The following is a 106907-nucleotide window of genomic DNA, read 5'->3' as shown; positions in this document are numbered from 1 at the left end:
TTTCCGTAAGAGTCACCTCCGCCCACCAGGCCAGGTGTGCACCGGAGGGGGGACCGTGACAGGCCGGCAGGAGCGGGGAGCGCATCGCGTCCCCATCCCCAGGTTCGCCAGGTCCCCGGCAATGAAGCCAGGGACAGGAAATGCCTCTGGACCGGCCGAGCCCCAACCTGAGTGGGGCTGGAGATGCCGCCAAGAGGCCGCCCCGCATCCTCTGAGCGGGACAGAACCCTTCCGGGGGCGCAACACGCTTCCCTCCCCGGGACCCCACATTCTGCAGATGTGTCGAGGCGAGGGCTAGGGGCTGCGCTCCCGCGAGCGGAGGTGTTCAGGACCGTCGGGATCCAGACTCCTCTGCAGGTGGGGCCTGAGTGCTGACTCGCAGGGGCAGGGCCTCCTCGCCTCCCCGCGCCAGGGGCCCCAGAACCGTCTGCTCCAATTGAATCATCCCTGCGGCGAGCCCAGGGCTCAGTGAGAGGAAGGGGCTTCTCCTCGGACACGAGAGCTGGGCTCGAGGACACCACGGGCCTGAGAGATCGTGGTGAGGATCAGAATCTACAGCCGGCTGCCATTTCCCGAGGAAGAAGCACTACAGGGGTGGGTGGGGTCCTCAGAAAGAACACAGGGCCCGCGGCCCTCCTCTGTGTCCCTGGCTCCTGGCTGTGCTTTCTCAAAGCCATCAGCAAGCTACCTCCCCCCTTAGCTTTACTAGGGCTCCTGAGGTTTCATGTAACACCCCAGCACACACCTGTGCACACTCTTGGCGCACACCTGTGCACAGACACGTACATGTGCATGCACACACGTATGTATAGGACATGCCAACCACAGGGTTATACATGCACCTTCCAAGGATCTTGCTCGCCTGGGAACGTGGCTTAGCGGTAGAGTGCTCGCCTAGCATGCATGAAGCCCTGGGTTCCATTCCTCAGCACCACATACGTGGAAAAAGCCAAACATGGAGCTGCTGCTCAAGTGGCAGAGTGCTCACCTTGAGCAAAAGAAGCCAGGGACAGTGCCCAGGCCCCGAGTTCAAGCCCCAGGACTTGCACACACACACACGCACACAAATTCTTTCCAAGGGCCTTGCTCCTCCCCGAGAGAACCAGAGCGTCTCCAGGCTTTGCCATCCACTGCGGCTAAAACCCTCCCGTGGTTAGGATGCACCGGGCCTACCAAGCCTTTGCGAGGCCAACTGCAGATCTTGGCACTAGCAAAACCCAGGAAACTGGCTGCCCAAGAGCCCCGCCTCCCTGGCCATCTTACCGTAACCCAACAAGTAAGGGTCCCTCTAGCCTGTGTCCAGGAGGGCTCACGAGGCCCGGGCCTGGTCAGGACTGGCCCGTGCGCTAGGGCCTAAACCCAGAATAGTCCTCCCTGGGGCCTGCTTCTGGGCCAAGCCAGGAAAGGCTCAGGTGACCACCAGGGGGCGCTGCAGCCATGCCCGCCGGCCGGCACGCCGCCAAGAGCAGGTGTATGGAGGTGTCTCCAACCACCAGCCCTGGTTGAGGTCCTTTTTCTCCTGCCTTCTCGCTGAAACTACAGCCTTCTGGGTCCTTTTCTGCTCCTGTGCCCATCTGAGCTCCGAGGCTGGAGGAGGTGCGGGGTGAAATCGGCCTGTCTGCCCGCCCCCCCCACCCCCGGCCCCTATACTGGAATGGGAAGGAAGCAAAGGAGCTGGTTGGCGTTCCTCCAGGGGTCGAGCTGCGAGGGCGAGCAGGGAGGAGGGGAGGACTGGACGCAAAGAAACGTGGTGAGCAGGAAGCTCCACAGAAGCACCAAGTCTGAGCGCAGAGCAGACATGTGGATCTAGCCTCATTCATAGCACATGCAGAGCCAGTTACGTGAGGGTCAGCCAAGAAGACCCCGATTAGCCGCCCGGACCCCCCCGGACCCCCTTCAGACAGGACATGCAGAATGAGCCCAGCTGACTCACGTGTAGGACTCAAAATCTCCATTGCTTATGGCTTCGATCAGCTGCTCTGTCACTTTGATAATTTCCTGTTTGCGCACTGTAAGGCAGGGGAGGGCGACACAGAAATAACGGTAATAATAGCGTATACGGAAGCACCGACTATTGTCCCCCGAGGCCCTGTCGCGTGCCGGGCAGACGCGACTGGGTCCAAGACCTCGTGTGGCTCGTGTCATTCAGCCCCGCGTGGTCCCCGGGAGATGGATATTATTATTGCCCTCGCGTCGCGGAAGAAGCTGGGGCCCGGAGGGTGCGAGCCGGCGACAGCGCCGTCCACTCTGCTCCGCCGAGGGCAGAGGCCGCAGCTCCGGCCTCCGGCTCCGGCCTGCGGCTCCTGGCTGAGCGTCGCTCTTGCCTCTGAACGATGCCCCCCCCCCCGCCACCCTGCTCTGCCGTGGGAAGCCCAACAGCCCGTGACACCACCCACAGACAGCTGTGAACCACGCTCCCCCCGTGACCAGACCTGAGGCATGAAGGGAAGTCTCAGGGCGAACCCCGGCCCGGGTCTGGGGGAGCCTTCTGCTCCGTTCGAGTGCCCGCAGGGTTCGGGCACGGAGCGATCTCATCTAAGCGAATCGAGTCCCGGAGCACTCGCGGTACCGAGGCCCAGGCTGCGCTCCTCCGGCAGCCACGGAGCGGCGCCCCGGCCTCCGTCCCCAGCAAATCCTCGTCTAAACCCCGGGCCGGTCCTTCCGAGCGCTGCCGCTGTGAGCGTGCGCCCACCCGGAGCCCGCGCCCCAGCCCTGGCTCGCAGCGGGGACGCAGCCCCAGCGCCGCCCTCTGCTCCTGCCTCTGGCCGGGGCTGCTTTCTGAAAGGCCCTTGGGAGGCAGGCTAGGACAGCGTTCCCCCAGGCCACACCTGGGGCGACCCGGGCTCAGGGATAGCACTTGTAACCGGGTATCCTGGCCCCTCGCAGAGCCTAACCGTAGCCTGCCTCAGTTTCCCCGGCAGAGCTTCTTTCCCTCCTCCCAGCCTCGAGCCCAGACCCTCAGGGGCCCAGCCCTGTGCAGCGCGTGGGCTCTGGGGTCCTCAGCAGCTCCGGCCTGGCCTCCCCCGCGCTCTCCTGCCGGCTGCCCCTGGGTTCCCTCCCGGCGTTTCCGCTCGGGCCCTGGAGGCTCCAGAGTCACGGGCCTCCTGGGGCAGAGATGCACGTTGAGGCCAGGGAGCTACACTCCTTACCAAGCTAGTGGGGAAACTGAGGCTCCGCGAGGGGTTGTGACCACGGGGACACTGGACCCAGCTTCAGGACGTGGCCTTGACACAGGGCCCTGTCACCCGGGCCCGCTGGCTCTCAACCCCCCCCCCACCCCCCGCCCCACGCGTTCGCACGGCTCGCGCGTGGCTCTTCCTCCGCTTCGTACATAGGAGGCCGGGCTGGGGCTTCCCCGGAGCCGGGACCGGGCCCGGCCACCTCGGGGCGCCGTGGCGGAGTGAGCGGGTGTGCGCTTCGTCTCTCAAGAACGGAAGCCTCACAGGACGCCCCGGAGAGTGAACCGGAGGTAACAGAAGCCATCCCGGCTCGGCAGCGACCACGTGGGCCTCCCTGTGCCCCGGGGTGGCGTGGGGGAAGGACGGGAGGGGGGTCCGAGGGGGCCCGCGCCGCCCTCTCTCCCGACGCTAGAATTGCACGAGGCCCTCACGCGTCTGAGTGTTGTAGAACCCCTCGTGGGTCGTCCCTGCCCTCCTCCCCTTGGGCTGGGACTGTGAGCAGCCCCTCGAGCACAGCCATCCACGCCGAGTCCCACGTGCCAGCCCCTGAGGGGACACGGGGCCCGGGCCGCGCTTGCCTTCCCTGGGAACGCCCCATCTCCTCAGCCCGGCAAAGCAGCCTTCTAGAACCGTCCCGGGAACCAAGCTCAGACTGTGTCTGCCCGTTTGTGTGAGTGAAGCCTGGCACGGCGTGAGCAGAGCCGCAGCTCCGGTCACCTGCAGCCCCGCACGCGGAGCTCGTCCTGAACACACTGAGCCACCGGCCAGGGCGAGTTCAAATCCCAGCAGCCCAGGACTCGGGGCTTGGGCCTCCTGGGAGCCTTGGTGCTGCCGCCCTCCATCGCTAGACCGTCGTTGCCGTGTGCATCTCTGCCCTCCTTCGAGTGCCCCCCCCCCCAGCTGTGGCCTGGCCTTCCGGAGGCCTGGAGTGGCTCCGGCCCACCCTCTGCCCTCCTTCAACCAGACTTCTTAGGACCCGGGGACTCCAAATGCCGGGCCACCCCCCCCCACACCAGGCCCCGGAGCAGGCTGGGTAGCTCTGGATACCAGGGCTGGAACTCCATGGAAAGGGCCTGCCTGGAATACACGATCTCCATGAACACTGCCTGAGGCCAGACTTGCTCTGCCTCCACAAAGCACCACATTTGCCACCGGTTGAAAGCCAGCAAGCAGGAATGCACCCCCCCCCCCTTTATTCTGTGGGTCTAGAGCTCCGTGCACCTGCAGTCCACTCGGGTCTGGGCTCTTTCTGGCCCGCTCTGCGCCCACTGCTCTGTGCAGACCGCATTTGTCCAGCAGCTGCTCGTTCAGTCAGCGCCCTTGGCATTGCCCCTGAGCAAGGTGGGAACGGCGTTCCAAGCCGGTGCTTCTGGACGCATCTCTGCCCAGCTTCTGAGGTGGCTCTTGGGTGGGAGGAGGGTGGAATTGGCATAGAGCAGGTCAGGAGGAGGAGGGGCAGGCGGGAGGAAGGCTGTCCCAGGCCCCGTGCCTCGCACGGAGTTGGAGGGGCTCCGGGGACTCATGCCCCTCCCTTTCCGGGGGAAAGTCGTTTCCCCGGAGAATGACAGTTCTGATTAACTGTGACGAGAGTCCCAGCCTCCACCCCCGCCGCCATTCCCACTCAGGAAGAAGGCTTAGCCCACCAACACCAGGAAACGCTTCTCGGGGAAATTTCTCTAAGCTCAGGATCTGTCTGGGGGAGACAGAGGACTCTGGGGCATTTTATAGGTGGGGAAACTGAGGCAGGGAACAAGGTCCCAGTTCTGTGATGAAAGCAGCCCTGGGTGCCCTTCTTCCTCCCTAAGAGAGACAGGCGAGAACCGTAATTCAAGACACAGTCTTCCCCCGACCGCTCTTGAAGGCCAGGAGAAGGAGGGCACGCTCGCCCCTCCGGGTGCCCCGGAAGCCATTGTCCCCGTGGGCGGAACAGTGCGTACACATCCATTCCAAATACGTCTCGGTTTCATATATAAATATCTGTCTTAAAATAGTGTGCGTAGAACGGATGCGCCAAGGAAATGTCACGAGCTTCCCGTCATTCAACTGCAACTCCAGGGCGGGGGAACAAGAGTAAGAGCTCTTCCTAGACAATGGCCACGCCGCAGACGCCGCCCGCTGGGCTTGGCGTGCGGCCCTGCGTTTCATCCGCGCGGTGGCGTCTGTGGTCGGCTCGACGACGACGGTCCGTTCTCACTCTTCAGGGCACCGAAGCTCAGAGAGGCGGAGTAAGTTGTCCGGGGTCGTCCGGCGCTTGAACTCCCGTGGGGAGGGGCCGTCTGGTCACCCCACCGCCGTTCCTGGCTGCTCCGAGAGCAGGGTTATGCGGCTTATCCAGTCACCTCAGAACCGAACCCCGGAGCCCGTCTTCTCATCACTGGGGCGCAGGAACCGTCTCAGAGGTCCGCCGCTTCGGCCACCGCAGACCTGCGGACCTGGGGTGCTTGGGCCGGGCTGAGGCTGGTTGGGCCTGGGCGGGTGGCTGGCGGTTCTTGAGGAGGACGCGTTGGGAAAGGCGGGCTGGGCCGGCCCGGGGCCGGGCTGAGCTGTTTGTCTCGCCATCCCACAAGTCCAGAGTGGCGGGGCCTGGGTGCTGGGCTGCTGGCCCTCGGGGGGCCAGGGTGCTGCCTCAGAACCTGAACGCTTAAACCGCGGTTATGCGAACACACAGGGACACCACGGCGACGTGGCGACGTGCTCTTTCCTCCATCACGGTGGGTTTTTCCCTTTCCTTTTCGGTGCTGGGGTCGAACCCAAGGCCTCCCGGAAGCCAGGCGGTGCTCTACCCGAGCCAGAGCCCAGCCCCACGGCGTTCTTTTCCAGGGACAGTATCGAAACTCCTGAAAGGTCTCTCATCTGGTAAAGCTGAGTTCTCTCCGCGCCCATGTCTCTTCCTTTATTTCAGAGGCACCCCGTTATCTCTGGCCTCCTCCGTTAGCATACAAACCCTCGAATCTGCTCATCTCCCGGTCCCTTGACACAGGTAGAGCTGGGTGAGGCTGGGCACCAGGGGCTCACCGCTGTGATCCTAGCTACCCAGGAGGCTGAGATCTTGGAATCCCAGTTCAAAGCCAGCCCGGGCAGAAATGTCCATGAAACTCACCTCAGTGGATCGCCAGAAAGGCTGGGCGTAGAGCTGTGGCTCAAGTGGTCGAATGCCAGTGAGCAAGAAAGTTCAGGGACAGAGCTCAGGCCCCGAGTCAAAGCCGGTGGCAGCCCATGCTCACTCCTACACAAAAGCAGGGCAGGGCTAAAATAAAGTTGGGCCGGGTGCCCGGTGCGAGCAGAACACCCGGCAGGACCGGCGAACCACGAAGACGGAGGGGAGCGGCGCTCTGCTCCCCGCTCTGCAGCTCCACCTGCCTGGCCCGGTCCCGGGTGCCATTCTGACCCCACCCTCCGGGTGTGGGCCTGGGGCCGGTGTCGGGGCTCAGCACTGGGGGCCGTGGCGAAGATGTGCGTGTCCCCAGGTGAAGCCCTGGAGGGGCCCAGGACTGAGCAAGCGTCCCGACGTCGCAGTCCTCGCGTCTCTTCCTGCTGTTTCCTCTTTTACGGTCACCCTCCCTCCCTCCCTCCCTTCTTCCCTCCATCGATCCCGCTTCCTCTCCCTCCATTTCTCCCTCTCCCTTCCTCCCTCTCCCCTCCCGTCTCTCTGTCTCTGTCTCTCTCACTCCGGACAACAACAACAACAATCCTCTCTCACACACAATACAGGTTTAAAAACCTTCAGAGGGCTGGGATGTAGCTCCGCGGCCAAGCGCCTGCCTGGCGAGAGGAATGCCCGGGTTCAATCCACAGTACCCAAACAGACCCAAAGAGAAACCCCCAAACAGACCCAAGAGAAACCCCCAAACCGCTCATTCTGAAAGGAAAACTCAAGGCACCGCTCTACCGCCCGCCACGGCTGGCGTCTGGCAGATTCATTTTTGCTCAGCTACATGAGGAAGTGAATCTCGACCTCCGACACGAGAAGCTTCCGCGTGGATGCTTCCGCGCCCGGTGTGGTCCCCACCGAGGGAAGCCCACGTGGCACGCCCGAGTCGGCGGGAGAGCTCCCCACGGGGGCCCCCCGCGGGCCCCTCAAGGCACCAGGGCCTGGGCAGAGTGGGCGAGGCCCCTCCCTACCTTTGGTGTCTTCGTCCTCGATGGTGGTGTTGGTGCTCTCTGAAGATTCCTGCGAGAGAGAAGAGGGCGGTGGTCAGGCGCGGGGGGCACGGGGCTCGGCGGGGCCCCCGGGCGCCCAGCGGCCCGACCGTCTGTCTGCTCCTCGTCTGCCCGCGGCGCAGGCTCTGCCGTCCACACACTGCCCGCAAACCCTGCCGGACCTTCCGGCGGGGCGAAGGAGACCCCTGGCCTTGCTGGGGAGGGGGGGTGGGAGGGGGGGCTTGGGTTTCTTTCCATCCGAGGGGCAGAGAGGAGATATGGAGGAGCCGAGAGACACCATGGTGGCCACAGAAGGGGGAAGGAGTACACACTGGCAGAGAGGACAACAGAGAGGGGGGGTCCAGTGTGAGGGGGGGCTCCTCACGGGAGGAATCCACACGGCGGATTCACGCAGCCATGGAGCCCCAGGAACAGGGTCGCCCCGGGCTCCCCGGCCACAGGCAGGGCCGGCCGGCTCCTCTCCCAGCGAGAGGGGGGCCTCTCATGCTGCTCCGGCCAAACCAAGCCCCACCCCGGCCACAACCAGCACAAACCAAGCCCCGGAAGGAGCCCCGGCGCGTGGGGGCCGCGGGGAGCCGGAAGCCAGAGGCCCCCAGGGTCAGAGCCCAGCGCGCCCTGGGGGTGCGGCAGGGCGGCCGCCGCCTCGCCGGGCTGGGCTTAGAGTTCGAGGTGTCCACAGAAACACGCCAGGAACACACACACACACACACACACACGACACATGTCGTCACACGAGGCACACGTACCAAGCACGCCCTGAGCCCTCTCCCCGCCCGGGTCCCCAGGCCTCCGCGGGAGGGAGGCGGGAGCAGGGAGCAGGAGCCGCCCCTGCGGGTCCTCAGGCCTCCGGGAGGGAGGCGGGAGCAGGGAGCAGGAGCCGAGCCGGCCGCCGCCCCGCGGGTCCCGGCGCGTGGGAGACGGCAGACACTCACCATTAACTGAACGCTGGAACTGGACTTTCTTTTCTGGAAAAACAAGGAGAAGAGATGGGACAGGAAAAGACACAGCGTGAAAACGGCAGGGAGCGGAGGAAGGACAGCGGGAAGTTAGGAGGAGGATGGGCCGGGGTCATCCTCCACAGAAGGGGCCGCGGCCCCGGGGGCCGCTCAGCCGCGAGCTGTGCCTCCTTACGCGCCTCTACCTGAGCCTGCTCCTCTAACGGCCAAGTTCAAGGCCAGCCCTGCCTGGGGTCGAGGCTGCCCACCACACTCTCTCTCAGGGGGCGAGAGGTCCTGGCTGTTGGGTGCCAGCTGCCCAAGCCCTCCAGAGCCCCACGCTTTGAAGGAATCCTGCCGAGAGGACCCCACTCCTCAGCGAGAATCGGGATTGTGGGGGAAACTCGTTTTCCTTTGTTAGTTTTGGTTTGCCTTTGTGGAGAGCCAGGGATTGAACCCAGGGCCTTGCACAAGCGAGGCAGGCACTCTACCGCTGAGCTAGGATCTCCCCTGGGGGCGTCCGGGAGCCTCCCGGGCCTCCCTCATGGAGCCCATCCTATTTGACTCCTTTACACTGCTAGAGAAGCTGAGACCCAGCCAGAAGGGAAGCTGAGTCCAGATCCAGAGTCAGGTGGCCCTGCCCACTGTGTTCTAGCATCCTCTAAACTTGCTGTCCAGCCAAAGACAAGGGTGGGGGACAAACGTAGACCACCTTCTTCCCTTACTCAGTGCCAGGCTTTTCTGTTCTTCCAGCACGAAGGCCTCACTCTCTCCCTTAGCTTTTTCTCACAAGGCTCCACCTCTTGAGCCCCATTTCCACTTCTGGCTTCCTGTTGATCAGTTGGCTATAAGACTCTCTCAGATTTGTCAGCCTGGGCTGGCTTTGAACCAAGAATCTAATACCTCAGACCTATTACTAGCTAGGATGAAAGGCATGAGCCACTCACTGGCTTAGAGCTCAGAGTCTCCAAGACTCAGGCTCACTGAGGACTGCAGCTGGAGAGGGCACCGTGGGAACCGAGAATCCGAGGCCCAGAGTCAGCCAGCAGGCTGTCCCGGCGATCATGGCGAGCCGGTGTCACCGCCCAGCCCAGCTGCAGGCCCCGAGTGCAGGGCTCGCTCCGCCGCTGGGGTCTGGTCCCTCACGGGCTCGCCCCCTCCCGAGCTTGTTCCCTCCTGGCTGCTGTCGTATCTGAGAGGCCAGGAGGCCCCTGATGGCTACGCCACGGTGGGGACAAAGACAGACCTGAGCCGCCCCTGGGTGGCCTGTGCCCTGGGAAGCGCTGCCTGCCTGCTCCTGGAGGCTCTCGGTCTAACGCGGGGCGTCCTCCTTCCAGGACGTGGGGAGCCTGAGACTCGCCCGCCCCGCGCCCCCTGCCCCGGCCCTGTGCTCACAGCGAACACCAACACCAGCCCTACAGCTTCCTGCCTGGCTGGACCAGAGGACCTCATGGCTAGTAGCTGGCCTAGTCCCGCTCCTCTCTTCTCTCCTCCCCTCCTCCTCTCCTCCTCTCCCCTCCCTTCCCCTCCTCCCCTTCCCGCCCCTCCTCTCCCTCCTCCTCTCCCCTCCCCTCCCCTCCCCTCCCCTCTCCTCCTCCTCTCCCCTCTTCTCCCCTCCCCTCCTCTACCTCCTCTCCCCCCTCCCCTCCTCCTCCCCTCCCCTCTCCTCCTCTCCCCTCCCCTCCCCTCTCCTCCTCTCCTCTCCCTCCTCCTCTCCTCTCCCCTCCCCTTCCCACCCCTCCTCTCCCTCCCCTCCCCTCCCCTCCCCTCTCCTCCTCCTCTCCCCTCCCCTCTCCTCCTCTCCCCTCCCTTCCCCTCCTCCCCTTCCCACCCCTCCTCTCCCTCCTCCTCTCCCCTCCCCTCCCCTCCCCTCTCCTCCTCCTCTCCCCTCTTCTCCCCTCCCCTCCCCTCCTCCTCCCCTCCCCTCACCTGTCCTCCTCTCCCTCCTCTCCCCTCCCCTCCTCTCCCATCCCCTCCCCTCCTCTCCCCTCCCCTCCCCTCTCCTCCTCTCCCCTCCCCTCTACTCCTCTCCTCTCCCTCCTCTCCCCTCCCCTCCCCTCCTCTCCTCTCCCTCCTCTCCCCTCCCCTCCCCTCCTCTCCCTCCTCTCCCCTCCCCTCCTCTCCTCCTCCCCTCCCCTCACCTCTCCTCCTCCTCTCCCCTCCCCTCACCTCTCCTCCTCCTCTCCCCTCCCCTCCCTGCTCCTCCTCCCCTCCCCTCCCCTCCTCCCGTCCCCTCCCCTCCCCACCTCTCCCCTCCCCTCTCCTCCCCTCCCCTCCCCTCCCCTCCTCCCCTCCTTTCCCCTCCCCTCCCCTCCTCTTGTCTCCTCCCTCCTCTCTTCTCTCCTCCCCTCCCTTCCCCTCCCCTCCCCTCCCCTCCCCTCCCTCTCCCTTCCCCTTCCCTCCCCTCCCTCCCCTCTCCTCCTCCTGTCCCCTCCCCTCCTCCCCTCCCCTCCCCTCCTCCTCTCCCCTCCCCTCTTCCCCTCCCCTCCCTCTCCCTTCCCCTTCCCTCCCCTCCCTCCCCTCTCCTCCTCCTGTCCCCTCCCTCCCCTCCCTCCCCTCCCCTCCTCCCCTCCCCTCCCCTCTTCCCCTCCCCTCCTCCCCTCCCTCCCCTCCCCTCCCCTCCCCTCCCCTCTCCCCTGCCTGGCGCTGGCCTCCCCCCGGCTGGGCTTGGGGGGCCCAGCTGCAGGCGCCGGGGAACAGGCCGCTCGGCTCGGCTCGGCTCGGCTGTCAGCAGAAACCTGAGGAGCCGCGCAGGGGCCGGAGGAGCCGGGCGGACACGGAGATGGACACACAGCAGAGACCCGCATCAGATCTGGACGCACAGCGACAGGAGGGGACACGGGGGTCACGACGGCACGATGGGACGGCAACAGGGCAGTGAGTGGGGTGAGGGGCCGCGCCCCCGGGAGCAGCCACGGCCCGCGGGGGCCGGGCGGGGCTTCTGAGACACGGGCCGCCCGCCGCCCAGCACCGGGAGTGGGGTTCAGAGCCAGGCCGGGGTGCCTAAGCCTGAGCGGGGGCCACGTCCGCCTCGGGAGTCCTCGAAGGTCCGTGAGGACGGGGGCGTCACCCCCGTAACGCCACCGAGCCGGCACCTCCCCGGCGACCAGGGGAGCTGGTCCCCTCCTCCGGCGGCGCGCACGTTCTCACCAGACCCCCGAGCCCCTCCGCCAGCCCTCTTCCCACGAGGGTGGAGACCCACCGGGGGGCACCGGGCTGGGCCGCGCCCCTCCCTCTGCCCGGCCCCGGCCCTGCCCCCCAGGGGGTCAGCGCCCCGACGCGGGGTCTCCCTCAGGGCCGGGGGGGGCCTCAAGCTGCCCCCCACAGGTGCGCTCCGCCTGGGCTGACCTGGGAGCCAGGCCTCCGCCCCACAGGCCACTGCCCCGGCCGACCCGGGAGCCGGGCCTCCGCCCCACGGGCCACCGTGCGGGCCGACCCGGGAGCTGGGCCTCCGCCCCGCGGGCCACCGCGCGGGCCGACCCGGGAGCCGGGCCTCCACCCCGCGGGCCACCACGCGGGCCACCACGCGGGCCGACCCGGGAGCCGGGCCTCCGCCCTGCGGGCCACCGCGCCGGCCGACCTGGGAGCCGGGCCGGCTTCTCCCCCCGTTTCCCCCAGGGTTCCTGAGCCACTCTGTTCTCCAGAGACGCTTCCCGGGAACGCCTGGCGAGTAAGCCATCGCCATCCGCTCGGCGTGCCCCACACGGCCGCACGGTGCTAAGCCCAAAAGGCCCCGGATCCCCGATAATCCTCACCAACAGCCGGAGGAGGTGGGAACCCTGGCGGCCTCGTGCAGGAAAGAGGAAGGGCGGGCTCGGGGAGGCAGAATGACCGGCGCAGGTGCACCTGCCCGGTGGCCTTACCCCCGCCGGTGGCGGCACTGGGAAACCAACTTCCGTGCTGGGACGGGGGTCAGAAGCCCAGGCCTACTAAGCTAGACCTCCCTCCCTCCCTCCCTGATCCCGCTGGTACCGGGGTTGGAACCCAGAGCCTCACGCCCGGCCGGGTGCCCCCTCCGCAGAGCCACACCTCCAGCCCAGGGTCTCGCTGGTCATTTTGGAAGGAGAGCTCCACAGACGCGTCTGCCTGGGCTTTCTTTCAACCTCGATCCTCCGGATCTCATGCTGGTGAGGAGCTCAGATTCCCCCGGGGGAGCCAGCGACACCCCGTAGGGCCTCCCCCGACCCCCCGCCACCCCATCTGGGGCCAGAGCGCCACCCCGGAACGGAGCATCAGGGCCCCAAAGAATCCAGCTGGAGCCCATTGTTCTTCTAATAGCCAGATGGGTGGCAGGGCTCCGTTCGACAAGCTGTGAGCGGGGGCTCTCGTCACGGTACAAACACCGTAGGGCATCCTTACACCAACTTCGTTTGTGCAGCCTGCCACACACCTAGGGTATGAGGTAGAGCCTGCCGCTCCAAGGCTACAAACGCAAGTGTGTACGCTACTGGGCCAAGTACCATAGGCAATATAGCACATGGCCACATGGCTAGAAATGGTGTTCCTAAACGTATCTCAAGATAGATACAGTAGCAAAGAAACGGTAGGGACTACAGCGGTTGTAAATGCCTGTAATCCCAGCCCTCGGGAAGCGGACACAGGAGGATTAGGTGTTCAAGGCCCGCCTATGCTATAGAGAAAGACCATGTCTTTACAAAAGAAAACAAAGCATAGAAAAGCGGTAGGGGGTTCGCAGCAGGGTGCGGTGGCCTGTGGCAGTAACCTCAGCCACTCAGGAGGCTTCCATAGAGAAGACCACAGTTTATGGCTACCCCAGGCACAAAGTACTTACGAGAAAAACCCGGGCATGGACCCCTGAGTCCGTCATCCCCAGTGTGGGGGGTGAGAAAATAGGAGGATCGAGGTCCAGCAGACACAGGCAAAAAGCAAGACCTTGCCTCAAAAGCAACCAGAGCAGAGGGAGCCGGAGGCACGACTTGAGTAGAGGAGCACCTGCCCAGCAGTCACGAGGCCATGAATTCAAACCCCGGTGATCACAAGGAAAATCTTCAACGTTAGGACACATCCGGCTGCCTCGTAACCTAAGGGGGTCGCCATCGTAGCGGGACCCAAACAGGGCGCACCGGGCAGGAGGGGAGAACCACAGCGGGGCTGGCGGGGCTGGCGCTGGCTTTTAAAGCCTGGGTCTTAGAAATGGAGACGAGTCCCCACCTGGCCCCGAGGGAGAGCGGGACAGCAGAACACGGAGCGCAGGGGACCCAAGACCGGAGCCCCGCCAGTGCCCCCGCGGGCGAAGCCAGGCAGCCAGCAGCACCCCGGGGGCGAGGGCCCGTGAGGTGCCTGCCCCTCACTCCGCGCGCCCGGCCCAGCCCCGGGCCTGGCCAGGCACGCTCGCAGCCCAGCACCGAGCCGGGTCTCCCGAGGTGAGAACCTGCCGGGCGGGGGGGCCTGCAGAGAGTGGGGGCCGGGGCCCCAGAGGGCAGGGGGAGAAGAGCTGGAAGGAGGGGCCCGCGGGGCGTGGAGGAGAGCGGCTCAGGCGTCGGGGGCCGGCTCGGGGGACAGGCCCCGGGAGGGGCGCCGGGGTCCTCGGCACCGAGCCAGTGGGTGTTGGTGGGAAAAGAAGACCTGTGGATCCCAACGCCGCAGGGAATGGCTGCCCCCCTCCCGGGCCCGCGGTGCCGGGCGAGTGCACGCGGCGGGGCCTCCGCGGCCGCCCGCGCGTGCCTGGGCAGCGGCTCTCCGCGACCGTGCCCGGCCCTCCTTGCGCTCCGGCCCCGACGTGCACCCCTCTCTCCCTCCCACCCCCCGACACACGAGGCCTCTTTCCGATCGGCCCCATCCCTTGTGCTCGCTCCAACCCGAGCCACCCGCACTGCCCCCCTCCCTCCGGCTGGCCACCCCCTCCCCCCAGTCGCTCTCACCAAGCCAAACCGGAGCCTTTCCAGAACACCACGAGAAAGGCCTGACCTGGAGAGCCAGTCCCTGTGGCTGAGCAGAGACCCTGCCGGCATAGGCCTGCCGGGCCCTCGGGGGCTTACCTTCACACCATCATTCTTCTTGTTCCCTCCACTCTTCCCTCCTGTGGAGGAGAGAAAGTAGAGGGTTAGCAACACCAGGCAGGGCACCAGGGCCCACAAGGCCAGAAAGAGCAGCATCCACAAGTAGCCGGCGCGGAGCTTGAGGGTGGAGGACGGAGGAACAGAGCCGGCTCAGCCCCCGGGCGGGGTGGGGAAACTTCCTCCTCCTGCCGCCGCTCCCGCTCGTCCTTTCCAGCAGACGGGGCCGCCCGTGGCCCACGGGGGGCCCTGGGGTCCCCAGGTCCCTGCGATCTCAAAGACAACTCTGTGGCTTCAAGGGGGGAGGCCGTGTCCTGAGATGGCAGGGCCGCTGCCTCCGCCTGGGGACTCCCTCTGGGTTGGAGTCACCGCGGGGCGGGCGGGCGGTGGCCAGCCGGAGGCCTGCTGCCCGGCTGGGGGCTGGACGCTCCCCCCCAGCTGCCCGCCTGCCCCGGCCTTCTCTAATTTTAGCCCCATGCTGCCTCAGGGGTCATGTGTCAGCCCTGCCTACCCACTCTAGACAGCTGCAGGCTGCATTTTGCTGGTGACAAGAAGCAGATGCCCGTCCCTGGGGCCACCCCGGTCCAGTGTCCAGCCCTGCCTCCTCCCAGAGGCCATCGCGGACGCGTGGGCCTCACAGGGGGCTGCGTCTGCTCCTGGTGGCCAGCAGGAGAAGAGCAACAACAGCGCTCTCTCGCTCTCTCTCTCTCTCCCTCTCTCTCTCCCCCTCTCTCTCTCTGTCGTATCCCTTTCCTCACTTCCTGGCTGCACAGCCCTGGCAGCCAGGAAGTGACAGGAATGTCCAGCCTTGTCCTGTCGGCGCCTAGCTTCTTCAGACCTGAAGCAAAGCCCCAAGCGAGGCAGGACTCCAGGAAGCGCTCGGCACAGCACGGAGCCTGCGTATACAGTTGGCACTGGGGCGTCGGGTCAGGGGTCGTCGCCCCAGGGCCTCTGGGATGGTGTCATGGCCGGTCCTGCCTTCAAGCCCCCCGCGGGACACACCGAGCTACGGAAGGCTGCTCTCGAACAGCTGTTCCCGGCGGGCCTCGGGCGGAGCCAGGCGGGACGCTTCCCCCGTGGACCTGGAGCAGCGTTTGTCCAGTGTGCCCAGATTCTGCTTTCTAAGAGATCACAGGAAAGCTAGGTTTCCTATGAAACCTCTTACAGTGGCAGACCTGAGACTCACTCCACCCAGGTGCCAGCAGCTCAGGCCTGCGATTCGGACGTCGCAGGAGGCTGGGACCTGAGGATCACAGTTCAAAGCCAGTCCCCGCAGGAAAGTCCGTATGATTCTGGTCTTCAATTCACCACCAAAAAGTCAGAAGTGGAGCTGTGGCTCAAGTGGTAGCGTACTCGTCTTCAACACAAAAGCTCAGGGATAGTGCCGGGGCCCTGAGTTCAAGCCCCAGGACCAGCATTTTCTTAATCCAATTTCTTGTCCTTTTTTGTTGTTGCTGTTTTGTTTTCATGCTGGGGTCCATACACGGCGTCAAAATATATAGCCATGGGCTGGGAATATGGCCTAGTGGCAAGAGTGCTTGACTTGTACACATGAAGCTCTGGGTTCGATTCCCCAGCACCACATATATGGAAAACGGCCAGAAGGGGCGCTGTGGCTCAGGTGGCAGAGTGCTAGCCTTGAGCGGGAAGAAGCCAGGGGCAGTGCTCAGGCCCTGAGTCCAAGGCCCAGGACTGGCAAAAAATTAAAAAAATATATATATATCCATAACTATTTAAGAGCTGTCAACTGCCACGGCTGTATGAAGCCCATTTAGAGATGGGTACAACCCGAAGGGCTTGCGCTGTCCCTGGACTGGCACGCTTCATAGTGCTGCCATCGATTTGGTTGCTGTTTTCTTTCTTTTTTTTGCCAGTCTTGAGGCTTGAACTCGGGGCCTGAGCCCGGTCCCTGGCTTCTTTTTGCTCACGGCTAGCACTCTGCCACTTTCAACACAACACAGCACCCCCCCTTCTGTGGTGCTGAGGAATCGAACCCAGGGCTTCATGCATACGAGGCCAGCTCTCTACCGCTAGGCCACGTTCCCAGCCCCTGTTGCGGTTCTCTTTGAAGACTCTGTCTGGGGTGGGAGGCCCAACTCTCCACAGACGGCAGGACCTTGTCCAGGGAGAGTCTCACGCCGAGCCGGGCTCCTTCCCTCCCGCTGGTCACGGGAGCGAGATGGCCCCTCGCGGGGAAGCCGGGCCCGTGCCCCGCTCGGAGCTGAGCTCTGGCCGTGTCCGACGCAGGCACGCATCCGTCCGGGGGCGCCTTGGGCGAGCGGGGCCATCTCTGCGGTCTGCATCTGTTCTGCTGCCCTGTCACTGCCCCGGGCTCCCCTGGAGACACGCCTCGGGGGGTGCCAGCCTGGTACCGGCCCGTGTGCCACAAGGAACCACTCGCTAATCTCTTCCTCTTCTCTCTTGGGAGCCGCGTGGCCAGGTGACCGGGCACGCCCCGCCTTGCAGCCGGGCTCCGTCCCTCTAGTCCTCTGTCTCGGAGGTCACGGGAGGAGCCCGAGGGCCGCCGGGCACGGGGCCCCAGGGGTGCCCCCTCAGCCCGGTTCCAGGTCCCTAGACGTTCTGGAAACCTCCCCCTCCAGCCGGCCCGGCCCGAGGAGCCCAGACTCTCCAGGCCGCTGACCTCGGCCCGCTCCTCCCTTGCTCTCTGGGCGCAGGTGTGCGCAGGGGTGGGGGGCCCCGGCCGGGGGTCTCCCCGCTACCCGGCGGGACGGTGACCCGCGTGGACCAGCGCAGGGCAGGGTGGGCTCCGCCCCGCTACCTACCGGAGAAGTTCCTGGTGGCGAGCATGGTGGTGAGGATGGCGCCCTGCAACACAGAAGAGGAGGGAGGGCCGGGAGGCGGCGGCGTGAGGAGCACGCGGGGGAGGACGGGCAGGAGGGGCACGGGGACCAGGCCTCTGCCCCTCCCCGGCAGCCTGGACTCGCCCCCCCCCCCCCGCAGGAGCCGGCGGGGCCCCAGAGCTCCGGGACGGGGGCCCTGACATCGATGGGCCCCACCGTGCGGCTGAAGCGGCTGCCGAGGCCCCAGGCCCTGGACGCATCTCCGGTCCCGCGGGCCACGAGTCCCACCGCGGGGCCGAGAGCCCCCCACTCCGAGACCAGCGCGCCCCCCGCGGCCCCGGGCCCAGACCCAGAGCGTTCGCCGGGGGGGGGGGGGGCCCTCTCTCGGCCAGGCTCTGGGGGGCACAGGCCTCCGGGCCCCCACACGCCGTGATCTGGACCTGGATCGCGTCCGCCGCCGCCTGGATCCGGTCGTCTGTGATACTCAGAGTCCCTGAGCCCTAGCTCTGTGCCCGCCATCGCCTCCCCGGCCCGAGTCCCTGCGGGAAGCCCCGCGCTCCAAGTCTGGGTGAGGGGGGGTCCCCGAGAGCCAGGACTCCCACGCGTCCCCCGTATCCCTGCTGGGTGCGGGACGGCCTGCCTGTGACAGGCGGGGCGCCCCTGGGCTCCCCGGTGACCGACGGGAAGTGGCCCGGTCCCCGTGGCTTCGCCTCCCAGCCTGGGGGTGACGGGTGTGGGCGGGATCTCACCCGCGGCTCCCGCCTCCGGGCCCCGCAGGACGGCTCAGGATGGGCGCGTGTACCCCGGGGCGGGGAGTCGGGGGTGGAAGGGCAGGGCTCCCTTACCTTCAGCTTCCTCCTGGCGTTGAACTTCTTCAGGCAGTCCACGGTCTCCTGTCTGTGCATGCAGGAGGCCACGGTGGAGCGGTGCTGCGGGGGAGACGCGAGGCTGAGGGGGGCCGCCCGGCGGGGGGGGGGGCCGGTGGAGGTGCAGCCGGCGTCATGGGGAAGGTGAGGGGGCTCGCGGTCCTGGGGTGACCCCGTCCGCGCCACCCCTAGTTCTGATCCCAGCCCCGGGCCTGGCTCGTGTGGGTATCGCCACCGAGCACCGGGGGGGGGGGGGGGTGGCGGGGTGTGGGGCGGGGGCCGGGGGGCGGTGCGGGCGGGCGGGCCCTCGGGGCGGGGCGCTCACCGATATCCAGGGGTGCTTGAGGGCCTCGGCGGCCGTGATGCGCTTGGAGGGGTTGATGGTCAGCATCTTGTTGATGAGGTCCTTGGCCTCGGGCGTCACCGTGTCCCACTCGGGGGAGGGGAACTGGAAGGGGCAGAGGGGCCAGGTTTGCCCAGCCTGCGCCGGGCCACCCCTGCGATCCCCCGGCCCCTGACTGGCAGGGGAGCAGGCAGGGGTCCTCTGCCCGGCCACGCCGGCGACCACCACCGGGGCCCGGGGCTCCCGAGAACATGGCCGACGCCGTCACCGCCCCGTCCGCCGCCCCGTCTGACGGCGGGGTGTCATCACAGGTCGGGCTCCGGGTGAAACGTAAGGAGCCCGGTAGAGCGTTCGGAAGAGCGGCACGGAATTGCTATTTGTATATGGGGGAGGGGGGGGACCCCCGGCCAGTCCTCTTTCCTTGCCCCGCACCAGGGCTGCCTCTGCCGTCTACGGCCCCGCGGGGGAAATCCCAGCACGGTGAGCCCCGAGCCCCTCGGCTCCCCGCCCCAGAGCGCGAGGGAGGCGGAGGGGGCGGAGGGCGGGGAGGGGGGCGGAGGGCGGGGAGGGGGGCACTCACATCATAGGCCCCGGCTTTGATCTGCTGGTACAGGCGGTGCTGGTCCTCGTCCCAGAAAGGGGGATAGCCAACCAGCAGGATGTACAGGATCACCCCTGCAGGGGGGGGGGAGGCCACGCTCAGCCCGGGGCCGGGGGGCGCAGGGGCCCCAGCCCGGCCGCCGCCCCCCACGCACTCACCGCAGGCCCACAGGTCCACGGGCTTCCCGTACGGGTCCTTCCTCAGCACTTCCGGGGAGAGGTACCCCGGAGTCCCCGCGAACCCTGCTCCCCAGACACACACACAGGCAGACACACACACAGAGGGTGGCACGTGAGTAACCTGCAGCCAGAGCCTGCCGGGAGAGGGGCGAGGGGCGCCCTGGAGCGGAACACGGCCCCCCGAAGTCCCCGCCGCCCCCGACCCGCCCCGCCGTCGGCCCCACGGGAGGGAGGACGGGATCACCGGGCTCCGCACACCCGCCCTCCCAGCCGCCGCTGCCGGGCCGCCGGCCGGTGCCCCCCCCCGGCCCCCCCACCCCCCCGCCCCCCCCCCCCCCCCCGGGAGGCGCAGCTCCTGGCCGCCTCCGGGCTGAGCGCGGAGCCCTGCGCCCGCCTCGCTGCTGGGTGGGGGCTGCCCGGGGACGGCCGCGGGCGTGGTCTCCATGCTGATGGTGCCCCGACGTCCTCCCCCACCCGGGGGGGTCGGGCTCTTTACCTTCCAGGCCTCAGTTTCCTCCCCTGTCATCTAATCCCCCGGGATGGAGAGGGTTTGTGGGGATGAAGGACACACAAAGCACACGCGCGAGCGGCGGAGGCGGCGGAGGCCTGGCGCCCGGTGAGCGTGCACGGGGGGGGGGGGGGCTGGCTGCGCCCTCTCCACGCCCGTCCTCAGCCCCCCGCGCCCTCTCCACGCCCGTCCTCAGCCCCCGCGCCCTCTCCACGCCCGTCCTCAGCCCTCAGCCCCCCCGCCCTCTCCACGCCCGTCCTCAGCCCCCGCGCCCTCTCCACGCCCGTCCTCAGCCCTCAGCCCCCCCGCCCTCTCCACGCCCGTCCTCAGCCCCCGCGCCCTCTCCACGCCCGTCCTCAGCCCTCAGCCCCCCCGCCCTCTCCACGCCCGTCCTCAGCCCTCAGCCCCCGCGCCCTCTCCACGCCCGTCCTCAGCCCCCGCGCCCTCTCCACACCCGTCCTCAGCCCTCAGCCCCCCCGCCCTCTCCACGCCCGTCCTCAGCCCTCAGCCCCCGCGCCCTCTCCACGCCCATCCTCAGCCCTCAGCCCTGACACCCTCTCCACGCCCGTCCTCAGCCCCCGCGCCCTGGCGCCCTCTCCACGCCCGTCCTCAGCCCTCAGCCCCCGCGCCCTGGCGCCCTCTCCACGCCCGTCCTCAGCCCTCAGCCCCCGGGCCCTCTCCACGCCCGTCCTCAGCCCCCGCGCCCTCTCCACGCCCGTCCTCAGCCCTCAGCCCCCGCGCCCTCTCCACGCCCGTCCTCAGCCCTCAGCCCCCGGGCCCTCTCCACGCCCGTCCTCAGCCCCCGCGCCCTCTCCACGCCCGTCCTCAGCCCTCAGCCCCCCGCGCCCTGGCGCCCTCTCCACGCCCGTCCTCAGCCCTCAGCCCCCGCGCCCTCTCCACGCCCGTCCTCAGCCCTCAGCCCCCGCGCCCTGGCGCCCTCTCCACGCCCGTCCTCAGCCCTCAGCCCCCGCAACCTCTCCACGCCCCTCCTGAGTCCTCAGCCCCCGCGCCCTCTCCACGCCCGTCCTCAGCCCTCAGCCCCCGCGCCCTCTCCACGCCCCTCCTGAGTCCTCAGCCATGGCGCCCTCTCCACGCCCATCCTCAGCCCTCAGCCCCCGCGCCCTCTCCACGCCCGTCCTCAGCCCTCAGCCCCCGCGCCCTCTCCACGCCCGTCCTCAGCCCTCAGCCCCCGCGCCCTCTCCACGCCCGTCCTCAGCCCTCAGCCCTGACGCCCTCTCCACGCCCGTCCTCAGCCCTCAGCCCCCGCGCCCTCTCCACGCCCGTCCTCAGCCCTCAGCCCTGACGCCCTCTCCACGCCCGTCCTCAGCCCCCGCGCCCTCTCCACGCCCGTCCTCAGCCTCAGCCCCCACGCCCTCTCCACGCCCGTCCTCAGCCCTCAGCCCCCGCGCCCTCTCCACGCCCGTCCTCAGCCCCCGCGCCCTCTCCACGCCCGTCCTCAGCCCTCAGCCCCCGCGCCCTCTCCACGCCCGTCCTCAGCCCTCAGCCCCCGAGCCCTCTCCACGCCCGTCCTCAGCCCTCAGCCCCCGCGCCCTCTCCACGCCCGTCCTCAGCCCTCAGCCCCCGAGCCCTCTCCACGCCCGTCCTCAGCCCCTCAGCCCCCCGGGCCCTCTCCACGCCCGTCCTCAGCCCTCAGCCCCCGCGCCCTCTCCACGCCCGTCCTCAGCCCTCAGCCCCCGCCCCCTCTCCACGCCCGTCCTCAGCCCTCAGCCCTGACGCCCTCTCCACGCCCGTCCTCAGCCCCCGCGCCCTCTCCACGCCCGTCCTCAGCCCTCAGCGCCCTGACGCCCTCTCCACGCCCGTCCTCAGCCCTCAGCCGCGCCCTGGGGATCCCGGGGTTGCTGCTCCCCCGCCGAGGCGAGAGGACGCCCCGAGTCACCACGTCCCGCGTGGCCGCGTTGGGCTGTGAGCCCGGAGCTCAGTTCCCATCACGAGCCGACACTGCCGAGAAAGCACCGCCCGCCGGCACACAGCCCGGTTCAAACCCCACGACCCCCACCACGGGGGAACGGGTGAGAGAGGCCCCACAGAGCCCCCGCGCGCTCCGCTCTACCGGAACCCCGGGCGCGGTCCCGGAGCGCGGGCCCGGCCGGTCCTCCTCCACGCTCCCCTGCTATTCAGCCTGCCCTGCGCCCTGGCGAGCCGGGACCTGGACCTCGGCGAGGGGACGGCCTCCGCGGACGCCTCCGCCGCCCCGCAGCCCCCCCGGCACTCACCGAACCAAGCCTGCTGCTCCCCCCTCCACCTCTATGGCCAGGCCGAAGTCCGCCAGCTTCACGGCCGCCCCCTTGAGCTTGGAGGCCAGCAGCAGATTCTCCGGCTTCACCGGGAGAAGGGAGGATCGGGGAGGAGGGAGAGCGGGGAGGAGGGAGAGGCCACGGTCAGGAGGCTCTGCTTCTCAGCCCGGGGCTAGGAAGAGGGGCTGGACAAGCCGGCGCCTCCGCCTCCTGCACACCCCCACCCCCCACCCCCCACCCCCCCCACCACAGAACCCTGCACTTCCGCCCCAGGACGGGGATTCCCCGACGGCAAGACTTCTTTGCTTGTAACCGTCCTCCACCAGCCAGCCCAGGACCGGGCCCGGGGGCGGAGGGGAGGCAGGGGAGTGACGGCCACTGTGACAGGAAAGAAGCAGCGCACACAGTGCTGGCCTCGGCCTGTGTGACGCCTGGCCGCCTCAGGAGCCCTTGCTCCAACCACAGGGCCTTTGCACTTCCTATTTCCCTGTCCAAATTTCCTTTCATCTAGTTCCCACCCTTCTGAGGGGATCCCGCAGAGACGTGCACTCTACCCAGAGAAGGGGCTCTCGGCCACATCCGTCTTAGCTAAGTATTTGTCACACGGGTAAAGATAAGGAAACTGAGGCTCAGGTGAGTGACTTGACCACGGTCACTCGGCTGCTGGGTGGCCATGAAAATCAAGGCAAAGACAAACTCCTTTATCCCTCCTGGCTGAGACCGTGGGGGCCCAGGGACCACGGCTGATGGGGGGGTGCCCTGAGCCCGGCTCCCCGGCCCCGCAAGCGGCGGCTGCCTTCCACCGGCTCGGTCCCTTGGATCCCCGCTTCCCACCGGTCTCCCCTGGAACTCAGAACAAGGGGGACGCGGAGAGTCTCCTCCACAGTCCTGTCCTGGCACTGTCACACTTAACGCTGACCCACAGGCCAAGTCACGGCCCCCCACCTTCCCACTCCCCAAAGCTAGCCCAGGCCCAAACAAGCCCAGCTTGGCCGCCGGCTTCCCGGAGGCCTCCTCCGCCCTCTGGAGACCCCGGCCCCACGCACGCAGCCCGGGGCTCCGCAGCTTCCTGCCCTGATTTGCTGACTGTGGCACTAATTAGTGTACCCAGAATGGCCTAAATCCAGGCCCTCCTCCCACTCCTCCTTCCACTCCTCCTCCTCCTCCTCCTCTTCTCACTCTGTGTGTGTGCGCACCTCGTGTATGTGTGTGTATAAGGACTGTGGTACAACTGGAACAGTCTCTGTGGACCCTTATCCCCCCCCCCCGGAGGAAGTGACTGGAGGGGGCCCCGAGGTCACAGGACTCTGTCCACCCGAGAGCCCGGAACCGGAGCCACAGCGGAAGCCGGGCGCTGGGGCTCACGCCCGGAACCTTGCTGGTCAGGAGGCTGAGGTCTGAGGATGGCGGACCAAAGCCAGTCCACGCAGGAAAATCCATGAGACTCTTGTGTCTAATGAATCACCCCAAAAAAGCCACACGTGGAGCTGTGGCTCGAAGTGGCAGAGCCCTGGTCTTGAGAGAAAGAGCTCAGGGATGGCGCCCAGGCCACGCGTTCAAGCCCTGGGACCGGGTCGACCACAGAGACCGGCAGCAGCTCCGTGACCCGGGTGCTGGGCGCTCACTGAGGTCCCGATTCCTCTGGCAACCCGCCACAGGGAAGCCGGGAGGTCGAGAAACTCGGGAAGGGGGGCTGGCTGGGGCCTCGTGGCCGGCCCATGGCCTGCCTGGACTCAGATCCAGCCGCCCTCCCTCCCCACCCTGGGTGCTGTGGGCGCCGGGAGGGCGCGGGGGGCGGGGCGGGGCGGGCCGCTCACCTTCAGGTCCCGGTGCACCACCCCCATCTGGTGGCAATGGAGCACGGCCTCCAGGATCTGCTGGATACAGTGACTGGGGAGAGAGGACTGGCGCAGTGAGGGGCGCGGCGGGCAGAGACGCCCCGCGCCCACGGCCCGCCGCCGGCCCCCCGGCTCTCACCTGGCATCCGCCTCGCTGTAGTACTCCCGAGCCACGATGTCTTCAAACAGCTCCCCGCCCGTGACCCTGCGGGGGAGACCCCAGTCACCTTCCCACGCGGCTCCAGGAGACACTCCCTGTCTGCCTCCAGCACACCCTTCCTCCCATCAACCACCACGCCACGGGGCCTCCACCAACCACCACGCCACGGGGCCTCACCAACCACCACGCCACGGGGCCTCACCAACCACCACGCCACGGGGCCTCCACCAACCACCACGCCACGGGGCCTCACCAACCACCACACCACGGGGCCTCACCAACCACCACGCCACGGGGCCGCCACCAACCACCACACCACGGGGCCTCCACCAACCACCACGCCACGGGGCCTCCACCAACCACCACGCCACGGGGCCTCCACCAACCACCACGCCACGGGGCCTCCACCAACCACCACGCCACGGGGCCTCACCAACCACCACGCCACAGAGCCTCCACCAACCACCACGCCACGGGGCCGCCACCAACCACCACGCCACGGGGCCTCCACCAACCACCACGCCACGGGGCCTCCACCAACCACCACGCCACGGGGCCTCCACCAACCACCACGCCACGGGGCCTCCACCAACCACCACGCCACGGGGCCTCCACCAACCACCACGCCACGGGGCCTCACCAACCACCACGCCACAGGCCCTCACCAACCACCACGCCACGGGGCCTCCACCAACCACCACGCCACGGGGCCTCCACCAACCACCACGCCACAGAGCCTCCACCAATGACCACACCACAGGGCCTCACCAACCACCACGCCACGGAGCCTCCACCAATGACCACACCACAGGGCCTCACCAACCACCACGCCACGGAGCCTCCACCAACCACCACGCCACGGGCCCTCCACCAATGACCACACCACAGGCCTCCACCAAACACCACACCACAGGGCCTGCACCAACAACCACGCTACAGGGCCTCCACCAATGACCACGCCATGGGGCCTCCACCAACCACCACACCATGGCCCTCCACCAATGACCACACCATGGCCCTCCACCAATGACCACACCACAGCCCCTCCACTAACCACCACACCACAAGGGCCTGGCTGGCTTAGAACACAGGACTGGGTTTACTGAGCTCCTGGAGGCCCAAGGACCTAGTTTTTCACTTTTCTATTTGCTCTACAGCTTAGCTTAATATCTCTCTCTGTCTGTCTGTCTCTCTCCCTCTCTCTCTCTCTCACACACATACAGACCTCACTATGTAGCCCAGACTGTACTTAAATGCTTGATCCTCCTGTCTCAGCCTTCCAAATGCTGAGATTATACACATGCACCACGACAGCCATTTATAGTCTTCCTTCCTTCTTTCCTTCCTGTCTTCCTCTTTCCTCTCTCTCTTCTCCCCCCCACCCCGCTCTTCCACGCTGAGGTTTGAACTCAGGCCCTTGAGCTGTCTAGGCTGGCTCTCTGCCCTCGGCTCATGTCTCCTGCCCCGCTTTGCGGGGTGATTTTGGAGAGGACGTCCTGAGGACTTGCAGAGCAGCTCTGGGTCTCAGGAAATGGAGAAGGAAGTGGGAGGTTTCCTGCGCTGCCCCGGGCCCCGCGGGCGTGGCTCACCCGCCCTCCCGCCCTCCCTCCCTCCCTCCCTCCCTCCCCCGTGGCGACCGCACAGCCAAGCTGCTCTACAGCCAGCAGCGTCTCTGATCTCCTCCACCCCCCGCCCAGGCCCCCGGCCTATCAGGTCCCCCCCCCCCCGCGTTAACCAATCCCCTTCCAAAAGGCAGCCGTAGATGGCCACGACGCGTGGCCGGCGGCATCGCTGGCCACAGATAGCACCGAACCCCAAATGAAACCGCCACGCGAGCGAGCGGCGCTTGGTGTTCTGATCCGCCACCGCCGCCGGCACGCCCGGTGCGAGACAGCCACGCTGGAGGGGCTGGGTAGAAGAAGGGGTGCGGCCCGCCCCGAGGACGCCCCTCAGGCCCGGCAAGGCCACCCCTGCCCAGGCACCCCGCGCCCCGGCAGAGACTCACAGGTCGAAGATCAGGTAATGGTGGCCCTCCTCCGAGATGCTGTCGTGGAGCCGCACTGTGGGGGGCAAGGCAGCCGGTTACGCCCTTCACGCCCGGACGGGCTGGTCGCCACCCCCCCCCCCCGCCCTCCCGCCCTCGCAGGGCCGCCGAGCACCCACGCGGCACAGCACCCTGTGCAGGGGACCCCGGGACAGATGCAGATTGCACCCCGAGCCCTCGGGCACCGCAGAATGAGGCCCAGACTAAAGCGCAAAGACCTCTGTCGTGTGGGAGTCCGGCCCGCTCCCCTCTCCCGTCCCCAGCGCCCCTGTCCTGTTAGAGTCCGGCCCTCTCCCTCTCCCGTCCCCCGCATCCCTGTCCTGTGTTAGAGTCCGGCCCTCTCCCCCTCCCGTCCCCAGCGCCCCTGTCGTGTTAGAGTCTGGCTCTCTCCCTCTCCCGTCCCCCGCGCCCCTGTCCTGTTAGAGTCCGGCTCTCTCCCTCTCCCGTCCCCCGCGCCCCTGTCCTGTTAGAGTCCGGCCCTCTCCCTCTCCCGTCCCCCGCATCCCTGTCCTGTGTTAGAGTCCGGCCCTCTCCCCCTCCCGTCCCCAGCGCCCTGTGTGGGAGTCCGGCCCTCTCCCTCTCCCGTCCCCAGCGCCCCTGTGTTGGAGTCCGGCCCTCTCCCCTCTCCCGTCCCCCGCGCCCCTGTCGGGCGGGCTGGAGTCTTGGAAACGGCCCGTGGCTCTAAGTCTGCCGTGCACTGGCCGGCGGTGTGCGGGTGAACACGTCGCTAGGCCTCCCTGAGCCTCTTCCCGTGCCGGCACTCAAGAACGACACGCTGAAGATTACAGGTGCTGTGGTACGAGGGTGGCTGTGGGTGCCCGTCCAGTGCCGGCCTTCGCTGACACCCCTGCTCTGCTCCTGCTCGGAACGGCATCTGAGTTCTGGGGGCTGGGGTACACTGTCCCCTCTGAACGCCTCACTTACCAGCTACAGAAACCCCCAGGAACCCAGAGCTCCCCAAAGCAGCGGAGCTCTTTCTTTCTTTCTTTCTTTCTTTCTTTCTTTCTTTCTTTCTTTCTTTCTTTCTTTCGGCCAGTTCTGGGCCTTGGACTCAGGGCCTGAGCACTGTCCCTGGCTTCTTTTTGCTCAAGGCTAGCACTCTGCCACCTGAGCCACAGCGCCACCTCTGGCCGTTTTCTGTATATGTGGTGCTGGGGAATCGAACCCAGGGCCTCATGGATACGAGGCAAGCTCTCTTGCCACTGGGCCCCATCCCCAGCCCCAGCGGCGGAGCTGTTTAACAGACGGGCGGGACCCTGGGCTCCGGCCTGCCCGCACGGGGCCAGCTGGAAGCAGAGGCGCGCCCTTGCCTCAGCCACATCCTGACCGCGTGCAGGAGCAGGCGGGCTGGGGCGGCCTCGCCCCCCCTCCTGAGAGAAGCCAGGCGGCCCCGCATCCCCGCAGCTTACACGGCCCCGCTCGGAGCCGTCTCCGAGGGATGCGCCCAGGGGAGAGCGAGGCACAGCGGCTTCGCTCCTTCCGAAAGGGACGCGTTTTGTGAAGCGTCTGCGTGGCACCGGCCCGGGAGAAGCGAGAGGCAGACATCGGGGGGCCTCGGGGGAGAAAGAAGGAGGGGAAGAGTCGCTTTCGCGGTGAGCCCCAGGGCCACTGGATTTCGGTCACGGGCCCACGGCCGACTCAGCACCTAGCTCCTCGCCAGGCGCTGGTGGCTCAGGCCCAAGGATCATGGTTCGAAGCCAGCCTGGGGAGGGAAAGCCTGTGAGACTCTCAGTTCCAATTAAACACCAAAAGACGGCAAGTGGAGTTGCGACTCAAGGCGGCAACGCATTGGCCTTGAGCGAAAGAGCTCGGGGACAGCACCCAGGCCCCGAGTTCAACCAAACCGGCACACCAAAGAATCCCTGAGCCCCTCGATGCCTATAGCTCTCATAATTGCGACAAACCAAAACAACGACAGGGGCCCCCTGGGGACAAGAGCCAGAGGGTGACAGGGACAAGCGGGGAGCGGCTGGCGCCCGCCTGTGACTCCCCCTGCCCCGGAGACTGAGACGTGAGGACCGCGCCGATCGAAGCCGGCCCGAGCGAGCAAAGCCCCCGAGAGTCTCATCTCCAACTCGCTCCCCAGAGGCCAGAAGTGTCGGCCTCGGAGTTTGCCTCAGCTGGTGGAGAGCTGGCCAATGAGCAGAAGTGTTAGGTACTGAGTTCAAGTCCCAGTCTCAAACCCAAACACAGCCGGAAGGGGAGATGTGCTTCAAGCGGTACAACAGGCCTTGAGTGGGAAAAAAACCTAGTGAGGGTGTGCGGCTCTGAGTTCAAGCCCCAGGACCAGCACAAAGAAACACAACCCAACAGAGAACGCTCTAAACCATCAAGCCGTTCTCCCTCTAACTCAGAGTGGAGGCTCAAACCCAGGGTGACCTCGGCAAGCACCCCGCTACTGAGCTATATCCCCAGCCCCTAGAGTTTTCGGGCAAGATCTCAGTTTTTTGTTTCTTGTCCGTAATGGGGCTTGAACCTGGGGCCTAGGCACCGTCCCTGAGCGTCTGTGCTCGAGGCTAGCGCTCTACCACCTTGAGCCACAGCGCCACGTCTGGCCTTTTCTCTGTATGTGGTGCTGAGGAAGCGAACCCAGGGCTCTGCCACGATAGCCCCACCAGGTGTGCCTTTTGAAGAGGAGACCTTGCCCCCGGCACCCCGTCCTCCTCCCTTCTGGGCGGCCATGAGGTGAGCATTTTACTCTACTACTCCGGCTCACCACAGCTTAAACCTAATAGAACTGGCCCCCCGGGGGCCGAAACATCTGGAACGGTGCGCCAAAGAGATCCTTCCTCCCTGAAATTTCCCTCAGCAATAAAAACTGACAGAGGTGCTGGGCACTCGCGCTCACACCTGTAACCCTATCTACTCTGGAAGACGAGCGCTGAGAACCGTACCTGAGACGTTTAGATCCCATTAACCAGCAAAAGGTGGAGCGTGGCGGTGTGACTCAACGGTCAAGTGCCAGCCGTGAGCCCAAAAGCCGAGCACGTGAGGCCGTGAGCTGAAGCCCTACTGCTTACTGGCAAAAACAACAACCACAAACAACAACAAAACCCTGGCAGGTGCTTTAAATGCATAAAGCAAAATCTTACGAGTACATATGGTAGAATCACACCTTAATACCGATAGTTTACTTTTTTAAAAAGCAAACGTACTGTGAAGTGAGCACTTCTGTACCATTCATACTTCACTCTCCCTCCAGGCATCTAGTTTCATTTCTTAGCACCTTTCCAAGGGAAGGGCGGACTTCATTGTTTTACATGCACTTGGGTATTGACTGAACCCTGGCGCCTGGCTTCGGTTACCCCCCCCCCCCCTCCGGCTGCTTCTGCCTTATGCACACGGTACGTGTGGGAAGCGAACGTCCACCCGAGCCGGCGAGAGCAGCAGGAGTCAAGGGCTACAGACAGTAGCTCCCCCCCCCCCGCACCCCGTCCTGTACCAGGCGTAGTGTGTGTGTGTGCGTGTGTGTGTGTGTGTGTGTGTGTGTGTCCACTGGCTTCAGCGGTCACTGGACTTTCAAGGATTTTGTCACAGAATAAGCCAAGCATGGTGGGGCGTGCCTGTAATCCCGGCCCTCAGACGCTGAGCCTTAAATAAAAACAAAGCAAAACAGAAAGTCCTAAGACAAACCAATCCGAATCGGGTGTGGTGGTCCCTGCCCGTAACACCAGTTCTCGGGAAGGTGGGGCGAGCTGGCGAGTTTGAGGCGAGCCTGGGGACAAAGTGTCCCTCTCCCTGCCCCCGGGGGCAGAGGAAACAAGTCTGTAGCCTCGTTTTTATTTATACATCTGAAGCCATGAATGTCAGAAATTCTTGTCGTCTTTTCTTCTTTCTTTTGGTGCCAGTGCCGGGGCAGGTTTATACCGGTCTCCATTTATGCCTATTTCTGTTGTGCATCTAAAACTTGCGAGTGGTGGGGAGCAGCGTGTCAAGGTCACGGCCGGCCAAGGTCACGGCCGGCCAAGGTCACGGCCGGCCTCGGTGTGAGCTGCGACCTGTGCCCTCCAGAGCCCATCGCTTCTCCTCCTAGCAAGGCTGAGCGGGGGAAGGAGAGAGGGGTGCACATGGAGGAGCAGCACTGCCCGGAGATGGCCCACACGCGTGTACACACACGCACGCACACACTCGTGTGTCACAGCTGAGCCTCGGAGCCTCGGGGTTCAGTCAGCGGTCACTCACGTCCCACACCCAGGGGGTGCCGGGGGCCCAGGTGGGGTGCGGGCCAGGGGCAGGGGCTGCGCCCCACTTCCTCGGTCCCCCTCAGCCGAGGAGGGGCCTCTAGGCGTCCGTGGCAGGCAGGAGCGAGCCTGGGGCCCTGGGCCCCCCGCCTGGGCCTCCTCCATCCCCACGGAGAGAGAGCGGCGCCCTGGGGCTCACCGATGTTGGGGTGCTTCAGCAGGCGGCAGATGCGGGCCTCGCGCTCCAGCTTCTGGTGATCTGAAAGGTGAGGCAAAGGCCAGGTGAGGTCCTCTCCTCCCTCCCCCGCCCCCCCCAGCACTCTCCCCCCCCCCCAGCCTCCACAGCCGGAAGAGGGCGTCGTGGAGCTGGCCTGGCACCCGATCCTTCCCGTCTCCGCTTCCCCGGTCGCTGGGCTCTCCCGGGAAGGCCCGGGCCTCGGGCTCCGGCTGCTTCTCTCAGTCTCCTTCCTCCCCTGACTATCTTTATAGTGGCCTGTTAGCACTGCGGCTGGAAACTACCCCGTCTCGTGTTATTTCAAGAAGGCAGGCTGAGAGCAAGGCCTTGCCTGAATACCCTCCCCAGGGCATAGAGCTGCACGCAGCGTGCCCGGGTCCCCCACAAACAAGCGGCAGAGAAGGGCGCCCGTCTAGGTTGGCAGCACTGTTCCACATTGCCTCCCGTGGTAGGAATCAATCAACTGGCGACCAGTCCCTCAACTCCGGAGTCTCACCGTGGTGGAAGGCCACAGGGGAGCAGGACTCCGGACTCCTGCCTTAGCTTTGCCCTTAATGCCCAGAATTCTCTCTCAAGAGGCTCCTACCCAGCGCCGGGGGCTCACGCCTGTCATCCTAGCTCCTCAGGGGGCTGACATTTGAGGAGCGTGGTTCAGAGCCAGCCCAGGCAGAAATGTCCATGAGACGCTGGTCTTCAGCTCACTACGGGAGCTCCAGACGTGCAGCCTCGGCTCAAGGGGTAGAGCGCCAGCCTTGAGTGGAAAAGGCTAAGGGACAGCATCTAGGCCCTGAGTTCAAGTCCCAGTGCTAGTGCACGTGCACACGCACGCACACGCACACGGTCCTCTCCCCACGCTGGTGGCTGGGTAAACTCAGCGCAAGGCGGCCAGGTGGAGAGACAGTCCACGGGAAGATCCCCGCAGCCAGAGGTCCCACCGGGGCCGGCAGAGGACACGCGGCCTAGGGGCCCGCTGGGCTCTGCCCACGGGAGACGGGGCTCCCCCACGCAGCCGGACACGGGGCTCTGGCGAAGGGCGATGAGCCCACGGGGAGGAGCCCTTCTCTGCAGAGCGTGGGCCGGGCACCCTCCTTCCTCCCGGGGGCCCGAAGGAAGCTGCAGTGCAGCCGGGGGCGCTCCCGCCAGGTCTTCAGCCCCGTGTGGTTGCCAGGCTGGTGGCTAGGGAGCCTGGGGGCCACCCCCCTGCTTCCCAGTGGAGCCTAGGGCCCAAGGAGGTCCCAGTCCCCCCTCCCCCAGCCACCTCCGCGTGCCCGCGTCCCAGCGGGCTGCGCGAGGGAAGGGCCGCAGGCCTGTCCGGAGCCGGTCCCCAAGTCTCTTCCCCCCACTGCCCTGTGACAGCTGTGCAGCCTCAGCGCAGCCTCGCCCCCCCCCCCGTCCCCCCCGTGCCCCCCCAGGGCAGCTGGGGGGGGGCTGGGCAGATGCCCCGGTGGGGGCAGCCGCCTGCGAGCCCTGAAACCCCCAAGGCTGGGGAGTGACAAACAAGACTAGGCCAGGCGGCCCCTCCTCTCGCTCACGCCAGCCCTCGGCCGACACCCCGCCCAACAGACGCCCGCCGCTCAGCCAGCCCCCAGCGAAGCCCTCGGCCGACACCCCGCCCAACAGACGCCCGCCGCTCAGCCAGCCCCCAGCGCAGCCCTCGGCCGACACCCCGCCCACAGACGCCCGCCTCTCAGCCAGCCCCCAGCGCGGCTCGCTACGGGGACTCAGGAAAATAATCTCCAACCTGAGCCGCTCCGGAGGCTGAGATCTGAGACGGATCAAAGACAGCCCTGGACAAAAAGTCCCCAGACATCTCCAGTCGCCCAGGAGTGAAGGCGTGACTCAAGGGGGGAAGGACAGGGGGTTTTGGGGGGGGGAAAGCCAAGGGAGAGCACAAGGTCCTGAGGTTAAGCCCCAGTGGTAGGACAAGAAGAGACCCACGACGCAGACCTGGGATGTTCCCGTCTGCAGTGAAGCCTACTCGTTGGCGGTTTTAACGATCTCCCGGGGGTGGAGCTGTGTCCAGGTCACATCTATGGTTCTGGGGCTCTGGTTCCTGAAGCGTTCCGCAAATGAGAACTAGAGACGTATCACTTCCAAACCCAGGGCAGCGCCCACCCCACCCACTTAGAGGTGGGTTTTGGGGGGGATTTTTTGGCCAGTCCTGAGCCTTGAACCCAGGGCCTGAGCACTGTCCCTGGCTTCTTTTTGCTCAAGGCTAGCACTCTACCACTTGAGCCACGGCGCCCCTTCTGGCTGTTTTCTATATATGTGGTGCTGGGGAATCGAACCCAGGGCCTCATGGATACGAGGCGAGCTCTCTTGCCACTAGGCCATATCCCCAGCCCCCACCCCATCCACTTAGAGACCCACGAGTGCCCTGGTAGCAGGGACCAGAGGCACCGGGAGTTCATGGCTGTGCCCAGTACCTGGCCTGGGGGCTGGCCTGGGTGCTGACCGAGAGCACCCCGCGTGGTGGTGAGACCCCCCCCCATCTTCCTGGAGCTTCCAGTCAAGGGGCCACGGAGCCAGGTCAGGGTTTAATAACCAGGAACCGAGTCAACAAACTGGATAAGGCTGAGCGAGAGGACACCCGTGAGGGGAATTAACAGGAGAGAGGGAAACGGGTGGAGACCCCCTCAGACAGAGAGCCGGTGTCAGGGCCGAGCCGAGCCCCGAAGCCGGAAGGCCAGCCTGGGAATGAGCCGGGTCAGGGCCTTCGGCAGAGGCACCGCAGAGTGGGAGCGAGAGGAAGGAGGTGCAGAGGATGCGGAAGGCGTCCGCCGGGACGCACGGCCCAGAGGGCCTCCCGGGCCTGTCCCCCCACGGCCGAGATTCCCCACGGGAGGGATGGGCCCGCACCCACCTCTGGCCGAGAGCTTCTTGGTGTTGATGATCTTGGCAGCATACTCCTGGCCAGCCAGCACCTTCACGCACCTGCGCACGACGGAGAAGGCTCCCCTGGGAAGACAAGGAGGCCCGGCGGTGAGGGGCCTGAGCGCCGTGCTCCCCGGTGACCCCAGCGCTCCCGCGGCAGCACCACGCACGCCGGGGAAGCAGCTCCAGGGCCCCCCTGCGGCCGTGCACGCCCACGGAGGCGGCGGCTGTGGCCACGTCGAGGATAGAGCGAGCCAGAGAGACCCAAGAGGGACCCCAAAAAACCTAGTCTCACCCAAGACAAGCCCTGCAGAGTCACCAAAAGTAAGATTCAGCCGGGCGCCGCCGGCTCAGGCCTGGGATCCTCGCTACTCAGGAGGCTGAGATCTGAGGATCGAGGTTGGAAGCCAGCCGGGACTTCAAAGAGCCCCCGAGACTCTCATCTCCAATCGACCACCAGAAAATCGGAAACAGCAGTGTGGCTCAAAGTGGTAGCGTGCTATCCCTGAGCGACAAAGCTCTGAGACAGCACCCAGGCCCTGAGTTCAAGCCCCACGACAGACCAAAAAAAAAAAAAAAAGGAAAAAGTTAGACTCATCAAATTGTGAAGCATTAAAACCCTATAGCGTCAGAGCTGCAGGATATAATAAGTCTCTGAAAATCTGTAGTCTTTAATTCTTTGAGTAGGTAGCCTGCTGTTTCTGTCATTGTTGTTGTAAACACCAATCCTAACGCTTGAACTTGGGGCCTGGGCACTGCCCCTTGGTTTTGTTTTTCCAGGCAGGTGCTCTACCACTTGGAGCCACCTGCATTTGTACTGGTTGATTGGGGATAGAGTCTCACAGACTTCCCTGCCCGGGCTGACGTTGAACCGAGATCCTCAGATGTCAGCCTCGTGAGCTGCTGGGATGTCGGTGTGAAGCCCCATTGCCCGCTGTAAGCAGGCAAGACACTGATGTGTTCCAAGTGCAAAGGGCGTGGAAACAGCCCCTCCCGCCCCTGCGCCCACTCTCTTGGCGCCTCTCCCTCTCCGGGGGAGCCCTGGGCTTGGGCCTGGGGCTCTCTCTGCCGCGCTCTCACACACGTGAGCAGCCAGAGGAGGGGACTCTGGGCAGGTTTCCCACAGGCCAGGGCTTATTCCCATCCTCTGGGCGTGTCACTGAAATGCCCATTCTCCTTTTCCGCGCCGGAGTCAGGCCCCAGACTCTGCGCCGGTGAAGCTCTGCGGGGCGATCCAGGTCACCCAGCAAGTGACAGGCAGAGCCACTGTCCCCCACAGGTACTTGCACTCCCGGCTTTCGACTCCCACTCCCTGCCGGGATGGGGCCACGTTCCTGATAAGGCCTCACCCCAACATGGCTTCCAAGTCCCATCTCCCCGTGCTGGGCAATGGGCAGGTCCGAGCCACACAGACGAGGCCAACTGAGGCAGAGGAAGCCACAGGCCGGCCCAGACCCCTGCTCTGCACACCCTGGGGGGAGGGGGGGCTACTACCACTAGCTGCACATCAGGGTACCAGGAAGTAAGCCGCTGGAGACCCCAGGAAAAGGATGAGGAAGAAAGAGAATGGCAGAATACATACACAAACCAATGGCCTCACACGGCAGTAGTTCGGGCTCTCTGTGGGGCAAGAAATCCTGCCCGTTCTTCGCCAGCAGTGAAGTAGAGACCCCAGCACTTGGGTGAGATACGGGGGCCCTGCCACAGGCCTCCTGCTTGGTGATCGCCAGTATCTTGTGTAAGGAAAACTCACTTTAAACACCCCGACCGCGCTTCTGGCCACTGCACAGGCGCTGCTTCTTCCATACCACCTGGTTCTGCTGCATGAGTTAGGACAACTCTGCTACCCTAACGGCCTGGAGTCAGCACAGAGCCACAGGCTAAGGGCTCTGTCCCACAGGGTGCCCCTTGCGGCAGACGCCAGTCGCAGGAAGTGGCTCCCCAAGCTACCCGCCCCCCTTCTGCTCAGCGTAGCCCGCGACTGAGGATCCCCACAACCCCTTCTCAGGTCTGTGCATGGTCTGCGGTGTCTCGCAGACCTCACGAGGACACATGCTCCGCACAAAATGAACAGGATGGAGGAGCGAGGTGAACCGCTGGATGAAGAAGCCCAGAGGGCCAGCCTGGGGCACCCCGAGCTCGGAAGCTCCGTCCTGCGGAGCTCACCCCCTCCTGGACCACGCGAGCCCCGGTGTGGAGGCTCCATCGCACAGACACAATCCAGGGTTCGCTCGATCCCCGATGCCCTTCCTGGAGGACGGACGGGGGATGAGGAAAACGGTTCCATGCCGCGTGTGCGCGCGCACACGTACCCACACACGCGCCCGTGCAGGCCTGTCTGTTCTGGGGCTTGAACTCAGAGTCTGGGCGTCATCCCTTATCATTTTTGTGCAAGGCTGACACTCTGACATTTGACTCCCGACTCCACTTTGCAGCTGTGGGGTAGATGACTGGAGGTAAGCGTCTCCCAGGCTTTCTTGCCCGGCTGGCTTTGAACCGTGCTCCTCAGATCTCAGCCTCCTGAGCAGCCAGGATGCCAGGCGTGCGCTCCCAGCTCTCGGCTCAGCGCCTCGCTTCCAATCACGGCTCCGGCTCCACCTTTCCGGTGGCCAGCCCTACCCAGGCTCCCTCGACGAGGCACCTCGCAGAATGAACAACGCTCCCAACATCCAGAAAGCTCCGGAAGAGCTCAGCGCCGAGAACTGGGGTCAAAGATCAGACACGAGAAGAGAAGGTGCTCCCGTTGCCCTCGCCTAGGAAACCGCAAGGGTTTCGGGAAGTCTGTACAAGAAGCAGACGCCAAGATGAGATGTGTATATTTGCGTCCTATCAGTTTCACCATCCGGGTCCAGATGGGGCCCCCTCATTCTTCTTTGTCTCTCTCACTCTGCCAGTGAGTTCCTGGGGGCCAGCACCTCCCTTTCCTCTCTCTACTGGTGCCCAAGTATGGCTTTCAGGAAGAGAAGATGGATTCAAGCAGCCCGGAGAGAAACAGAAAACGAGACAAGGGAGGTTTTCAGCCAGGGGTGTCAGGAGCAGCCATCTGGGGACAAAGGGGACAAGTCTCTCTCTAAGGCAGGCGGGTGCACCCAAAGGCCGTCGTGCCATCTTTCTCGGGAGCAAACGTTTCGAGGAGCGGTGCCCGGGAAGCGTCCGTCCCCAGCGCCCCGGAGAGGGGTGGGCGGGGAAGGGGGAGGCGGCGGGCGGCAGAGGGCCGGTCCGGCCCGGCCCGCCCACCCGCACCTAGCCTAGGCGAGGTCCAGAACGGGAACTCGGTGCGTGGGCAGGAAGACGCGGGAGGAAGATGACTAGAATTTTTCCATTAGAAAACAAAACAACAAACAAACCTCCTACCGGGATGTGGAGGAGCTGAAATCCCGGCAGACGTCCTCGGCTGTGCTTACAGACGAGCCCCGACAGAAAGCTAAGGAGCCCATCTCTAGAACAAGCTAGACACGGTGGCGTGCGTCTGCCATCTCGGATATCTGGGAGGTGGAGGCGGCAGGTTGGAGGCTAGTGAAGCAAACTTAGCTGAAGACCCTTGTGAAAAGGAAACGAAAGGCAGAAGAACTGGGGGCCCGCTCAGGTGGTAGAGAACACAGGCCCCTCGCTGAACCCTCGGTCCTGAGACCCAAACAAAACCAACAGCAAGAACGGCTTTCTTCGAGATGAGGGCCTCCATCCGACCGGCGCTCCTCGAGCCCGCGGCTACGCAACGGCCTGAGGACCTCACGCGTACATTCGAAGGCTCCAGACCCACCGACTCAGGACCCCTGAGTTCGGGCCCTGCAAACAAACGCCCTCGCGAAGGGACTCTGTCCCGCCCAGCTCGAGGTCCCCCGTCCGCCCTCGGGGAAGTCCTGTCACGAAGCCCACCTCCCGGGATCCGTGCGGGAAATGGGACGGGGACGCCACGGAGCTGCGGACTGGGAGGCTCCGAGCACCGGTCCCTGCCAGCCGGAGGTCGCTCAGCAGAGGCCCCCTGGACGGAGCCCACGGCCTCGGGCTGCAGCCTGGGGCCCTAGGACGGGCTGCAGCGCCTTCCTCGCACGCACAGGAAGGGCCGCGGCTCCTGACGGCGGGCCCAGGCCGCCCCCGGGAGAGGACAGGCACGGGCGGGCTTCTCCTGACACCTCGGCCGCTCGACCCCCTTGCCCGGGGCTGGAAGACGCGGCCTCGGCGGGCGGGAACGGCCGGGTGAGGGTGCGGAGAGCAGGCGGGCCCTGAGCCTCCTCATCTGCCCCAGAGGCAGCAGAGTCCTCAGGAGCCCGAGTTCTGCGGCCGCGGAGGCCTGGGCTCCGTCTTCCTTGCACTGAACGACCGTGGGACTCTGAACTTGGCACTTGACCTCTCTACTTCCCCCCGTCACAGAGGACGGCACCCAGCCCTCACTCGATGGCGGACCCGGCACGCACAGAGCGGAAGGCACCGCGGGAGGTGCGGGAGCCGGGGAGGCCAGGACAGAGCCCGGGCCAGGGAGCCTCGCCATTTCACCTGGAACCTCGAGTCTCCATCCTCAAGGCAGAAGGCCCGGTGCCTGCCTTTGAGGGGGGGGGCCCGGGGGACAGGGCAAAGGGGGGGGTCACGGAGCACACACGTAGTTCTGTATTCTTGTCCAGCGTGAGCAAGCCCCTGGCAAGCAGGGCAGTCAGCAGACGGCGGGCGGGGGGGGGAGGGAGAAGGGCCAGGAGACGGGAGAGCGGAAGGAAGGGCGCAAGGCGGGCCCTGCCCTCGGGACCGCGGGGGAGGCCACGTCCAGGGGCAGTGAAGTGCTCCCGGGTTCTTGGAGAGAGGGGAATGTCCTGAGCAGAAGGAGAAAGGGCCAGGGTGGTGCTCCCGGGTGCTGAGGAGCAAGGGAGATGGGGCGGGGAGGGGAGGGGAGGGGAGGGGTGGGTGGTGCTGGGGGGGGGGATGGGGAGGGCAGGGGTGCAGGGGAAGGGCCCAGCGTGCGTGGGAGCAGGGGCGCCTGGCGCGGGTGCTCATTAGCACCTGGGCGTGGCCCTGGGGTGTGTGACTCAGCCAGGCTGCCCGCCCACCCTGGATGGGACGCAGGGAGGTAGAGGTGGGCATGGAGACTGGCAGGCACTCAGCGGCGGAACACAGGAGCCCTCCACGGGGAATGTGGCCGTCGGGACAGCACCAAAGCCCCGAGACAGGGGCCCCGAAGACCCACGTCCTGAACTGGGCGCGAATGGCGCGTGCGTGGAATCCCGGCTACTCGGGAGGCTCAAGTCTGGGGCTCGTGATACGCAGCCAGCCCCAGGCGGCAAAGTCCACGGGACGCGCATCTCCAAGTAACCACCAAAAAGCTGAAAAGGGAGCTGTGGTTTAAGTGGTAGTATGCCAGCCTTGAGCAAAGAAGCTAAAGGATCGCACCCAGACCCTGAGGTCCATCCCTGATACAGGAGGACGAGGAAGGAGGAGGAGGAGGAGGAGGAGGAGGAGGAGGAGGAGGAGGAGGAGGAGGAGGAGGAGGAGGAGGAGGAGAGACCTCACCCAGTTTGGCCACCAGCTGGCTTATCCTTCTATCCTTCTGGGCCTCAGGGTCCCCACTTGGAGGACGGCGGTGAGGGTCCCTAGCCCAGCCTCCTCCTGGACCGTGCGTGCGAGGTCCTTTGGACTCTGGGTCTCCCCATCCGGGGTGTGAGGCGGCTGGGGTGGGGCTCCAGAGCCGCATGCCGGGGGCCCTGTGCTCTGGGTGTCCAGCATGGCGGCCACTGGCCACGCAGGCCCACTGTGCCCTTGACATCTGGCCGGTGAGTGGGGCCGCAGGTCACGGCTTTGATCTCATTTCCTGCGGGTGGCTGTGTGTGGCCGCTGGCCACCGTGTGGGAGGACGCAGTTCTGAGCGGGGAGGACCGGCCCAGCCAGAGTTCAGATCACGGTTCAGCCACCTCCCCCGGTAAAGCATGGACGGTCAGAGCCCTCCACCCTGTGCCGTTGCTTCAGGGATCCAGTGAGATAATAAGGTAGGCGATGAGCTTAGTGGAGTCCCTGGAGTACAGTAACTGCTGGAGACACAGTGCCTTGTACGGGCATCATTATGTTCAAGGCGCTGAGAGCAGCTAGCCTCATCAGAAACACAATGGACCTGGCTTGCCAAGCTCAGGGCGGGAGGGAGGAGGCAGATGGGGACCTCAGTGGGAAGGGGAAAGGGCTGCTCCCTGCCCCCTGCACGTGCGAGCCCGTGGGGGGCCCCCCAGCACCCCAGACAATGAGGGGCAGAGCCGAAGCCATCCACTGTGCGGCTGAGGGTGTGGGAACGCGCTAATGGACTGCGAAGAGCAGGGCTCGCACCGGAAACGGCTTGCTGTCCGCCTGCGGGACTCAGAGGACCCAGAGTTCCTGTTTGGCTCGGCTACCCGCTGGTTTACGCTGCTGGGCCTCAGTTTCCCCCATGGGAAGAGGAGGCCAGGAGCCCCGGTCCTACTTTCTCCTGGGTCATTTGTGAGTGGGCCCCGCAAGCCCCCATGGGTCACCGCCGACTCCGCTCGGGAGACCTGTGCACCTTCCCTGGGAGCTGAGGACGTGCGTGGGTCTCGTGGGCGTCGTCGCCCCGGTGGCCTCGGGGGGAGGGCCCCACACGCCGGCCCCTGCACGCCGGCTTGTCCCCGCTCCTCACGGTCTTCAGGGGCTTCTCCAAACAGCCCAGCAGCCTGGCTGCTTCCTCCCTCCTTCCCTACTCGCTGCCAAACTTCCAGAACAAATGTCCGACATCCGCCGCCTCCTCTTCCCACCTCCCACACTCCACGAGCCCACCACAATCTGGCTGCCACCCCCTGGGCTCCATGGAAGAGTCCGTGTGCCAGCCTCGCCCACCCGAGGCCACGCTTCTCCTCCCCCGGGGCCCTGGCGGTCAACCCCCACGGCCTCCTCGGCCTTGTCCGCGCCGGGTCGGGAAGCCCTGGGCCCCCGGCCCCCACCTCTGAGAGTCCTCGCTCCTGGTAACCCGCCCCTCCCTCGTGCCCCCCCCCCGACTCCTCCTGTTCTCCCTCTCACCGCTTCCTCCTTCGTTCCCAGCCTCGGGGGCCGTTAGCTGACCCCTCTGGTGGGAGATGCTGGGCATTGGCGAACCCACTCAGAAATCGACCAAAATGAGCCCGGTGCCGGTGGCTGACGCCCATAATCCTAGCTACTGGGGAGGGTCGTGATTCAAAGGCAGCCTGGGCAGGAAGGACCGCGAGACGAGATCTTATCTCCTGTTAACTAGCAAGTGGCTCCAGGGGTAGAACACGAGTCTTGAACCACCACGACAACAAAAGAAGCTCAAGGACAGTGCCCGAGCCCTGGGTTTTGAGCCCCAGGAGGGGCAGAAATACAGATGTGATCTTTGTGCCTGTGCATTGTTCTGAACCAAGGATGTATACTGTTGACCAACCTCACAAAGGAGTCTGTGGCTGCCAAAGGGTTAAAGCCACGGGCCCTGCCACTGGATTGACATCTATCCATCGGCTGCACCCGTCCCTTGAGCCGGCTACGCCTCCTCTCGCTGGGTGCACAGGACAGGCTTCTCCTCTTGAAACCTCTCTGCGAAAACACCTGCAGCATCCTCCCTCTCTGGGGTGCTAGCACAAGGTCTCTGGTCCCGAGCAGGCAGACCTGCTGCCTGTCAGGATTGTCAACATGTGGTCACATGTGGATCTCAATAATCCATGACCCCCGAGAGCTGACCTCACCACCCAGGAGTTACCAAGACCCCGCCAAGTTAGAACTTCTGGAGGAAGGGGAAGAGCCAGGGTGCGCACAAAGCAGCGTTCCCTGCTGAGTGCCATCCAAACTGCCTTGACTACTTGTATCTTTCTGTGGCAATCTACCCCTCGGGTTACCATGGAGACGTATCCCTCGGGTTGCCATGGAGATCTACCCCTCAGGTTACGACAGAGAAGCTGGGGTCCAAGACCTGGAGCCTGGGATTCCCCACCCAGAGCCCATTCCTTTCCTGCTACCCCACACCCTGGGATCAGGGGGGCCCTGACGTGGACCCACAAGTCGGCTTCAGGGGAGGGAGGTCTTTGGGGAGCAGACAGCATTCCGAGTGTTGGAGGAAACGTGTGTGCTGGCAGAAAGAACGGCGTCGGCTTGCGCGTGAACCGCGGAAGGCTAATCCTCCACACGGTCCCGCAGCCCGGGCCCACAGGGTCACCCAGAATCCAAAGGGGAATTCCCACACCGGGTGTCCCCGCCACACCCGATGCTGGGCTCCGCAGGCCGCTCTCAGCCCGCGGGGGCTCCGGCGGCCCGCCTGGCCACGCGACTCTCAGACCCCCAGCAAGCAGGACGCGCCTTCCCTCTGCCGCGTTAACTTTGTTCCCTGGTCAAACAGTCGTTTCTCCCAACGGCGCGCGCAACGCACATCCATGCCGGTGAGATGGCCCGGAGCGGCGAGGGACCGGGCGGAGGACCCAGCCCTCCTCTCCTCCCATCCCACCCTCCTCTCCTCCCATCCCACCCCCTCCTCTTCCCCTCCCCCCGCCGTCGCCGCCGCGCCACCCACTCCCGGACTCCACAAGCTTCCGTGGGCACCAGCCGCCCTGCCCCCCCCCCGGCCCTGACTGCCAACCCAGCAGAAGCCTCCCAGGGGACACAGAAGGCCTCGGAACCGGAAGATTCTGTTCGCCGCAGGGAACACTGAACCAACAGAAGTTCCAGCATATTCCTTGTTTGGGCTGCACATGGCTTTCTTGGAACGGGCTGCGAGACGGGGGTGGGGGGGCGGCGGGGGGAGTGGGAAGGACCGGCAGTGCCCGGCCGCCGGTGGCTGCTCGGCCTCTCCGCCCGGGGGGCACACCCCAGAGGCGCTTAGCGGCCCCTGCCTGGCGGAGGGAAGCCCAGGGCTGCCAGGCCAGGCACCCGAAGGGACCCCGTGCTGGGTCTCCGCCCGTGCGACCTGGGGCCACGCCCTTGCCCTCCCTCCGCGAGGGTAGCGGCGCCCCGGCTCTGCCGGGCCAGGGGAGAGCTGGGCCCAGGGGCGCCGGAGGCCACGGCCCTGAGCTCGCCTACCACCCACCGCCGTCCCCACAGCCCCCGGGCCTCTGCGGGAGAAAAGAGCCCTTCCCCTCCCCGCCGTCCCTCTAGGCCTCCAGAAAGTTCCGCCTGTGATGCGTGCTGAGCCCAGAGCAGAGCTGGGAACGGACCCCCCCCCGGAAAATGCTCGTGGGGTGGCTGCCAGGGCCCCGCCAGTCCCCTTCCCCTCGAATCCGAGGTAGTGAGCCCCTCAACCTCCTCCAGCTGGGACAGCGCCCCGACGTCGGGGCACAGGGGACCCGGAGGTGGGGCCGGGGCACTGAGTTCACCGGTGTGGGGTTTCCCCACGGAGGAGCCTGGAGGGGTCAGGCCCTGGGCAGCGGGGGCGGGGGTGGGGGCGGGGGGCGGGGTGGGGGCGGGGACGGGGGCGGGACGAGCCGGGCAGAGCAAAAGACGCGGCGAGAGTGGAGAGCTGGAGAACGTGGAAGAGCCCAGCAGCGCAGCCGGCGTGGGCATCCCGACCGCACTGAGCTCTGTGTCCTGCGTGTGTGTGTGTGTGTGTGTGCGCACGCGCGTGTGGACACCGTGGGAAGGTGCAGGTCTGTGGAGGGAGGGAGGGAGGCGGGAGGCCTCCTCCGCCTGGGTGGGGGCGGCTGAGGGCTGCAGCCCGCACCGGAACACGTGTCTGCCTGAGCGGGGGTGGGGGGGGGGCTGGAAACGCTGCCCCTGCCCTGCTCCTCGCCCGATCTCACCACCCCCGGCCTGTGGTCCTCGCCCCGCCCTTGCCACCGCCTCTTCCCGTGGCTTTGGGCGAGTCTGCCCCCTGTGGGCGCTCCTCCGTCTGTGCGATGCACGGATGGTGTCCGTGCCCTTCCCACTGCGGTGGGGGGGGGGGCGGCTTCCCATCCTGTCCCCCACATAGCAACTTGAAAGCGGCTGCCCAGGGGTGCGACTCCTATGCGACAGATGGTTCAACCGAGGCACACAACGGACATTTCCAGGCGGAATCCTGACTGGAAAACGCTGGCTGCTGGTGGCTCCCGCCCGTCATCCTACCTACTCCGGAGACTGAGATCTGAGCGTGGCAGTTCAAAGCCAGCCTGGGCAGGAAAGTTCCATGAGACGGTTTCCAGTGAACTACCAGAAGGCCAGAAATGGAGCTGTGGCTCAAAGTGGTGGACCACTAGCCTTGAGAGCAAGGGACGGCACCCAGGCCCTGAGTTCAAGCCGAAGACCCGCACACACAGAACAGAGAAAGAAAGAAAGAAAGAAGGAAAGAAAGAGAGAAAGAAAGAAGGATGAGGAGAGAGAAAGACAGTTCTACCCCCAATCACACACACACACACACACACACCCCTAAAGGTCTCTCCCTTGCTCATGGACAAGAGGGAGGATTCTCCCTAGCACAGCACCAGAGGGACTCTGCTCAGGATCCTCCCTGAGACAGGACTGGTGCTAGAGGCCTGGTCGCTATGCCCCGCAGCCCTCTGTCTCCTCCAGCCGGGCCTGCTCATCTGTGAGATGGATGTGCAAGCCCCGCCCACCACCCTGGGGGAGGGGCCGTGGGTGTGCAAGCCCCACCCACCACCCTGGGGAGGGGTCATGGGTGTGCAGGCCCCGCCCACCACCCTGGGGGAGGGGCCGTGGGTGTGCAGGCCCCGCCCACCGCCCTGGGGGAGGGGCATGGTGTGCAAGCCCCGCCCACCGCCCTGGGGGAGGGGCCGAGGCCTGGCTGGAGCCTCCCTTCCCAGTGGCAGTGCTGTCCTTGGGTGGGGCGCGGTGCTTCCCAGTTGTCTCCCCAGCGGACACCACCCAGTCAGGGAAGGGCCGGGAGGACTAAGTGCATCCTACTCAAGTTCGGGTCCCAGAGCTGGCCTGAGCCCCAGGCCCTGACCCCAGTGGGGGGGGGGTGCCCTGGCGTGGTCCCACCCCCCCTCAACAGCCCAGTCAGGGACGGCTCGGGACAGGAAGCTCCGCTCCGCGCTCTGCGTCCAGCCCTTTCCTCCCTCCGTCCTCACTGTCACGGTCCCCGTGGCTAACGGTGGCACCTCGCCCGCAGCCCCCCTCCCCCCCGTGGCTAACGGTGGCACCTCGCCCGCAGCCCTCCCCCTCCCACCCATGGCTAACGGTGGCACCTCGCCCGCAGCCCCTCCCCCTCCCCCCCCGTGGCTAACGGTGGCACCTCGCCCGCCGCCCCTCCCCCTCCCCCCGTGGCTAATGGTGGCACCTCACCTGCCACCCCCTCCCCCCCGTGGCTAACGGTGGCACCTCGCCTGCAGCCCCTCCCCCTCCCCCCGTGGCTAACGGTAGCACCTCTCCCGCCATCCCCCCCGTGGCTAACGGTGGCACCTCGCCCGCAGCCCTCCCCCTCCCCCCCATGGCTAACGGTGGCACCTCGCCCGCAGCCCCTCCCCCTCCCCCCCCGTGGCTAACGGTGGCACCTCGCCCACCGCCCCTCCCCCTCCCCCCCATGGCTAACGGTGGCACCTCGCCCGCCGCCCCTCCCCCTCCCCCCGTGGCTAATGGTGGCACCTCGCCTGCCACCCCTCCCCCCCGTGGCTAACGGTGGCACCTCGCCCGCAGCCCCTCCCCCTCCCCCCGTGGCTAACGGTGGCACCTCTCCCGCCATCTCCCCCGTGGCTAACGGTGGCACCTCGCCCGCAGCCCTCCCCCTCCCCCCCATGGCTAACGGTGGCACCTCGCCCGCAGCTCCCCCCTCCCCCCCGTGGCTAACGGTGGCACCTCTCCCGCCGCCCTCCCCCTCCCCCCCATGGCTAACGGTGGCACCTCGCCCGCAGCCCTCCCCCTCCCCCCCATGGCTAACGGTGGCACCTCGCCCGCAGCCCCTCCCCCTCCCCCCGTGGCTAACGGTGGCACCTCTCCCGCCATCTCCCCCGTGGCTAACGGTGGCACCTCGCCCGCAGCCCTCCCCCTCCCCCCCATGGCTAACGGTGGCACCTCGCCCGCAGCTCCCCCCTCCCCCCCGTGGCTAACGGTGGCACCTCTCCCGCCGCCCTCCCCCTCCCCCCCATGGCTAACGGTGGCACCTCGCCCGCAGCCCTCCCCCTCCCCCCCATGGCTAACGGTGGCACCTCGCCCGCCGCCCCTCCCCCTCCCCCCCATGGCTAACGGTGGCACCTCTCCCGCCGCCCCTCCCCCTCCCCCCCATGGCTAACGGTGGCACCTCGCCCGCCGCCCCTCCCCCTCCCCCCCATGGCTAACGGTGGCACCTCGCCCGCAGCCCCTCCCCCTCCCCCCCGTGGCTAACGGTGGCACCTCGCCCGCAGCCCCCCCTCCCCCCCGTGGCTAACGGTGGCACCTCTCCCGCCGCCCCTCCCCCTCCCCCCTGTGGCTAACGGTGGCACCTCGCCCGCCGCCCCTCCCCCTCCCCCCCGTGGCTAACGGTGGCACCTCTCCCGCCGCCCCTCCCCAGTGCTGCCTGAGTCAACTTCAGATCCTTGTTTCTAGAGAGAAAGAGTGGGCTGAGCTCTCTCCTCCCTCTCTCTGCCTTTCTCAAGTAAAAATCCCCCTCTGAGGCGCTTTCTCTCCAGCCCGGTGATTACCGGGGCCGCAGGGTGAGTCTCTGCCTGCCTCACCCCTGCACGCGGGGGCAGGGGCGGCCCAGGGAGGAGCGAAGGCGGGAGGGGGCCGCCTCCCCTCCCTCCCTCCTCCTGACCCCCTTCCTGAGTCCCCGTCCCCCACCCCAGAGCTCCTGGCTTTCTTGGGGATCCTGGACACGGCTGGGAGCTATGGCCCGGCCGTCCCCGTCCACGGTGACCCCGAGAGCTGGCACACCTCCAAGCACACCCCGAGGTTCCAGGCTTGTCCTCTCCCCCCGGGGAGGGAGGAGAACGGGGGCAGAGGGGGAGGGCTAATCTCTCTGCCTTCAGAGAGGAACCGTCCTAACCTCCAATGGACATGGAACCGAACCCTCCGCTCTTCAAAACCCACGTGCTCCGGGGGCCCACGGTCGGGTCGCACGTAGAAGCCCCCGAAGTCCTGGCACAGGGTCCCCCGCTGGCCGACCATCCCAACGTGATGGGCCTGACCCCGGCTTCCGCAAGCGCCGCCCTGACGAGCCAGAGCTCCGCAGGCAGGACTGACTCTCGGAGCCCCAGTCGTGCCCCCTGCAGCTGGCTGCTCCGGGACCCTGCCGGAGAGGAGCCCCAGGACCTCGTGTCCCCTTTGAAGTCCAGCCCCCCCCCCGGGGCGTCCAGGGTGGGCTCTGGGAGGGGACTCCGCTTCCGCGTGGGGGGGAGAGCGTCCTTGCTGGGGGAGCCGGGACCACGGAGGGAAGAGGAAGGCCTGCAGCCATCTCCCAGGCCTCCCCACGCGAGAGGCCCCGGGGCCTGCCTGCCAGCCGAGGCGCAAGGTAAACATCTAGAAGGCTCCCCCGCCTCCCGCCCGGCCCCACCCTGGAGGACAGCATCCACCCCACAGCAGCGCCCACTCGAGACCCGCGCGCACGCACCGGACTCCAGGCTTCCCACGGACCACCTCACGGAACCCAGCTGGGGCCGGGGGGGGGGTCACCCGGGGGTCACCCGCCCCCCCCCCCCGCCCTCCCGGACGCTCGCACAGACGCCGTTGTGCAGAGCAGGAGTGGAAGGCCTCCTCCGGCACGAGCCTCGGCTTCTGGAGCCCAGACGCTCCGCCGGCCGCCCCGGCCCCTTCCCTCCCGCCCGAGCCTCCTCCACCCCCGGCCAGCACACCGCCTGCCGGCCCTCCCGGTCCTGCCGGGTCCTCCCGGTCCTCCCGGTCCTCCCGGTCCTGCCGGCTTCTGACAACGTTCGGCAGGCTTGTGCGTCTCTTTTCCCGGGGAATGTCACTTCAGACTCGCATCAGATTCCTGGAGGAATATGTGACCTAAAAAGGGTTAGGAGCCCCGATGGTTCTGGGAATGGATTGGACGAGGCCTGGTTGTGCCCGCGGCGGCCGGGCCGGGCCGGGCTTCCTCTCCCTGGAAGTTTCAGCCCCGCGCCCCGGCGCCTCCGGGGGCCCGGGAGGCTGAGGGGCCCGGCAGGCTGGTGGAGGCGCCCAGCCAGCTCGCGGAACCCACTCGTAATGACACCCAGCTCCTCCCAGGGCAACTCAGAACTTGGTTTTCACTTTGGATGCTTGAGTCACGTGCTCACTCCACCGCCATGCTCCGTGACGCACTCCTGCCGGGACCCGGGCCGGCTCTCCTCCTGAAAGACGGCTCCCGGCTGCTGGGGGGGGGGGGGGGAGTTCTTGGTGGACCCTGGGCGTGAGCTGGAGAGGGGTCCCAGCGAAAGCTTCAGGGGCAGCCCCCGTCAGCAGAGCAGCCCTGACTACATTCCTGCCCTCCCCTTCAGCACACAGACACACTTAGAAAGGCAGGGAGTCTGCAGACAAGAGTGTGTGTCTACACAGGAGAACCGGTGTGGGGGGGCGCTAGGCTGATCGTGCAAGTGTGTGTGTGTACGCAGCCCACCTCCCACACATATGCACACATTAGCATGAGCTCACATGCATGTACAACATACACACGAGTCCCCAAGCCCAGGCCTCGTGTGTGCGCACACACTCACGTGCACACACACACACCTTCCTGTGTGCACGCTCCCTGTTTTCTCACAGATGTGCACACTGAGTCACCACGATGTCCAAGTCTCATATGTGAGCCCTTGTACACCCAGGCCTCACACACATGTGCCTCCTGATGTGTGTACACAGCTGCGACCTGCCACACATGTGCACGCACAGTGATACGTGTGCACCCTTCACGCCCATGCCCGCTAGCCAACAGCATACCCTGTCTGCTTGCACACACACACACACACACCCCGTTGCTGGCACGCTTGTGTTTTCAAGCAGGGCACATAGATCAGACGCATACATGAAGGTGGGTACACTTGTTTCCAATGCGCCCGAGTGCACCTCAGAGTCGGTTCTTACACAACACGCTCGACTCCCCTGGAGAGTCATTTATAGCCGCACATCTCAACCCCCTCCTTCAAGTATTCCCTGACGCACACAGGTCCAGACCCCTCCCCGCGGGCAGGGCCCCCTCCTCCCGCCCGGCCGCTCCCGCAGGACGCAGGGCACTGCACCCCCAAACTCCCCAACCCTTCATCCACCCCAGAGTGGCCCAGCAGCCCAGCCCTGGGCAGCAGCAATCTTCTCCCCACGGACACGCGCACCCCGCTGGGTCACCCCGAGGCTCCCTCTCCCCTCGGCCAACCGTGCTTCTCGCATCGACATCAGAGGCATCAGAAAATGAGCAACTTTGTCAGCAGACCACAGCTTATGTACACCCCCATGGCCTGCAGATCCTCCCTCCCCTCCTCCCAGCACCAGCCTGGCCTATTAACCCCTCCTGCGCCAGTACCCTGGCTCATGGGAGGAGGTGGGCAGAGGGAAGTGGGGAAGGGATGTGCTGACAGGAAGAAGTTGGCGGTCTGCACCGCGGCCACACAGTGAGCCTCCTATGGAGAATGTAGTGAGCTCTCTGTCACTAGAGGTATACAAGTGGAACTACGGAAGAGATTCGATATCGAACTCGGCTGAGTGAGGAAGATCCCCTGTTAGCCCTGAGTGTCTAAGAATTTCAGGGTGCCCAGGTCAAGCGTGCTTGCGCGCGTGCTCACGTAGCTGTGGACCTGTAACCTTTAGGGGCGCATATATCCTGCCAGCTTGGCACATCTGGACCCACAAACGTGCCCACGCCTGACTCTGGACACCCCGAGCACAGGCGAGTCCCCCCAACCCGTGCAGCCTGCCTGCCACCGGGTGACGGCGAGCTCCGGGCCACGCAGGCACCCCTCCACCCTCCCCCAAGAGGCTGGCTGACCCCGTTCACCCTCCAGGACTCCCCCCCACCGCCCCCCGCACGAGGCGCAACTCACTTTCCCAGTTCCTCGAACAGCTGGTACTCTTCCGTGAAGCGGGTGCAGGTGATGGTGGCCATGCTAGCTCTGGGCGGGCAGGCGAGGCTGGAGGATGGGGGACCAGGACTAGAAGACGGCCGTCCTGCTTCCAGAACCCGGGGCCACGCACCCGCCCGCACGGCCTGCCGAGGGCGCAGGGAGAAGATCCGGCTCGACTGAAGAGCCTGGATCTTCTGAGCGGGGCACTGTGGCTGCTCGCAGCCTCGCGAGCCTTCGTCAGCATCCAGGTCCCCATGGCAACCACCTCCGAAACGCCCTGTTCCCGTTGCCCCGGTAACTGCCTCCCCAACACCTGCCCGCCTGCCTGCCTTCCACCGCGAAACCTGCTCCCAGTCGCGCTGGCCGCCCTGCCACGCAGAGCGCCGCGGGGCTGCGTGCGTCCGGGGGCGGTGGGCCCGGCACCCCAAAGCTCGGGGCCGAGGGCAGGGGGCACAGAAAGGCAGCGTGGAACGAACTTCGTCTCCGCGTCATCGCTCTTCTCACCTCCCCCATCCCCGGCCATGCGGGATGGGATTAAGTGGGGCAAAGAGGCAGTTGCCATAGTAACGGCCAGCGGGCGCCACATTCGGGGATGGTCCTCGAGAAAGACAGGATGTAGTTACCCTGGCAACGTCATCTCCTCCGGAGAGACAGGTATTGCCCCGTCGCCCTGGTAACGGATGGGTTCTAAGGTTTACAGCCCTCGCTCTCCTCGGAAGCGGTCTCTGCTCCTCTCTGTGGTCTCTCTGTTTGCTTGGTTTGGCCTCTGCCTCAGTGTCTGCCACCTCTGTCGCTGTATCTGGGGGACCCCAGGACGGGGTTCATCACCTCCACCGCTCACAGGGGTGACCGTCAGGCCCCTCCTGAGAGCTCTTCTAAGGCCTCTCCCCCACCCATGCCCCCAGAGGGGCCGGGCGATCTGGCCTCCTGGGGCTCCTGTCCCAGTTTCTGCCTGTGCTCCAAGGCGAGGTAAGAGGAGCAAGCAGCACGGCCACGGGATGCGCGCAGCCCAGCCCGTGCGAGGCCTGGCCGGTGGCGTGGGCCCGCCTGCCTGCCCCGCCGTCCTCCTTCCCAAAGCCCCTCAGCGCCTTCCCTACCTGCTTCTCTTCTCCCCGTCACCAGCCATACCTGGCGGCTGCAAATCTCATTGGCAGCTGGGGGCGGGAGGTCGGCTGAGAAGGAAAGGACCTGAGTTCAAGTTCCAGCTCTGCCATTTGTTAGCCGAGTAACCAACCCTGGGTAAGCGCCGGCCTCGTTGAATCTCCAGGCCCTTTCTGTGTTGTGTTTGATTTGTTTCTCCAGCCCTGGGGCTTGAACTCAGTGCCTAGGCACGGTCCCTAAGCGTTTGTGAGAAGAGCTAGCACTCTACCACTTCAGCCACAGCTCCATGGATGGCTTTTCGGTGAGCCATTGAAAATTAGGGTCTCATGGACTTTCCTGGCCGGGCTGGCTTAGAACGGTGATCCTCAGATCTCAGCCTCCTGAGCGGCCACCGGCTCCCAGCTCCAGGTCTCCTCCCCCACCTCTTTTTTCCTCTTGACAACAGGGATATAAAGCTTCCTCTTGCCGAGAGGGAGCGGCTGAAGGGTCGCGAAGGCCTCGGGTTGTAGGGCCAGCGCGAGGTTGCGTCTCAACTTCTAGAAGAGGAAAAGGGAGGCGTCAAGGGGGACCGTGGTCACGCCCACCCTAGCGCGTAACCCCTCCGCGCAGGAAAAGTGGCCACGTCCCAGCTCACCAGGTAGAGGTCTTGGGCCAGCCTGGGTCCCCCCCCCCCCCCCCCGTGAGTGTGGGCAGGAAAACGGCTCCCAATCCCGCAGGATTCCAGCTCAGCCCTGTACACTTCCCAGTGACCCGGCGGGCCACTGCGGGCGGGACGCGCCCTGTGCTTTGAGCCTTCCCAGCCCCCGCGAGAGCTCCCGGGGGCCCCTGCCCCTCTGCCCCAGAGTCGGGCGTGGGGGGGGGGAGCAGGGAGCCAGCTCCCCTCAGCCGCCCCTCCCGGGAGGAAGAGGGAGGGCGTGGAGGGGAAGGAGAGAGGCAGCCAGGGAGGGGGTGACGCTGAGCCACTAATTGCACCATTACCACCTTCACAAAGAGCAAAAACCACTCGGTTTTGTTTCCGTACACAATGCTCTTCCCGCTCCCGCCGCCAACGTGGCAATTGCGAGGCAGCGTGGAGAGGCCCGCGCGCAGCTGGCGGGCCGCGGGGCAGGGCACAGAACACGGTGGCCCGGCCGCGGCGCGGGGGGCCACGGGGGGGGGGGCGGGGGAGGCTGCGCGGCCGTCCTCCTCGCCCCCGCCGCCCCAGGGAGGGAAGGGCTGCCCGCAGCCCCCGCCGTCCAGGAGAGGCCGGGCGGCCAGCCTCTCACGGCCGCGTGGTTGCTAGGTGGGGTGCCCACTCCTCTGGGCCCGTTGGTTCCTGTGTTAAACTGGGGGGGCCCTCGCCTGTCCCGCCTCCCGTCATCCCCCGCCTCTGGGGTTAAAGGGTTTGCACACAGGGACCAGCCTGCTGCGCGTGCCCATCCGAGGGTGCTGTCATCACAGAGCCTTTCTCCCTGTACCTTCTTTGACCCTCGTGAGCGCACACTAACCAGCACCCAACCCTGGCACTTGGGGTGCCGTTACCCGGAGTCCAGCCCGAGGCTGCGCCATCGCCTCCTCTCAGCCTCGTCCGTAGAGATTCCTGCAGAACAGAAGCCCGGGGCGAGGAAAAGAAAAGGCCACTGGGACCTCCGGCTCTTCGGGGACCAACCAAAGGGGTGCTTTACAATTCAGTCATGCTTGCCGGGTGGTTGTGGCTGACGCCCGTCATCCTACCCGCCCGGGAGGCTGAGAGCTGAGCATCAGAGTTCAAAACCAGTCCCGGCAGGAAGTTCTGTGAGACGCTTCTCTCCAATTAAGCACCGAAAGAGCTGGAAGCGGAGCTATGGCTCAAGTGATAGAATGCTAGCCTTGTCGCCTTGAGTGAAGAAGCCCAGACCCCGAGTGCAAGCCCCGGGACACACACACACACACACAGAGTTCAAATCTGCATACTGCACCCCCTAAAACACCAGTGAACGGGGCTGAGTGTACAGCTGTGTGGTAGAGCACTTGCCTAGCACACACGAGGCTGTGGGTTCAAGCCTCAGCACTGGGGGGAAAGGACTAAGGGAAGAAGTCAATTGCCATAGGGCTGTCGTAATAGTAACGTAACATCCTCGACAAAGGAGGTGCTAGCCCGCTGGGCCTGGCTCCCCCGGTGAGGTGGAGCAGCTCCGAGGTCAGCAGGGATTCCGGGGTGACTTGAAGTCGCGGAGGGAAGAGGCGGCGGTTCACGCCTGCAATCCCGGCCGCTCGGGAGGCCGAGATCAGAAGCTCGTGGTTCAAAGCCAGCCGAAGCAGAAATCTCAGAGAGTCTTACCTCCAGGGAGCCAGCAAGAAGCTGGGTGTGGAGATGTGGCTTGAGGGGTAGAGCGCTAGTCTTGAGCAACAACGCTCAGGGACAGCGCCCGGGTCCTGAATTCAAGTTCAAGTGCGCACGCGCGCGCGCGCACGCACACACACGCACACACTCGGTGTAGAAGGCCTCTGGCAGGCATCACGGGGGCGACAGAGCCATCTCAGCCTCTCTCCCCACCCGTCACCCCCGCCTGCTGCTCCTGGTCCCAGCCCTCCCTCGTCTTCCTTTCTTCCTCCACTCGCAGTCCTCCCTCTCCAGTCCTCCTCACCTCTGCTCCTGCTCCCCCTCCCTTCCTTCGCGTCTCTCGCTCTCTGCCTCTCTCCTCTCGTTTGACCGCAGTGCCGGGGGAGGGGCAGGGCTGGGGATCTGTCTGATGATGGAAATCGCCGGGCGGGGGAAGGGAGACGCGGAGGGTGATGAGGAAGAGGCCGCCTTGGCCCGCCACCGTAAGCCAGCCCTGAGCCTTCTCGAGCCCGGGGTCGGGGCTCCGGCACCGCCCGCGGGGGACACCCGCTACCGACTGTGACTGCCACTCTGCAGAGCAGGCCTGCCGCTCGCCCGCCAGCCAGCCAGGCAGCTGGAGACGGCCGGGGCCCGCGTGGCGCTGAATGAGCCGATGATTGCATCAGGAGGATTGTTCCTGCCAGACGCCCCGGTCCCCGGGGCCCTGCAGACACGTGTGCCCCGGTCAGTACCACGTGCTCCGTGCTCGAGACCAGGCCTGGGTGCGCAGGCCGGGGGCGGGGGCGGGGGGGGGGGCGGATGCGTGGCTGCCCCGGAGGTTGCTGAGTTAGGCCTGGGGTGCAGCATGCAAACGGCAAGACCTGGCTGCGTTCCTGAGCTGATGATCCGAGCTCTGGTGACGTTGGGACAGCCAACTCAAACCCCACCTTCCACAGACCACGTGTGTGCTCACACGCGTGTGTCCGGGCGTCACGGGGGCCTACGGGGCCTGAGCGGGGACCACAGAACACGTGCCGGCGGAAGGGTCCTCCAGGGGCCTGTCCCGCTAATGGCGGCCGTGTGGGGGGGGGGGGTGGCAGGATCAGGGGGAAGTGGGAGCGAGCCGACCCTGCCGGGGGTGAGGGGGAGGAAGGGGAACGGGGCACCGTGAGCGCGGCCAGGCTGGGAGCAGAGGGGGAAGTGCGGGTCGGGGGACGCTGTCTCCTCGAGTGCTTCCGAGGCCGTGCCTCGTGCTGTGCGGCTAGGGATCCCAGTTCTGCCGTCAGGTGGGCCTGCGAGAGGCCTTCCCCCAGCGCGGCCTCTACTTCCGTCCAGGAAGGGAGGGACGACCGACCCAAAGGACCTGCAGGGCAGCCATGCTCCTTCAGAGTCGGGCCCTCGCTAAGCAGTCCGACTGTTCTCTTTAGACCTCCCAGGACACATGGGCAGTGCAGGTACCTGCCACCCGCGGCCCTGTGTGGTTCCACCGCACCGTCCCGTCCCGGGTCCTCCGCCCCCACCGGGGCTGCCGGGCAGCGAGGACAGCCCCGCCCGAGGGCCGGGCTCAGGGCTCCTTCTCATGCTGGGATTCTCCTCCCTTTGGGGCATGGCCAGGATTCTTGATTCCATCCCGAGTGAGCCATGAGGCCCTGAGAGCAGGAAATGCTTCCCAAGCCCGGGCAGGTGTGAAGGACCCGTGACCAGGCCCGGCAGGTGTGAAGGATCCGTGACCAGGCCCGGCAGGTGTGAAGGACCCGTCACCAGGGCCCGGGCAGGTGTGAAGGGCTTGTGACCAGGCCCGGCAGGTGTGAAGGACCCGTGACCAGGCCCCGCAGGTGTGAAGGATCCGTGACCAGGCCCAGGCAGGTGTGAAGGGCTTGTGACCAGGCCCGGCAGGTGTGAAGGACCCGTGACCAGGCCCAGCAGGTGTGAAGGACCCGTGACCAGGCCCGGCAGGTGTGAAGGACCCGTGACCAGGCCCAGGCAGGTGTGAAGGATCCGTGACCAGGCCCAGGCAAGTGTGAAGGGCTTGTGACCAGGCCCGGCAGGTGTGAAGGACCCATCACCAGGCCCGGCAGGTGTGAAGGGCCGGTCACCAGCCAGGCCCGGCAGGTGTGAAGGACCCGTGACCAGGCCCCGCAGGTGTGAAGGACCCGTGACCAGGCCCCGCAGGTGTGAAGGACCCGTGACCAGGCCCGGCAGGTGTGAAGGACCCGTGACCAGGCCCCGCAGGTGTGAAGGACCCGTGACCAGGCCCAGCAGGTGTGAAGGACCCGTGACCAGGTCCGGCAGGTGTGAAGGACCCGTGACCAGGCCCAGGCAGGTGTGAAGGACCCGTGACCAGGCCCAGGCAAGTGTGAAGGACCCGTGACCAGGCCCCGCAGGTGTGAAGGACCCGTGACCAGGCAGGTGTGAAGGACCCGTGACCAGGCCCGGCAGGTGTGAAGGACCCGTGACCAGGCCCCGCAGGTGTGAAGGACCCGTGACCAGGCAGGTGTGAAGGACCCGTGACCAGGCCCAGCAGGTGTGAAGGACCCGTGACCAGGCCCGGGCAGGTGTGAAGGACCCGTGACCAGGCCCCGCAGGTGTGAAGGACCCGTGACCAGGCCCAGCAGGTGTGAAGGACCCGTGACCAGGTCCGGCAGGTGTGAAGGACCCGTGACCAGGCCCAGGCAGGTGTGAAGGACCCGTGACCAGGCCCGGCAGGTGTGAAGGACCCGTGACCAGGCCCCGCAGGTGTGAAGGACCCGTGACCAGGCCCAGCAGGTGTGAAGGACCCGTGACCAGGCCCGGCAGGTGTGAAGGACCCGTGACCAGGCCCAGGCAGGTGTGAAGGACCCGTGACCAGGCAGGTGTGAAGGACCCGTGACCAGGCCCAGCAGGTGTGAAGGACCCGTGACCAGGCCCAGGCAGGTGTGAAGGACCCGTGACCAGGCCCGGCAGGTGTGAAGGACCCGTGACCAGGCCCCGCAGGTGTGAAGGACCCGTGACCAGGCCCCGCAGGTGTGAAGGACCCGCGACCAGGCCCAGCAGGTGTGAAGGACCCGTGACCAGGCCAGGCAGGTGTGAAGGACCCGTGACCAGGTCCGGCAGGTGTGAAGGACCCGTGACCAGGCCCAGGCAGGTGTGAAGGACCCGTGACCAGGCCCGGCAGGTGTGGAGGACCCGCGACCAGGCCCGGCAGGTGTGAAGGACCCGCGACCAGGCCCGGCAGGTGTGAAGGACCCGTGACCAGGCAGGTGTGAAGGACCTGTCACCGGGCAGGTGTGAAGGACCCGTGACCAGGCCCGGGCAGGTGTGAAGGACCCGCGACCAGGCCCAGGCAGGTGTGAAGGACCCGTGACCAGGCCCAGGCAGGTGTGAAGGACCCGTGACCAGGCCCGGGCAGGTGTGAAGGACCCGTGACCAGGCCCAGCAGGTGTGAAGGACCCGTGACCAGGCCCGGCAGGTGTGAAGGACCCGTGACCAGGCCCGGCAGGTGTGAAGGACCCGTGACCAGGCCCGGCAGGTGTGAAGGGCCCGTGACCAGGCCCAGGCAGGTGTGAAGGACCCGTGACCAGGCCCAGGCAGGTGTGAAGGACCCGTGACCAGGCCCCGCAGGTGTGAAGGACCCGTCACCAGGCAGGTGTGAAGGACCCGTGACCAGGCCCAGGCAGGGTGTGAAGGGCCCGTGACCAGGCCCAGGCAGGTGTGAAGGACCCGTGACCAGACCCAGCTCTCTGCAGTCAGGACCCAGCCTGGGACAGACCGTCGCTGCCTCGAGTCCCTCCAGCGGACAGGTCTGCTGCCACTGGGCCCAGCCAAGGAAGAAACAGGGCGGCAGCAGGGATCTCTGGGCCCCTCTTCCTCCTCGGGGCTGAAAGCGCGTGTCCAGCAGTGCCAGCCACGGGCCCGGCACAAGCGCCAGGAGAGGCGAGCAGTCTAGACGGCCAGACAGAACCTCTCAGACAAGGCCACCGGAGAGGCCTCGCCACTCGGCCGCGCCCGCCTGCCGCGCTCAGGACCAGGCCGCAGGCCCAGGACTGAGTCGGGGCTCGCGCGTGCCAGTGCCCGCGGGGAGGAGGACACGCGTCAGGGGAGAGCCGCCCACGCTTCCTTCCTCGGGACCAGGCGGCAGCCCAGGCCCGGCTGGTCTCCGTGGTTTGGGGCCCGGCTGGCCACAAGGAAGAGACCCTGGCGCACCAGAGAACCACAGAAATCCGGATTATGGATGGCCCTGTTCTCTGGTCCCTAGAGTCGGACACCGTGAGACAGGAAGTGGAGGCCGAGGCCGGAGCCTGGGCCACCGGGCAGGGCCAGCCCAGCAGGCCTCGGGGGGCACCGGAGACTCGGCTCGCCCCAGCTGCCGGGACCCTGGCTGCCCCCGCCCGCCGGCCCGGCCTGTGCGCCTGGATCAGGCAGGCGTGTCCTGAACAGGACGCCCTGGACGGCGCCGTCTGACGTCTCCTGAGCCGGTAAAAGTGCCGGGGTCCCCGTGCCAGCCGTGACCCCGGCCCTGGCAGCCGGCCCTAGAGGCGGGGAAAGGCCGCAGAGGGAAAAACATAAACTAGAACCCCAGCCCACGAGGGTCTGCTCACGCTGCCGCCCAGCCCGGCCCCCCGCTCCAGGCCGCGGTCGCCACCCACAGAGAAGCCCCCGCGGCCCCACCCCGCCCCACCCACCGCGCTCATCCACAAGCCGATGCGTCCTAGCAGGCCTCCTTTGCCAGCGACAAAAATAACTATTTTCAAAATTCACAGCAGGGCCTTCGCCTACACACACTGCGCCGACTGGAACCCGGAGGGGGCTGTGCGCAGCGCCGGGCGCGGAGGGGGCCGTGCTAGGCAGCAAGCAGGCTCTGCGGCCCCCACGCCTCTCCTCCGCCCCCTCCCCCACCCCCCCGGCTGAGCTGAGCCCCCTGCACGCACACGCACGGGCGCGCTCAGCACGGCCGGGTCGAGGGGAGCCGGACCTCATCCCGGCGCCCAGACCGGCTCGGGCACGCACCTGAGGTCACGCAGCAAATCCGAGGCCCTCCCGGCCTGCTGGTCAGGCTCACGCACTAGCCCACCACGAGCCCCCAGCTGCCCCAGGACACAGGCGCCCCCCAAACGGTGCTCACACACAGCGCTGCGTCCTCTCCTCTGTGGAACGGCACTTTAATCGCACGTACAGCCCCCCCCCCCCATCACCACGGCCCGTCGTCTGCAGCTCCGCGAGGCAGGCAGCTCCGGGACCAGCATCCCCGCTTATAACTAGGGAAACTGAGGCCCAGGGGGCAAGGACGACACCCCAGCTCCGAAGAGGCGATGGGTTCAGAGACTCTTTTTCACAGCTGTGTCCACCACCCCCAAAGCCGAAGCCGCCGCCGGTCCGGCCAGCTTCCCTGGGGGCCAGGGGGCGGGAACCAGAGCGCCGCCGCGCCACTGCCCTTCCCCCGTGGCCCGGGACTGGCCTCGGCAGCGAAGGCCCTGCCCCTCCGCCCTCGGCTCTGGAAGGGCCCCCCCCCGACCAGGCGGTCGGGTGGCGGGGCTCCCGGCAGCCTCCAGCCCGGACCGCCCTCCACCCGGTCCTCCCCTGGTGCGGGGAGGCCGGGCCTTCCAGCGGCTGTCCGTGGTGAGCCCAGCCATCTTCCCCAGCCCAGCCCCGGGCGAGCCACGGAGCTCCGCTCCCAGACCGGGAGAGGGGCCGAGAGCCGGCGGAGGTCAGCTGAGGCCGCGGAGCGAGTCAGTGGACCGGCAGGACCGGGACGGAGCGGCCACGCCGTCTGGTTGAGTTCCACCCCGTTCCTCGGTGGGGTTCGGCACGCCCCCTTTCCCCTGCGGAAGGAGGCTCGTCTTCGGGCTTCTCTCCCTAAGGAGGCGCAGGGCCAGGCTGAAGCGGGGGACGAGTCGTAGGGACCCGAGGTCCCCGCCACCCCCACCCATCAAATCCGATGGGACATCAGCCTGGCGTTGAGCTTACGGAAGAAAGATCGAAGCCTGCAGAGCTTGCACTTCTTCTTGCGGCGACCCCGGGAGAAGCTCCGAGCCCTGCTTCCCTCCTCCTCCTCCTCCTCCTCCTCCTCTTCCGCCTCCTCCTCCTCCTCCTCGTCGCTGGCCCAGGGCCCCCACGCACCCCCGTTGAAGTCGGGGTGGGCCCGGGGATTCTCGGCGGGGTAGCGCACGGGGATGGCGGTGCGGTTGTAGTCGGCGAGGCGGGCCAGCAGCGTGCGGACCACGTCGGGCCGGCGGCCGGCCAGGTCCTCCCGCTCGTACGGGTCGGCGCTGATGTTGAACAGCCACAGGGCCTGGCGGGCGCCGGCCATGCGCTCCAGGTCCCACCAGCCGCCCGGGAAGGCGGCCAGGGTCTGCGGGGGGATCCAGTCCCCGTAGCCGGGGTCCCCCGTCAGGAGCTTCCACTCGCCCACGCGGATGGCCGCCTGCACGGCCGTGTTCCAGATGCCGAAGCCCCCCTCCAGGGAGCCGTGCCGCGCGTGGTTGTACAGCGGGTCGATGTTGTGCAGGATCTCGGTGCGCGGGGAGGCCCGGCCCTCGCTGATGGCGGGCCACACGTCGTAGCCGTCCAGGCCCTCGGCCGCGGCCGCCGCGCCCCCCGCCAGGCCCACCAGGGTGGGGTACCAGTCCGTGATGTGCACCAGCGCGCGGCTGGTGCGCCGCTTGCGCTTGAGCAGGGGGCTGTGGACGAAGCCCAGGCCCCGCACGCCGCCCTCCCAGTAGGTGCCCTTGCGGCCCCGCAGAGGCCAGTTGCTGCCCCCCGAGAACGTCTGGCCGCCGTTGTCGCTGGAGAAGACGATGACGCTGTTGTTGTAGAAGCCGTAGCGCTTGAGGGCCCGGGTGATGTTGCGCACCGCCTCGTCCATGCAGGTCACCATGGCCGCGTACTTGCGCCGGGCCGCGTTGCCCAGGCCGCGGTAGCGGTACAGGTACTCGCGGGGCGACTGCAGGGGCGTGTGCACCGCCTGGAAGGCCACGTAGAGGAACAGGGGCCGCCGCGGGCTGTGGCTGGCCAGGATGCGGCTGACGCGCCGCGCGTAGAGCAGGGTGGAGTACTGGCCGCTGAGCCCCCAGGCCACGTCCTCGCCCTCGTGCAGGTCGAAGCCGCACACCCCCGGGCCGTCGCAGTTGTCGTAGGTGTAGTAGTCCACGTTGCCCGTGAGCGAGCCCAGGAAGGTGTCGAAGCCCCCGGCGCGTGGGCAGGCACGCCTTGCGGTAGAAGCCCAGGTGCCACTTGCCCACCATGTGCGTGGAGTAGCCCGCCTCCCGCAGCCTCTGCGGCAGCGTCACCTGGTCCAGGGGCAGGCAGTTGGGCTGCCGCGGGCCGGATGATGGAGTGCTGCAGCCCCGTGTGGATCTGGTACCTGGGGGGGGGGGGGGGGCGGAGAGGGAAGGTGAGTCACGGGCTGCTCTTCCTCCCGCCGGCCCACCCCCAGAACCGCCCTGCGGTGGCCTGCGGCCCAGTGCCAGCGGAGACCGGCGACCGTCCGCACCGGGTCGCCCCCGAGGGCCTCCGGGGCGCCCCCGCGCTGAGCCCTCAGATCCGCGGAAGGAGGCGTCACTGTGGTTCCGCAGATGAGACCGACGCGGGGACCAGTCGGGCCATGCTGGGAACCACACGGCGAGGAAGGTGAGTGAGGACTGAAGAGCTGAACGAAGGTCGGGAATGACCGCCGAGCCAGGTGCGGTGGTGCACGCCTGTGAGCTTAGCGACTAGACAGATGGAAACCAGAGGATGATGAGCTCGAGGCCACACTGGGCAAAGGGAGCAGAAAGACCCTGTCTAAAAAACAAAATGGCGCCAGGCACCAGTGGCTCATGCTTGTAATCCTAGTAGCTAGGAGGCTGACATCTGAAAATTGTGGTTCAAAGCCAGCCCAGGCAGGAAAGTCCTTGAGACTCTTATCTCCAATTAATCACAGAAAAAAAAACAAAACAGGAAATGACTAGCGTTGTGACTTAAATGGTAGAGAATCCGTCCAGTGTCAGTCCCAGCAGGGCAAAACAACATTAAGAACAATAGCTAACACCAAGCATACACAGTGTGTTCAGCAGCGCTCTAAATCTTCACCCAAACGAAATCCTACATGTTATTATTCCCAGTTCCCAACTTGAGAAACCGAGGCCCAGAAAATTAAATCATAGCTCTAGCTGGGGTGGGCTTTGTGTTCCGAGTTCTCCGCCTCCTGACTTCAGAGTCCCGAAACCCTATCTGCCACCCTTGCTAGAGGCCTGCAGCCAGAGCCCCCCTCACGGGCAAATTCCTCTTCACCCCTCAAAGTCCGTCCTAAAGGCGACCTCTGCTGTCAGGTCTCACATGACTCTCCTCCCACCGTCCTATTTGGCTATCAGATTACACTCACTTGTACAAGCTCCTGCACACATTGGTAGGTGACGGGACTGCCATTTGCACAGCTTTGCGTTCCTAGCAGCCCCGTGAGGCTTAGGCAGTTACTTATGGAATGAACGCACGGGTATGTGAACGGGTAGAAGAGTGGAGGAGCAAACGAGTGGATGAGTCAGTGAGTAACTGAACGATGGCACTCCGAGAGCTTTAGGGCCTGAGAGGAACCAACTCTTCTACTCGATTTATCCACGGAGACGGGGGCTGGGATTCGCTGTCAGATGCTGTATCGCACTGACAGGTTCCCGGCCATCCAGCCCATACCTCCCACACCCCGTCTGCTTTTTTAAAAAGAAACTGAGGTCAGGGGAGGGAAGGGCCTTCCCTGCCCAGTGTCACGCAGCAGCCCCGGGCGGAACCGAGATGCGAACATCAATCCGAGCGGGGTCGGGGCGGCAGGACTCTTTCCCGGCGATCGGCTGCCCTTCCCGTCCGCGTGGGGCGTCAGCTGGCCTGTGTGCGCGAGGGAGCTGGCCGGCGCGGGAGATCCCCAAGACCAGCCGGGTCCCCGCGCTGTACGAGGCTGGCCCCCCGGCCCCCCGGCCCCCCGGGTCCTCACGCGGCCTCTCCGGCCAGCTCGCCTGCACGGGCGCACTGAGGCGGGAGTAAGTGAACGTTAGCGAAATCCCAAATTCCCGTTCCTCCTTCCCCCTTCGGTGGTCAAGGCCCCATATGATCCGGGATCTATGGTGCTCAGGGTCTCTTAAGAAGACTCGGAGTAAATAAGAAGTCTGAAACTTCACAAGTGTGTCGGAATCCCAACACACACCCCCACCTCCAATCCAAATTAGCCTAAGACCTGACATCTTCAGACCATCCCTAGGGGCTCTGCTTATGTTTCCTTTTTAACACTATGTACCACATACATATATTATCTCCCATCCTTATTTTAAAAACTGGTGGTGGCTCATGCCTGTGATTCTAGCTGCTGAGGTAACTAAGATCTGTGGGGTGCTATTCAAAGCCAGCCCAGGCAGGAGAGTCCATGAGACGCTTATCTCTAACTGACCAGCAAAAACCTGGAAGTGGAGCCATGGCTCAAATAGTAGAACAGAAAAAGCTAAGAGATGGCGCCCAGGCCTGGAGTTCAAGCCCTAGTATCGGTGTGTACATGCACACGCACACACACACAGCAGGGAAGACTGTCACTAACACACACACAGCAGGGAAGACTATCACTAACACACACACACAGCAGGGAAGACTATCACTAACACACACACAGCAGGGAAGACTATCACACACACAGCAGGGAAGACTAACACACACACACACACACACACACACACACACACACGACCATCACGACCCCCACTGCACAGATGGAATGAAGGATCCCAACAGTGCCGAGGCCAGGCCAAGATCACACAGCTGGCAGGAGTGGGGCTGAGCTGTGAACCCAAGTCCACCCAAACCAGGCGAACATTTCTGTGTAACACAGTTTCCCCAGCTTCACTCAAGCTCAGCGGTGATGAGACCCGGTAAGAGCCCCCGCTGAGCGTCCCCGGACGGGGCGGGGAGGGGTGGAGTACTGCTCCTACCGTGGGTGGACCTGTTAAGAGTTACCAAAGACGATGTTCAGGAGAGTGCAACAAGCAATTGCGGCGCTCTCTCCAGTTACAGCAAGCGCAAGGCCTGGATGCATCCCCACGCGGGAAGGAGGGGAGGCAGGCCCGAGACGGACAGGCAGATGCTGCGTGGCGCCGTGCCGTGCACTGCTGACCGCACAGGTCGGGGCTGGAGCCTCGCCCTGCTGGCTGCTCGCTCCACTGCTCAGACCCAGTCTCCGCTCACCCTCCAGGGAGGGAAACGCTAACGATTGCAAAACTCTCGGCAGCCAGCGCCCTTCTCCCTCTCTTCAGGAGACGGTCAACGTCCAGTGTGCACAACCACCACCGCCACGGCCTCAGCTGTGAAAGCATCCTCACCCTCCTCCTTCCTTTTCCTCCTCCCAGTCGCTGTACCCAAATGCTGAGTGTCAGCTCAAGGGAAGGGGGGACACCGCCCTCCCATTCCTAGCCCTGCTCAGCCCTTGAACTCTCCGACCTCTCCCCTACAGACACTGAACCTGGATACAAAGCCAGCAGGCCTCAGTTTCCCATCCAGGAAACAGGGAAAACTACGGCTCTGGGTCCTGAGATCACACTCGTGGCTCTGGGTGGAACTTGGAGAAAGCGTGCCTTGGCCCCTTTCCAAAGGGGATGAGCTCAGCCCTGCTAGAGGCTTTTCCCCCAAGTGGCCAGACCTCGCCTTCTGCACCTCCCTCCCGTCCCCTGCTCTTTTCATCCCGTAACCCAGTGCCCCACTGGGGATAGCTCCTGGGGAGAAGGGAGCACCTCTGGGCCTCCCAGCCAATCCGGGAGGCTTCCGCAGCCGAGATAGAGAAGCTTGGAAAGGCGAGCAGGTAGCCTAAGGGCACACGGGCCAGTGCCGCCCTCGGCCTTCGTCCGGTCATCACTGAGCTGTGGGGACCCGCATCCGTCCAGACCTCCGCAAGCTGCTGCTTACTGACAGCCAAGCAGTGTGAGTTTTAACACACAACTCGTTCTTCATTCACAGCTTGTTTCTGACCAGAAACGTCTTCGCCTACCTCAAAGACCAGGAAACCGAGGCTCTGAGTCTCGGGAGAGTTACGTGACATGTACAGAGGCTGGTCCTTTCAGTAGGCAGAGCTTTCAGAATCAGTGTGGAGGGCTGCCATGTTTTTCTGAGAAAGGAATGACTACATGTCTCCTCTACATGGGGCGGAATGCGTGTGTCCTAGAACAAGAGAGAGAGGAGGAAAAGAGAGCGCGCGCTCCAAGAGGATCAGATGCAGCGTTCGGCTGTAGACCAGAGAAGACAGGGCACGTTAGCCATGAAGTCCCAGCCCAACGGAGGCAAAGTTATCCCACGCGGCTTCCCAGGTCCAGCCCGAGGGCGTGGGGAGGGGGGTCTGGGTAGGTTTAGGGCCCCCTGCCCACCCCCCCTACCTGCCGGTGAGGAGCTGGCTGCGGGAGGGCGTGCAGATGGGCTGGATGTAATAGTTCTCCAGCTTGACCCCCTCGGCGGCCAGCCGGTCCAGCGTGGGGGTCTCGATGTCCGACCCGTGGTAGCCCACGTCGTGGTAGCCCTGGTCGTCGGTGAGGATGAAGATGATGTGCGGAGGCTGAGACGGGGCGGGTGGCGGCGGCGGCTGCGCGTCCGCCTCCCCGGGCCCGTCAGCCACGAGGCTCGGCTTGGCCCAGTCCCAGGACAGGTAGCCGAGGCTGAGCAGGCTGACCAGGGAGAAGCCGGTGAGGGCGTGCATGGCGGCGCCAGCCTCGGCGGGCGTCCCGGGGCGCAGGGCTCCCCGGGCCCCGATGCCTCCCGTGCCTGGGCGCACCGGCTCCCCGGGCCCCGATGCCTCGCGTGCCTGGGCGCACGGCTCCCCGGGCCCCGATGCCTCCCGTGCCGGGGCGCACGGCTCCCCGGGCCCCGATGCCTCGCGTGCCGGGGCGCACGGCCCGACCTCCCGCCTGGACGCCCCCAGGGGCAGCCCCGGGCCTGGCCGGGTCGTCGGGGCCGGAGCTGGGCGCCCTCCGCGGGGCGCCTCCCGCCGCCCTGGCTCCCCCAGCCTAGCCCGGCCAGCCCGAGACGCGGCGCGGCGGCTGCCCGAGCGCGCTCCGCACCACCATGCCGAGCTCCTCTCCCGGCGGGCGGCCCGGGCGGCCCTGGCTTCCCCTCCCCTCCACGCCCCCCACCCGACCCCGGCACCCCCGGCCGGCCCCGCGCCCCGCCCCGCCACTCGGAACCGTCGGGCGCCCCGCGGGGCGGTGGGCCGGACCCCAGAAGGGAAGGGGAGGGGAGGGAGCCGGGGCCGGGGCGGGCCGGCGAGGGGGGAAGCGGTGACATCTGCCCGCGGACCCCCCGGTGGCGGGGCCGGCCCGACGCCGCCCCGCTCCGCCCCGCCCTGGGCGCGGGGCCCGGGCCGCGGGGCGGGGCGCACGGACCCCGGCCAGCCCAGCCGGGCCGGGACGCGAGGAGAGCGAGCTGCGCTGCCCGGAATCCGGCGGGGCGATCCCGGAACGGCCCAGGCCGAAATCCCTCCCTCGTGGAATCTCCGCGTCACCGCGCGCCAGCCCTGGAAAGGGCGCGCAGACTGTTCTCTAGCCCAGGGGGGTGGATCCGGCGCGGGGAAACTGAGGCCTGGGGTCGGCCGGGACACCTCTAGGTCTCGGAAAGACAGTGTCCGCTCCCCGCGGCCTTTGCCCCCCTCCACCCCTCCCCACACTCGTCCTGCAATTCCCAGGCCAGAATCTTACAAGTGCCGGCCCTTCCCAGGCCTCAGGATTGTCATGAGCACCTCATGATGGGGGCTGCCCGACCACCGCCAAGGCCAGTGGCTGTGGCCGGCCGAAGACCCCACAGACAGACCGGGGTTCCCCCCTGTAATCCCAGCTTACTCAGTGGACTGGATCTGAGGAGCCATGCTTGAAGCCAGCCTGGGCAGATAAATCCCACAGACTCTTATCTCCAACTGACCTGCAAAAAGCCAGAAATGAAGGTGTGGCTCAGGCAGTAGAGCACCAGCCTTGAGCTTGAAGGCCAGGACGAGGCCCTGAGTTCGAGCTCACTATGGCACAAAAGAGAAAAACAAAGAGATGGCGCAGACCTGTCTCTCGCTGTCCCTTGTCACAGGTGCGCGTAGACCGCACTGTTGCGTACCGGCCTTCTGACTTTTCAAAAGGAACCCCCGGATATGTGTTCCAGTTGTTCCGTGTTCCTAACAGTTTAAAGTGGAAAGTGTAAGAACCCTGGAAGTATTATCAGGCCATTGGGTGCCCATTTTAACTCCAGTTCTGCAACATTTTCCAAATGTTTACTGGGCCGAATTTTTTTAATGGGAAAACTGAGCTGAACAAAACCAGTCAGGCTTCTTTAGCCCTAAGGCTTCACGTGTCTGTGTGGGCACGGCTGATGGCCAGGGGGGGTGGGCTGAGCTGACGCCCGGCGTGAGGGGACCAGGGGAGGCCTTTCCCAGTGCTCCTCGGCAGATGTGGCCATCAAAGGCTGCCCAGGTGTACCTTCTCTCCAACACCTTTTGCCTGCCAAATCCCAGCTCCCTCTGGCTGCAAACCACTGTGTGGGGGAAGGAAAGCAGGCCTCCAGAATAGCAGCCCATGGAGAATCTGCATTTTGCAATGAGGGCTGCGTGGGGCCGGCCGCTCCTGTGTGCTCAAAGCCCCAGATTTAGGGTGACCAGATTTATCAGAAGGGAAAACGGAGGCTGTTGTTCTGGCAAAAAGAGATGTTGAGGACAGACAGGAAAAGTACAGCCTCCTGAGGGGAAGCTTGCTAAAATGGTGCTTCCGGAGGCTTCCGCCGAGGCTGCCCTAGGTGACAAAGTAGGACAGGTTGTTGCATTTGTTACATTTTCTCAGGCCCTCCTCAGGAGCAACTGACCAGGGCTGCCTTCCACCTGCTTGGTGCACAAAGAGAATGGGGATGGCGGGGGGGGGGGGGGGGGCTCAGCCTGACTCAAAAAGGCCCAGGGGGGCGAGATCACCGGCCCACGATCTAGATGGAGCTGCCACGGAACAGGTAGTACTTCAGAGTTTGGGGGAGAATTTCAGCACGGACTCTGTCATAGACTGCTTGAGTTCAAATCCTGCCACTGAGCTGGCCCTGGGGAAATACTTTCTCTCCCTTGGCGTCAGTTGCTTTGTCTGTAAGTGCGGCCATAACGTAAATAAGCAAGTGTGATGCTCAGTGCCGCGCTCCGCAGTCCACGGCTGTGGGGCCAGGAGTATTCTGCGTGGCTATTTTCTCTTTTGGTCTGAGACCAGGACTCAAACTCAGTCCCTGATGCTTTTGCTCCTTAGCTGGTGCTCCACCAACTGAGCCACACCTCCCATCTCTGTTGTTTTTTTTAAATGGTGGTCCTGGGGTTTGAACTCAGGCCTCAGTGCTTGCTAGGAAAGTGTTCTACTGCCTGAGCTACGTTCTCAGTCCTTTTGCTTTACGCTGTGTTTCAGAAAGGGCCTGATGTTTTTTTGCCCTGGCTAACCTTGGACCTCCATCTTCCCATCTCCACCCCCAAGTTGCCGAGATCACAGGTGTGCTCCAGCAAGCCCAGCTCTGTGATTCTTGAGAGGAAGGAGTACGTCCTGTGGGTGAAAGTTACTAGGAGACAGATTTCAGGACAATTTAAGAGATTACTTTTATAGGAGCTCCAGAAGCTTGCTCAATAAAAGGACAGCAGCACCGGGTGACTCACCATGGGGAGGGGCGTGGGCGGACCGCCGAGGCCGAGCTCCGGGTCCCCGTAGACACACTCGCTTTCTCCCGGTAATCCCTGAAGCCCACAGGGCCTCGGTGGGCACCAGGCTCCCTCGAATGCCCCGGGAGACGTAAACATCAGTCCTCATACGCCATCGTGCCGCTGGCCAGACATTCCAAAACCTCAGAAGGACAAGTCCGAAATGAAGACAAAGCATACTAGGAATCCAGGTCACACTGCTTTCAAGACGGACTACTTGCCTTCCTTCCTTGTTCTCTGCAGGGCGCTTCCCGCGTCCTTCCCTAGGCCGGTGTCTGCAAGCCCTGCCCTCCCCCCGTCCCACTCCTGAAATCCAAGTTAAGGCCCCGGAAGGAAGGCACGGGGACGCATTCTCTCCCTCCCAGGCAAATCTGCGCTGCTCACTTTCTGTTTCAGAACCCAGCTGTTTCCCAGATGACACCCATTCCATCCAGGAAAGACCGACGTTCCCCCGTTCACACCGGTGCTATGATCCCCTGCCCCTACGCGACAGCCACATCCAGCACGACCAGAAGCCCGACGCCTGCCACAAAACGCAGGTTAGACGTGACAGCAGTATAGCTTGGTGACTTCCTGGCTCTTGGAGACTCTCTTTCCATTGATAAGAGATCAGACTTGGAAACGTACTGAGTTCTCCATTGCTGACAAGAACAAAATGTCCATGTGTCTAGGAGGTGACAGAAAGGTTTTTGAACTAAAGTGGGGAACAATGCAAAGGGACTTAGACTATTCTTTCAGACTTGACTATGTCCATTATGCTAATTGTTTGTCCTCAGACAGCTTTTTAGGGCATGGAGATCTAAAAATGGAAAAGTGGGTAAGAATGTTTGGTAGCTTCTTCTTTCACTGCTATGCATTTCTCTGTGTGTGTGTGTGTGTGTGTGTGTGTGTGTGTGTGTGTGTATTGTATGGGTGTGACAGAGAGAGATAGAGACAGAGGGAGACAGAGACAGAGGGACCTGGAAACAGAGACAAAAACAGACAGAGGGACAGAGAGATACAAAGCCAGAGAAACAGAGACACAGGAGGGGGGGCAAGGAGTAGGTATATGTGCGTATTTGGTCGTCTTTGAGCTAAAATTGCCTGAGTATAGCTAAGACTTCCTTCAAGACACTTAGAAGCCTTGGTGAAGACTTTGCACACTGCCATTTTCTCCCTTGAGGTCAATTTGTCTAGGCTGGCCACGTCAGAGCCTGAAAGAACACAGAGGAGGCCTCTGAACAGTCAGAAATATCACCAGGACCGATTCCTTAGCTCACTCAGGAATTGCTCGGCCTTCCACACACAAAGCCTACTGAGTGTTCCATCACACGCAGCTCTAGAAAGACCCTCCCTTCCGTTCCCAGCCCAAGACTAGCAGAAGGAGCTCAGCGAGCTCAGGTAAGAAGTTGTCTCGGACAAGTGAATACTTTATAGTAACCCATTTCATACTAAAACTTTAGACAGAAATGAAAAAATAAAGCTGGACTCTGGTGGCGCACACCCGTAATTCTAGCTACTTAGGAGACAGGGATTTGAAGATTGTGGCTCGAAGCCAGCTTGGGCAGAAAATCCTGCGGGACTCTTATCTCCAATTAACCAGCAAAAAGCCAAAAGTGGAAGTGTAGCTCAAGCGGCAGAACACCAGCCTTTAGCAAGAAAGGGGGGGGGGGAAAGCTAAGCAAGATCACAGCACCCCACTTCTCCTGGCTGCTCGTGGACAGGCTACCTCCTCCTCGCGAGCTGCTCCTCTCAGAAAGAGGAAGCCCACAGAGGTCACCCGAGGAGGGGCCGCTGCTTCCACTCCAACACCCGCTGTGGGGTGGGCGCATTACTATTGAGAATTAATTGTTAGTGGACAGCAGAGGTGCTGGGCTATGTCAGTGGCAGGGTCCCTTTGTATCCTGCTGTAGGAAGTCCTGGAGAGAGAGAGAGAGAGAGAGGCCTGCCCAGTGAGCGGTTCTCCCCTACATGCTGCCTAAGGGGGCATCTTGATGCCCTTGCGCTTGCTGGGTATCTGTTACTGGGGCAGATGGTTCTGGGGGCTCTGGGGAGTTTTCCTCCTTGATGCCGGGGCGCCCTTCACACAGTGGGGGGAGACGCGCCCCGCCGATCCTCGCTTCCAGCCGTCTGGGTGGTCTCTCCGCGTGTCCCCGGTCCCAGTGGCCGGGATCCCGGTGTCAGGCATCCGAGCGGGGAGTGGGCGAGAGCCCGCGCACCCAGAGCCCCCGACGTGAGCGCTTCCTGGGGCCCCGTCCCAGCGTCTCAATGGCTTCTTTCTGTGGTGCTCAATGGAACATTCTTCCGCGTGGATTATTGAAAGCAGAGCTCAGCGCACAATGGGCACTCTGTGCTCCCCGCCGCTGCCCGATCTGTTTGCCCAGCCCGCCTGTGGCTCACCTCTGGGCACCCTCCCTACCCTCCACCCCCCGGCCCCCGGCCCCACCCCGACGCCAGCTCAAAGGAGGGCCCTGTGAAAGGGCTTGTTCTCCGCCGGCTCAGAAGTCCCCGCCGTGGCCTCTGCCGGCCTTGGGAGGAGTTGGCCTAACGGGACCGGGGCTGCTCCCCACGCGTCCACCCTGGGCTCTGCCCCCTTTGATGTGGTGGCTTCCATCCTCGCCGGTCAGCTGCAGCTTTTTATTCCTCTTCACACACACACTTCCAGAGAACTCAGTGGGGGCCCAGAGAAACAGAGGGTGGGATACTGAAATGGGTGGCGTGCGGTGCTAAGTCTTCACAGGCCCAAGAAAAGAAGAAAGAATGTTCCGGTTAACGGTGAGCTCCCCGAGCCGGGAGCTGGCGGCCTGGTATCGTAGCTATTCAGGAGGTCTGAGATCTGAAGATCGCTGTTTGAAGTCAGTCCAGACAGAAAACCCCATGAGTCTCCTGCCTCCAGTTAGCCAGCACAAAGCCAGGAGTAGAGGTGCTGCCCCGCTGGTAGAGGGCCGGCCTCGAGAAGAAAGGTGCACACGCGAGGCCCCGAGTTCAAGCCTCAGTACAACATCAAAAACATGAGATCCTTGGTCCCAGGCAGCCTGCGTGCTAGCCCCGCTCTATCATTCGCTAGCTGTGTCCTTTAGCTACCTGTTCATCTCTCTGGGCCCCAATTTTCTTATTTATAAGATGGGGGCTGGGCTGGGGATATAGCCTAGTGGCAAGAGTGCCTGCCTCGGATACACGAGGCCCTAGGTTCGATTCCCCAGCACCACATATACAGAAAATGGCCAGAAGCGGCGCTGTGGCTCAGGTGGCAGAGTGCTAGCCTTGAGCACAAAGAAGCCAGGGACAGTGCTCAGGCCCTGAGTCCAAGGCCCAGGACTGGCCAGAAAAAAAAAAGAAAAAAGATGGGGAAAAAATAGTTCCCTTCTAAAGGAATTCTTAGCTCAGCGTCTAGTGTATAATGAGCTCTCTCCAAGTGATAGCTATTGTTATTATTGCTACTATATTTGGATTCTATTGTCATTAGACTTTGATTTCATGCCTACAAGTATACATACAGCCTCGGGAGACAAACCTGCATTTCCCCCAGTCAAGTTGTTTTTGTCCTCTGGAATTTTCAATAGCTATTAGCTGTCTCCAGTGGGGAAAAAAAAAAAAGCTCAAGCACATTAGTCTGGCCAGCAACAGAACTTTCTCTTTCTCCTTTTTGTTTTTTTGGTACCCATACTGGGTCTTGAACTCCTGGCCTGGGTGGTTCTTTAGCTCTTTCACTCAAGGCTGGCAGAGCCACTTGAGCCACGGCTCCATTTCTGGCTTTGTGCTGGTTAATTGGAGATATGAGTCTCACAGACTTTTCTACCTAGACTGGCTTTGAACCGGGATCCTCAGCTCTCAGCCTCCTGAGCGGGTAAGACCACGGGCCTGTGCCAGGAACTCGCAGCTCGCTCTCTTTCTCCTCTGTAATGGTCATAGGGTACAAGGCAGGCAGACAGTCCCGACACTGCTCTTGCTATTTTCATTGTTATCGTCCGCTATTGTTGGAGAAATTGGCTTTTAGCACAAACAATGAGGAGACTCTGGAGAGCCAAAGAACCCTGCATTCTTATCAAATCTGCATTGGGAAGCAACAATAAAGATGGAGTCATTTGCATTTTTTGAGTATTTATGAGCTCTCTATGACTCTTCCGCGTATCTCACGCAACTCTCACACAGTCCTAGGAAGTAGGTAAAATTGTTATCACCCGCAACTCAAGATGGAGAGGCCAGAAACACAGCAAGGGAAGGGAACTTGCCCAAGGTCACACAGCCAGAAAATGTCAAAGGCAAGCTGGAACCCGTCTCAAGGCTGATGCTTCTTGGGAAGGTCCCCTGGGGCCTCCTGTAGCCCCGTCTCTCTTCTGAGGGAATGGTGGGGCGCCCACATCCCTGGTGGGGTGGCCCGGAGGCGGCCGAGGGGAACGACTCAGACGGGGCCTGTGGCCTCCACCCCGGGCGGAGCTACCCCACCGGGAGCCCAGGTAGGAAGGGAGCCAGCAGGGAATCTTCTTGCAGACCCGTTATCCGTCCTCCCCCGCTGCTCCACGGCCCCTCCAGGAGTTTTGCGATGTCCTCAAACCTCTGCCCTGGGAGGCAGAGGCTTCCTCCGGCGGCCTGTCTTCTCAGACCCAAGCGTCACGGGTCTCAAGCATCTGCTAAGGGCCAGCGCGACCCAGCCCCCGCTGCCTCCCAGCCCTGGCTAGACCTCAGCTCCGAAGGCAGGATGCTCACTAATGACGGGGAGGAAGCTTGCTCTGTTCCCATGGCAACTGCAGTGCTCTACTTAGTCAATCACTTCTGAAGCTCACGCCGGTATGAAAGTTATTCCACATAGAAGTACTTAACCCTCGTCCCGGAATTCTGCTCTGGATCTTTAGATCCTCCCGAGTCCCTTCCAAGTTAAGGTTCTCCCCCTCCCCGTTTGTGGAAGTCCTTTCATGTTCAAAGTCCACTTCAAACCCCCACTCTTCCAAGAGACCCTTCCCGACCCCCTCCTTCTCCTCCCCCCCCCCCAGAGTCACCCTCACGGGGCACGTTTATGATCCTGTAGATCACAGTGCGCGTGTTTCACAGTTATTTATGTGTCTCCTTCTGAGCCCCGGGTGAGTGATCGGGCCGTAGTAGGTGCTAAACAAACATTTCTTTAAATTTATTTGAATTTCCCTTTCAGGGTTTTTAAAAATTACTATTATTAACAGAACAGACCACCACTAATAATCCCTTGTGCCTGTAAAGTTATTTACGGTGTATATATAGCTCGTGCTGGGAGGGCACGGCTCGGAACGCCAGCTCCTCCCTCCCTGGCTGGGTGACAGGGCTTTGGCCGCGCAGCCTCCCCCAAGGGATGAACTGGTTTAAGAACGAAAATAGATGTGCAAAGGCCAGATACCTGCAAAGCCTTGCTACCGGCCAGCTCTCCTCTGTGACTCGAGGCGCTGGAATGGGGGGGGACGGGGATCGGGTGTGTGTCGGGAAGAAAGCAAAGCTCGGGGTTGAGAGGCTCTGCCTGAGCGCCCGGGCTCCCGTCCCCACTGGCATCGGTTATCCGTCTTTCCTGAACAACGACCTCCTCCCCCTCCCCCTCCCCCCCCCCCCTCCCCACCCCCCCGCGTCAACTCCAGGAGCAGGCGTGGCCGTCCACGCACCGGCCAGGTCACCCCCGAGGCTGCCCACTGAGCCCGTGCGGAGGTGGTCTCCTTGACCCCTAACTTGGAGCAAGAAAAGTAGCAGCCGGGGCTCGCCTGGGGCTGCTTCTAAGCCAGGGGGAAGAAGCCGTGCCCAGCGGCGAAGAGGAGGCCTCCGCGATCACTGGAGTTACCCCTGGAGCTAGAAGCACCCACCCCGGGCCTTAGCTTTCCGCATGATCGTGTTCCTTCTTCCTCGCGGCGCTTCGTGTTGGTGTCCCCACCCCCAGAAGCCGAGGACCCCTCCCCCACTGCATTCATTCTCGGGACAGTCGCTTGCTGAACGGCTGCCCCGGGCCTTTCCATCCCCCCGGCCGACACTATAAGATGACCTCCCGGGGGGGGGGGGGTTACCCACTGACGCCCCTCAGCATTCGAAGTCACTGAGGTTCAGACAGGAGAACTATCTAGCTTTTCACATGACCCAGAGTGCCCGTCTCCATGGAGGCTAGGCAAGAACAGGCAGCCAACAGCTGGGATCGACTGCCAGTGATCGGGGGATATTTCATGAGTTTCTACTCAGCTGGAAGTTTCTAGGGCAAGGGCAGGGGCTGGGTCTGGAGGCTGATCTCCAGCCATCGGGTCTGGGAGCAGTAGGGTGCTGTCTAGTTTGAAGGTTTCAAATCTCATACTGCTGGCCAAACTGAAGATGCTCCCTTTAGTCTGGAGTGATAGAGCTCTTCAATACGGAGACTGTTTCAGAAGGAGGCTTCTTCTCACAGGAGCCTTCAAGATTCTTCTTGTAGGGAGCAGCTTCATTTTCTGGCCTAGTCTGTGGCTGGATTTACCCCATCCTTCTGAATGATCCACCCCGGGAAAACTCCATCTGTTCAAAACCCAGCCCTTCGTGGAGACGGCCATGTCTACAAGGTGGGTTTCTACCTGGCTTGATTTGCTTGCCTCTGCCCGATTGGCACCCGCCACAGAGGCTAGCCCACCATCCATGGTTAAGCTTCTCTCCAGTATACATAAAAGGCACTTTGGTCTGTGTGTGTGTGCTGGTCCTGGGGCTTGAACTCAGCATATGGTCGCTGTTCCTGAGCTTTTTTGCCCAAAGCCAGTGCTCTACCACTTGAGCCGTAGCTAGAGATCACAGTCTCTGGGACTTTCCTGACTGGGCTGGCCTTGAACCACTAACCTCAAATCTCAGCCTCCTTAGTAGCTAGGATTACAGGCGTGAGCCATCTTGAGGCAGATTGGCCATGAAACTCACACAGCTTAAGCTTTCAGATCTTTCCATGGTCTCATCCCTCTTTAAGCCCAAAGGGAATCCCAGCAACATGCTCACATGGCCACATGCTTCTGTAAAATTTGACTCAGGTTAACTATAACTCACTGTGATCCATGACTCTGTTCACTGTTGTTTTTTCCTCCTGTCTGGTGGGTTTAGAATATCTGTGATGGCTTGAGGAGTTGGCTCAGGGGAAGTTGATTTGAGGATACATTTAGCATTTGACAGGACTCTTAAGGTTCACCTAAGCTGGTAGAGAAATAGCTTCCGCTGTTCTTGCTGCCCCCAAAGCTGACCCGACTGGCATAACAACACGGAAATGCAGATCTGGGCTTGGTTGGAGACATGAAGGTGTCCTCCAGTGCCTGGTGAGAGAGAGAGAGAGAGAGAGAGAGAGAGAGAGAGAGAGAGAGAGAGAGAGAGAGAGAGAGAGAACATGTGTTCAAAAGAAGAGAAATGAGAAATCAAGGGAGTCAGACACTAGGCTGTGGAAAATTCTTCCAATTATCAGACCTGTAAAATTGGAAACAGAAGCCTCTATACTCAGAGATGCTTAGACAAAATGGAAATTATTCCTGTCAGGAATAATATTCTCTCAAATGTAGTGCATATAATTATAATGTGCCATAACTATTTTTTCCTTTTTTTGATGGGTATCATGGTGTTATGGGTTGAATTGTGTCTCCATAAAAAAAAGATATGCTGAATTCCAAGTGTCTGAGAATGTGACATTGCTTAGAAAGAGGGTCCTTGCCAAGGTCATCAGCGTAAAAGATGGTTACTCAGAGCCGGGTACCAGTAGCTCAAGGTTGTAACCCTAGCTCTTCAGGAGGCTGAGATCTGAGAATCACAGTTCAAAGCCAACCCAGGCAAGAAAGTCCATTAGATTGTTATCAATAAGAACTACTTTAAAGAAAGAAGAAGTGGAACTGTGGTAGAGATCTAGCCTTGAACAAAAAAATCTTAGGAACAGTACCCGGGCCCTGAGTTCAAGCCCCAGGACCAACACATACCCCCTCCCAACATATACACCCAAAAGGGTGACCTTGGGTCCAATGTGACTTGTATCCTCATAAAAATGACATTTGAATACAGATAGGTACATAAAGAAATAACGGTATGTGAAGATGATGAATCTACAAACCACTGAGCACCAAGGATTGTCAGAGAATTTCCCAAGAGAAAGGCACAGCCCATCCGCAGAAGCCCACTCTACGGATCCCTTCATTTTGGCTTCCTAGACTCTAGAACTCAGAGACAATACATTTCTGATGTTCAAGCCACCCAGATAAAGCGCTTCATTAAGTCAGCTTTAGCAAAGCAGTGCACACGAGAGATAGAACGTGTCAGAACCCCTGGAACTGTGGGCAGCGGGCCTGTAGCAGTACAAAAATGGTAAGAACATCCATGTGTGAAGTCGTAGGTGTCTGCACTCAGCTATCAAAAACTACACAAAGCCAGGCACAGGTGGCTCACACCTGTCATTCCTAGCCAGTCGGGAGGCTGAGATCTGGGATGGTGGCTCAAAACTAGGCCAAGCAGCACAGTCCATGAGACTCTTACCTCCAATTAACCACCAGAAAACCAGAAGTAGAGCTGTAGCTCAAGTGGTTAGAGTGCCAGCCTTGGGCAAAAAGAGCTCAGGGACAGTGCTCAGGCCCTGAGTTCCAACCTCAGGACCAGCAACAACAAAAAAACCTTAACAGATCAGCTGGACACGGGTGGCATGCCTATAATCCTAGCTACTCCGGAGGCTAAAAGCGGGGGAATCCCTATTTAAAGCCAGCCAAAGCAGAGCAATCTGTGACTCTTATCTCCAATTAACTAGCAAAAAGCCAGGTGTGGCTCAAGCGGTAGAATATACCAGCCATGAGTGGAAAGGCCAGGTGAGCGTACAAGGCTCTGAGTTCAAGCCCCAGTATTGGCACACACACACACACACACACACACACACACACACACACACACACACACACACCCCAGAAAATTCAATCAACCCCATTAAGGAGGAAGGCTGGGCCATCTTTCCATTCTTCATAGTAATGATTACAAACTCATTTCCTATTAAGAGTGGGCCTGTCCTCTTCCAGATACTGTGAGGCCCTCTGGGACTCTCTCTCTCTCTCTCTCCCTATCCCCCCCCAAGCCCTTAGCCTGGCCATGTCTCCCCAGAGCCTCTTAAGAACAGCAGCAGGCGACTCTCCGCTCTCATGGACCTGGAGCTCAACTATGAGACCCCAGGGAGTGCAAGGGGCCCAGTAGCCTGGACTCTCTCTGGAACCCGCCCTTCCCCGTCACTTTCCATTCCTTTCCGCCACCCAGAAAACGCAACGGGGAGTCCTTTCCATTCAGAACCTGTTTGCCACGGACGGGCTGTCCCAACTGCCCTGCGGAAAGCCAGGGAAACGTGGGCTCCGCTGGCTTTTTCCTTCCCCCTTTCCTCCCTCCCCCCGCCTGGCCCCCCAGCCCCCTTCTGCGTTCTCTGGCCATGTCCTCCCCTCCTCCCCACCTCCCTTCGCCCACAGCTTCCTCGACCTTCTCGCCTATCAGATGAGCCACTAGGGGTCAACTCCGTCTTAGGATTGTCTCTGGGTTCCTGGCTTTGAACCTGGGGAGGGCCGGAGGGAACGGGAAGGAATTTGGCGTCTGGGTCCAGCCGGGGACTCCGTGGTTGGGACTCGGTGCTCTACCTAGAACACTGGTAAACACAGCTGGGGTAGCGGGACTCGGAATCCCTAACTGGAATCAGTCGGGACTCCAGGATGCGATGTAACGGGCCAGCTTAGGCAAGGACCACGCGGTCTGAGGAGGACATGAAACGCAGCTGAGCTGTGTGGCTGGGGCGCTCCCTGTCCTTTTACCTTGATCTCTCCTTGGGTATCATTTTCAGTCACTCTTGCAGACAAGGAGCCCTCGGGATCACTGGAAGGTCCTTGTGAAAGAATACCATTGTCCTAGGTGCTAGTGGCTCGCCCTATAATCCTAGCTACTCGAGGCTAAGATCTGAGGTTGAGCATTTTAAAACCATCACTGGCAGGTAAGCCCCAAAGACTCTCATCTCCAATTAACCAACAAAACAAGAACAGAAGAAAACAAAAACAAGGGACTGGGAATATGGCCTAGTGGTAGGTTAGAGTGCATGCCTCGTATACATGAAGCCCTGGGTTCATCGATTCCTCAGTACCCACATATATAGAAAAAGCCAGAAGCGGCGCTGTGGCTCTAGTGGCAGAGTGCTAGCCTTGAGCAAAAAAAGAAGCCAGGGACAGTGCTCAGGCTCTGAGTTCAAGCCCTAGGACTTCCAGAATTGGAAGGTGGCTCCAGTGATAGATCACCATCCTTGAGTGGAAAAAGTCAGGAGCATGAGGCCCTGAGTTCAAGCTCAAGTACTAGTGCGCACCTGCACACGCACATGCACACACACACACATACACATTACCATTGCTAGTGGGAATATAAAATAGAGTGACTATGACCTCTGCATAAGTTTGGTAGTTAAACATCATATAATTATCTAGTAGGTAAGGAAAAAATCATGGTAGGACTAAGCAATTTCAATACTAGATAAACAGCTAGAGCATGGAAAACAAATCAAACAATTACATGTACATGAGTGTTCATGGCAGGGCTGTTTACAGTAGCCAATTGGTGGAAAGAATCCAAATGTCCTCTCAATGGCTGAATGGGTAAACAAGTTAGGAAATATGTACGTGGGATATTAGACGGAAGCAGAAATGAAGTACACTATAACACAGACAAAATGTCAAAAAACATTATTCTAAGTGAATGCAAGTCACAAACAAAACGTTATATGCTGTGTACAATATACGCAATGGGCTAATTCAAAGAGACAGGATGGGGGCTAGGAGTGTGGCTTGGGGTAGAGCGCTTGCCTGGCATGCATGAGGCCCTGGGTTCGATTCCTTGGTACCACATAAACAAAAATAAACTAGTAACATTGAAAGAAAAGAAGTACATTGGGGATTTTCAATAAAGACACTTAAAAAAAAAAACCACAAAGAGACGGAATGTGGATCTGGGCATCAGGATGGGTGGAAGGACGGATGGAGATGGAGAAACGGGCTTTGGAACTCACAGGTGGCGGTGGCAGAACATTGTAAATATATTTCCACTGGGTTATTTGATTTTAAATAATTTACTTTAGGGTATATGAATTTCACACAATGAAATTTTTCAATTCGCAGGGGGGCAGTTTCTGACCGGCTGGTGCTGTTGAAAGGTATTGGACCACAGGAGCGCCAACTTCATCCCTGAGCCAATCCATGGATGAATTCATACAAAGGTTATTGGCCCACAGGAGCGCCAACTTCATCCCTGAGCCAATCCACGGATGAGTTCATAACCGGGGCGGCTGTGAGGAGGCAGGGACCTGCTTGAAAGGAGCAGGTCATTGGAGACGAGTCTTTGAAGGAAATCTTGTTTCCCGCTCCTACCTCTGCCGGCGTCTCAGCCCCCGGGAAGGGAGAGGCTCTGCTCTTCTCGGTGCTCCGTCCTGCCTGACCATAGACCGGGAACCACGGAGCCACTCGGGAAGCCACTAGCCATTTCCTTCTTTAGCTTCATGTGCTCGGGAACTGTGTCCAAATAGGAAAGATGAACTGACCGAGAAGAGATTTACCTAAGCACAGGCAACAATTTAGAGCCAGCCACACCAATGCCCCAGAGCTCTGCTTTGGAGAAGAATTAAGAAAGCTTGCTAATCAAAAGGAAGTTCATTTGTCTTTCTGTGTGTTTATTTGTTTACTTATTTATTTTTGTGACAGTCCTGGGGCTTGAACTCAAGGGCCTGGGTTCTGTCCCTGAGGTTTGTTTTTGCTTTTTTGCTCAAGGATGCCATTCTACCACTAGAGCCACAGCTCCCTTTCTGGCTTTTTTGATGGGCTAATTGGAGTTTAACTGCAATCCTCAGATCTCAGCCTTCTAAGTGTTTACTACACCTGTAATAAGTATCATTCTTTTTTTTTTTTTTTTTTTTTTTTTTTTTTTTGGCCAGTCCTGGGCCTTGGACTCAGGGCCTGAGCACTGTCCCTGGCTTCTTCCCGCTCAAGGCTAGCACTCTGCCACTTGAGCCACAGCGCCGCTTCTGGCCGGTTTTCTGTATATGTGGTGCTGGGGAATCGAACCTAGGGCCCTCGTGTATCCGAGGCAGGCACTCTTGCCACTAGGCTATATCCCCAGCCCATAAGTATCATTCTTGTTACGTGCAAATTAGAAGATCTTAAAAGTATTAAGAAAAAGAAAGCCAGGGTGTTAGTGGGTCATACCTGTAATCTGAGCTATTCAGGAGGCTGAGATCTGAGGATCATGATTTGAAGCCAGCCCAAGCAGAAAAGTCTGTGAGACCTCTTATCTCCAATTAAACAGCAAAAACAAAACAACAACAACCGAAGTAGAGGTATGGCTCACGGGGTGTAAAGCACCAGCCTTGAGCAGAAAAAGCTAAAGAGTATCGCCTAGGCCCTGAATTCAAACTCCAGTACCAGTGCAAAAAGAAAAAAAAGGGGGGGGAGGGGGGGGAGAAAGAAAGAAAAGGAAAGAAAGAGATCGATATAATTTTCATGACTCAGAGATGATCATAATTAAAATGGTAATCATATATGTCTATATACATATCCTACTGAGCTTTTTCCCTATGCGTCCTATTTATAGATACACATATATGGACCAGAAATGCATTTTATGTATTTTATTCTGCCTCCTGCTTTTCTCACAACATATTTCGGTTTTTCGTCATCCAATGCAGATTCATCCCTTCATTTGAATATCTGTGAGAGATGCATTCTGAACAGAAGATTCTGGGACGTCGCTCTGATGAGGTGGCATTGCACGAGCCTCAAAGGGTCCTCGGTAGGGGGTGGCCGCACCTTCTCCACAGAGGTCCAGCCTGCGGCCACTTTCACAGACACAGGCGCGGGGGACCGTGGAAGACAGGGCCACCCACGAGGGCAAGGAGAACCCGGACTCCCGACTCCCCACCCCGGGCCTCGCGGCAACGCCCAGCCTCCGTTCTTCCCCTGGCTTTCCAAGCGCTGCGTCTCCTGTTTCTCGCCCACCGTTAGCACCTGAGTCACGGGGGACAGACCCTCGGGGCCCAGCCTGTACTCACAGACGGGGAAGCCGAGGTTCCTGGAGCGAGGAAAGGGCTGCCTGAGCTCGTGGGGCTCGACGGCGGCGCTGGCCGGTGCTGACAGTCCACTGGTGTGCACTTACCCCGGGGCCCGCCCTGCCCTCCGCCGGAGACCGGCCTGTCTCCTCTTCTTCCTCCCGTCCCTCTCTCCGCTCCCCTCCCAAGGCCGGCCTGCTTGGCCCTGAGTCACCAGCAGCCTGCCCCGTGAGTCAGCCCCATTCCTGGTGGCCGGGTACAGGCCTGGGGCCCTTCCTGGGGGGGGCGGGCCCCGCCAATTCTCCAGTCGGCATGGACGAACGCACCGGCTGGCGGCGAGGCCTCGGCCGTGGCCTAGCACGGGGGAACTGACCGGTGAGGCCGCTGGGATTTGGATGACTCACGGAGACCAGATCTGTCATCTACCTGTGCGCGTGTGCGTGCGCGCGCGTGTGTGCGTGTGCGCGCGCGTGTGTGCGTGTGCGGCAGCGGGGGAGGTTGGTGCTGACACGGGAGGCTGACACGGGGGAAGGCTCACCAAGGGGGTCACTGATGTCAAGAGGAGGCCTGGCGTGGGAGGAGGGAGGAGGAGGAAGCGGGGGAGCGCCGGGGCCTCCAGGCTGCGGTGGGGACTCCTCCCGTCCTCCCCCGGAGAGCTCACGCCTCTGGAGGCTCCCTCTGAACATCTGACTCGGAAGAGCCTGGTGGTTTCCCAAGGGGCAGGCGCCACGTCCAGTCCCCCCCACACACACACCATCAACCCCCATAGCCCCAGGAGGACCCTTCTGAGGAGCACGGGCGCCCGCTATGAGCAAGGAAGCTGAACAAGAGCAAAAGGCCCTGAGTTCCAACCTCAGAAGCGTAGACAAGGCATTACTGTAGGCAAGGGGTCTGGACACGAGAGCATGCGTGTTTATCACTCAAAGAAAATGCTTACTTTTATTGGCAAAGATCCGTACCAAGCCAAGGCAAAAGTAAGAGCGGTACGAGACAAATCACCATAGAACGCTGTAGCTAGCTGCGGCTATGGTGGGAGCACCTGACCCGAGAGCCGTGGTCGGCTGCTGAGAAGGGTGAGCAGGTACCCAGGAGAGCGCGCCCGAGACGCGGCCCCTCACCGACAGCCCAGACGCCGCCCCTCACCGACAGCCCAGACGCGGCCCCTCACCGACAGCCCAGACGCCGCCCCTCACAGACAGCCCAGACGCGGCCCCTCACCGACAGCCCAGACGCGCCCCTCACCGACAGCCCAGACGCGGCCCCTCACAGACAGCCCAGACGCGGCCCCTCACCGACAGCCCAGACGCCGCCCCTCACAGACAGCCCAGACGCGGCCCCTCACCGACAGCCCAGACGCGGCCCCTCACCGACAGCCCAGACGCCGCCCCTCACAGACAGCCCAGACGCCGCCCCTCACAGACAGCCCAGACGCCCGCCCCTCACCGACAGCCCAGACGCCGCCCCTCACAGCCCAGACGCGGCCCCTCACAGACAGCCCGGACGCGGCCCCTCACCAACAGCCCAGACGCGGCCCCTCACCGACCTGCCCGGACGCGGCCCCTCACAGACAGCCCAGACGCGGCCCCTCACCGACAGCCCAGATGCGGTTGGGAAAGGAAGCCCGTTTCCACCGTGGCCCTGGCTGCGTGGCCGTCCTCTGTTAGGCAGCAGACATTCTGGCTCTTTGCCTCCGGGATCGTGGAAGATGGACGGCTTCCTTGGGATTGAGGGGAGCCACGAGACCTGTCCCCAGCCCTTCCCGAGTTAGGCATTACGTCTGGACTCGAACATGAGCAAGTGATTGCTGGTGTGAGGATGTCCGCCATTCTCCTTCCCAGAGTCTGGGTCCCAGAGTGAGGACAGTGCGGGGGGGGGGGGGGGGGGAGCACCCAGCTGAGCCACGACGATTATGTAACTGACACAGGAGCCATGAAGAGGTGGAGGTCGTTGATTTGCTGCAGCGCACCATCCCGTCGCTATTCCAGTCGATGCAGCCTGCCGTCCCAATCGCACGGCAGGTGCGGCCTCCCCTCGCCCCTTGCCACAGCCGCGGGCTTAATGACCGGGCGGTGCGGTTGCCAGGCGCTTGTCAAGCCAGAACTGGGGCGAAGCCTTTGCCTCCCGGGGGGAGGCCGCCGCTCCCCGTTGTCTCCCTCCCCCCAGCCCACGCCTTCGGGTAAACTACCCGCTTCCTCCAAACGCCCTTCACTCTCCGTCTTGGAGTTCGGCTTCCGTGTTCATTCCTCTCGGCCAGGGACGACACAGGCGTCCCTCTCGGGCCTGCCAGGGTCAGGGTTAGAGCGCCAGGCTTCCTGCCAGGGTCGGGGTAGAGCGCCAGGCTTCCTGCCAGGGTCAGGGTAGAGAGCCAGGCTTCCTGCAGGGTCAGGGTAGAGCGCCAGGCTTCCTGCCAGGGTCGGGGTAGAGCGCCAGGCTTCCTGCCAGGGCTGGGATACAGAGCCAGGCTTCCTGCCAGGGCCGGGGTAGAGCGCCAGGCTTCCTGCCAGGGTCGGGGTAGAGAGCCAGGCTTCCTGCCAGGGCCGGGGTGGTAGAGAGCCAGGCTTCCTGCCAGGGCCGGGGTTAGGAGAGCCAGGCTTCCTGCCAGGGCCGGGGTAGAGAGCCAGGCTTCCTGCAGGGCCGGGGTAGAGAGCCAGGCTTCCTGCCAGGGCCGGGGGGGGTAGAGAGCCAGGCTTCCTGCCAGGGCCGGGGGGTAGAGAGCCAGGCTTCCTGCCAGGGCCGGGGGTAGAGAGCCAGGCTTCCTGCCAGGGTCGGGGGTAGAGCGCCAGGCTTCCTGCCAGGGTCGGGGGGTAGAGAGCCAGGCTTCCTGCCAGGGTCGGGGGTAGAGCGCAGGCTTCCTGCCAGGGTCGGGGTTAGAGCGCCAGGCTTCCTGCCAGGGTCGGGGGGGGTAGAGAGCCAGGCTTCCTGCCAGGGTCAGGGTAGAGCGCCAGGCTTCCTGCCAGGGTCGGGGGGGTAGAGAGCCAGGCTTCCTGCCAGGGCCGGGGTAGAGCGCCAGGCTTCCTGCCAGGGTCAGGGTAGAGCGCCAGGCTTCCTGCCAGGGTCGGGGGGTAGAGAGCCAGGCTTCCTGCCAGGGCCGGGGTTAGAGCGCCAGGCTTCCTGCCAGGGTCAGGGTAGAGAGCCAGGCTTCCTGCCAGGGTCAGGGGTAGAGAGCCAGGCTTCCTGCCAGGGTCGGGGGTAGAGAGCCAGGCTTCCTGCCAGGGTCGGGGTAGAGAGCCAGGCTTCCTGCCAGGGTCAGGGTAGAGAGCCAGGCTTCCTGCCAGGGTCGGGGGTTAGAGCGCCAGGCTTCCTGCCAGGGTCAGGGTAGAGAGCCAGGCTTCCTGCCAGGGTCGGGGGGTAGAGCGCCAGGCTCCTGCCAGGGTCAGGGTAGAGAGCCAGGCTTCCTGCCAGGGTCGGGGGGTAGAGCGCCAGGCTTCCTGCCAGGGTCAGGGTAGAGCGCCAGGCTTCCTGCCAGGGCCGGGGTAGAGCGCCAGGCTTCCTGCCAGGGCCGGGGTAGAGCGCCAGGCTTCCTGCCAGGGTCGGGGTAGAGCGCCAGGCTTCCTGTCTTCGGGTCTAGGCGGTGTCACTTACCGGCTCTAGTCTCTGGGCTGGTCTTTCTGGTCTCTGGGGCTCGGTTTCTTCCGCTCTACGTGGAGCTGCGGGTGCAGATGCGGTGAAGGCACGTGGCGCGGTGTTTACAGCGTTGAGCTACAGCGTTCTTCCTGTGTGGTGAAGCCCTGGGTACGTTTTAGAGCCCTGTCACACACACCCCTTTTTTTTGGCCCGATTCTGGGGCTTGAACTCAGGGCCTGGGCGTTGTCCTTGAGCTTCTTTTGCTCAAGGCGCGTGCTCTGCCACTTGAGCCACGGTTCCACTCTCAGCTTTTTTGAGTCGTTTATTGGCGATAAGAGTCTCACGGAGTTTCTTGCCCCAGCTGGATTCACATCCTCTGATCTCAGCCTCCTGCGTAGCTAGGATAACGGGCGCAAGCCGCGGGTGCCCGGCTCTGTCCCCGTTTTTATGATGCCTTTCCCAGGCACGGAGGAGCCACAGACGCCTGCGGGCTCAGCAGCCCCACGCTCTTGCTCCTTGGGCGAGCCTGGTCTTCCACAGGGCTCTGGTCTTCCCTTCTACACAGAGAGGGCTTTGAACTAGACACTTGCCACGAGGCCCCACCTGCTTTCTTGCCGGGCGATCTTAGCCGGGGGCATCTACCGTCCCAGAGGTTCCCCACGTCGGGCTGCCGACCCCGGAAGTTCAGACACGGCCCAGGCAATTCCCTCCCATCTTGGGTTATGTCCTGCTGCGTCACAGCAGGGCCTGGGCTGGATGCACACCCTTCCAGTTTGACAGGGGCTCCTGGGGACCACGGCAGCCCAGGGAACACGAGGGCCTCGCCCTCACTAGTTGCCCTTGGATGCCCCATCCACCCAGACCAGCTCACGTTGCCCTCTCTGCATACTAGGGCATCAGATCCTTTCTCCTTGATCTGTCTTTTCCTGCCTACTGACTTCGGGCTTCCCGCCTCCTTCCCAGAGCACTGCTCCCTCCTCCCCCTGTAACATAGAGAGGGTCCACTCCGGAACCCCTTCCTGACCTCCACTCTTCTCCAGCTGCGCCCTGTGGGGCTCACTCCAGAAGCCAGCGTCCTCCTCTAGCTGCACACGCTCTGCTTCCCTTCCTTTTGCTTGCCCCTGAGGCTCAGCACAGCTCTTGACCGGCGTGGGGGGGGGGGGGGGGGGGGCTTGAACTCAGGCCCTTACACCTCTTCCTCGGCTGTTTTGCTCAAGGCTGGTGCTCTACCGTGTGAGCCACACCTCCTCTTCTAGCTTTTTAAGTGGTTAACTGGAAATAAAGAGTCTCAAGGATGTGTCTGTTCGGAATGGCTTGGACCCATGATCTTGAGGTCTCAGCCTCCGGAGTAGCTAGGATTACAGGCCTGAGCCACCAGCTCCCATCTCAGACTTGCACGTTTTTTAACCCTACTTAGAAATCCCACCCAACTGACACTTCAGTGCATCCAAGGTGGCCATTTCCAAAAAGGCTCCTCTGTTTATAACATGCAACGCTGCATCCTTCCAAGAGTTCGCCCAATTCTTCCTTACGGATGAAACCCGCAGGCCTCTCTTTGGTAAGGGCGTGTGTGTGTGCGCATGTACACACACCAGAGCCTTCTGTCCTGAACACATGTGAGCTGAACACACCTCTCATCTTTCAAAGAACAGGCCCATCTGTTCCCTCGCCCGCAGGCTAGGGGCTGTTTCTTTTCTGCAGAACCCAGATATTTCCCCTGATGAGAGCGCAGACTCACGGGACTTTTCAGGCTTGGAAATGGGACTTCTATAGGAATCCTGTCCTCTGAATATTACCAAAAAACACCAGGGGCTGGGAAGGGGGCTTAGCGGTAGAGTCCTCGCCTAGCATGCAGGAAGCCCTGGGTTCCATTCCTCAGCACCACATATGCAGAAAGGGCCAGAGGTGGTGCTGTGGCTCAAGTGGGTAGAGTGCTAGCCTTGAGCAAAAGGGACAGTGCTCAAGCCCTGAGTTCAAGCCCCAGGACTAGCGGGAAAAAAAAAAAACAACAATAAAAAACAAAAACCCAACTAGGACACTGGCCTACAGCTTTGGCAGTGCCCACTGTCAAGCAATTACAGCTCCATTAACGCCAGCTCCTCGTGAAAAGCGATTCTCCTCATGTTACAGACACTGAGGCTGAGGGGTGTAAACGTCACTTCCACGGCGCCTACGAGTGAGCTCTGGGGCCCAGCCGGGATGCACGGAGAAGGCGTGTGAGCCGCTCACGGCCCTGTGCAGGGAGCTGCGTGTGCTCCAACCTTGAGCACGCAGAGGGCCTGCCCCTCCCCCCCACACCCCCGCGACACCCCAGCCCTGCCCTCAACCTTCCAGACTCCACGCCATTTACACACCGACAAACCTGGATCCCTTCTAGAGGAAAACATGATTTTCTTTTCCACTCCCCAAACCCATTCCTCTCTCCCTTGCCTCCAGCCCGTGTTTATTTCAGCAAGGGAAACAGCCTTTGAAGTCCTCCCTTCTTGAAAGCCGAGAGGGATGGGAGGCAACTACAAACATTTAAAAGCAATGCCCACATGGCGGTTGGAACATGGAAGTTTTGAGGGATTAATAACAGTTTTTTGGAACCCATGGACTTTGCTGCTCTTTCAAGATGAAAAAAAATTTTTTTTAAATATCCATCCCTTGAAAATCACAACCATTGAGAGGAAAAACTCACCCTCCCGGTACAGGAAGCCAAGGCAGGGTCCCCTGGGGCTGCCCGACAAGGGGCAGCCCAGGTGCTGGGTCAAAGGGTGGCTTTCACGGGTCTGCGGCAACAGAAGGTAAGCGCCGTGTCCAGCCAGGGACTCAGGGGCCAGCTGCCGTCCTGGAGCCTTTTCCATGCTCGCTGTTTGGCGGGTCACTGGAGCGAAGCGTCTCACGGACCTTCCTGCCCGAGTTGACACCTTCTAAACACGATCCTCAGATCTCAGCCTCCTGCGTGGCTAGGGTGACAGGCGTGAGCCCGGTCGCCCCGTCACAGACGTCTTTTTAAACGTAGTGAGAGGAGAAAGGAAGATCCTCTGCCAAAGAAGGTCCAGCCCACAGCACCCAGCTTTCCCGGTGACGCCCAACCTGGAACCTTCCTCTGAGATTGTCAGCTTTGAGAACAGAAAACCGTGACCATCAGATAGATGGCCATCCCTTTGCTTGTACAAGAGGCTCGGGGGCTTAGGGGGGGTCTCTTTGTGGAGCTTGTTTCTGCATTTGGGGCCACGTGCCCTTTGGCGGTCCCTGCTGCTCCCTGTCCCTAATTCAGCAGCCCTCTGGTTGTCCCCGCTCTTTCTGAGCTCCATTCCCCTTTGCTCCCTGTCCGGCCCCTCTGCTCTGGCTTGCCCTCTCCCTTCTGCTTCCTGCTGTTAGATCTTAAGCCAGCAGACTCAGCCCCTGGAGAAACGGGCTCCTGAACACCAGCAGGGTCCCCCATCCATAAAACCTTTCAACTTCGTAACTCGTAACTGCGGCACTCCGTCCAAACATTCCAAGACGGCCGTAACTATTGGTGTTGGCTGGGAGGCCTGCGCCCAGCTGCCAGAGCTTTAATGAGGAAAATACTTAACAGTCCCAGGCCAGGGTAACACCAGGGAGGGCGGGGCGGGAGGGCCGTCCACCCTGCCAAGGAGCCATGAGCTGCCCTCCACAGGAAATGAGGGGCAAGACCGGCCATCGATCTCCTTCTCAGGAAGGTGACATGGATTGAGTCCTGTTAACCTTTCGGAGGTGCAGGTAGAAGAGACCTGGAAGGGGCTGAGCCAGCGGGACGGCTCTGCTGTCGGGAGCAGAGCTTAACGAGGACTGAGGCCCGTGTTCCCAGGCAGACGAAAAAGTTGCTTCCCCCCCCCCCGGCCCCCCCAGCCGGGGCATGCTGTCCTTTCCATGATTAATGTGGAGGAGAACGGCAGAGGACGCTTTGGAGGTCCGGGGGAGGAGAACGGGTCCTTTCTTTGCCTCTCCCGGGCGCCTGTCTGGGGACGGTGGGCAGGGAAGGGTCAGGCACCCCACAGGGCCCCTTGGGGTGTGTGCAGGACTCCACATCACGGAGCGCGGGTCCCGGCACCTCGGAGACGGCTGCGGGCGGCCTCGGGAATCGGGGGCCCGTTCCAGCCCCCGCCTGCCCAGCCACATGAAACAGTTCCTGGGGCGCAGGGAGCGAGAACACCCTTCAGGAGTGAGTGAGGGGCCTTGAAGCCTGGCAGACGGGCTGCTGGCCATGAGCAGTGAGCCACTTGCAGGCCTTGGGCCTCCTGGAGCCCTAACGGAGGGCGAAGTCTGGCCATCGGGAGAAAGAGCCCACTGGCTGAGGGGGCTAGAGGACGCCATGGGTCCGCCCGTCCCCCACCAGAGACCCTGCACCGCCTACAAGCACCTGAGGCTCAGGTCTGGATGGACGGGACTGCTTATATGACTGTGGGTAGCTACACAATTCTAAGTGTTGGCACCAATTGCTACCAAGACAGACAGCGCATCTGTTACACCTCCCCATCCAGTGCAGCGTGCGAAACTCCCTGCAGCCTCCATTGGTGTGTGTGTGTGTGAGAGCGAGAGAGCTGGTCCTGGGGCTTGAACCCAGGCCTGGCACTGCCCCTGAGCTTTACTGTTCACGGCTAGCACTCTACCACTTGAGCCACAACTCTACTTCCAGCTTTTTGCTGGTTAATTGGAGTCCCCTGGACTTCCCTGCTCAAGTTGGCTTCAAACCGTGATCCTCAGATTTCAGCCTCCTGAGTAGCTAGGATTATAGGCGGTGAACCACGGGTGCCTGGCCATGGAGTCTCCAAGGCAATTTCTCCCTGACACAGGAAAATAATCCATAAATTGCAAGTACATGGAAAAAATGAAGTTAAGTCTGTAAGGAGCTGGGAGATCAGAGTTTATTCCAACAGGCCCATCTTTATTACTGAGATCACATCAATGCTTCTCAAGATCTTGCCTTGCTTAGTGTTCTGGTCCTCCCTGAGACTCTCCAAAACTCAAATGGGATGGAACCCCCAGTCTTGATTGTTAAGACCGTGGGGAATCAGTTTGCAGCCCTGAGGGATAGAAAGAGAGCTTCTTAGGTGCCTAATAGTTGGACAGAAGGAAAGCCCATGGCCCCAGAAAAAGCTGAGTTCAAATCCTAGAGCAGCTTTCCCCTTGGAGGCTGCCTGGCACGTGCTGGCTTCCGATGGGGAAGCTCTGCATTGCTCCGTGAATGGAAGACCGAAGACACCCGGCTCCTGTAACAGCAGCGCACATCCCCCCCGGACCAGGGCTCCCCCCCCCCCCGGGGCTGTTGCTGGCTCCCCCTGGGCTCCGGAGGGAGCCCAGCAGACCACCCCCTCCACAGACCCGCTTCCCCTTCCCTGCAATGCCACGAGGCCTCAAGAACTTTGCCCTCGCCGAGGGGGATCAAGGAAGTCGCAGGACAAGAGTCATCTGGTTTGGGTCCCAGTCTCAGCTAGAGACCCTGTGGCTTAGTGACTTAGGGGTGGCTGGTGCTTCACAAATACCCCTCATTTTTGAAGAACATGTTATGTGCAAGTTTTGTGTTACGAATGATTTCATTCTAGCCTTAACCTCCTGAGGTGTTAGTTTTCCCACACCAGTAAGGACATTGAATTGACAATGGTTTCCAAGTGTTTTCCCCTCACATGCTAGTATTTTTTGAGAGACAGAAGGTGTTTTATAGTATTTTCTATCTTTGTTTTATGATTTATGGTGCTAAGGTTCTATATTCTGGGCTTCTAAAGGACAATGGTCTTTGTGAGACTATATGGCTGTTTTGTTCCATAATTGCTTATGTCCATGTTCCTCAAATCTCATTTGTTCCCAAAGCACCTTTACCACCTAGCCCAGGTCTGCATGGCACCTGTATCAGCATTTAAGGTTTTCTTTAAATAGACTCCTTTTAACTTAAATAAATGTCTTTAAAATGGAAACTTTAGATCACTATTGCAAATGGAAAACCAGTCTCACCTGCCATAAATAGGAGCTAAAAGTAAAAATAAATACAATAAAACAATGCTATTAAATCCTAACTAGATACTGTTGCTTGCCAATGGCTCCAAGCCCAAGGCTTGTTCAAAAAAAAAAAGGAAAGAAAGAAGAAAAGAAATTGTGTGTGTGTGTGTGTGTGTGTGTGTGTGTGTGTGTATTAGCAAGGCTTGGAGAGGTTACTAATGACATATTTGCATCAAATTAAAGCATTACAAGGACTGAAGATGTCACTGAACTTTTATCACCTTCTCCTTAAGTGATGAGATTGCTGGGTGCTGTCCTCTGACACGGGCCGTTCACCCTGAGTCTGTCCTTCCTGGAGGCATGACGTGCCTTTCTGTCTCGCGGACGGAGGACTCTGGGCCTCCGCCTCTCGGGCCCCACACACCGTCCGGAGGGGGGACTGCTGCTCCCTCTCTCCTAAGCTTCAAAGAGCGCTGCATGATTGCAAGAACAGACCCTTCAATCTAGATGGCACTTAGGCGTGGCTCTCCCTGGATTAGGGGACCAGACACCCCTAGGACCTGGTCCCTGGAGACGGTTGGAGACGTCCATGACCCGGGAGGTGCCGCGGGAACTCGGCGGGCCTGCGGCTGATGACAGTGCCGTGGGCGGAAGCAGGCAGGGCCCTGAGGTGCTGACGTCCCAGGACCAGGGAGAATCGAGCGCTGTGGACGCGGTCCGAGGTGTCCCAGCCCAGTCCCGGACGTTCGCTGCTGTTCCCCCTCCCTCCCCCCATGGGAGGCTGGATGCAGACTCGGAGTCGGCACAGGACGGGCCTCGGCCCGAGCGCCGGTCCCCACGGCCGGCCCCTCGCTGTGAACCGGGACGGCACACTGCCCAGGGCTGCCCGGGCCCTGCATTTCATCTCCCTGTGCAGTTCCACCTCCAGGACGTCGTTCTTGCTCTTGCTTCGCTCTCTTCCCTTTGCCTGACCCAGCTCCCGGGACCAACCTCTAAAACCCAGGCTGAAAAGGCTGGGCGCTGGGGGCGCACCCCTGTCATCCTAGCGACCCAGGAGGCTGAGATCTGCGGATCACCGTTCAAAGCCAGCCCGGGTGAGAAAGTCCATGAGATTCTTATCTCCGGCTAACTGACCACCAGAAAATCAGAAGTAGAGCTGTGGCTCCCAGAGGTAGAGCACAAGCAATTAAAAAAGCTCAGGGACAGTGCCCAGGCCCTGAGTTCAAGCCCCACAACTGACAAAAACATAAACAAGGGGGGTGGGAATACGGCCTAGTGGTAGACTGCTTGCCTCGTATACATGAAGCCCTGGGTTCGATTCTCCAGTACCACATATATAGAAAAAGGCCAGGAGTGGCGCTGTGGCTCAAGTGGCAAAAAGAAGCCAGGGACAGTGCTCAGGCCCTGAGTTCAAGGCCTAGGACTGGCCAAAAAAAAAACATAAACAAAAAAAAACCAGGTAGTCCTGGCTGGGCCCCTTCCCTTCTCTGGGACTCAGAGAACTGGCGTATTTCATGCCTAAACCTAGGAAAAGAAAGCGATTGAAAACCACAATCTAAATTCCTTCTGGTCCTAGCACTGGGAATGGCAGGTGCAATAGTGCTCCCCGCCCCATGAAGAGGAAGCAATCCTGGCTACTTAGATTGCTATGCATCAGTAACAGCCCTGCAGACTGGACATCAGGAGGGAGAGGATAATCAGTTGGCTCGGGCCCACGAGGACGGGTAAAGCCCGCACCTCATACACCAGGGGCAGCCAGAGAGCAGGGGCCACATCTGTACGGAAGTACTGCAAGTGGCTCACTCCTCAGCCCAGTTCACAGCCCAACACATACAAGCCTCTCCATACATAACCGCCAAAGGAACACATGCATGATAAATTGACGAGATAATAGGCATTATTATTAGAAAACTGAGGTTGGCACCAAATGCAACCAACTTAATGTTCCTTCACCTTAACCTCCAAGAAGAGGAAACTTCATTTGAATTCTTGAGGTTACATTGAAATATTGACCTTATCTAAGGATAAGGGGGGGGAGTATAAAGATGTGTGTGTGTGTGTGTGTGTGTGTGTGTGTGTGTGTGTGTGTGTGTGTGTGTGTTGTATGTGGGATGGGAAGAAGGGAGAGAAGGAAAGAATAAGACTATTACTTTATTTTGGCTAACTAAAGAAAACTCAAATCCACAGGCATCCCTAGGCTGTCTCGGATCCTCTGCTATTTATCTACCTGGTTTTTATCCATTGGGTAGTGAGAACTTGGTTTCTAGCCCCAGCTCTGGTAAGATTCTTTGTGTGACCTCAGGTAGGTCATCTCTTTTCTTAGGCCTTAGTGCCCTCACTTGTAAAATGGGGTGTTAGGAAGGTGTGTCCCTTCTCATTATCTGTGATCTTTTCCATCGTATTATGATATTATCTTTGAGTCTACGAACTACAGGTTCCTAGAGCAGGGGGTGCCAGATTTTTTTTTGGCCAGTCCTGGGGCTCGAACTCAGGGCCTGAGCACTGTCCCTGGCTTCTTTTTGCTCAAGGCTAGCACTCTGCCACTTGAGCCACGGCACCACTTCTGGCCTTATCTATATATGTGGTGCTGAGGAATCGAACCCAGGGCTTCATGTATACGAGGCGAGCCCTCTTGCCACTAGGCATGTATGTTCCCAGTCCCCCAGATTGTTTTTAAGGGGTGTGGGAAACAGTCCATGCATCAGGCGTTATCTGTAAATAGTACATAAAATGACGATGTCTGTCATGTGTCCTAGCGTGAGGAGGCCACTGCGCTCTGCCAAAGGATCTCACACACTTTAAGAGTTAAGTCACGGCTTCTGGGCTAGGGAAGCGCCTTGAGAGGCAGAGCGCCTGCCTACCCAGCAAGGGCAGGGCCCTGAATCCAAATACCAGCTCTCCCCCTCCGCCCCAAAAAAGTACAGCTTGTGATGTGCGTGCCCCTGAGGATTGTCCCGGACTTGCACTGACTTCCCCATCACAGAGATGGGTGTGGCAGGGGCGGGAGACACCAATCAGCACTGAGAAGGGAGACGGGTCGCAGACCCTGTGACGATCTGAGAAAATTACTGACCTCCTCCATACAACCCAAACCAAATTTTACATACAATTTCTGGGTCGTCTTGGCTAAGAATTGTTGATTTAGCTAAACCCATAAGTAGAAGTCAGGAGGGGCTGGAGCAAATCCTCACTTGAACAAGAGCTCTACACTAATTATTAGGAAAGGCTAGAGACACGGTGACTACAACGACAGAATGAGGTCAGTGGCCCCGGGGCTGGGGGTTTGACTCGAGAGAGAAGGGAGCTAGGGAAACCAGGTGAAATCGCCATCAGCCATGTTCTCTGTTTCTTCTGCTAGAAAAGAAGATCTTTACATTGTTTTGAAAGACCAGACCTATAAGCTTCCAAACACAAGTCAACAGAGCTGTTTAAATCATTGGGGAGTTATTTATGAATGTAATCATCCGAGTAAATCATCTGCTCATGATAAACATAGAATGGGACGGAGAATCCACAGTCTCCATGATTGGATGTAGAAAACCAAAGAATCAGGATCAGGACTCCCTTCTGCGATGGTCCTGTTCAGAGAAAGGCCACCAGCTGGAAAACCCTGCCACGATCCTCACGAGCCCACCCTGGGGTGGTAGACACTTGATGGACGTGCACAACGTGAAAGGTGAAAATATGTTTTTGACCCTTGAGGGGTAATAATTTTAAAGATTGCGCTCAAAGCCACCAGCACCACAATTGCATTCAGCAGTTTCCTGGCAAAGGACAAAGAACCACATGGCCACGTCCAGTGTGACAGGCTGCTTCGCGGCCAAGGGCGGGGTTCAACGGCTGGGGGCTCCGTGCTTCTTTCTCTTTAATATACACCTGAGTCACGCGGGCACCTCGTCGCCATGAAGATTCTGATTCGGTAAATCTGGGGTACAGCTGAGATGGCCCCATTTCAACAGCCCTCAGACACGCCCTTGATGCTGGCTAACGAGCCCCATGGAGAAGGGCTGTGATCTCAGAGCCCAGCGCAGCCCACGGACTTGAGAATGGGGCCGACGGGTAAATCCTGCCTTCCGCTGAACAACCTTCACTACTCAGTAGCCTGTTTGAGGCGAGGCTCCTTACCTACAGCACAGAGCTAATAGGCAGGATCATTTCTTTATGCCATAAATATGTACGAGGCATCTACTCCATGTCAGCCTGCGCTAGGCCCGAGGGAGGCAGCGGTGAAACAAAACAGACCTAGTTCCTGTGCTCGGGAAGCTGACAGTATTGGAAATGATGGATGTAAAGTATTTAGCACGGTACCTGGTACATGATAAGAGCTTCACAAATGATAGTTGCTTTTATTAGTCGCAGCGCAGTACCATCAATTTTAAGCATCAGGGGACAAACCCTTCTTATCAGTGCTGACAGGATTTGGGAGTCATTTTACGATTCAGGGGTACAGCTATGAAAAGTACTTTTCCCTCCTGGTGGGAAGCTCCTGGGTTAGGGAGCAGCTGCAGATTTCTCTGACGTGTCTCCTGACGACAGCGCCCACTCTACTCTCGTGCTTGACCCTGAACGTCTGGCCTCCACGTCCTCCTGAGAGCTCCCTGAGGTCCCTTGATTGTCTTGCCCCCAACTTGAGTTCTCTTACCTTACCTGCCGCCTCAACCCTTTCCTCACCAAGTCTACTTGAAAAATGCTATGCGATCCTATGCCACGGGCCCAGGCCTGTAATCCTAGCTACTCAGGAGACTGGGACCTGGAGAATCACAATATAAAGCCAACCAGACAGGAAGATCCATGAGCTTCCTCTCTGCAATTAACCACACCACAAAAAAAAATCTGAAAATGGAGCTGTGGCTTGAGAGCAAGAGTACCGGCCCGGATTACAAAGCTAAGGGACAGCACCCAGGCCCTGAGTTGAAGCCCTAGTGCTAACACAGAGGAGGAGGAGGGGGGAAGGAGGGAGGAGGAGAACACAGAGAGAGAGAGACAGAGAGGGAGAAAGGAAAGAAAGGAAGAGGAAGAGAGAGAAGAGGGCGAAAGGAAGCAAGAAATTGAGACACGGAGAGAGAGAGAAAGAGACAGAGAGAGAGAAAGAGACAGAGAGAGAGAGAGAGAGAGAGAGAGAGAGAGAGAGAAGAAAGTTCTCTAACTCTGCAGTACAGTCAGTAGCCTGCTTTTTCAGGTGAGGAAACTAAGGCCTGGTTAGGTGACCAGCCTGAAGCCACACTGCCAGAGGGAACTGGGGCCCCAGGGCCTTGGCGTCCTGAGCCAGTGTCCGTGCTGCCCAGCCCGCCGCCCGGTCATAGCTAGGCACAGATGCACCCAGGTGAAAAATCACCGCAGCCCGGGCTCAAGGCTCAGCCAAAGGCCTTACAGGCAAACTCTGTTTAAACCCATTTAACGAGGCCTCTCTTAATGATCTCATTAGCCTGGACAGGGCCCTTAGGAAACTTGAGGGGAGGCCTTGCTTTAAATGGAGGTTCTTTGAAGTGGTCACCACCTGAAACCGCCACCTGAAGGGGCAGGAACAATGCCAGCCTGTGATCCCCAAGCCGCTTGGGCAGGAGCCACGGAGCCTCCGGCCCGGTGCGGCGGGGCGGGGCCTCGGCGCTGCCCGGGAGCCACGCCGCCTGCCGCGCGCTTGCTTTCAGCTGCAGACTCCTTGGAATGGCCGGCCTGGCTAGGCAAAACAAAGCCGGGCACCCAGCAGTCAGTGGTGGGAGACCGGCCGCCCCTCCGAGCTCAGCGCCGGGCTCCCAGGCTCCTGGACCCCGCACGCACCGTTGCTTCCCCTGGCCGCTTGCTTCATCCCTGGTTTTTGTCTTAAGTCCTCCTGTTTCTAGGCTGACACTCCTTCCCTTCCACACCCCCCACCTGGATCTCCCTCAAGAGCGGGGCTCGATCTCTCTGCATCCGAGCAGCTGTGAAAACCTCAGCGAGACACCCCGTCCATCATCAGAGATGCCTCGGTTCCTGGCCAGCTCCAGGTGCTCTGACCGTGTGTGGCATGAAGACGCGAGACAAGCCACGGGCCGGGAGCTCACGCGTGTCGCTGTGGCTACTCGGGAGGCTGAGGTCTGAGGATGTCAGCTTAAAGTCAGCCAGGGCAGGAACTAACCACCCAAAGCCAGAAGTGACCTGTGGCTCAAGTGGTAGAATATCGGTGTTAAGAGAAAACACTAAGGGACGGCAGGCAGGCGCGAAGTTCAAGTCCCAGTACTGGCGCGCGCACGCGCACACACAGACACACACACACAGACACACACACACACAGTGGGAGATTTGGAAAGTGTGCACTCTAGCAGGGCCAAACCCAGCTTCCCTGGGGGTGACTGAATGTCTAAGAAATAAATAGCTTCCCAATTGTCCTATCCCAGGGAACACGTCTCAGACAGGCAGAAGGAGAGATTCACCTTTGCCGAGCTCTGTGCGAGGCCTTCCCAGCAGGCTGCGGCTGAGGCCCCGGCCTATTAATAGTCAAGCAGCTGTTTGCTTCCCTGAATGAGACTCTTTATGGCAAGCTGCTTTGACAAAACAGATCCCGCTCCTTCCTGCCCAGAATATTTGGGGGTGGAGTGGCCATGGCCAGCTGCTCCTACCTTCCAGGGAAGTCGAGAAGGTCGGCACGGAGAGAAGTCCTCGCAGTGAGACCAGAGACTAGCTTATCCTCCTTCCGCGGCTCCCCGGTTCCTCTCCTCCTGCACCTAGCCTCGGCGAACAGCCGCACTGGTGACGGTCTAGCACTTTCTTGGGACAATCTCATCCCTCCCATGTCCCATTGAATCTAGGAAGCACAAAGTTGAAGCCTTGGGTGAACACACACACACACACACACACATACGCGCACACACACACCCTCATGACATCTGGACTCATCTCCCATCGCCTGCCCACTCCATCTCCCGTGGATGTGGCTCGGCTTGTTCTCGGTCCTGCTGTTTCCTCTGCCTGGCTCCCTGCCCCCAGCTCTTCAGTAGTCAAAGGTCCCCAAGTGTCGCCTTGAAGGACAGCCCTCTAGGAAACCCGGTCTCTGTTTCCACCCCGGTGGGGGTCCATGTTCTGTGGAACGTGCCCCCTGCCTGAAGCTCTCTCTGGGAAGGGAGCCGTGGTGAGGATGTTTTCTTCATTCCAAGCCTCCATTCTCAGCCGACACATTGCTGAATCCAAACCAGAGTATAATGCCTCCTTCTCCTTCGTTTAACCCTGCAGTCCCGTCAGTCACCGAGGCCTGCTTGTCCAGCTGGCCAAGAACGGGAACTCTGGAAACAGACTGCTGGGTTCGAAGAGGACGCTGCCATTGACCAGTCGAGGGATGCTGAGTGAGCTACCTAAACCTGCTCGGAGCTGGAGCCTCCCACCTGGAAGCCTAGCTACTCGGAGGCGGAGATCGGAGGGTCCCTGTTTGTAGGCAGAGTGGACAAGCAAAGCCAGGAGATTCTTATCTCCAGTGAACCAGCAAAATTCCACAAGTGGGAGTGTGGCTCTAGCGACAAAGTGCCAACCTTGAGTGAAAGCCAAGGGAGAGAACAAGACCTTGACAAGTTCAAGGCCCAGTACCGGGATAAGTAAGTAAATAACTAAATTTAATCAATACTCTAACTTTGCACAGCCTTAGTTTCCTCACCTGGAGGATGGAACAACTCCTAGCATGTTCCCTAACGGTTGCTGTAAGAAGTTAAGCACAGGCTGGGAGCGTGGCTTAGTGGTAGAGTGCTCGCCTGGCACCTATGAAGCCCTGGGTTCGATTCCTCAGCACCCCATACACAGAAAAAGCCAGAAGGGGCGCTGTGGCTCAAGTGGCCGAGTGCTAGCCTTGAGCAAAAAGGAGCCAGGGACAGTGCCCAGGCCCTGAGTCCAAGCTCCTGGACTGGCAAATAAATATTTAAAAATAAATAAAAACAGTAATCACTACTGTTTATAAAATGCCTGGCCCAGGGCGTGACCCCTTCATTCAGCAAGGGTTTGTGGTATAAATAACTGGACTCGGTGTTCCTCTCTGACCACAGAACCTTTGCAGAGCCCCCATTTAGCCATCTCCAGGGGCCCGTGCCCGGCCACACGTGCCCAGAGGAATGCCTGCAGAGGGACACCCTCCCGCCATCAAACAGGTGCGGTGTGATGCGGGGACCAGGGGCCTGGGGGAGAGAAGCGGGGGGCACGCCCATGGCCTGGCTGCCCCCCGTATGCGGGTCCAGCTGCCCGAGCTGAAGCTCCCGGGACAGTGCTGGCACCAGACGCCTGCGGCCACCTTCCCCTCCGGGATGAGTCCTAAGTTGGGTTCCCAGGGACGGTCAGGACCGCCGGAGCACTTACCAGGAAGAGCCTGGATTTGCCTTGCAGTGCCTGAGGGGGTGGAGAGGCCCCCGGGGTGGGGGGGGTCAGGGAGTGGGGGGGGGGGGGAGAGAGACGGAAGGCACGCCCCTCTGCTTCCAGTCCCTCCCAGAGGTTCCGGAAAGAGGGAGCAGCAATCTGGCCAGCGCTGCCTTTCCCAGTCCCGGAAGTCCTTCACTCCCAGGACGCCACGTGATCGCTCGGACACCGTCCCGTGGACACGTCCAGCTCAGCTCCCCCGCGCTACAGCGAGGCTCAGGACAGACGAGCGTCCTGCCAAGGGCCGCACGGCGGCTGGAAGCAGCCCCCCCCACCCCCCTCCCGCCAGGCTGTGCCTGAGACTTAGTGGGGTGCTCTCTGGTGTGAGGGACCCAAGACTTCTTTTTTCCGTATTCAGTTCAAGTATTGTGTACCTAATAAATGTTCCTCGTTGTATTAGAGATACAATGATAGTTCTTGGGGTTGGTTTTGTGGTATTTTTTGTATGTACATGTGTTTTGGGCAGCGTGTGCGTGTGTGTGTGTGTGTGTGTGTGTGTGTGTGTGTGTGTGTACTAGTACTGGGATTTGAACCCAAGACTGTGCTCTTGCTTAGCTTCAGGACTGGTACTCTGCCATTTGAGCCACATCTCCGTGTCCAGCTTTTTTTCTCTCAGATGTGTCTGTCCAGGCTAACTAACCCTGAACCACGATCCTCAGACCAGGAGTGAACCGCGCCAGCCCTGAGCTTACTGAACACAGGACCTACAACTTCAATCTCCAAGACGTGAAAGGACGTTCACACTTATTCAAATGCAGGAAAAGCCACACGAAGACCATCCTGGGATTTCATTGTGTATCCATTAGGCTGACCGGAGGGTAGAGTCTGACAATAGCAAGTGTGGGCAAAGAACGTGGATCCCAAGCTTACGCGGCAACGTCTGCGGGGAACAGGGGAGTTGGAAAACAATTCAATACTACTTTGTAAAGTTGCTAAGTTGCTTTTCTTACAGCCTAGCAACTCTACTCTCCACGGGGCGTGCACAAAGCTTATCATTGTAACCACTATGAGGCTTAGCATTTTCAATGTTTTGGTGCCAATTAGTAAGGAACTATTCCAGATCTTCCCCTGTCCCTTTTATCTGTGTCCTGCCGGCCCAAGCCCTTTCCCCACCCACCTACCCAGGATCTAGCAACTAAAAGATTAACATGAGCTTCACAGAACACCTTTAGGGCCGTATTGCAGCTCCATAGTTGTCTGATTGCCTCGTGCTATTTTTGTCCTGGTCCTTGCCTGTCCTGATGTGCACCCTTGAGGAACCCTGGCTCATAGGTACTGAGAGAAATGAGCAGGCTTAGTCAGAACATCGGCGTTCTTAACAGAAACAACAACTGCAGCCATCACAATAGCCACATAGCTATAAATAATCTGATGTCTGTGGCCCGGAGAAGCACATCGGAACGGCTTCCTGTGTCGTCTCAGAGAAGTTCCTCAGGGGTTCGTGGCAAATGGAAGGGAAAGGCCCATCTTCCAGGGCGCTGGGTCCAATCAGAGTCTCACGCTAGATAACCGTGCACTGTGCACTCTTTAGATCAGGTCCCTTGTGGCTTAGGATCGTGTCTTACTGACTATTCTCCATCCCATTTAACAGGTAAAGAAACTGCAACAGAGAAGTAAAGCGGCATGCCCCGAGTCACACATCGTGTAGCTGAAGTATGGCCTCCTGTCTGTTCCATTCCAAAGCTCAATCTCCCCTTCCCCATCCTGGGCGCGTTGTCTCAGACCGGCCGTGGTTTGGGGTACAGGTCATGCTGTTTGCAAGCATGGAGGACTGCCTGGCCCATGGGAGATTCCCAGGAAACGGGAAGTCAGAGGCAGCGATCTGTTCTGACCGACCTCAGTCCCTGGGCTGGCTTCTGCCCCTGCCAGCCTCCCTGCTCCTGTGCACCCACACCAGAAGCTATGTCGACAGAGTTTCCTTGTTCCCCAGCTTCCTGGCTGAACTTGGATGGGGAAGACACAGCTCACCCTCCATCCTGAGATCCTTCCGGATCTTCTTTTGATTGGTCTTAGTTTTGCCAGTACCAGGGTTTGACTTGCTTACTAGTGGAGTGAGCCACATTTGGCACTTTGCTCACTAACTTGAGATGGAATCTCAATTTTTCTGCCTAGTGCCTTGAACCCCAATCCTGCTGGTCTCGGCCTCCCGGGTAACCGGGATTATAGGCATGGACCACCAGTGCCCAGGAGTTGCCTTTGATTTTTTTGTGGTTGTTCATTTGTTTGTTTTGCCAGTCCCAGGGCTCGAACTCAGGACCTGCGTGCTGTCTCTAACCTTCTATTGCTCAAGGCTAGCACTCTTCCACTTGAGCCATAGCTGTACTACATAACTTTTTTGGTAGCTAATTGAAGATAAGAGTCTCCCGGGCTGGCTGGGGCTAGCCTTGAACTGTGATCTAGGTGTGAACCGCCAGTGCCTGGCTTGTTTTTTGAGACAGGATCTTTCTTGTGTTCTAGCCTGGCCTAGAAATCTCAGTCCTCCTGACTCCACCTCCCCAACGCTGGGATTACAGGCGTGCACCACCCCCATTATAGGTTTCTTCAAACCTTTACACATAAAGAATTATGAGTCCAATCTTTCACCCCTTTATTTAAGTGTGGATGATGGGGCACCCATTTCCACAAGCAAAACAGTGAGCTGAGCTTGGGAGAAACAGCAGTGAGCAGTCACGGTCCCTGCATGCTGAAGCCCACTGTGCCTGTCGTAGGAGATCCCAGGCCTAAAACCAGGTGGCTGGGTGGCTGGTGCTAGCAGGAGCCGCCCTTCAGCCTCGCCAGATGCCCAGTCTGGACACGTGGCACTGAAAGCCCTGGGTGCCTCCTGTGTGACCTTTCACCCGAGAACTTGTTTCCTCCTCTGGAAGAGAGGTATAGCTGAGAGAAATTCAGTGTGCTCGCTTGTTTGCTTGCTTTCCCTAATTCAATCTCTTTAACAAATAAAAATAAAGAAAGTATGTTTGCCCAAATAGTGGCAGGCCCCACCTGAGTGTTAATATTATACTTTCCAGAATTAGAATCCAAAATTACTACAAATGGCCTCCATGCCCCCGGTAATGAAGGGCAAGAAGCCTGAGCCCTGGACTCAGGTCTGCCGGGGACAGAGCCACCGCCGAGGTGTCTCAGAGCCTCTTCAAGGTTCCTTTGTATCTTGTTATGAAGACAGAGCGTCCACATCTCATTTTCCTATCATAAAATCCAGTGAGGAAAGCGTTTTGATCCTTCTTTTCTATTCCTTTTTCTATCCTTATTTTCTTTCTTTTTTTTTTTTTTTTTTTTTTTGGCCAGTCCTGGGCCTTGGACTCAGGGCCTGAGCACTGTCCCTGGCTTCCTTTTGCTCAAGGCTAGCACTCTGCCACTTGAGCCACAGCGCCACTTCTGGCCGTTTTCTGTATATGTGGTGCTGGGGAATCGAACCCAGGGCCTCATGTATACGAGGCAAGCTCTCTTGCCACTAGGCCATATCCCCAGCCCCTATCCTTATTTTCTTGACAAGTAAATGAAAGCAGAAGAATACAGGCAACCCAATCCTGGGCTAGGCACTGTCCTTTAGCTCTTTTACTCAAGAGTGGCATTCTACCACTAGAAGCAAAGGCACAGATCCACTTCCGGCTTTTTGGTAATTGGAAAGAAGAGTCTCACAAAGTCTCCTGCCCAGGCTGGTTTCAAACCTCAGTCCTCAGATCCCAGTCTCTCCAGTAGTTAGGATTACAGGCGTGAGCCACCAGCAGCCCTCTTGGGAAAATTCTCTCTCTGACTCAGAGAATATGTCTAGGAATCTTGATGGTCTACACCCAAATTTAAGAATACCATAGTAACACCGATACCCCATTTACATGCATGTTTTCCTGGCCAGTACTGTGCTTTGAACTCAGGGCCTAGCACTTGCTTGAATGGTGCTCTATCCCTAGAGCCATGCCTCTAGCCCAGCTTTTGGCTGGTTATTTTGGAGATGAAGTGTATGAACTTTCCTTCCCCCGGACTTGCTTAGCACCATGATCCGATGGCTCACAGCCTCCTGAGTAGCTAGGATTGCAGCCCTGAACCACTGGCGCCCAGACATTTTTTATATTTTTATTGCATCAGTGAAAACAGAAAAAAAAAAAAAAAGTTTCCCAGGTTGAGCAACAGCCAAACCTTAGTTTGTTCCGGGGGCTCCGAAGCCCCTGACGACCCTGTGCTAACGTGATCGCAAATAGAAGCACCAACGCGGCCTCGATGTTATAGGGCCATGCCGCGCCGTAAAGCAAACTTCAGAATGATCTAAAAATACAATGGTAATTGTTTGGGATTGTTGCTGAAGGAAAATTAAAAATTAAAGTCCTCAGGAACTCGTGGGAGCCTCCTCCTCTCAGATCTGGGATTGTATCTTGCAGCTTCGCCTCGCCTGGAAAGCCCTCCCCATTCGAACAGTCCTCCAGTTTCCCTGGTAACCATCTGCTGGAGGAAATGACAATTAAGCTGTTCAGCTGCCTGGTTCACTTAGTTCTCCCACTATGGCTCTTTGCCAGGGTCAGACAGGCCTGGATTTACCCACCTACAGCAACATGCTGGAGGAGAAGACAGCCCCCAAGGCCAGAGATGGGCCTTAAAATACCTAGTACAAAAGCTAAGGCCAGGAGGGCAGGGGGCACCTCTCTCCCTCGTCCATCCAGTCTGCATTCATTCCCGCCTGCGGGGTCACAGACTCTAGATGAAGAGGGGGAGAAAAGGAGGCACGGATGCCGAGCTCTGAGGGCTCACGCCTGTAATTCTTACTCGGGAGATTGAGATCTGAAGGTTGCAGTTCAAAGCCAGCCTAGGCAGGAAAGTTCACGAAACTCCTATCTTCAGTTAGCCAGCCACAAGCCAGAAGTGAAAGTGTGGCTCAAGTGGCAGAGGGCCAGCCTTGAGCGGAAAAAAAACCTAAAGGATAGCTCCCAGGCCCCAAGTTCAAGCCCCTCCTAGGTGGAGGGGCGGGGAGAAGATGACACGCAAGTCACAGCCAAGTTTACCCCCGTGCAGACCGTTTCTGCTGCCGTGCTTCCTCCCGAGCAGGGGCTGAGGTTAGGGAGTAGGAGGCTGGGCGGTTATTTTTCTCCGTACTCTTTCTGTATCTTTACATTTGTACAACACACGCGCGCGCCACCCACTCGGAAACTGCAAACACAACGTGGAATGAAAGTGGCAAGTTGTAGAATGATGCCCTTTAGAGAAAGTTTATAAATCTACAAAGCAAGGCCTTTCTCTGGAAAGTGTTGCTCTGGAAGGTATCGGGAGGGAGGGAGGGAGGGAGGGAGGGAGGGAGGACACAAATGGTGTCCATGCACAGGGAATAAGCTGACCACCACTCTCGCAGGAGGGGCAAAATAAGTTGAGAAGCTCCTATTTACTAATAGCCTGAACTCACCATCTAGGCCATGGGAACAAGGGACCGCCTATGTTTTCCCCTATATTTCTCATATGCCGACTGTCTTCTAATTTTAAAGAGCAGGGAGGAACTTGGAGGGCTTCCCTAACGCCCGCCGTCTCCCAGGTCACTGATCACTGTCAGAAAGCTCCGTCTGGAGGTTCACCTTGGAGTCACTGGCCCGCTTCTGCTCCGGAAGGATCCCAGGTGAACACTCAGCCACGGTGGCGTCCCTCCAAGCCGCCTCCTGCTCTCTGCAGACGGCGCCTCCTGGCCGCCCCCCTCCCCTGGCGCGGCACCCCGGCCCCCTTCTCCACCAGCAGCCTGCCCCACTCCTTCCAGCCTCCTCAGCAGATGGCGGCGTGTACAGCGTGTCCTCTTCCAGAGAGAGTCCTTGACAAGCCCGGAGGCAAAGGCGGCTCCCAGAATCCCCAGACTTCTCCCCGGAGCTCTCTGCGGACCCCGGGCCCGTCTCCACAGGGAGCTTCCATGGGAAGGGCTGGATGGGCGTGGGGATAATAGCTCTTGATTCACCGGGTGACTGGGTGACCCCAGCCAGCTCCCTGAGCCTCCACGGGCTCAACGGGGGAGGTGTGCTGTCCAGCAGAGCGCCCCAAACCTAGAGGCACCAGACCACCGGGGAACAACTAAGAGGCAGATGCAAGGGCCCCAAGATCGGGGAATCCCACTCGCAGTGAACAACCCAGGGGTTCCAACGCACAGCCAAACCTGGGAGCCACCAGGCCGTCCTTCGAGGCTGGGCATTCGTGAATGCAGGAAAACACGGTCCCCATATTTCTCCTCCCCGCCCCCAGTGCCTTTCTGCATCTCTGTTAACCGTCACCCTGAATCGTACATGCCAAGCAGGGTGCTAGGTGAAAAAGAGGGAGCAGATGAGCTTCCAGAACACGGCCCCTCTCTGCCTCCCACTCCTAGTAACCACAAGCTGGGGAGGAGGCGAGGGGGGAGCCGGCACCGCACACCCCCACAGGCGGGGCCGGGCCGGGGTGAGAACCACTGCGCAGCTGCTGAGCTCCTGCCCCACCCCAAGACCGGCACCCCGGATCCCGCAGGCAGCTCCTTCTCCCTCTCCTACGCCCTCCTCCAGAAGCCGGCGCCCCTACAGAAGCCGGCGCCCCTACACGCCACAACATCACAACATCGGCGTCTCCACCGCAGCCATTCCCCGCGCGCTTTCCACCTGTGCTATTATTTAATTGGTACTTTCTTTCACATTGACTCACTGTTTCTCTATTTGAATGCCTATGTAGCCCCATCCCAGGCAATGCTATCTGCAAAATAACAGGTTTGATGCGCTTGTTATCTTTTTGTCTGATACACACTAAAATAAATACGTAACGATTTCCATCTCAAAATGCCCACCTATTTCTCCCTCAAAGCTTCTTGGCCTCCCCTAACCCTGTCATGTAAATTGGGCCACCCGCCCAGGGCCAAGCCCTGGGGGTTGAGCCTGCTAAGTCCCCCCCCCCCCACACACACACACACTTGGGTCCCCCTGTGACCTTGACCTCTGGGAGCACCTTCCTTTGGTGGTGCACTGCCCCCTCCTGGTTGGTCCTTCCGCAGCACCGAGGGAATTCTGGAAGGAACAGCGCAGAAGGGGGGGGGGGACCGGGGGGGGGGGGCTGGTGCGGATGACTGCCGTGGTGGAACCCCAGTCTGCCCAGCACAAGCGAGATGGAAAGCCGGGCACTCGGGGGAGGACGGCGCAGAGCAGAAGGTGGCGTTCGACCCCCGGCTTTGAAGGATAAGTAAGAAACAGTGAACCGTCCAAGGGGAAAGGGCAACCTCCGCAGGATCTGAAGGAAGAGAGGTTTTGTTCCCAAGGACAATGGGTGGGAAAGATTTGGTGTCTGGCTTGGGAACATGCCAGAGGGCAGACTAAGTATTAAGATCGTGTGGCCCACGTGCAGCCAGGCGGTGTGATAAGCAGGGATGGGCTTGGTGTGATGCCACACGGTATATAGAACACCAGGGACGGGACAGGGAGGAAGAGGAGGCCGAGACAGAGAGCTAGGAGGCCGCCCGCTCTCTCTAGCCTGCTAGGGGCCTGGCTTAGTCACTTCCTGTCCCCGGACCTTCACTGTGGAGGAAAGAGCTTGGCTAAAGGCTCTCCCAGGGCCGTCTCGGCTCCGAGAGAGAAAAGCACCAGAAATAAGAAATGATGCTGATGAGACTGACCGTTCACCTGGCCTCATCTTTTAAAATAAAACACACATAGGCTGGGTGCCGTGGTCCACGCCTGTAATCCTAGCTACTCGTTAGGCTGAGATCTGAGGATTCCAGTGCAAAGCCAGTCCAGGCAGACAAATCCAGGAAATTCTTTCCTCCAATGCACCATGAAAAAAAGCTAGAAGTGGAGGTGTGGGTCAAGTGGTAGAGTATCAGCCTTGAGTGAAAAGCCAGGCAAGAGTGCAAGGCCTTGAGTTCAAGCCCCAGTACCACCAAAATACATATGCACATGCATGCCTGCAAGCACACATACATACATACATACATACATACATACATACACACATACATACATAACAAACGCACTTACGGCTGGGGTGCCGTGGTGCGCCTGGGCTTGGGCACTTGGTTGAGATAGAGTCTTGTAAACTTTTCTGTCTAAACTAGTCTTGAACTTGGGTCCACCATCTCCACCTTCCAAGGAGCTGGGGTTTCAGGTTTGAGCCACGGTGCCTGGCTAGTTGAGAGGTTTTCACTAGGGTGGGTCCTGTTGTATTACAACTCATAGTGAACAATTTGTATCCTGCAGCCTCCCCCCTCCCTTCCCCCCCCTTCCCCCCTCCCTACCCCCAGTACGTGTGCCAGTCCTGGGCTCTGTCCCTGAGCTTTCTGAGCCACTGCTCCACTTCCAGCTTTTCGGTCGATAATTGGAGGTGAGAGTCTCATGGACTTTCCCGCCTGGGCTGGTTTGGAGCTTTGGTTAAAATACAAACCGAATACTGTCTCAGTGAAAGAGAACTGAAGAAACACGTGTAACGGAGACGCGATCGCGGCTTAGAGCGTGGCGTTTAAGAGCACAGTTCAAAAGGATGTCTTTGCAGACACTGAGGAAAGTGTGGGCATCTCCTCTGTGTTAGGCTCTCGGCCTTCTGTGTCTCAGATGACAAGGGTGAGCCACCTCCAGCCTGGCTACAATCCCTTTGTAGGAAGGAAAAATGAGCCAGGGACAAGGAGATCATCAAACCTCAAACAGGATGGCATCTGCCTTCCGGGAGAGAGAGGAGGTGGGTGAAGGGAGCCGGCTCTGGGTCCCAGGCCCCTGGAGAAGAGCGCCTCTCTTGAATCCGGGCTGGGGAAGGCCCTCCCCCAGCACTTCCATTTCACAGAACCGGAGACCATCAGGTCACACAGCAGAACCGGAGCAAGAAGAGTCATCTCCAGGCTACTAGACCAGCGGCCCCTGTAGGCTACCGCCCACCAGAGCCTCCAGCTGGGGGAGGAGGCCCCCGCGCCCCACCTGCTGGGCCCCCCTGGGCCTTGCTCTGCTCTGCGGCACTGCACTGGCGGAAGCCTGGCTGCCCTGCCCTGCCCTGGCAGTTGAGTGGACT

The 106907-nt window shown here is 61.5% G+C and overlaps 2 protein-coding genes across 2 annotated transcripts; both read right to left on the bottom strand.

Annotated features, from left to right (window-relative positions):
* Positions 1-1856: 1856 nt before the first annotated feature.
* On the bottom strand, positions 1857-49072 carry LOC125345128 (calcium/calmodulin-dependent protein kinase type II subunit alpha-like). The gene is given in 17 exon segments (XM_048337369.1): positions 1857-2009; positions 7302-7350; positions 8273-8305; positions 14275-14315; positions 17076-17118; positions 17939-18022; positions 18285-18407; positions 18883-18977; positions 19062-19145; positions 21825-21846; positions 21848-21928; positions 23663-23735; positions 23823-23888; positions 25849-25903; positions 30268-30327; positions 33167-33261; positions 49011-49072. Coding segments are annotated over 17 exon segments (1146 nt in total). The 3' UTR covers positions 1857-1929.
* Positions 49073-58318: 9246 nt separating this feature from the next.
* LOC125345127 (arylsulfatase I-like) lies at positions 58319-64109 on the bottom strand. The gene is given in 4 exon segments (XM_048337368.1): positions 58319-59575; positions 59577-59711; positions 59713-59752; positions 63765-64109. Coding segments are annotated over 4 exon segments (1749 nt in total). The 5' UTR covers positions 64082-64109.
* Positions 64110-106907: the final 42798 nt, after the last annotated feature.

The sequence above is a fragment of the Perognathus longimembris genome, unplaced genomic scaffold (assembly GCF_023159225.1).
Source record: "Perognathus longimembris pacificus isolate PPM17 unplaced genomic scaffold, ASM2315922v1 HiC_scaffold_5325, whole genome shotgun sequence".
NCBI lineage: Eukaryota > Metazoa > Chordata > Mammalia > Rodentia > Heteromyidae > Perognathus > Perognathus longimembris.
The sequence above is the reverse complement of the archived record's forward strand: the minus strand, read 5'-3'. Positions and strand labels throughout refer to the sequence as shown.